This window comes from Hyperoodon ampullatus, assembly GCF_949752795.1.
Source record: "Hyperoodon ampullatus genome assembly, chromosome: X".
Lineage (NCBI taxonomy): Eukaryota > Metazoa > Chordata > Mammalia > Artiodactyla > Ziphiidae > Hyperoodon > Hyperoodon ampullatus.
The window spans coordinates 147,484,338-147,628,516 of NC_136913.1; positions in this window are offsets into that span (position 1 = coordinate 147,484,338).

Here is a 144,179-nt window from a genome sequence, read left to right on the forward strand (position 1 = left end):
GACAGTGGTCATGGAACATTGTGATGACAGGGGTGAGCGTGTATTGTGATCACTAGTGATGGAACATTGTGATATATGTGGTGTGAGATCATTTTGATGAGAAGTGCATGGAGCAATTTGATGACAATTTTTTTGGAGCACAGCGATGAGAAGGATGTGGAGCCTTCTGATGAAAAGAGCATGGCACATTGTGATGACATGTGTCATGGAGAATTGTGCTGACAAGCGCATGGAGCATTGTGATGACAAGGGTCATGGAGCATTGTGCTGACAACGGCATGGAGCTTTGTGATGACAAGGGTCACAGAGCATTGTGATAAAAATTTCATGGAGCATTGTGGTGACAAGAGTCACAGAGCCTTGTGTGATGAGGGCATGGACCATAGTGAGGACAAAGGTCATGAAGCATTGTGATGACTGGAGTCACGGAGCATTGTGATGACAGGGGTCATGGGGCATTGTGATGACAATGGCATGGAACATTTTTATGACAGGGGCATGGAACATTGGTCTGACATATTTCATGGATTATTGTGATGAGAGTGGGCATGGGGCATTGTGATGACAAGGTCATGGAGTATTGTGAAGACAGGTGTCAGGGAGCATTGTGCTGTCATATGTCATTGTCCATTGTGATGACTATGGCATGGAGCATTGTGATACCAAGTGTCATGGAGGATTGTGATGACAAAGTAATGGAGCATTTTGATGACAAGTGCTTGGAATATTGCGATGACAATTGTCATGGAGCATTGTGATGACAAGGGCATGGAGCTTTCTAATGAAAAGTTGCATGGAACATTGAGATTACGGGGGTTTTGAAGCAATGTGATTACAAGGGCATGGAGCATTGTGATGAGAAGGCAATGGAGCATTCGGATGACATGCGTCATGGAGCTTTGTGATGACAAGGACATGGAGCATTGTGATTACTGGGGACTTGGAGCATTGTGATGAAAAGGGAATGGATCATTGTGTGAAAAATGCATGGAGCCTTGTCATGACAGGGTTCAAGGAGCATACTGATGACAACTATCAGGGAGCATTGTGATGATAAGTGTATTGAGCATTGTGATGACAAAGATCATGAAGCATTGTGATGAGAAGACCATGGATAATTGTGATGACCAGCGTCATGGGGCATTGTGATGACAAGTGTTATGGAACATTGTGATCAGAATTGTTTGGTGCATTGTGATGACTGAGGTCATTGAGAATTTTGATTTCATTGTGATGACAATAGCATGAAATATTATGGTGATGGGCACGGTGCATTGTGATGACAGGGTTCATGGAGCATTGAGATGAAAAGGGGCATGGAGCATTGTGATTACAGGGGTGTTGGAGCATTGTGATGACAAGGGCATGGAGCATTGTGATGAGAAATCCATGGAGCATTCTGATGACATGCGTCATGGAGATTCATGTTGAAAAGGGCATGGAGAATTGTGATTACAGGTGTCATGGAATATTGTGATGACAGGGGTGATGGAGTATTGTGATGACTAGTGATGGAACATTGTGATATCAGTGGTGAGAAGGCATTTTGAGGAGAAGTGCATGGAGCATTGTGATGACAAGGTTTTTGGAGCATTTTGATGACAAGGATGTGGAGCATTGTGATGACAAGTGCATGGTTCATTGTGATGACATGGGTTATGGAGCATTGTGCTGACACGCGCAATGAGCATTGTGATGACAAGGGTCATGGAGCATTGTGCTGACAAAGGCATGGAGCTTTCTGATGACAAGTATCACAGAGCATTGTGATGACAGGGTCATGGAGCATTGTGATGAAAAGGGAATGGAGCTTTGTGATGACAAGGGTTACAGAACATTGTGATAAATATTTCATGGAGCATTGTGGTGACAAAGGTCACAGAGCTTTGTGTGATGACGTCATGGACCATTGTGATGACAAATGTCATGAAGCACTGTGATGACTGGAGTCACGGAGCATTGTGATAACAGGTGTGTTGGAGCATTGTGATGAAAAGGGAATGGATCATTGTGATGAAAAAGGCATGGAGCCTTGCCATGACAGTGTTCAAGGAGCATACTGATGACAAGTGTCAGCGAGCATTGTGATGCCAAGTGCATTGAGCATTGTGGTGACAAAGGTCATGGAGCATTGTGATGAGAAGTCTTGGCATAATGGTGATGATCAGCGTCATGGGACATGTGATGACAAGTGTTATGGAACATAGTGATCAGAAGGGTTTGGAGCATTGTGATGACAGAGGACATGGAGCTTTATGATTTCATTGTGATGACAATAGCATGAATCATTATGATGATGGGCATGGTGCATTGTGATGACAGTGTTCATGGCTCATTGAGATGAAAAGTGTCATGGAGAATTGTGATTACAGAGGTCTTGGAGCATTGTGATGACAAGGGTCATGGAGCCTTGTGATGACAAGGGTCATGGAGACTTGTGATGACAAATGTCTTGGGGCATTTTGATGACAAGGGCGTCGTGCATTGTGATGAGAAGGGCATGGAGCATTGTGATGAGAGGGTCATGGAGCAATTTGTATAAAAGGGTAATGGAATATTTTGATGACAGGGGTTATGGAACATTGTGATGTCAGGGGTCATGAAGCATTGTGATGAAATGGGTCATGGAGCATTTTGTGACAGGGTTATGGAACATTGTGATGTCAGGGGTCATGGAGCATTGTGATGATAAGGGCAGTAGCACTGTGATGAAAGTGGTCTTGGAACCTTGTGATGACAGGGGTGAGCGAGTTTTGTGATGACAAGTGATGGAACATTGTGATATATGTAGTGAGAGAGCATTTTGATGAGAAGTGCATGGAGCATTGTGATGAAAATTTTATGGAGCATAGCGATGAAAAGGATGTGGAGCATTGTGATGAAAAGAGCATGGCACATTGTGATGACATGTGTCATGCAGCATTGTGCTGACAAGTGCATGGAGCATTTTGATGACAAGTGTCATGGAGCATTGTGCTGACAAAGGCATGGAGGATTGTGATGACAAGGGACACAGAGCATTGTGATGAAAATTTCATGGACCATTGTGAGGACAAAGGTCATGAATCATTGTGATGACTGGAGTCACGGAGCATTGTGATGACAGGGGTCATGGAGCATTGTGATGACAAGGGCAGGTAGCCATGTGATGACAAGGGCATGGAACATTGGTCTGACAATTTTCATGGAGTATTGTGTAGACAGTGGGCATGGAGCATTGAGATGACAAGGGCATGTAGCATTGTGCTGACAAGTTCACAGAGCCTTGTGTGACGAGGGCATGGACCATTGTGAGGACAAAGGTCATGAAGCATTGTGATGACTGGAGTCACGGAGCATTGCTATGACAGGGGTCATGAAGCATTGTGATGACAAGGGCAAGGCAGATTGTGATGACAGGGGCATGGAACACTGGTCTGACATGTTTCATGGGTTATTGTGATGACAGTGGGCATGGCACATTGTGATGACAAGGGCATGGAATATTGTGATGACAAGGTCATGCAGTATTGTGAAGACAGGTGTCAGGGAGCATTGTGATGACATATGTCATTGTCCATTTTGATGACAATGGCATGGAGCATTGTGATACCAAGTGTCATGGAGGATTGTGATAACAAAGGTAATGGAGCATTTTGATGACAAGGGCTTGGAATATTGCGATGACAAGGGTCATGGAGCATTGTGATGACAAGGCCATGGAGCATTCTGATGAAAAGGTGCATGGAGCTTTGAGATTACAGGGGTTTTGAAGCAATGTGATTACAAGGGCATGGAGCATTGTGATGAGAATGCAATGGAGCATTCTGATGACATGCGTCATGGAGCTTTGTGATGACAAGGACATGGATCATTGTGATTACAGGTGTCTTGGAGCATTGTGATGAAAACGGAATGGATCATTGTGATGAAAAATGCATGGAGCCTTGTCATGACAGTGTTCAAGGAGCATACTGATGACAACTGTCAGGGAGCATTGTGATGATAAGTGTATTGAGCATTGTGATGACAAAGATCATGGAGCATTGTGATGAGAAGACCATGGATAATTGTGATGACCAGCGTCATGGGGCATTGTGATGACAAGTGTCATGGAGAATTGTGATGACAATGGCAGGGAGCATTGTGATGTCAAGGGACATTAAGAATTTTTATAACAATGTCATGAAGCGTTGTGATGACAAGCATATGGAGCTTGCTATGACAGGGTTCAGGGAGCATTGCGATGTCAAGTGAACAGAGAATTGTGATGACAACAGCATGTAACATTGTGATGAGAAATGTCATGGAATATTGTGATGACAAAGAGGTGGAGAATTGTGATGACAAGGGACATGGAGCAATGTGAGGGCAAGACCGTGGAGCATTCTGATGAGAAGACCATCGATAATCATGGTGACAAGCATCATGGAGCATTATGATGACAAGAGCCATGGAGCATTCTGACATAAGATATCACTTATGAAGGAAATGTAAACATGGGTACACATGAACTGAATTAGTAAAGAGAACAGATTCTCACATATAGAAAACATACTTATGCCTGCTTACGGGGAAAGGAGAGTTGGGTTGATACATAAAAGCAGAGTTTGATATTAGCACAGGTACCATTCCATAATCCAAATACAGAATAGACAAGACCTACTCCTTCCTCAGTGGACGGGACTCAACACACTTATTCTCTGCAGAGGAATATATCTGACTAGTAAGAATCTTAAAACCTATGTATTGATATGTCTCCGTAAGGGAATCAAGTGTGTCTAGACTGGCATGAACATGGCAGTGACAATCAGCTGAAACCCACGATAAAAAGGAATTTAAAAACAAAACAAAAAACAGGGAAATTCTTTACAATTCCTTCAGGGGCTCTGATGAAACCTGGAATGACCCTGTCTACAACGACCGCTTGATGTGGCATAAGGCTGGACACTTGGGACTGAGAGGATTGGTCAGATTGGGTGAGCAAATGCAGACCCTTTGAAGCAATAATGCGTGGCACACATTCCTTGGGTCCCAACTCTCAAGATAGAAGGTAATATTACTACATCTATAACATGTATGGGAAACCTAGAGAATGGACACACTGTGAATACGAAAGGTTTCTAAAACTCAACTAATAGTCCCTCTCCTCGTGCTCCGGTTTCACTTTCCAACTGCTTTACTATCAATGTCCCAACTTGGAGAGACAGCCGCTTTAACCTCCTGGTTCGCACAGGTTGCCAAATTGGCAAAGGATGAAAGGGAAGAGGGAGTACCAATGTAGTAGCTGTTAGGCATTGGGACGGGCACATGTCACTCTAATTCCCCAGCACGAACAAGAATTAACCAAAGTCTCAGCCAACAGCCGGGAAACTTTATAGGACCTGAACCAACATTTGGGACTTGCGGTCAGCTCAAAAAAAACGAGTTGAAAAATGGAGCTCAGGGGCACAGCAATTCACAAACTGGCAGAGTAATAAAGGACAACAATCTTCCAAAAATCTGTTGAGGGAAGGCAACGAGGTGGACATGAAAGCGAGCCAGAATAGTAGGAAACAGAATTCAAGAGGTACATTGGAATCAGCTTTAAGCACAGGAAGAGGGGCACAATTTCGACAATGATGCACATGGCCAAAAAGGGTGTATGCATTTTCTCCTGAATACATTCAGGAGAAAATGCATACGCCCTTTTTTGCAAAGCAAGCAAGCGGGCAATGCAACTCTGCACTACAAAGAAGTATCACTTCCAACTGGTAAAATTAGATATCCGTAAAATGTGTAAAAACCAGAAAGGGAAGACAGGCCCTGGAGAACAGGGAGCCTACTTATGCTGATGGGCAGGATGTAAGTTGCCAACTGCCTCTCTGGAGGAGTGCATTGTGTTCCCTAAAACAAGTTAACAACAGAGCTACAGAACCAAGGGCTCTTCCAGTCTAGGGAATATACCTCGGGAAAATTGAAAATCAATAAGACAGAGCCACCCCAAAATTTAGAGCTGCACTGCTTACAAGAACCTCAACTTGGGTACATATTAAATATCCCAGGAAAGACAAAATAGGTTCAAGAAATTGTGTTACTTACGTACAATGGAATAACCCGCAGCCATGAAATCAATGCCATAAGGCCAGTAGCAGCAAAATGAGTGGATTCAGGTACGATGATTCTAAGTGAAATAAGTCACAGAGAAAAAGAAACTTATCATAAGATATCACTTATGAAAGTTCTGTAAACATGGCTATACAAGAACTTAGTTAGGAAAGAGAACAGAGTCTCACATTTAGAAAACACTCTTGTGCTGGCTTAAGGGGGAAGGTGAGGTGGGGTGATTCATAAAACCAGAGTTTGATATTAGTACAGGTACCGTTCCAAAGACCAACTACAGAATAGACAAGACCTACAACTTCCTCAGTGAATGGGATTCAAAACCCAATATTTCCTGCCGAGGAATATATCTGACTAGTAAGAATCTTAAAACCTATGTATTGATATGTCAGCATAAGGGAATCAAGTGTGTCTAGACTGGCATAAACATGGCAGTAAGAATCAGTTCAAACCAACTATAAAATAATTTCGAAAACAAAACAAAAAAACAGGGAAATTCTTTACAATTCCTTCAGGGGCTCTGATGAAACGTGGAATGACCCTATCTACAACGACAGCTGGATGTGGCATAAGGCTGGACACTTGGGACTGAGAGGATTAGAGAGATTCAGTGAGCAAATGCAAACCATTTAAAGCAATAATGCGAGGCACACATTCCAAGGTCCCAACTCTCCAGGGGAAGGGAATATTACTACAGCTATAACATGTATGGGAAAACTAGAGAATGCACACACTGTGAATATGAAAGGTTTCTAAAACTCAACTAATAGTCCCTCTCTTGGTGCTTCGGTTTGAATTTCCAACTGCTTTACTATCAATCTCCCAACTTGGAGAGACAGCCCCTTAACCACCTGGTTCTCACAGGTTGCAAATTAGGCAGAGGATGAAAGGAAAGATGGAGAACCAATGAGAGAGTAGCTGTTAGGCATTTGGATGGGCACATGTCACTCTAATTTCCCGGCAGAAAGAAGAATTAACCAAAGGCTCAGCCACCCGCCGGGAACCAGTATAGGTCCTGAACCAACGTTTGGGACTTGCGGTCAGCTCACAAAAAACGAGTTGAAAAATTCATCTCAGTTTGCATAGCAATTAAAAAACTGGAAGAGTAATAAAGGACAACTATCGTCCAAAAATCTGTTCAGGGAAGGCAACGAGGCGGAATTGAAAGCAAGCCAGAATAGCAGGAAACAGATTTCAAGAGGTACATAGGAATCCCATTTAAAGAACAGGAAGAGGGGCACAACTTCGACAATGATGCACTTGGCCAAAAAGGGCGTATGCATTTTCTCCTGAATATATTCAGGAGAAACCGCATACGTCCTTTGTGGCCAAGCAAGTAAGTGGGCAATGCAAATCTGCACTACAAAGAAGTATCAATTCCCACGGGTCAAAAGGAACATCCGCAAAATGTGGAAAAACCAGAAAGGCAAGAAAGGCCCTGAAGAACAGGGAGACTAGTTATGCTGATGGGCAGGATGCAAATTGCCAAATGCCTCTCTGGAGGAGTGCATTGTGTTCCCTAAAACAGGTAAACACCAGAGCTACAGATCCAAGGGCACTTCCAGTCTATGGAATATACCTTGGGAAAACTGAAAATCAATAAGACAGAGCCACCCCGCAATTTAGGGCTGTACTCCTTACAAGAACTTCAACTTGAGTACACCTTAAATATCTGAGGAAAGACAAAAATGGTTCAAGAAATTGTGGTACTTACGTATGATGGAATATCCCTCAGACATGAAATCAATGTCATAAGGCCAGTAGCATCAAAATGAGTGGATTCAGGAACGATGATTCTAAGTGAAATAAGTCACAGAGGAAAAGAAACTTATCATAAGATATCACTTATGAAGGTCCTGTAAACATGGCTACACATGAACTGAGTTACGAAAGAGAACAGAGACTCACATTGAGAAAACACACTTATGCCTGCTTAAGGGGGAAGGAGAGGTGGGGTGATTCATAAAACCAGAGTTTGATATTAGTACAGGTACCGTTCCAAAAACCAACTACGGAATAGACAAGACCTACACCTTCCTCAGTGAAAGGGACTCAAAACCCCGTATTTCCCGCAGAGGAATATATCTGACTAGTAAGAATCTTAAAACCTATGTATGCATAGGTCTCCGTAAGGGAATCAAGTGTGTCTAGACTGGCATAAACATGGCAGTGAGAATCAGCTCAAACCCACTATAAAAAGGAATTTCAAAAACAAAACAAAAAAACAGGGAAATTCTTTACAATTCCTTCAGGGGCTCTGATGAAACCTGGAATGACCCTATCTACGACACCTAGATATGGCATAAGGCCGGACACTTGGGACAGAGAGGATTGGTGAGATTCGGTGAGCAAATGCAGACCATTTAAAGCAATAATGCGTGGCACACATTCCAAGGGTCCCAACTCTCCAGGTTGAAGGGAATATTACTACAGCTGTAACATGTATGGGAAACCTAGAGAATGGACACACTGTGAATATGAAAGGTTTCTAAAACTCACCTAATAGTCTCTCTCCTGGTGCTCTGGTTTGACTTTCCAACTGCTTTACTATCAATGTCCCCACTTGGAGAGACAGCCCCTTTAACATCCTGGTTCGCACAGGTTGCCAATTTGGCAGAGGATGAAAGGGAAGAGGGAGAACCAATGAGAGAGTAGCTGTTAGGCATTTGGATGGGCACATATTACTCTAATTTCCCAGCAGGTAGAAGACTTAGCCAAAGTCTCAGCCACCCGCCGGGAACCAGTAGAGTTCCTGAACAAAAGATTTGGACCTGCCGTCAGCTCACAAAAAACGAGTTGAAAAATGGAGCTCAGGGGCACAGCAATTCACAAACTGGCAGAGTAATAAAGGACAACTATCGTCCAAAAATCTGTTGAGAGAAGGCAACGAGGCGGACTTGAACGCGAGCCAGAATAGCAGGAAACAGATTTCAAGAAGTACATTGGAGTCACCTTTAAAGCACAGGAAGAGGGGGACAACTTCGACAAAGATGCACTTGGCGAAAAAGGGCGTATGCATTTTCTCATGAGTATATTCAGTAGTAAACACATATGCTCATTTTGGCCAAGCAAGCAAGCGGGCAATGCAAATCTGCACTACAAAGAAGTATCACTTCCCACAGGTAAAAAGGGACATCCGCAAAATGTGTAAAAACCAGAATGGCAAGAAAGGCACTGGAGAACAGGGAGACTAGTTATGCTGATGGGCAGGATGTAAATTGCAAACTGCCTCTCTGGAGGAGTGCATTGTGTTCCCTAAAACAAGTAAACAACAGAGCTACAGAGCCAAGGGCACTTCCAGTCTAGGGAATATACCTTGGGAAAACTGAAAATCAATAAGACAGCGCCACACCAAAATTTAGGGCTGCACTGCTTACAAGAACGTCAACTTGGGTACACCTTAAATATCCCAGGAAAGACAAAAATGGTTCAAGAAATTGTGGTGCTTACATATGATGGAATATCCCTCAGCCATGAAATCAATGTCATAAGGCCAGTAGCATCAAAATGAGTGGATTCAGGTACGATGATTCTAAGTGAAATAAGTCACAGAGAAAAAGAAACTTATCATTAGATATCACTTATGAAGGTCCTGTAAACATGGCTACACATGAACTGAGTTACGAAAGAGAACAGAGTCTCACATTGAGAAAACACTCTTATGCCTGCTTAAGGGGGAAGGAGAGGTGGGGTGATGCATAAAACCAGAGTTTGATATTAGTACAGGTACCGTTCCAAAAACCAACTACGAATAGACAAGACCTACACCTTCCTCAGTGAAAGGGACTCAAAACCCCATATTTCCCACAGAGGAATATATCTGACTAGTAAGAATCTTAAAACCTATGTATTCATAGGTCTCCGTAAGGGAATCAAGTGTGTCTGCACTAGTATCAACATGGCAGTGAGAATCAGCTGAAATCCACTATAAAAAGGAATTTCAAAAACAAAAACAAAAAAACAGGGAAATTCTTTACAATTCCTTAAGGGGCTCTGATGAAACCTGGAATGACCATATCTACAAAGACAGCTGGATGTGGCATAAGGCTGGACACTTGGGACTGAGAGGATTGGTGAGATTCAGTGAGCAAATGCAGACCATTTAAAGCAATAATGCATGGCACACATTCCAAGGGTCCCAACTCTCTAGGTTGAAGGGAATATTACTACAGCTATAACATGTATGGGAAACCTAGAGAATGGACACACTGTGAATACGAAAGGTTTCTAAAACTCAACTAATAGTCCCTTTCCTGGTTCTCCGGTATGACTTTCCAACTGCTTTACTATCAATGTCCCAACTTGGAGAGACAACCCCTTTATCTTCCTGGTTCGCACAGTTTGCCAATTTGGCAGAGGATGAAAGGGAAGAGGGAGAACCAATGAGAGAATAGCTGTCAGACATTTGGAAGGGCTCATGTCTCTCTAATTTCCCGGCAGGTAGAAGAATTAGCCGAAGTCTCAGCCACACGCCGGGAACCAGTATAGTTCCTGAACCAAAGTTTTGGACCTGCCGTCAGCTCCCAAAAAACGAGTTGAAAAATGGAGCTCAGGGGCACAGCAATTCACAAACTGGCAGAGTAGTAAAGGACAACTATCGTCCAAAAATCTGTTGAGGGAAGGCAACCAGGCGGACTTGAAAGCGAGCCAGAATAGCAGGAAACAGATTTCAATAGGTACATTGGAATCCCCTTTAAAGTACAGGAAGAGGGGCACAACTTGGACAATGATGCACTTGGCCAAAAAGGGCGTATGCATTTTCTCCTGAATATATTCAGGAGAAACCGCATACGCCCTTTGTGGCCAAGCAAGCAAGAGGGCAATGCAAATCTGCACTACAAAGAAGTATCATTTCCAACCGGTCAAAAGGGACATCCGCAAAATGTGTAAAAACCAGAAAGGCAAGAATGGCCCTGAAGAACAGGGAGACTAGTTATGCTGATGGGCAGGATGTAAATTGCCAACTGCCTCTCTGGAGTAGTGCATTGTGTTCCCTAAATCAAGTAAACAACAGAGCTACAGATCCAAGTGCACTTCCTGTCTAGGGAATATACCTTGGGAAAATTGAAAATCAATAAGACAGAGCCACCCCAAAATTCAGGGCTGCACTACTTACAAGAACTTCAACTTGGGTACACCTTAAATATCGCAGGAAAGACAAAAATGTTTCAAGAAATTGTGTTACTTACGTATGATGGAATATCCCTCAGCCATGAAATCAATGTCATAAGGCCAGTAGCATCAAAATGAGTGGATTCAGGTACGATGATACTAAGTGAAATAAGTAACACAGAGAAAGAAATTTATCATAAGATATCACTGATGAAGCTCCTGTAAACATGGCTGGATACACATGAACTGAGTTAGGAAAGAGAACAGAGTCTCACATTTAGAAAACACTCTTATGCCTGCTTAAGGGGGAAGGAGAGGTGGGGTGATGCATAAAACCAGAGTTTGATATTAGTACAGGTTCCGTTCCAAAAACCAACTACAGAATACACAAGGCCTACACCTTCCTCAGTGAAAGGGACTCAAAAACCCATATTTCCCACAGAGGAATATATCTGACTAGGAAGAATCTTAAAACGAATGTACTGATAAGTCTCCGTAATGGAATCAATTGTGTCTAGACTCGCATAAACATGGCAGTGAGAATCAGCTCAAACCCACTATAAAAAGGAATTTCAATAACAAAACAAAAAAACAGGGAAATTCTTTACAATTCCTTCAGGGGCTCTGATGAAACATGGAATGACCGTATCTACAATGAGAGCTGGATGTGGCATATGGCTGGACACTTGGGACTGAGAGTATTGGTGAGATTTGGTGAGCAAATGTAGACCATTTAAAGCAATAATTCATGGCACACATTCCAAGGTTACCAACTCTCCAGGTTGAAGGGAATATTACTACAGCTATAACATGTATGTGAAACCTAGAGAATGGACACATTGTGAATACGAAAGGTTTCTAAAACTCAACTAATATTCCCTCTCCTGGTGCTCTGGTTTGACTTTCCAACTGCTTTACTATCAATGTCCCAACTTGGAGAGACAGCCCCTTTAACATCCTGGTTCCCACACGTTGCCAAATTGGCAGAGGATGAAAGGGAAGAGGGAGAACCAATGAGACAGTAGCTGTTAGGCATTTGGACGGGAACATGTCTCTCTAATTTCCCAGCAGGTAGAAGACTTAGCCAAAGTCTCAGCCACCCGCCGGGAACCAGTATAGTTCCTGAACCAAAGTTTTGGACCTGCCGTCAGCTCACAAAAAACGAGTTGATAAATGGAGTTCAGGGGCACAGCAATTCACAAACTGGCAGAGTAAAAAAGGACAGCTATCGTCCAAAAATCTGTTGAGGGAAGGCAACGAGGCGGACTTGAAAGCGAGCCAGAATAGCAGGAAACAGATTTCAAGAGGTACATTGGAATCACCTTTACAGCACAGGAAGAGGGGCACAATTCCGACAATGCTGCACTTGGCCAAAAAGGGCGTATGCATTTTCTCCTGAATATATTCAGGAGAAACCGCATACGTCCTTTGTTGCCAAGCAAGCAAGTGGGCAATGCAAATCTGCACTACAAAGAAGTATCACTTCCCAACGGTTAAAAGGAACATCCGCAAAATGGGTAAAAAACAGAAAGGCAAGAAAGGCCCTGAAGAACAGGGAGACTAGTTATGCTGATGGGCAGGATGCAAATTGCCAACTGCCTGTCTGGAGGAGTGCATTGTGTTCCCTAAAACAGGTAAACAACAGAGCTACAGATCCAAGGGCACTTCCAGTCCAGGTAATATACCTTGGTAAAACTGAAAATCAATAAGGCAGAGCCACCCCACAATTTAGGGCTGTACTCCTTACAAGAACTTCAACTTGGGTACACCTTAAATATCTGAGGAAAGACAAAAATGGTTCAAGAAATTGTGCTACTTACGGATGATGGAATATCCCTCAGCCATGAAATCAATGTCATAAGGCCAGTAGCATCAAAATGAGTGGATTCCGGAACTATGATTCTAAGTGAAATAAGTCACAGAGAAAAAGAAACTTATCATAAGATATCACTTATGAAGGTCCTGTAAACATGGCTACACATGAACTGAGTTACAAAAGAGAACAGAGTCTCACATTGATAAAACACTCTTATGCCTGCTTAAGGGGGAAGGAGAGGTGGGGTGATGCAGAAAACCAGAGTTTGATATTAGTACAGGTACCGTTCCAAAAACCAACTACGGAATAGACAAGACCTACACCTTCCTCAGTGAAAGGGACTCAAAACCCCATATTTCCCGCAGAGGAATATATCTGACTAGTAGGAATCTTAAAACCTATGTATTCATATGTGTCCATAAGGGAATCAAGTGTGTCTACACTAGTATCAACATGGCAGTGAAAATCAGCTGAAATCCACTATAAAAAGGAATTTCAAAAACAAAAACAAAAAAAACAGGGAAATTCTTTACAATTCCTTAAGGGGCTCTGATGAAACCTGGAATGACCATATCTACAAAGACAGCTGGATGTGGCATAAGGCCGGACACTTGGGACTGAGAGGATTGGTGAGATTCGGTGAGCAAATGCAGACCATTTCAAGCAATCATGCGTGCCACACATTCCAATGGTCCCAACTCTCCAGGTTGAAGGGAATATTACTACAGCTATAACATGTATGGGAAACCTAGAGAATGGACACACTGTGAATACGAAAGGTTTCTAAAACTCAACTAATAGTCCCTCTCCTGGTGCTCCGGTTTGACTTTCCAACTGCTTTACTATCAATGTCCCAACTTGGAGAGACAGCCCCTTTAACTTCCTGGTTCGCACAAGTTGCCAATTTGACAGAGGATGTAAGGGAAGAGGGAGAACCATTGAGAGAGTAGCTGTTATGCATTTGGATGGGTACATATCACTGTAATTTCCAGTCAGGGAGAAGAATTAAACAAACTCTCAGCCAATCGCTGGGAAACAGTATAGTTACTGAACCAAAATTTTAGACTTGCGTTCAGCTCACAAAAAACGAGTTGAAAACTGGAGCTCAGGGGCAGAGCAATTCAGAAAATGGCCGAGTAATAAAGGAAAACTATCATCCAGAAATCTGTTTAGGGAAGGCAACGAGGCGGACTTGAAAGCGAGCCAGAAGAGCAGGAAACAGATTTCAAGAGGTACATTGGAATCACCTTTAAAGCACAGGAAGAGGGACACAACTTCGACAATGATGCACTTGGCCAAAAAGGGCGTATGCACTTTCTCCTGAATATATTCAGGAGAAAACGCATACGCCCTTTTTGGCCAAGCGAGCAAGCGGGCAATGTAAATCTGCACTACAAAGAATTATCAATTCCCACCTTTCAAAAGGGACATCCGCAAAATGTGTAAAAACTAGAAACACAAGACAGGCCCTGGAGAACAAGGAGCCTAGTTATGCTGATGGGCAGGATGTAAATTGCCAACTGCCTCTCTGGAGGAGTGAATTGTGTTCCCTAAAACAAGTAAACAACAGAGGTACAGATCCAAGGGCACTTCCAGTCTAGGGAGTATACCTTGGGAAAACTGAAAATCAATAAGACATAGCCACCCAAAAATATAGGGCTGCACTGATTACAATAACCTCAACTTGGTTACATATTGATGACAAGCGCATGGCGCATTGTGATAACATGGGTCATGGAGCAATGTGCTGACAAGCACATGGAGCACTCTTATGACAAGGGTCAGGGAGCATTGTGCTGAGGAAGGCATAGAATATGGTGATGACCAGTGTCAGAGAGCATTGTGATGAAAAGTTCATGGAGCATTGTGGTGACATAGTCACAGAGACTTCTGATGACGAGGGTATGGACCATTGTATGACAAACCTCATGAATCATTGTTATGACGAGTCACGGAGCATTGTGATGACAGGGTCATGGAGCATTGTGATGACAAGGGCATGGAGCATTGTGATGACAGGGGTCATAGAGCATTTCTCTGACAAGATTTATGGACTATTGTGATGAGAGTGGGCATGGCGCATTGTGATGACAAGGGCATGGAGCATTGTGATGACAAGGTCATAGTGTATTGTGAAGAGAGGTGTCAGGGAGCATTGTGATGACATATGTCATGGCCCATTGTGATGACAATGGCATGGGGCGCTGTGATGCCAGGTGTCATGGAGTATTGTGATTACAACGGTAATGGAGCATTGTGTTGACAACGGCTTGGAGCACTGTGATAACAAGGGTCATGGAGCATTGTGATGACAAGGGCATGGAGCATTGTGATGACAACGGATATTGAGAATTTTGATGACAATATCGTGAAGAATTTTGATGACAAATGCATGGAGCTTGCTATGACAGGGGTCATATGGCATTGAGATGAAAATTTCATGGAAAATTTTGTTGACAAGTGCATGTATCATTGTGATGAGAATTGTCATGGAACATTGTGATGACAAGGACGTGGAGAATTCTGATGACAAGGGACATGGAGCATTGTTATTACCAGGGAATGGAGCATTGTGATAGCAAGACCGTGGAGCACTGTGATGAGAAGGCCATGAATAACTGTGATGACGAGCCTCATGGAGCACTGTAATGAGAAGGGGCATGGAGCATTCTGATGACAGCTGTCATGGAGCATTGTGATGACAGGGGTCATGGAATATTGTGATGACAAGGGTCACGGAGCATTCTGATGATAAGCTTGTGGAGTATAGTGATGACAATGGCATGGAGCATTGTAATGAAAAGGGCATGGATCATTGTGATGAAAAAGGCATGGAGCGTTGTCATGAGAGGGTTCAAGGAGCATACTGATGACAAGTGTCAGGGAGCATTGTGATGACCAGTGTATTGAGCATTGTGATGACAAAGGTCATGGAGCATTGTGATGAGAAGACCATGGAAAATTTTGTGAAGAGAGTCATGGACCTTTGTGATGACAAAGGTCATGGAGCATTTTGATGACAATGGCGTTGTGCATTGTGATGAGATGGGCAGGGAACATTGTGATGACAGGGTCATGGAACAATTTGATGAAAAGGGTCATGGATCATTTTGATGACAGGGGATATGGAACATTGTGATGTCAGGGGTCATAGAGCTTTGTGATGAATAGGGTCATGGAGTATTTTGATGCCAGGGGTTATGGAACATTGTGATATCAGGCGTCATGGAGCATTGTGATGACAAGGGCATGGAGCATTGGTCTGAAAATTTCATAGATTATTGTGATGAGAGTGGGCATGGGACATTGTGATGACAAGGGCACGGAACACTGTGATACATGGGTCATGGAGGATTGTAATGACAAGGGAATGGAGCATTATGATGAGAAGGGCATCGAGCATTGTGATGACAAACGTCATGGAGCTTTGTGATGACAAGGGTATGGAACAATGTGATCAGAGGGTTCATGGAGCATCGTGATGACAATGGCATGGAGCATTGTGATGCCAAGGGTCATGGAGATATGTGACGACAAATGTCATGGAGCATTTTGATGACAAGGGCGTGGTGCATTGTGTTTTGAAGGGAAGGGAGCACTGTGATGAAGGAGTCGAGCAGCAATTTGATGAAAAGGGTCATGGAAGATTTTGATGATATGGGTAATGGAACACTGTGATGTCAGTGGTCATGGAACATTTTGATGACATGGGTTATGGAACAGAGTGATGTCAGGGGTCATGGAACATTGTGATGACAAGGGTTTATGGAGCATTGTGATGACAAGGTTGTGGAGCTTTGTGATGACCAGCGCATGGCACATTGTGATAACATGGGTCATGGAGCAATGTGCTGACAAGCACATGGAGCATTGTGATGAAAAGGGGGATGGAGTACTGTGCTGAGAAAGGCATAGAGCATTTTGATGACAAGGGTCAGAGAGCATTGTTATGAAAAGTTCATGGAGCATTGTGGTGACAAAGTCACAGAGACTTGTGATGATGAAAGCATGGATCATTGTGATGACAAAGTTCATAAAGCACTGTGATGACTGGAGTCACAGAGCATTGTGATGACACGGGAATGGAGCATTGTGATAACATGGGCATAGAGCATTGCTCTGACAAGTTTTATGGATTATTGTGATGACAGTGGGCATGGCACATTGTGATTACAACGGCATGGAGCATTGTGATGACAAGGTCATACAGTATTGTGAAGACGGGTGTCAGGGAGTATTGGGATGACATATGTCATGGTCCATTGTGATGAGAATGGCATGGGGCATTGGAATGCCAAGTGTCATGGAGGATTGTGATGACAAAGGTAATGGAGCATTGTGATGACAAGGGCTTGGAGCTTCGTGATGACAAGGTCATGAAGCATTGTGATGACAACATCTTGGAGCATTGTGATGACAAGGGCCTTTGAGAATTTTGATGACAAGGTTGTGAAGCATTGTGATGACAAGCGCATGGAGCTTTCTATGACAGGGGTCATGGAGCATTGCGATGAAAAGTGCATGGAGAATTGTATTGACAACAGCATGTAACATTTTGATGAGAAGTGTCATGGAGCATTGTGATGAAAAGGACATGTAGAATTGTGATTACCAGGGCATGGAGCATTGGGATGACAAGACCGTGGAGCATTGTCATGAGAAGACCACGGATAATTGTGATGAGGATCGTCATGGAGCACTGTAATGACAAGGGGCATGGAGCTTTGTGATGACAGGTGTCATGGACTATTCTGATGACAATCTTGTGGAGTAATGTGATGACAATGGCTTGGAGCATTTTGATGAAAAGGGCATGGAGCATTGTGATGACAAGCGTCATGGAGCATTGTGATTACAGGGGTCATGGAGCATTGGGATGGCAAAGGCATGGATCATTGTGATGACAAGGGTCATGGAGCATTTCGATGACAAGATTCCTAGATCATTGTGATGTCTGGTGCCATGCAGCGTTGTGATGTCAGTGGTCATGGAGCATTGTGATGACAGGGGTCATGGACCATTGTGATCAGAATTTCATGGAGCACTGAGCTGACAATATTCCTTGAGTATTGTGATGGCAGGGCTCATGGAGCATTGTGATGACAAGGGAATGGAGCATTCGGATGACAATGTCCTGGAGCATTGTGATGAGAAGACCATGGAGCATTGTGATGACAAATCTCATGGAGCATTCTGATGAAAAGGGGCATGGAGCATTGTGATTACATGGGTCTTGGAGCATTGTGATGAATAGGGCATGGATGATTGTCATGAAAAAGCATGGAGCCTTGTCATGAAAGGGTTCAAGGAGCATACTGACGACAAGTGTCAGGGAGCATTGTGATGACAAGTGTATTGAGCATTGTGATGAGAAAGGTCATGGAGCATTGTGATGAGAAGACCATGGATAATTGTGAAGACGAGCGTCATGGGGAGTTGTGATGACAAGTGTTATGGAACATTGTGAACACAAGTGTTTGGAGCAATGTGATGACAGTGTTTATGGAGCATTTTGATTTCATTGTTATGACAATAGCATGAAGCATTATGATGATGGGCAAGGTTCATTGTGATGACAGAGTTCATGGAGCATTGAGATGAAAAGGGGCATGGAACATTGTGATTACAGGTGTCTTGGAGCATTGTGATTACAGGTGTCTTGGAGCATTGTGATGAAAAGGGCATGGAGCATTGTGATGCTAAGGCCATGGAGCTGTCTGATGACAAGCGTCATGGAGCTATGTGATGACAAGAGCATGCAGCATTGTGATTACAGGGGTCTTGGATCATTGTGATGACAAGGGTCATGGAGCTTGTGATGACAAGGACGTGGAACATTGTCATGACAGGCGTGAAGGAGTATTGTAATGACTAGTGATGGAACATTTTGATATCTGCGGTGAAAGAGCATTTTGATGTGAAGTGAATGGAGTTTTGTGATGACAAGGATTTTTTTTTTTATTTTTTATTAGTTTCTGCTTTATAACAAAGAGAATCAGTCATACATATATATCTGTTCCCATATCCCTTCCCTCATGCATCTCCCTCCCTCCCACCCTCCCCATCCCACCCCTCCAGGCGGTCACAAAGCACCGAGCTGATCTCCCTGTGTTCTGCAGCTGCTTCCCACTATCTATCTACCTTACGTTTCCTAGTGTATATATGTCCATGCCTCTCTTTCGCTTTGTCATAGCTTACCCTTCCCCCTCCCCATATCCTCTAGTCCATTCTCAAGTAGGTCTGTGTCCTTATTCCCGTTTTACCCCTAGGTTCTTCATGACATTTTTTTTTTAAATTCCATATATATGTGTTAGCATACGGTATTTGTCTTTCTCTTTCTGACTTACTTCACTCTGTATGACAGACTCTAGGTCTATCCACCTCATTACAAATAGCTCAATTTCGTTTCTTTTTATGGCTGAGTAATATTCCATTGTATATATGTGCCACATCTTCTTTATCCATTCATCCGATGATGGACACTTAGGTTGTTTCCAGCTCCGGGCTATTGTGAATAGAGCTGCAATGAACATTTTGGTACATGTCTCTTTTTGAATTATGGTTTTCTCAGGGTATATGCCTAGTAGTGGGATTGCTGGGTCATATGGTAGTTCTATTTTTAGTTTTTTAAGGAACCTCCATACTGTTCTCCATAGTGGCTGTACCAATTCACATTCCCACCAGCAGTGCAAGAGTGTTCCCTTTTCTCCACACCCTCTCCAGCATTTATTGTTTCTAGATTTCTTGATGATGGCCATTCTGACTGGTGTGAGATGATATCTCATTGTAGTTTTGATTTGCATTTCTCTAATGATTAATGATGTTGAGCATTCTTTCATGTGTTTGTTGGCAGTCTGTATATCTTCTTTGGAGAAATGCCTATTTAAGTCTTCTGCCCATTTTTGGATTGGGTTGTTTGATTTTTTGCTATTGAGCTGCATGAGCTGTTTATAAATTTTGGAGATTAATCCTTTGTCAGTTGCTTCATTTGCAAATATTTTCTCCCATTCTGATGGTTGTCTTTTGGTCTTGTTTATGGTTTCCTTTGCTGTGCAAAAGCTTTGAAGTTTCATTAGGTCCCATTTGTTTATCTTTGTTTTTAGTTCCATTTCTCTAGGAGGTGGGTCCAAAAGGATCTTGCTGTGATTTATGTCATAGAGTGTTCTACCTATGTTTTCCTCTAAGAGTTTGATAGTGTCTGGCCTTACATTTAGGTCTTTAATCCATTTTGAGCTTATTTTTGTGTATGGTGTTAGTGAATGATCTAGTCTCAAACTTTTACATGTCCCTGTCCAGTTTTCCCAGCACCACTTATTGAAGAGGCTATCCTTTCTCCACTGTACATTCCTGCCTCCTTTATCAAAGATAAGTTGGCCATATGTGCGTGGGTTTATCTCTGGGCTTTCTATCCTGATCCACTGATCTATCTTTCTGTTTTTATGCCAGTACCATACTGTCTTAATTACTGTAGCTTTGTAGTATAGTCTGAAGTCAGGGAGCCTGATTCCTCCAGGTCCGTTTTTCGTTCTCAAGATTGCTTTGGCTATTCGGGGTCTTTTGTTTTTCAAAACAAATTTTGAAATTTTTTGTTCTAGTTCTGTGAAAAATGCCAGTGGTAGTTTGATAGGGATTGCATTGAATCTGTAGATTGCTTTGGGTAGTAGAATCATTTTTACTATATTGATTCTTCCAATCCAGGAGCATGGTATATCTCTCCATCTATTTGTATCATCTTTAATTTCTTTTATCAGTGTCTTATAATTTTCTGCATACAGGTCTTTTGTCTCCTTAGGTAGGTTTATTCCTAAATATTTTATTCTTTTTGTTGCAATGGTAAATGGGAGTGTTTTCTTTATTTCATTTTCAGATTTTTCATCATTAGTGTACAGGAATGCCAGAGATTTCTGTACGTTAATTTTGTATCCTGCTACTTTACCAAATTCATTGATTAGCTCTAGTAGTTTTTCGGTAGCATCTTTAGGATTCTCTATGTATAGTATCATGTCATCTGCAAACAATGACAGCTTTACTTCTTCTTTTCCAATTTGGATTCCTTTTATTTCCTTTTCTTCTCTGATTGCTGTGGCTAAAACATCCAAAACTATGTTGAATAAGAGTGGTGACAGTGGGCAGCCTTGTCTTGTTCCTGATCTTAGTGGAAATGGTTTCAGTTTTTCACCATTGAGGACAATGTTGGCTGTGGGTTTGTCATATATGGCCTTTATTATGTTGAGGAAAGTTCCCTCTATGCCTACTTTCTGCAGAGTTTTTATCATAAATGGGTGTTGAATTTTGTCGAAAGCTTTCTCTGCATCTATTGAGATGATCATATGGTTTTTCTCCTTCAACTTGTTAATATGGTGTATCACATTGATTGATTTGCGTATATTGAAGAATCCTTGCATTCCTGGAATCAACCCCACTTGATCATAATGTATGATCCTTTTAATGTGCTGTTGGATTCTGTTTGCTAGTATTTTGTTGAGGATTTTTGCATCTATGTTCATCAGTGATATTGGCCTGTAGTTTTCTTTCTTTGTGACATCCTTGCCTGGTTTTGGTATCAAGATGATGGTGGCCTCGTAGAATGAGTTTGGGAGTGTTCCTTCCTCTGATATTGTTTGGAAGAGTTTGAGAAGGATGGGTGTTAGCTCTTCTCTAAATGTTTGATAGAATTCGCCTGTGAAGCCATCTGGTCCTGGGCTTTTGTTTGTTGGAAGATTTTTAATCACAGTTTCAATTTCAGTGCTTGTGATTGGTCTATTCATATTTTCTATTTCTTCCTGATTCAGTCTTGGTAGGTTGTGCATTTCTAAGAATTTGTCCATTTCTTCCAGGTTGTCCATTTTATTGGCATAGAGTTGCTTATAGTAATCTCTCATGATCTTTTGTATTTCTGCAGTGTCAGTTGTTACTTCTCCTTTTTCATTTCTAATTCTATTGATTTGAGTCTTCTCCCTTCTTTTCTTGATGAGTCTGGCTAATGGTTTGTCAATTTTGTTTATCTTCTCAAAGAACCAGCTTTTAGTTTGGTTGATCTTTGCTATCGTTTCCTTCATTTCTTTTTCATTTATTTCTGATCTGATCTTTATGATTTCTTTCCTTCTGCTAACTTTGGGGGTTTTTTGTTCTTCTTTCTCTAATTGCTTTAGGTGCAGGGTCAGGTTGTTTACTCGAGATGTTTCCTGTTTCTTAAGGTGGGATTGTATTGCTATAAACTTCCCCCTTAGAACTGCTTTTGCTGTGTCCCATAGGTTTTGGGTCGTCGTGTCTCCATTGTCATTTGTTTCTAGGTATTTTTAAATTTCCTCTTTGATTTCTTCAGTGATCACTTCGTTATTGAGTAGTGTATTATTCAGCCTCCATGTGTTTGTATTTTTTACAGATCTTTTCCTGTAATTGATGTCTAGTCTCATAGCATTGTGGTCGGAAAAGATACTTGATACAATTTCAATTTTCTTAAATTTACCAAGGCTTGATTTTTGACCCAAGATATGATCTATCCTGGAGAATGTTCCATGAGCACTTGAGAAAAATGTGTATTCTGTTGTTTTTGGATGGAATGTCCTATAAATATCAATTAAGTCCATCTTGTTTAATGTATCATTTAAAGCTTGTGTTTCCTTATTTATTTTCATTTTGGATGATCTGTCCATTGGTGAAAGTGGGGTGTTAAAGTCACCTACTATGATTGTGTTACTGTCGATTTCCCATTTTATGGCTGTTAGTATTTGCCTTATGTATTGAGGTGCTCCTATGTTGGGTGCATAAATATTTACAATTATTATATCTTCTTCTTGGATCGATCCCTTTATCGTTATGTAGTGTCCTTCTTTGTCTCTTCTAATAGTCTTTATTTTAAAGTCTATTTTGTCTGATATAAAAATTGCTACTCCAGCTTTCTTTTGATTTCCATTTGCATGGAATATCTTTTTCCATCCCCTTACTTTCAATCTGTATGTGTCTCTAGGTCTGAAGTGGGTCTCTTGTAGACAGCATATATATGGGTCTTGTTTTTGTATCCATTCAGCCAATCTGTGTCTTTTGGTGGGAGCATTTAGTCCATTTACATTTAAGGTAATTATTGATATGTATGTTCCTATTCCCATTTCCTTAATTGCTTTGGGTTTGTTATTGTAGGTATATTCCTTCTGTTGTGTTTCTTGCCTAGAGAAGTTCCTTTAGCATTTGTTGTAAAGCTGGTTTGGTGGTGCTGAACTCTCTCAGCTTTTGCTTGTCTGTAAACGTTCTAATTTCTCCATCAAATCTGAATGAGATCCTTGCTGGGTAGAGTAATCTTGGTTGCAGGTTTCTCTCCTTCATCACTTTCATTATGTCCTGCCACTCCCTTCTGGCTTGTAGCGTTTCTGCTGAGAGATCAGCTGTTAACCTGATGGGGATTCCCTTGTGTGTTATTTGTTGTTTTTCCCTTGCTGCTTTTAATATGATTTCTTTGTGTTTAATTTTTGACAGTTTGATTAATATGTGTCTTGGTGTATTTTTCCTTGGATTTATTCTGTATGGGACTCTCTCTGCCTCCTGGACTTGATTAACTATTTCCTTTCCCATATTAGGGAAGTTTTCAACTATAATCTCTTCAAATATTTTCTCAGTCCCTTTCTTTTTCTCTTCTTCTTCTGGAACCCCTATAATTCGAATGTTGGTGCGTTTAATGTTGTCCCAGAGGTCTCTGAGACTGTCCTCTGTTCTTTTCATTCTTTTTTCTTTATTTTGCTCTGCATTAGTTATTTCCACTATTTTATCTTCCACCTCACTTATTCGTTCTTCTGCCTCAGTTATTCTGCTATTGATCCCATCTAGAGTATTTTTCATTTCATTTATTGTGTTTTTAATCGATGCTTGATTCATCTTTAATTCTTCTAGGTCCTTGTTAACTGTTTCTTGCATATTGTCTATTCTATTTCCAAGATTTTGGATCTTGGAAATAGAATCTTGGATCAGCTTTACTATCATTATTCTGAATTCTTTTTCAGGCATACTGCCTATTACCTCTTCATTTGTTAGGTCTGGTAGGGTTTTATCTTGCTCCTTCACCTACTGTGTGTTTTTCTGCTTTCTCATCTTGCTTATGTTACTGTGTTTGGGGTCTCCTTTTTGCAGGCTGCAGATTCGTAGTTCCCGTTGTTTTTGGTGTCTGTCCCCCGTGGCTAAGGTTGTTTCAGTAGGTTGTGTAGGCTTCCTGGTGGGGGGGACTAATGCCTGTGTTCTGGTGGCCGAGGCTCGATCTTGCCTTTCTGGTGGACAGGTCCATGTCCGGTGGTGTGTTTTGGGGTGCCTGTGGCCTTTTTATGTTTTTAGGTAGCCTCTCTGCTAATGGGGGGGGTTGTGTTTCTGCCTTGCTAGTTGCTTGGCATAGGGTGACCAGCACTGTAGCTTGCTGGTCGTTGACTGAAGCTGGGTGCTGGTGTTGAGATGGAGATCCCTGGGAGATTTTCGCTGCTTGATATTATGTGGAGCTGGGAGGTCTCTTGTGGACCCGTGTCCTGAAGTTGGCTCTCCCACTTCAGAGGCACAGCACTGACTCCTGGCTGCAGCACCAAGAGCCTTTCATCCACCCAGCTCAGAATAACAGTGAGAAAAAGTAGAAAGAAAGAATTAGTAGAAGAAAGAAATAGAGGGGGGAAGAAAGGAAGAAGGGAAGGAAGGAAGGAAGAAAGAAAGAAAGAAAGGAGGGAGGGAGGGAGGAAGGATGGAAAGAAAGAAGGAAAGAAAGAAGGAAAGAAAGGAGGGAGGGAGGGAAGAATGAAAGCAAAAGGAAGAGTGAATGGAAGAAGGGAAGGAGGGAGGGAGGAAGGAAAGAAAGAAAGAAAGACAGGAGGGAGGGAGGGAGGAAGGAAAGAAAAATAAAGTGGAAAGAAGAAGAGTGGGATGGAGGGAGGGAGGAAAGAAAAAGAAAGAAGGAAAGGAGGAGCGGAGGGAGGGAGGGAGGAAGGAAAGAAAAAGAAAGTGGAAAGAGGAAGGGTGGGAGGGAGGGAGGGAGGAAAGAAAAAGAAAGAAGGAAAGGAGGAGCGGAGGGAGGGAGGGAGGAAGGAAAGAAAAAGAAAGTGGAAAGAGGAAGGGTGGGAGGGAGGGAGGGAGGAAAGAAAAAGAAAGAAGGAAAGGAGGTGCGGAGGGAGGGAGGGAGGAAGGGAAGGGAGGAAAAAAAGAAAGAGCAGGTAAAGTAAAATAGAATAAAGTATGAAATATAGTAGCGTTATTAAAATTAAAAAGTAATTATTGAAAAAAAACACGGACCAATAGAACCCAGGGACATATTGTGGAAGCAAAGCTATACAGAGAGAATCTTACACAGAAGATTACACATACACATTCACAAAAAGAGAGCAGGGGGAAAAATCAAAAATCTTGCTCTCCAAGTCCACCTCCTCAATTTGGGATAATTCGTTGTAAAAAGAGGAAAAGGGCGAGAAGTCTGAAATCTTGCTAAGTCCACCTCCTTAATCTGGGATAATTCGTTGTAAAAAGAGGAAAAGGGGGGAAAGTCTTAAATCTTGTCCTCAAAGTCCACTTCCTCAATTTGGGATGATTCGCTGTCTATTTATGCACTCCACAGACGCAGGGCACATCAAATGGACCGTGGAGCTTTAATCCGCTGCCTCCGAGGCTGCACAGAGAGATTTCCCTGTCTCTGCTCTCACAACTCCCGGGTCTCAGCCTTGTACCTGGCCCCGCCTCTGCGCGTAGGTCGCCGGAGGGCGTCCGTTCTTCGCTCAGACAGGACGGGTTTAAAGGAGCCGCTGATTCGGGGGCTCTGGCTCACTCAGGCAGAGGGGAGGGAGGGGCGCGCAGTGTGGGGCGGGCCTGCGGCGGCAGAGGCCGGCGTGACGTTGCAACAGCCCGTGGCGCTCGGTGCGCCCTGCCGGGAAAGCCGTCCCCGGGTCCCAGGACCCCGGCAGTGGCGGGGTGCACAGGCCCCCCGGAAGGCGGGGCGGACAGTGACCCGCGCTCGCACACAGGCCCCGTGGCGGCGGCGGCGGCGGGCGGCGGCGGCGGGCGGCGGCGGCGGCGGCGGCGGCGGCGGCGGCAGCAGCAGCAGCAGCCACCCCAGCGTCCCACGCCCGTCTCCGAGGTCCGCGCCTTACCCGCGGCTCGCACCTATCTCCAGCGCCTCCCCAAGCAGCCCTCTTAATGCCCTCTCCTCGCGCACCAGGCAACAAAAGGGAAAAAAAGTCTCTTGCCTCTCCGGTATCTCCAGACCCTTTCCTCGGACTCCCTCTGGGCTAGCCGTGGTGCACTAACTCCTTCAGGCTCTCTTCCTGCCGCGAGCCCCAGTCCTCTCCCTGCGCTCCGACAGAAAGCCGATACCCGATCCTCAGCTCCCAGCCCCGCCCGCCCAGGCGACCAAGCAGACAAGCCTCTCGGGCTGGTGTGTGCCTGAGGGCACCGATCCTCTGTGCCAGAATCTCTCCGCTTTGCCCTCCACACCCCTGTTGCTTTGCTCTCCTCCACTACTCCGAAGCTTTCCCCCTCCGCCACCTGCAGTCTCCGCCCGCGAAGGGGCTTGTAGTGTGTAGAAACCTTCCCTCCTTCACGGCTCCCTCCCACTGGTGCAGGTCCCGTCCATATCCTATTGTCTCTGTTTATTCTTTTTTTTCTTTTGACCTACCCAGGTATGTGGGGAGTTTCTTGCCTTTTGGGGGGTCTGAGGTCTTCTGACAGCGTTCAGTAGGTGTTCTGTTGGAGTTGTTTCACGTGTAGATGAATTTCTGATGTATCTGTGGGGAGGAAGGTGATCTCCGCGTCTTACTCTTCCGCCAACTTCCCTTTGTCTCGATGACAAGGTTTATAGAGTATTGTGATGACAAAGTTGTGGAACATTGTGATGACAAGTGCATGGCATATTGTGATGACATGGGTCACGGAGCATTGTTCTGACAAGCCAATGGAGCATTGTGATGACAAGGGTCATGGAGCACTCTGCTGACAAAGGCATGGAGCATTGTGATGACAAGGGTCACAGAGCATTGTGATGAAAAGTTCATGGAGCATTATGGTGACAAATTTCACAGAGCCCTGTGATGACGAGGTTATGGACCACTGTGAGGACAAAGGTCATGTAGCATTGTGATGACTGGAGTCACGGACCATTGTAATGACAAGGGCATGGAGCATTGTGATGACAGGAGCATGGAGCATTGGTCTGACAACTTTCATTGATTATTGTGATGATAGTGGGCATGGCGCACTGTGATGAGAGCGACATGGAGCATTAATATGACCAGTTCATGGAATATGGTGAAGAAAGGTGTCAGGGAGTATTGTGATGACATATGTCATGATGCATTGTGATGACAATGGCATGGAGCATTGTGAAGCCAAGTGTCATGGAGGATTGAGATGACAAATGTAATGGAGCATTCTGATGACAAAGGCTTGGAGAATTGTGAGAGAAGACCATGGATAATTGTGATGACCAGCGTCATGGGGCATTGTGATGACAAGTGTTATGGAGCATTGTGATCACAAGGATTTGGTGCAAGGTAATGACAGACGACATTGAGCATTTTGATTTCATTGTGATGACAAAAGCATGAAATATTATGGTGATGGGCACGGTGCATTTTGATGACAGGGTTGATGGAGCATTGAGATGAAAAGGGGCATGGAGCATTGTGATTCCAGGGGTGTTGGAGCATTGTGATGACAAGGGCATGGAGCACTGTGAGGAGAAGGCCATGGAGCATACTGATGACATGAGTCATGGAGCTTTGTGATTACAAGGGCATAGAGATTTGTGACTACAGGGGTCTTGGAGCATTGTGATGACAAGGGTCATGGAGCCTTGTGATGACAAGGCCGTGGAACATTGTGATGGCAGGGGTCATGGAGCATTTTTATGACAGGTGTAATGGAGCATTGTGATGACAAGGGCATGGAGCAATGTGATTAGAGATTTAATTGAGCATTGTGATGACAATGGCATGGAGCATTGTGATGCCAAGGGTCATGGAGCTTTGTGATGACAAATGTCATGGGGCATTTTGATGACAAGGGCGTGGTGCATTGTGATGAGAAGGGCAGGGAGCATTGTGATGACAGGGTCATGGAGCAATTTGATGAAAAGTGTCATGGAATATTTTGATGACAGGGATTATGGAACATTGTGATGTCAGGGGTCATGAAGCATTGTGATGAAATGGGTCATGGAGCATTTTGTGACAGGGGTTATGGAACATTGTGATGTCAGGAGTCATGCAGCTTTGTGATGATAAGGGCATGGAGCAATGTGATGACAGGGACATGGAACATTGGTCTGACATGTTTCATGGATTATTGTGATGACAGTGGGCATGGAGCATTGAGATGACAAGGGCATGGAGCATTGTAGTTACAAAGGTCACAGAGACTTGTGTGACGAGTGCATGGACCATTGTGAGGACAAAGGTCATGAAGCTTTGTGATGACTGGAGTCACGGAGCATTGTGATGAGAGTCGTCATGGAGCAATGTGATCACAAGGGCATGGAACATTGTGATGACAAGGTCATGGAGTATTGTGAAGACAGGTGTCAGGGAGCATTGTGATGACATATGTCATTGTCCATTGTGATGACAATGGCATGGAGCATTGTGATACCAAGTGTCATGGAGGATTGTGATGACAAAGGTAATGGAGCATTTTGATGACAAGGGCTTGGAACATTGCGATGACAAGGGTCATGGAGCATTGTGATGACAAGGGCATGGAGCATTCTGATGAAAAGGTGCATGGAGCATTGAGATTACAGGGGTTTTGGAGCAATGTGATGAAAAGGGCATGGAGCATTCTGATGAAAAGGTGCATGGAGCATTGAGATTACAGGGGTTTTGGAGCAATGTGATGACAAGGGCATGGAGCATTGTGATAAGAATGCAATGGAGCATTCTGATGACATGCGTCATGGAGCTTTGTGATGACAAGGACATAGAGCATTGTGATTACAGGGGTCTTGGAGCATTGTGATGAAAAGGGAATGGATCATTGTGATGAAAAAGGCATGGAGCCTTGTCATGACAGTGTTCAAGGAGCATACTGATGACAAGTGTCAGCGAGCATTGTGATGCCAAGTGTATTGAGCATTGCGGTGACAAAGGTCATGGAGCATTGTGATGAGAATACCTTGCATCATTGTGACGACGAGCGTCATGGGGCATGTGATGACAAGTGTTATGGAACATTGTGATCAGAAGGGTTTGGAGCATTGTGATGACAGAGGAAATGGAGCATTTTGATTTCATTGTGATGACAATAGCATGAATCATTATGATGATGGGCATGGTGCATTGTGATGACAGTGTTCATGGAGCATTGAGATGAAAAGTGGTAGGGAGAATTGTGATTACAGATGTCTTGGAGCATTGTGATGACAAGGGTCATGGAGCCTTGTGATGACAAGGCCGTGGAACTTTGTGATGGCAGGGGTCATGGAGCATTTTTATGACAGGTGTAATGGAGCATTGTGATGACAAGGGCATGGAGCAATGTATTAGAGATTTAATTGAGCATTGTGATGACAATGGCATGGAGCATTGTGATGCCAAGGGTCATGGAGCTTTGTGATGACAAATGTCATGGGGCATTTTGATGACAAGTGCGTGGTGCATTGTGATGAGAAGGGCAGGGAGCATTGTGATGACAGGGTCATGGAGCAATTTGATGAAAAGCGTCATGGAATATTTTGATGACAGGGGTTATGGAACATTGTGATGTCAGGGGTCATGAAGCATTGTGATGAAATGGGTCATGGAGCATTTTGTGACAGGGGTTATGGAACATTGTGATGTCAGGAGTCATGCAGCATTGTGATGATAAGGGCATGGAGCAATGTGATGACTGGGGCATGGAACATTGGTCTGACAAGTTTCATGGATTATTGTGATGACAGTGGGCATGGAGCATTGTGATGACAAAGGACACAGAGCCTTGTGTGAAGAGTGCATGTACCACTGTGTTGACAAATGTCATGAAGCACTGTGATGACTGGAGTCACGGAGCATTGTGATGGCAGGGGTCACGGAGCATTGTGCTGAGAAGCGCATGGAGCATTTTGATGACAAGTGTCATGGAGCATTGTGCTGACAAAGGCATGGAACATGGTGATGACAAGGGACACAGAGCATTGTGATGAAATATTCATGGAGCATTGTGGTGACAAAGATCACAGAGCCTTGTGTGACGGGGGCATGGACAATTGGTCTGACAAGTTTCATGGATTATTGTGATCACAGTGGGCATGGAGCATTGTGATGACAAAAGTCATGAAGCACTGTGATGACTGGAGGCAAGGAGCATTTTAATGACATGGGTAATGGAGCAATGTGAAGACATGGGCATGGAACATTGTGATGACAGTGGCATGGAACATTTGTCTGACAAGTTTCATGGATTATTCTGATGACAGTGGGCATGGCACATTGTGATGACAAGGGCAAGGAACATTGTGGTGACAAGGTCATGGAGTATTGTGAAGACAGGTGTCAGGGAGCATTGTGATGACATATGTCATTGTCCATTGTGATGACAATGGCATGGAGCATTGTGATACCAAGTGTCATGGAAGATTGTGATGACAAAGGTAATGGAGCATTTTGATGACAAGGGCTTGGAACATTATGATTACAAGGGTCATGGAACATTGTGATGAGAGGGGTCATGGATCATTGTGATGACAAGAGTGATGGAGCATTGTGATGAGGAGGTCATGGAGCATTGGGCTGAAAATATTCATGGAGTATAGTGATGACAGGGGTCAAGGAGCATTGTGATGACAAGTGTATTGAGCATTGTGATGACAAAGTTCATGGAGCTTTGTGATGAGAAAACCATGGATAATTGTGATGACGAGCGTCAAGGGGCGTTGTGATGACAAGTGTTATGGAACCTTGTGATCACCAGGGTTTGGAGCATATTGATGACAGAGGTCATGGAACATTTTGATTTCATTGTGGTGACAATAGCATGAAGCATTATGATAATGGGCATGGTGCATTGTGATGACAGTGTTCATGGGGAATTGAGATGAAAAGTGGCAAGGAGCATTGTGATTAAAGTGGTCTTGGAGCATTATGATGACAAAGGCATGGAGCATTGTGATGAGAAGGCAATGGAGCATTCTGATGACATGCGTCATGTAGTTTTGTGATGACAAGGGCATGGAGCATTGTGAAGACAGTGGCATGGAAAATTGGTGTAACAAGTTTTATGGATTATTGTGATGACAGTGGGCATGGCGAATTGTGATGACAAGGGCATGGAGCATTGTGACGCCAAGTGTCATGGAGGATTGTGATGACAAATGTAATGGAGCACTGTGATGACAAGGGCTTGGAGCATTCTGATAACAAGGGTCATGGAGCATTGTGATGAAAACGGGCATTGAGAATTTTGATGACAAGTTATGAAGCATTTTGATGACAAAGCCATGGATCTTGCTATGACAGGTGTCATGGGACATTTCGATGACAGGTGCATGGAGAATTGTGATGACAAGAGCATGTAAAATTGTGATGAGAATTGTCATGGAGCATTGTGATGACAAGAACGTGGAGAATTGTGATGACAAGGGACATGGAGCATTGTTATGACCAAGGAATGGAGCATTGTGATCGAAAGACCATGGAGCACTGTGATGAGAAGAAAAATGGATAACTGTGATGACGAGCATCATGGAGCACTGTAATGACAAGGGGCATGGAGCATTCTGATGACATGCGTCCTGGAGCATTGTGATGACAGAGGTCATGGAACATTGTGATAAGAGTGGTCATGGAGCATTCTGATGATAAGCTTGTGGAGTATTGTGATGACAATGGCATGGAGCATTGTGATGAAAAGGGCATGGATCATTGTGATGAAAAATGCATGGAGCCTTTTCATGACAGATTTAAAGGAGCATTCTGACAACAAGTGTCAGGGAGCATTGTGATGACAAGTGTGTTGAGCATTGTGATGAAAATGGTCATGGAACATTGTGATGAAAAGGGCATGTAGTATTGTGATGACAGGCATCATGGAGCATTGTGATGTCAAGTGTTATGGAACATTGTGATCACAAGGGTTTGGAGCATTGTGATGACAGGTCAAGGAACACTGTGATACATGGGTCATGAAGGATTGTAATGACAAGGGCATGGAGCATTGTGATGAGAAGTGCATCAAGCATTTTGATGACAAGCGTCTTGGAGCTTTGTGATGACCAGGACATGGAACAATGTGATGAGAGGCTTCATGAAGCATTGTGATGACAATGGCATGGAACATTGTGATGCAAAGGGTCATGGAGCTTTGTGATGACAAAGGTCATGGAGCACTTTGATGACAAGTGCGTCGTGCATTGTGATTAGAAGGGCAGCAAGCATTGTGATGACAGGGTCATGGAGCAATTTGATGAAAAGTGTCATCGAACATTTTGATGACAGGGGTTATGGAACATTGTGATGTCAGGGTTCATGGAGCATTTTGATGAAATGGGTCATGGAGAATTTTGATGACAGGTGTTAAGGAACATTGTGATGTCAGGGGTCATTGAACATTGTGATGATAAGGGCATGTACCATTGTGATGACAGGGGTCATGGAACATTGTGATGACAGGGGTGAGGGACTATTGTGATGACTAGTGATGGAACATTGTGATATCAGTGGTGAGAGAGCATTTTGATGAGAAGTGTATGGAGCATTGTGATGACAATATTTATAGAGAGTTGTGATGACAAGGTTGTGGAGCATTGTGATGACAAGTGCATGACACATTGTTATGACATGTGTTATGGATCATTGTGCTGATTAGCACACGGAGCATTGTGATGACAATGGTCATGGAACATTGTGCTGAGGAAGGCATGGAGCATTGTGATGACAAGGGTCACGGAGCATTGTGATCAAAAGTTCATGGAGCATTGTGGTGACAAAGGTCACAGGGACTTGTAATGAAGAGGGCATGGATCATTGTGATGACAAAGGTCATGAATCATTGTTATGACTGGAGTCAAGGAGGACTGTGATGACAGGGGTCATGGAGCATTGTGATGAAAAGGGCATGGAGCATTGTGATGACAGGGCCATAGAGCATAGCTCTGACAAGTTTTATGGATTATTGTGATGACAGTGCGCATGGCCCTTTGTGATGACAAGGGCATGGAGTATTGTGATAACAAGGTGATACAGTATTGTGAAGACAGGTGTCAGGGAGCACTGTGATGACATATGCGGTGGTCCATTGTGATGACAATGGCATGGAGCATTGTGATGCCAAGTGTCATGGAGGATTGAGATGACAAGGGCTTGGAGCATTGTGATGAAAAGGGTCATGGAGCATTATGATGAAAAGGGCATGGAGCATTGTGATTACAGGGGTCTTGGAGCATTGTGATGAAAAGGGCATGGATCATTGTGATGGAAAAGGCATGGAGCCTTGTTATGACAGGGTTCAAGGAGCATACTGACGACAAGTGTCAGGGAGCATTGTGATGACAAGTAAATTGAGCATTGTGATGACAAAGGTCATGGAGCATTGTGATGAGAAAACCATGGATAACTGTGATGACGAGCATCAAGGGGCATTGTGATGACAAGTGTTATGGAACATTGTGATCATAAGGGTTTGGAGCATTGTGATGACAGAGTTTATGGAGCATTTTGATTTCATTATGTTGACCATAGCATGAAGCATTATGATGATGAGCATGGTGCATTGTGATTACAGGGTTCACGGAGCATTGAGATGAAAAGGGGCATGGAGAATTGTGATTAAATTGGTCTTGAAGCATTGTGATGACAAGGGCATGGAGCATTGTGATGAGAAGGCAATGTAGCATTCTGATGACATGCGTAATGGAGCTTTGTGATGACAAGGGCATGGAGCATTGTGATGAAAAATGCATGGAGCCTTTTCATGACAGGTTTCAAGGAGCATTCTGACAACAAGTGTCAGTGAGCATTGTGATGACAAGTGTATTGAGCATTGTGATGACGATGGTCATGGAGCATTGTGATGACAATGGCATGGAGTATTGTGATGACAGGCATCATGGATCATTGTGATTTCAAGGGTTATGGAACATTGTGATCAAAAGGTTTTGGAGCATTGTGATGACAGGTCATGGATCATTTTGATTTCAAGGAGCATGGAGCATTGTGATGACAAGGGCATGAAGCAATGTGATCCAAAATTTCATGGAGGATTTTGATGACAAGCGCATGGGGCATTGTGATGACAATGTCATGTAGCATTTTGCTGACAAAGGCATGGAGCATCGTGATGACAAGTTTCATGGAGCACTGTGAAGACAAGCATCACGGAGCATTGTGATTACAGCGGTCATGGAGAATTAAGATGGCAAGGGCACGGATCATTGTGATGACAAGGGTCAGGGAGCATTTTGATGATAAAAGTCCAGGATTATTGTGTTGTAAGGGGTCATGGAGCATTGTGATGCAAGTGGTCATGGAGCATTGTGATGACAGGGGTCATGGAGCACTGTGATGAGAAGTTCATGGAGCATTGGGCTGAAAATATTCATGGAGTACTGTGATAACAGGGGTCATTGTGCATAGTGATGACAAGGGAATGGAGCATCGTGATGACAAGATCCTAGAGCATTGTGATGAGAAGACTATGGAGCTTTGTGATGACAAGTCTCATGGAGCATTCTGATGAAATGGGGCATGGAGCATTGTGATTAAATGAGCCTTGGAGCTTTGTGATGACAAGGGCATGGATCATTGTGATGAGAAGGCCATGGAGCATTCTGATGACATGCGTCATGAAGCACTGTGATGACCAGGGCATGGACCATTGTGATTACAGGGCTCTTGGAGCATTGTGATGAAAACGGCATGGATCATTGTGATGAAAAAGGCAGGTAGCCTTGTCATGACAGGTTTCAAGGAGTATACTGATGACAAGTGTCAGGGAGCATTGTGATGACCAGTGTATTGAGCATTGTGATGACAAAGGTCATGGAGCACTGTGATGAGAAGACCGTGGATAATTGTGATGACGAGAGTCATGCGGCGATGTGAAGACAAGTGTTATGAACATTGTGATCACAACGGTTTGGAGCATTGTGATGACAGATGTCATGGAGCATTTTGATTTCATTGTGATGACAATAGCATGAAGCATTAAGATGATGGACATGGTGCATTGTGATGACAGGGTTCATGGAGAATTGAGATGAAAAGGGGCATGGAGAACTGTGATTACAGGTGTCTTGGAGCATTGTGATGACAAGGGCATGGATCATTGTGATGAGAAGGCCATGGAGCATTCTGATGACATGCATCATGGAGTTTTGTGAAGACAAGGGCATGGAGCATTGCGAATACCGTGATCTTGGAGCATTGTGATGAAAAGGGCATGGATCATTGTGATGAAAAAGGCATGGAGTCTTGTCATGACAGGGTTCAAGGAGCATACTGACGACAAGTGTCAGGGACCATTATGATGACATGAGTATTGAGCATTGTGATGACAAATGTCATGGAGCATTGTGATGAGAAGACCATGGATAATTGTGATGACGAGCTTCATGGGGCGTTGTGATGACCAGTGTTATGGAATATCGTGATCACAAGTGTTTGGAGCATTGTGATGACACAGGTCATGGAGCATTTTGATTTCATTGTGTTGACAATAGCATGAAGCATTATGATGATGGGCGTGGTGCATTGTGATGACAAGGGTCATGGATCCTTGTGATGACAAGGCCGTGGAACATCGTGATGACAGTGGTCATGGAGCATTGTTATGACTGGGGTAATGGAGTATTGTGATGGCAAGGGTATGGAGCATTGTGATGAGAAAGCCATGGAGCATTCTGAAGACTTGTGTCATGGAGCTTTGTGATGACAAAGGCATGGAGCATTGTGATTACAGGGGTCTTGGATCATTGTGATGACAAGGGTTATGCAACCTTGTGATGACAAGGCCTTGGATCATTTTGATGGCAGGGATAATGGAGCATTGTCATAACAGGGGTAATGGAGCATTGTGATTACAATTGTATGGAGCATTGGTCTGAAAAGTTTCATTGAGTATTGTGATGAGAGTGCGCATGACGCATTGTGATGACAAGGTCACACAACACTGTGTTACATGGGTCATGGAGGATTGTAATGACAAGGGCATGGAGCATTGTGATGACAAAGTCCTGGGGCATTGTGATGAGAAGACCATGGATCATTGTGATGACAAGTCTCATGGAACATTCTAATGAAAAAGGGCATAGAGCATTGTGATTACAGGCGTCTTGGAGCATTGGGATGACAAGGGCATGGAGCATGGTGATGACAATGCCAGGAGCATTCTGATGACATGCGTCATGGATATTTCTGATGACAAGGGCATGGAGCAATGTGATTACAGGGGTTTTGGAGCATTGTGATGAAAAGTCCATGGATCATTGTGAGGAAAAGGCATGGAGCCTTGTCATGACAGGGTTCAAGGAGCATACTTATGACAAGTGTCAGGGAGCATTGTGATGACAAAGGTCATGGAGAATTGTGATGAGAAGACCATGGATAATTGTGATGAGGAGTGTCATGAAGCATTGTGATGACAAGTGTTATGGAACATTGTGATCACAAGGGTTTAGAGCATTGTGATGACAGAGGTCATGGAGCATTTTGATTTCATTGTGATGACAATAGCATGAAGCTTTATGATGATGGGCATGTTGCATTTTGATGACAGTGTTCATGGAGAATTGAAATGAAAAGGGGCATGGAGCCTTGTAATTACAGGGGTCTTTGATCATTGTTATGACAAGGGTCATGGAGCCTTGTCATGACAACGCCTTGGAACACTGTGATGGCAGGGGTCATGGAGCATTGTTATGACAGGTGTAATGGAGCATTGTGATGACAAGGGCATGGAGCATTGGTTTGAAAAGTTTCATGGATTATTGTGACGAGAGTGGTCATGGAGCATTGTGATGACAAGGGCACAGAACACGGTGATACATGGGTTATGGAGGATTTTAATGACAAGGGCATGGATCATTGTGATGAGAAAGGCATCGAGCATTGTGATGACAAGCGTCATGGAGCTTTGTGATGACAAGGGCAAGGAGCAATGTGATGATAGGGTTCATGGAACATTGTGATGACAATGGCATGGAGCATTGTGATGCCAAGGGTAATGGAGATTTGTGAGGACAATTGTCAATGAGCATTTTGATGACAAGAGCATTGTGCATTGTGATGAGAAGGGCAGGGAGCATTGTGATGACAGGATCATGGAGCAATTTGATGAAAAGTGTCAGGAAACATTTTGATGACAGGGGTTATGGAACAGTGTGACGTCAGTGGTCATGGAGCATTGTGATGATAAGGGCATGTAGCATTTTGATGACAGGGATCATGGAACATTGTGATGAAAGGCGTGAGGAAGTATTGTGATGACTAGTGATGGAACATTGTGATATCAGTGGTGAGAGAGCATTTAGATGACAAGTTCATGGAGCATTGTGATGACAAGGTTTATGGAGCAATGTAATGACAAGGTTGTGGAGCATTGTGAAGACAAGTGGATGGCATATTTTGATGACCTGTGTCTTGGAGCATTGTGCTGACAAGCGCATGGAGCATTGTGATGACAAGGGTCATGGAGCATTGTGCTTACACGTGTTACAGAGCATTGTGATGACGAGGGAATGGACCATTTTCTTGAAAAAGGTCATAAAGCATTGTGATGACTGGATTCACGGAGCATTATGATGTGAGGGGTCATGGAGCATTGTGATTACAAGGGCATGGTGCATTGTGATGTAAACGGCATGGAGCATTGTTATGACAAGGTCATATAGTATTGTGAAGACAGGTGTCAGGGAGCATTGTGATGACATATGTCGTGGTGCATTGTGATGACAACGGAATGGAGCATTGTGATGCCAATTATCATGGAGGATTGTGATGACAAAGGTAATGGAGCATTGTGATGAGGAGACCATAGAGCCTTGTGATAACAAGTCTCATGGAGCATTCTGATGAAAAGGGGCATGGAGCATTGTGATTACAGGAGCCTTGGAGCATTGTGATGACAAGGGCATGGAGCATTGTGATGAGAAAGCCATGGAGCATTCTCATGACATGCGTCATGAAGCTTTGTGATTACAACGGAATGGATAATTGTTATTACAGGTGTCTTGGAGCATTGTGATGAAAAGTCCATGGATCATTTTGATGAAAATGGCATGGAGCCTTGTCATGACAGCGTTCAAGGAGCATACTGATGACAAGTGTCAAGGAGCACTGTGATCACAAAGGTCATGGAGCCTTGTGATGTGAAGACCATGGATAATTGTGATGAGGAGCGTCATGGGGCAATGTGATGACAAGTGTTAAGGAACATTGTGATCACAAGGGTTTGGAGCATTGTGATGACAGAGGTCATGGAGCATTTTGATTTCATTGTGATGACAATAGCATGAAGCTTTATGATGATAGGAATGGTGCATTGTAATGACAGTGTTCATGGAGAATTGAGATGAAAAGGGGCATGGAGCCTTGTGATTACAGGGGTCATGGAGCATTGTTATGACAAAGGTCATGGAGCATTGTGATGAGAAGACCATGGAGCATTCTGATGACATGCGTCATAGAGCTTTGTGATGACAAGGGCATGGGCATTTGTCTGAAAATTTTCATGGATTATTGTGATGAGAGTGGGCATGGAGCATTGTGATGACAAGGACACGGAACACTGTGATACATGGGTCATGGAGGATTGTAATGACAAGGTCATGGAGCATTGTGATGAGAAGTGCATCGAGCATTGTGATGACAAGCGTCATGGAGCTTTGTGATGACAAGGGTATGGAGCATTGTGATGAGAAGGCAATGGAACATTCTGATGACATGCATCATGGAGCTTTGTGATGACAAGGGCATGGAGCATTGTGATTACAGGGGTCATGGAACATTGTGATGACAGGGGTGAGGGCGTATTGTGATGACTAGTGATGGAACATTGTATCAGTGGTGAGAGAGCATTTGGATGAGAAGTGCATGGTGCATTGTGATAACAAGGTTTATGGAGCATTGTGATGACAAGGTTGTGGAGCACTGTGATGAGAAGAGCTTGGCACATTGTGAAGTCATGGGTCATGGAGCATTGTGCTGAGAAGCGCATGGAGCATTGTGATGACAAGGGACATGGAGCATTGTGATGTCCAGGTCATGGAGCATTGTGATGGCAAGACCATGGAGCATTTTGATGACGAGTGTCATCGAGAACTGTATTGAGACGGGGCATGGAAAATTGTGATGACATTTGTCATGGATCATTGTGATGACAAGGGTCAAGGAGCATTCTGATGACAAGCTTGTGGAGTATTGTGATGACAATGGCATGGAGCATTGTGATGAAAAAGGCATGGAGCATTGTGATGAAAAATGCATGGAACCTTTTCATGACAGGGATCAAGGAGCATTCTGACGTCAAGTGTCAGGGAGCATTGTGATGACAAGTGTATTGAGCATTGTGATGACAAAGTTCATGGAGCATTGTGCTGAGAGGACCATGGATAACTGTGCTGAGGAGCGTCATGGGGCATTGTGATGACAAGTGTTATGGAACATTGTGATCACAAGTGTTTGGAGCATTGTGATGACAGAGGTCATGGAGCATTTTGATTTCATTGTGATGACAATAGCATGAAGCATTATGATGATGGGCATGGTTCGTTGTGATGACAGGGTTCATGGAGCATTGAGATGAAAAGGGGTATGGAGCACTGTGATTACTCGGGTCATGGAGCCTTGTGATGACAAAGCCCTGGAACATTGTGATGACAGGGGTGAGGGAGTATTGTGATGACTAGTGATGGAAAATTGTGATATCAGTGGTGAGAGAGCATTTTGATGCGAAATGCATGGAGCTTTGTGATGACAATGTTTATGGAGCATTGAGATGACAAGTTTGGGGAGCACTGTGATGACACGGGCATGGAGCATTGTGAATGAGAAGGCCATGGAGCATTCTGATGACATGCGTCATAGAGCTTTGTGATGACAAGGGCATGGATCATTTGTCTGAAAATTTTCATGGATTACTGTGATGAGAGTGGGCATGGAGCATTGTGATGACAAGGACACGGAACACTGTGATACATGGGTCATGGAGGATTGTAATGACAAGGTCATGGAGCATTGTGATGAGAAGTGCATCGAGCATTGTGATGACAAGCGTCATGGAGCTTTGTGATGACAAGGGCATGGAGCAATGTGATGAGAGGCTTCATGAAGCATTGTGATGACAATGGCATGGAGCATTGTGATGCCAAGGGTCACAGAGCATTGTGATGAAAAGTTCATGGAGCATTGTGGTGACAAAGGTCACAGAGATTTGTGATGATGAGGGCACGGACCATTGTGATGACAGATTCTTGAAGCATTGTGATGACTGGAGTCATGGAGCATTGTGATGACAGTTGTCATGGAGCATTGTGATGACAAGTGCATGGAGCATTGTGATGACAGGGGCATGGAGCATCGGTCTGAAAAATTTCTTGGATTATTGTGATGACAGTGGGCATTGCGTATTGTGAAGACAAGGGCATGGAGCACTGTGAAGAAAAGGTCATGGAGTATTGTGAAGTCAGGTGTCAAGGAGAATTGTGATGACCTATGTCATGGTGCATTGTAATGACAATGGCATGGAGCATTGTGATGACAAGTGTCATGGAGGATTGTGATGACAAAGGTAATGGAGCATTGTGATGACAAGGGCTTTTGAGAATTTTGATGACAAGTTCGTGAAGCACTCTGATGAAAAGCACATGGAGCTTGCTATGACAGGTGTCATGGAGCATTGCGATGACAAGTGCATGGAGAAAGTGATTACAAGAGCATGTAACATTGTGATTTGAAGTGTCATGGAGCATTGTGATGGCAAGACGGTGGAGCATTGTGATGAGAAGACCACGGATAATTGTGATGACGTGGGTCATAGAGAACTGTAATGACAAGGGGTAAGGAGCATTGTGATGACAGGTGTCATGGAGCATTGTGATGACAGGGGTCATCGAGCATTGTGATGACAAGGGTCATGGAGCATTCTGATGACAAGCTTGTGGAGTATTGTGATGACAATGGCATGGAGCATTGTGATGAATAGGGCATGGAGCATTGTGATGAAAAAGGCATAGAGCCTTTTCATGACAAGGTTCGAGAAGCATTCTGACGACAAGTGTCAGGGAGCATTGTGATGACAAGTGTATTGAGCATTGTGATGACAAAGGTCATGGAGCATTGTGATGACAAGGGCATGGAGTATTGTGATGACAGGCATCATGGAGCGTTGTGATGACAAGTGTGAGGGAGTATTGTGATGACTAATGATGGAACATTGTCATATCAGTGGTGAGAGATCATTTTCATGAGAAGTGAATGGAGCATTGTGCTGACCAGATAATGGAGCATTGTGATGACAAGGGTCATGGAGCATTGTGCTGACAAAGTCATGGAGCATTGTGATGCCAAGGGTCACAGAGCATAGTGATGAAAAGTTCATGGACCATTGTGATGACAAAGGTCATGAAGCATTGTGATGACTGGAGTCACGGAGCATTGTGATGACAGGGGTCATGGAGCATTGTGATGACAAGGGCATGGAGCATTGTGATGACAGGTTCATGGAGCATTGGTGTGACAAGTTTCATGGAGTATTGTGATGACATTGGGCTTTGCGCCTTGTGATGAAAAGGGAATGGAGCTTTGTGATGACAAGGTCATGGATTATTGTGAAGACAGGTGTCAGGGAGCATTGTGATGACATGTATCATGGTGCTTTGTGATGACAATGGCTTGCAGCATTGTGATGACAAGTGTCATGGAGGAATGTGATGACAAAGGTAATGGAGCATTGTGAAGACAAGGGCTTGGAACATCGTGATGACAACGGTCATGGAGCATTGTGATGACAAGGGCATGGAACATTGTGATGACAATGGCACGGAGCATTGTGATGACAACGGCCATTGAGAATTTTGATTACAACGTCATGAAGCATTGTGATGACAAGCACATGGAGCTTGCTATGACAGGGGTCATGGACCATTGCGATGACAAGTGCATGGATAATTGTGATGACAAGAGCATGTAACATTGTGATGAGAAGTATCATGGAGTATTGTGATCACAAGGACGAGGAGAATTGTGATGACAAGGGACCTGGAGCATTGTGATGACCAGGGCATTGAGCATTGTGATGGCAAGACGGTGGAGCATTGTGATGAGAAGATCACGGATAATTGTGATGACGAGTGTCATGGAGAACTGTAATGACAAGGGGCCTGGAGCATTGTGATGACACGTGTCATGGAGCTTTGTGATGAGAAGATCATGGAGCATTGAGCTGAAAATGTTCATGGAGTATTCTGATGAAAGGGGTCATAGAGCATTGTGATGACAAGGGCATTGAGCACTCTGATGAGAAGACCATGGAGCCTTGTGATGAGAAGTCTCATGGAGCATTCTGATGAAAACGGGCATGGAGCATTGTGATTACACGGGTCTTGGAGCATTGTGATGAAAAGGGCATGGATCATTGTCATGAAAAAGGCATGGAGCCTTGTCATGACAGGGTTCAAGGAGCATACTGACGACAAGTGTCAGGTAGCATTGTGATGACAAGTGTATTGAGCATTGTGATGACAAAGGTCATGGAACATTGTGATGAGAAGTGCATGTATAATTGTGATGACGATCCTCATTGGGCGTTGTGATGACAAGTGTTATGGAGCATTGTGATCACAAGGGTTGGGAGCATTGTGATGACAGAGGTCATGGAGCATTTTGATTTCATTGTGATGACAATAGCATGAAGCATTATGATGATGGGCATGGTTCGTTGTGATGACAGTGTTCATGGAGCATTGAGATGAAAAGGGGTATGGAGCATTGTGATTACTCGTGTCATGAAGCCTTGTGATGACAAGGCCGTGTAATATTGTGATGACAGGGGTGAGGGTGTATTGTGATGACTAGTGATGGAAAATTGAGATATCAGTGGTGAGAGAGCATTTTGATTCGAAGTGCATGGAGCTTTGTGATGACAATGTTTATGGAGCATTGTGATGACAAGTTTGGGGAGCATTGTGATGACAAGTGCATGGCACACTGTGATGACATGGGTATGGGGCATTGTTCTGACAAGCGCATGGACCATTGTAATAACAAGGGTCATGGAGCATTGTGCTGACAAAGGCATGGAGCGTTGTTATGACAAGGCTCACAGAGCAATGGGATGAAAAGATCATGGAGAATTGTGGTGACAAACTTCACAGAGCCTTGTGATGACGAGGGCATGGATCATTGTGATGAAAAATGTCATGAAGTATTGTGATGACTGGAGTCACAGAGCATTGTGATGACAAGGGAATGGAGCATTGTGATGACAGCAGCATGGAACATTGGTCTGGCAAGTTTCATGGATTATTGTGATGACAGTCGGCATGGCGCATTGTGATGACAAGGGCATGGAGCATAGTGATGACAAGGTCATGGAGTATTGTGAAGACAGGTGTCAGGGTTCATTGTGATGGCATATGTCATGTTCCATTGTGATGACAATGGCATGGAGAATTGTGATGCCAATTGCAGGGAGGATTGTGACGACAAAGGTAATGGAGCATTGTGATGACAAGGGCTTTTGAGAATTTTGATGACAATTTCGTGAAGCACTGTGATGAAAAGCACATGAGGCTTGCTATGACAGGGGTCATGGAGCATTGCGATGACAAGTGCATGGAGAATGTGATTACAAGAGCATGTAACATTGTGATTTCAAAGGTCATGGAGCATTGTGATTGAAAGACGGTGGAACATTGTGATTAGAAGACCATGGATAATTGTGATGACGAGCGTCATGGAGAACTGTAATGACAAGGGGCATGGAGAATAGTGATGACAGGTGTCATGGAGTTTTGTGATGACAGGGGTCATGGAGCATTGTGACGACAAGGGTCATGGAGCATTCTGATGACAAGCTTGTGGAGTATTGTGATGAAAATGGCATGGAGCATTGTGATGAAAAGGGCATGGAGCATTGTGATGAAAAAGGCATAGAGCCTTTCCATGACAGGTTTCGAGAAGCATTCTGACGACAAGTGTCAGGGAGCATTGTGATGACAAGTGTATTGAGCATTGTGATGACAAAGGTCATGGAGCATTGTGATGACAAGGGCATGGAGTATTGTGATGACAGGCATCATGGAGCATTGTGATGACAAGTGTTATGGAAAAATGTGATCACAAGGGTTTGGTGCACTGTGATGACAGTAGTCATGGATCATTTTGATATCAAGAGGCATGGAGCATTGTGATGACAGGGGTCATGGAGCATTGTAATGAGAAGATCATGGAGCATTGAGCTGAAAATATTCATGGAGTATTCTGATGAAATGGGTCATGAAGCATTGTGAAGACAAGGTCCTGGAGCACTCTGATGAGAAGACCATGGAGCCTTTTGATGAGAAGTCTCATGGAGCATTCTGATGAAAAGGGGCATGGAGCATTGTGATTACAGGGGTCTTGGAGCATTGTGATTACAAGGGCATGGAGCATTGTGAGAGATGTCCAAGGAGTATTCTGATGACATATGTCATGGAGCTTTGTGATGACCAGAGAAAGGAGCATTGTGATTACAGGGGTCTTGGAGCATTGTGATGAAAAAGGCATGGATCATTGTAATGAAAAAGGCATGGAGCCTTGTCATGACAGTGCTCAAGGAGCATACTGATGGAAAGAGTCAGGGAGCATTGTGATGACAAGTGTATTGAGCATTGTGATGACAAAGGACATGGAACATTGTGATGAGAAGACGATGGATAATTGTGAAGACGAGCGTCATGGGGCGTTGTGATGACAAGTGTTATGGAACATTGTGATCACAAGGGTTTGGAGCATTGTGATGACAGAGGTCATGGAGCATTTTGATTTCATTGTGATGACAATAGCATGAAGCATTATGATGATGGGCATGGTGCAGTGTGATGACAGGGTTCATGGATCATTGAGATGAAAAGGGACTTGGAGCATTGTGATTACAGGTGTCATGGAGCATTGTGATGGCAAGGGCATGGAGCATTGTGAATGAGAAGGCCATGGAGCATTCTGATGACATGCGTCATGGAGCTTTGTGATGACAAGGGCATGGAGCATTTGTCTGAAAATTTTCATGGATTATTGTGATGAGACTGGGCATGGAGCATTGTGATGAAAAGGACACGGAACACTGTGATACATGGGTCATGGAGGATTGTAATGACAAGGTCATGGAGCATTGTGATGAGAAGGGCATCGAGCATTGTGATGACAAGCGTCATGGAGCTTTGCGATGACAAGGGCATGGAGCAATGTGATGAGAGGCTTCATGAAGCATTGTGATGACAATGGCATGGAGCATTGTGATGCCAAGGGTCATGGAGCTTTGTGATGACAAAGGTCATGGCGCATTTTGATGACAAGGGAGTGGTGCATTGTGATGATAACGGCATGTAGCATTGTGATGATAGGGGTCATGGAACATTGTGATGACAGGGGTGAAGGAGTATGGTGATGACTAGTGATGGAACATTGTGATATCAGTGGTGAGAGAGTATTTTCATGAGAAGTGCATGGAGCATTGTGATGCCAAGGGTCACAGAGCATTGTGATGAAATGTTCATGGAGTATTGTGGTGACAAAGGTCACAGAGACTTGTGATGATGAGGGCATGGACCATTCTGATGACAAAGTCTTGAAGCATTGTGATGACTGGAGACACGGAGCATTGTGATGAAAGGTGTCATGGAGCATTGTGATGACAAGTGCATGGATCATTGTGATGACAGGGGCATGGAGCATCGGTCTGAAAAATTTCATGGATTATTGTGATGACAGTGGGCATTGCACATTGTGATGACAAGGGCATGGATTACTGTCAAGAAAAGGTTATGGAGTATTGTGAATTCAGGTGTCAGGGAGCATTGTGATGACCTATGTCATGGTGCATTGTGATGACAACGGCATTGAGCATTGTGATGACAAGTGTCATGGATGATTGTGATCACAAATGTAATGGAGCATTTTGATGACAATGGTCATGGATCATTGTGATGAAAAGGGCATGGAGCATTGTGATGACAAGGGCTTTTGAGAATTTTGATGACAAGTTCGTGAAGCACTGTGATGAAAAGCACATGGAGCTTGCTATGACAGGGGTCATGGCGCATTGCGATGACAAGTTCATGGAGAATGTGATTACAAGAGCATGTAACATTGTGATTTGAAGTGTCATTGAGCATTGTGATGGCAAGACCGTGGAATATTGTGATGAGAAGATCACGGATAATTTTGATGACGAGCGTCATGGAGCACTGTAATGACAAGGGGCATGGAGCATTGTGATTACAGGGGTCTTGGAGCATTGTGATGACAAGGGAATGGAGCATTCTGATGAAAAAGTGCATGGAGCATTGAGATTACAGGGGTTTTGAAGCAATGTGATGACAAGGGCATGGAGCATTGTGATGAGAAAGCAATGGAGCATTCTGATGACATGCGTCATGGAGCTTTGTGATGACAAGGACATGGAACATTGTGATTACAGGGGTCTTGGAGCATTGTTATGAAAATGGAATGGATCATTATGATAAAAATGCATGGAGCCTTGTCATGACACTGTTCAAGGAGCATACTGATGATAAGTGTCCGGGAGCATTGTGATGATAATTGTATTGAGCATTGAGATGACAAATGTCATGGAGCATTGTGATGAGAAGACCATTGATAATTGTGATGACCAGCGTCATGGGGCATTGTGATCAGAAGGGTTTGGTGCATTGTGATGACAGAGGTCATTGAGCAGTTTGATTTCATTGTGATGACAATAGCATGAAATATTATGGTGATGTGCACGGTGCATTGTGATGACAGGATTCATGGAGCATTGTGATTACAGTGGTGTTGGGGCACTGTGACGACAATGGCATGGAACACTGTGATGAGAAGGCCATGGAGCATTCTGATGACATGCGTCATGGAGCTTTGTGATGACAAATGCATAGAGCATTGTGATTACAGGGGATTGCAGCATTGTGTTGACAAGGGTCATGGAGCATTGTGCTGACAAAGGCATGGAGCATCGTGATGACAAGGAACAAAGAGCATTGTGATGAAAAGTTCATGGAGCATTGTGGTGACATAGATCACAGATCCTTGTGTGAAGAGGTCATGGATCATTGGTCTGACAATGTTCATGGATTATTGTGATGACAGTGGGCATGGAGCATTGTGATGACAAGGGCATGGTGCATTGTGGTGACAAAGGTCACAGAGCCTTGTGTGACGAGGGCATGGACCATTGTGAGGACAAAGGTCATGAAGCATTGTGATGTCTGGAGTCACGGAGCATTGTGATGACAGGGATCATGGAGCATTGTGATGACAAGGGCATGGATCATTGTGATGACAGGGGCATGGAACATTGGTCTGACTAGTTTCATGGATTATTGTGGTGACAGTGGGCATGGCACATTGTGAAGACAAGGGCATGGAACATTGTGATTACAAGGTCATGGAGTACTGTGAAGACAGGTGTAAGGGAGCATTGTGATGACATACGTCATTGTCCATTGTGATGACAATGGCATGGAGCATTGTGATACCAAGTGTCATGGAGGATTGTGATGACAAAGGTAATGGAGCATTTTGATGACAAGGCCTTGGGACATTGTGATGACAAGGGTCATGGAGCATTGTGATGACAAGGGCCATTGAGAATTTTGATGACAACGTCGTGAAGCATTTTGATGACAAGCGCATGGAGCCTGCTATTACAGGGTTCATAGAGCATTGCGATGACAAGTGCATGGAGAATTGTGATGAAAATATCATGTAACATTGTGAAAAGAAGTGTCATGGAGCACTGTGATGACAAGGACGTGGAGAATTGTGATGACATGGGACATGGAGCATTGTGATGACCAGGGCATGGAGCATTGTGATGGCAATACCGTGGAGCATTGTGATGAGAAGATCACGGATAATTGTGATGACGAGCGTCATGGAGCACTGTAATGACAAGGGGCATGGAGCATTGTGATTACAGGGGTCTTGGAGCATTGTGATGACAAGGGCATGGAGCTGTGTGATGAGAAGGCAATGCAATATTCTGATAACATGCGTCATGAATCTTTTTGATGACAAGGGCATGAACAATTGTGATTACAGGGGTCTTGGAACACTGTGATGACAAGGGTCATGGAGCCTTGGATGCCAAGGCGGTGGAGCATTGTGATGGCAGGGGTCATGGAGCATTGTTATGACAGGGGTAATGGAGCATTGTGATGACAAGGGCATGGAACATTAGTCTGAAAATTTCATGGATTATTGTGATGAGATTCGGCATGGAGCATTGTGATGACTAGGGCATGGAACACTGTGATACATGTGTCATGGAGGTTTGTAATGACAAGGGCATGGAGCGTTGTGATGAGAAGAGTATCGAGCATTGTGATGACAAGCGTCATTGATGATTGTGCTGACAAGGGCATGAAGCAATGGGATGAGAGGTTTCATGTAGCATTGTGATGAAATGGCATGGAGCACTGTGATGCCAAGGGCCATGGAGCTTTGTGATGACAAAGGTCATGGAGCATTTTGATGACAATGTCGTGGTGCTTGTGATGAGAAGTGCACGGAGCATTGTGATGACAGGGTCATGGAGCAAATTGATGAAAAGTGTCATGGAACATTTTGATGACAGGGGTTATGGAACATTGTGATGTCAGGGGTCATGGAGCATTTTGATGAAATGGGTCATGAAGCATTCTGATGAAAAGGTGCATGGAGCATTGTAATTACAGGGGTTTTGAAGCATTATGATGACAAGGGCAAGGAGCACTGTGATGAGAAGGCAATGGAGCATTCTGATGACATGCGTCATGGAGCTTTGTGATGACATGTGCATGGAGCATTGTGGTGACAAAGGTCACAGAGCCATGTGTGACGAAGGCATGGATCATTCTGATGACAAAGGTCATGAAGCATTGTGATGACTGAAGTCAGGGTGCATTGTGATGACAGGGGTCATGGAGCATTGTGATGACAAGGGCATGGAGCATTGTGATGACAGGGGCATGGAACATTGGTCTGACAAGTTTCATGGATTATTGTGATGACAATTGGCATGGCGCATTGTGATGACAAGGGCATTGAGCATTGTGATGACAAGGTCATGGAGTATTGTGAAGACAGGTTTCAGGGAGCACTGTGATGACATATGTCATTGTCCATTGTGATGACAATGGAATGGAGCATTGTGAAACCAAGTGTCATGGAGGATTGAGATGACAAAGGTAATGGAGCATATTGATCACAAGGGCTTCGGACATTGTGATGACAATGGTCATGGTGCATTGTGATGACAAGGGCATGGAGCATTGTGATGACAAGGGCCATTGAGAATTTTGATGACAACGTCGTGAAGCATTGTGATTACAAACGCATAGAGCTTGCTATAAGAGGGATCATAGAGCATTTCAATGATAATTGCATGGAGAATTGTGATGACAAGATCATGTAACATTGTGATAAGAAGTGTCATGATGCATCGTGATGACAATGACATGGAGAATTTTGATGAAATGGGACATGGAGCATTCTGATGAGAGGGGTCATGGAGCAATGTGCTGACAAGGGTCATGGAGCATTGTGATTGGAAGGTCATGGAGCATTGGGCTGAAAATTTTCTTGGAGTATTGTGATGACAGGTGTCAAGGAGCATTGTGATGACAAGGGAATGGAGCATTGCGATGACAAGTTCCTGGAGCAGAGTGATGAGAAAACCATGGAGTCTTGTGATGACAAGTCTCATCGAGCATTCTGATGAATAGGGGCATGGAGCATTGTGGTTACAGCGGTCTTGAGGCATTGTGATTACAATGGCATGGAGCATTGTGATGAGAAGTCCATGGAGCATTCTGATGACATGTGTCATGGAGCATTGTGATGACAAGGGCATGGAGCCTTGTGATTACAGAGGTCTTGGAGCATTGTGATGACAAGGGCCATGGAGCCTTGAATGACATGGCCGTGGAACATTGTGTAGGCAGGGGTCATGGAGCATTGTTATGACAGGGGTAATGGAGCATTGTGATGACAAGGGCATGGAACATTGGTCTGAAAATTTCATGGATTATTGTGATGAGGTTCCGCATGGAGCACTGTAATGACTAGGGAACGGAACACTGTGATACATGTGTCATGGAGGATTGTAATGACAAGGGCATGGAGCATTGTGATGAGAAGAGTATCGAGCATTGTGATGACAAATGTCATGGAGCATTGTGCTGACAAGGGTATGGAGCAATGTGATGAGAGGTTACATGTAGCATTGTGATGAAATGGCATGGAGCATTGTGATGCCAAGGGTCATGGAGCTTTGTGATGACAAAGGTCATGGAGCATTTTGATGACAAGGATGTGGTGCACTGTGATGAGAAAGGCAGGGAGCATTGTGATGACAGGATCATGGAGCAAATTGATGAAAAGCGTCATGGAACATTGTGATGACAGGGGTTATGAAACATTTTGATGTCAGGGGTCATGGAGCATTTTGAGGAAAAGGGTCATGAAGCATTCTGATGAAAAGGTGCATGGAGCATTGTGATTACAGGGGGTTTGAAGCATTGTGATGACAAGGGCATGGAGCATTGTGATGAGAAGGCAATGGAGCATACTGATGACATGCGTCATGGAGCTTTGTGATGACAAGGACATGGAGCATTGTGATTACAGGGGTCTTGGAGCATTGTGATGAAAAGGGCATGGATCATTGTGATGAACAGCGTCATGGGACATTGTGATGACAAGTGTTATGGAACATTTTGCTCAGAAGTGTTTGGTGCATTGTGATGACTGAGGTCATTGAGCATTTTGATTTCATTGTGATGACAATAGCATGAAATATTATGGTGATTGGCACGGTGCAATGTGATGACAGGGTTCATGAAGCATTGAGATGAAAAGGGGCATGGAGCATTGTGATTACAGGGGCATGGAGCATTGTGATGAGAAGGCCATGGAGCATTCTGATGACAGGCGTCATGGAGCTTTGTGATGACAAGGGCATGGAGCATTGTGATTTCAGGGGTCTTGGAGCATTTTGATGACAAGGGTCAACGAGGCTAGTGATGACAAGGCCGTGGAACCTTGTGATGGAAAGGGTCATGAAGCATTGTTATGAGAGGGGTAAAGGAGCTTTGTGATGACAAGGGCATGATGCATTGGTCTGAAAATTTTCATGGATTATTGTGATGAGAGTGGGCATGGAGAATTGTGATGACAAGGGCACGGAACACTGTGATACATAGATCATGCAGGATTGTAATGACAAGTGCATGGAGCAATGTGATGAGAGGGTTCATGGAGCATTGTGAAGACAATGGAATGGAGCATTGTGATGCCAAGGGTCATGGACCTTTGTGATGACAAAGGTCATGGAGCATTTTGATGACAAGGGCGTGGTGCATTGTGATGAGAAGGGCAGGGAGCATTGTGATGACAGGGTCATGGAGCAATTTGATGAAAAGTGTCATGGAATATTTTGATGACAGGGGTTTGAGAACATTGTGATGTCAGTGGTCATGGAGCTTTGTGATGAAAAGGGTCATGGAGCTTTTTGATTACAGGGGTTATGTAACATTGTGATGTCAAGTGTCATGGAGCTTTGTGATGAAAAGGGTCATGGAGCTTTTTGATTACAGGGGTTATGTAACATTGTGATGTCAGGTGTCATGGAGCATTGTGATGATAAGGGCATGTAGCATTGTCATGACAGTGGTCATGAAACATTGTAATGACAGGGGTGAGGGAGTATTGTGATGACTAGTGATGGAACATTGTGATATCAGTGGTGAGAGAGCATTTTGAGGAGAAGTGCATGGAGCATTGTGATGACAAGGTTTATGGAGCATTTTGATGACAAGTATGTGGAGCATTGTGATGACAAGTGCATGGCGCATTGTGATGACAAGTGTCACGGAGCATTGTGCTGACAAAGGCATGGAGCTTTGTGATGACAAGGATCAGAGAGCATTGTGATTAAAATTTCATGGAGCATTGTGGTGACAAAGGTCACAGAGCTTTGTGTGACGAGGTCATGTACCATTGTGATGACAAATGTCATGAAGGATTGTGATGACTGAAGTCACAGAGCATTGTGATAACAGGGGTCGTGGAGCATTGTGAAGAAAAGGCAATGGATCATTGTGATGAAATAGGAATGGAGCCTTGTCATGACAGGGTTCAAGAAGCATACTGATGACAACAGTCAGGGAGCATTGTGATGATAAGTGTATTGAACATTGTGATGACAAAGATCATGGAGCATTGTGATGAGAAGACCATGGATAATTGTGATGACCAGCGTCATGGGGCATTGTGATGACAAGTGTTATGGAACATTGTGATCAGAAGGGTTTGGTGCATTGTGATGACAGAGGTCATTGAGCATTTTGATTTCATTGTGATGACAATAGCCTGAATTATTATGGTGATGGGCACGGTGCATTGTGATGACAGGGTTCATGGAGCATTGAGATGAAAATGGGAATGGAGCATTGTGATTACAGGGGTGTTGGAGCATTGTGATGACAAGGGCATGGAGCATGGGATGAGAGGCCATGGAGCATTCTGATGACATGTGTCATGGAGCTTTGCGATGACAAGGGCATGGAGAATTGTGATTACAGGGGTCATGGAATATTGTGATGACAGGGGTGAGGGAGTATTGTGATGACTAGTGATGGAACATTGTGATATCAGTGGTGAGAAGGCATTTTGAAGAGAAGTGCATGGAGCATTGTGATGACAATGTTTATGGAGCATTTTGATGACAAGTATGTGGAGCATTGTGATGACAAGTGCATGGTGCATTGTGATGACATGGGTTATGGAGCATTGTGCTGACACGCGCATCGAGCATTGTGATGATAAGGGTCATGGAGCATTGTGCTGACAAAGGCATGGAGTTTTGTGATGACAAGGGTCAGAGAGCATTGTGATAAAAATTTCATAGAGCATTGTGGTGACAAAAGTCACAGCTTTGTGTGATGAGGTCATGGACCATTGTGATGACAAATGTCATGAAGCATCGTGATGACTGGAGTCACAGAGCATTGTGACAACAGGGGTCTTGGAGCATTGTGATGAAAAGGGAATGGATCATTGTGATGAAAAAGGCATGGAGCCTTGTCATGACAGTGTTCAAGGAGCATACTAATGACCAGTGTCAGGGAGCATTGTGATGACAAGTGTATTGAGCATTGTAGTGACAAAGGTCATGGAGCATTGTGATGAGACGACCTTGCATAATTGTGATGACTAGTGTCATGGGGTATTGTGATGACAAGTGTTATGGAACATTGTGATCAGAAGGGTTTGGAGCATTGTGATGACAGAGGTCATGGAGCATTTTAATTTCATTTTGATGACAATAGCATGAATCATTATGATAATGGGCAAGGTGCATTGTGATGACAGGGTTCATGGAGCATTGAGATGAAATGTGGCATGGAAAATTGTGATTACAGAGGTCTTGGAGCATTGTGATGACAAGGGTCATGGAGCCTTGTGATGACAAGGCCGTGGAACATTGTGATGGCAGAGGTCATGGATCATTGTTATGATAGGTGTAATGGAGCTTTGTGATGACAAGGGCATGGAGCAATGTGATGAGATATTTCATTGAGCATTGTGATGACAATGGCATGGAGCTTTGTGATGACAAAGGTCATGGGGCATTTTGACGACAAGTGCATGGTGCATTGAGATGAGAAGGACAGGGAGCATTGTGATGACAGGGTCATGGATCAAGTTGATGAAAAGGGTCATGCAATATGTTGATGACAGGGGTTATGGAACATTGTGATGTCAAGGTTCATGAAGCATTGTGATGAAATGGGTCATGGAGCATTTTGTGACAGGGGTTATGGAACATTGTGATGTCATGGGTCATGGAGCATTGTGATGATAAGGGCATGTAGCACTGTGATGACAGTGGTCATGGAACACTGTGATGACAGGGGTGAGGGAGTATTGTGATGACTAGTGCTGTAACATTGTGATATATGTGGTGAGAGAGCATTTTGATGAGAAGTGAATGGAGCATTGTGGTGACAAGTGTTATGCAGGATAGCAATGATAAGGATGTGGAGTATTGTGATGACAAGCGCATGGCGCCTTGTGTTTACATGGGTCACGGAGCATTGTGCTGACAAGTGCATGGAGCATTTTGATGACAAGTGTCATGGAGCATTGTGCTGACAAAGGCATGGAGCATTTTGATGACAAGTGACACAGAGGATTGTGATGAAATATTCATGGAGCATTGTGGTGAAAAAGATCACAGAGCCTTGTGTGACGAAGGCATGGACCACAGTGATGAGATAAGTCATGAAGCATTGTGATGACTGGAGTCACGGAGCATTGTGATGAAAGGGGTCATGGAGCATTGTGATGACAAGGGCATGGAGCAATGTGATGACAGGGGCATGGAACATTGGTCTGACAAGTTTCATGGATTATTGTGATGACAGTTGGCATGGAGCATTGTGATGACAAGGGCATGGAGCATTGTGGTGACAAAGGTCACAGAGCCTTGTGTGAAGATGGCATGGAGAACTGTGATGACAAATGTCATGGAGCATTGTGATGACTGCAGTCACGGAGCACTGTGATGACAGGGGTCATGGAGCACTGTGCTGAAAAGCGCTTGGAGCATTTTGATGACAAGTTTCATGGAGCATTGTGCTGACAAAGGCATGGAGTATTGTGATGACAAGGGACACAGAGCATTGTGGTGAAAATTTAATGGAGCAATGTTGTGACAAAGATCACAGAGCCTTGTGTGACGAGGGCGTGGACCATTGGTCTGACAAGTTTCATGGATTATTGTGATGACAGTGGGCATGGAGCATTGTGATGACAAGGGCATGGAGCATTGTGGTGACAAAGGTCACAGAGACTTGTGTGACGAGGGCATGGACAATTGTGATGACAAAGGATATGAAGCATTGTGATGACTGGAGTCACAGAGCATTGTGATGACAGGGGTCATGGAGCATTGTGATAACAAGGGCAAGGAGCATTTTGCTGACAGGGGCATGGAACTTTGGTCTGACAAGTTTCCTGGATTATTGTGATGACAGTAGGCATGGCACATTGTGATGACAAGGGCATGGAGCATTGTGATGACAAGGTCATGGAATATTGTGAAGACAGGTGTCAGGGAGCATTGTGATGACATATGTCATTGTCCATTGTGTTGACAATGACATGGAGCATTGTGAAACCAAGTGTCATGGAGGATTGTGATGACAAAGGAAATGGAGCATTGTGATGACAGGTGTCATGGAGCATTGTGCTGAGAGGGGTCATGGAGCAATGTGATGACAAGGGTCATGGAGCATTGTGATGAGAAGGTCATGGAGCATTGGGCTGAAAATTTTCATGGAGTATTGTGATGACAGGGGTAAAGGAGAATTGTGATGACAAGGGAAAGGAGCATTGTGATGACAAGGTCCTGGAGCAGTGTGATGATAAAACCATGGAGTCTTTTGATGACAACTCTCATGGAGCATTCTGATGAATAGGGGCATGGAGCATTGTGATTACAAGGGCATGGAGCATTGTGATGAGAAGTCCATGGAGCATTCCGATGACATGGGTCATGGATCTTTGTGACGACAAGTGCATGGAGCATTGTGATTACAGGGGTCTTGGAGCACCGTGATGACAAGGGTCATGGAGACTTGGATAACAAGGCTGTGGAACATTGTGATGGCAGGGGTCATGGAGCATTTTGATGAAAAGGGTCATGGAGCATTCTGCTGAAAAGTTGCATGGAGCATTGTGATTACAGGGGTTTTGAAGCATTGCGATGATAAGGGCAAGGAGCATTGTGATGAGAAGACAATGGAGCATTCTGATGACATGTGTCATGGAGATTTGTAATGATAAGGACATGGAGCATTGTCATTACAGGGGTCTTGGATCATTGTTATGAAATGGGCATGGATCATTGTGATGATCAGCGTCATGGGGCATTGTGAAGATAAGTGTTATGGAACAATGTGATCAGAAGGGTTTGGTGCATTGTGATGACAGAGGTCATTGAGCATTTTGATTTCATTGTGATGACAATAGCATGAAATATTATGGTGATGGGCACGGTGCATTGTGATGACAGGGTTCATGGAGCATTGAGATGAAAAGGGGCATGGAGCATTGTGTTTACAGGGGTGTTGGAGCATTGTGATGACAAGGGCATGGAGCATTGTGATGAGATGGCCATGGAACATTTTGATGACATGCGTCATGGAGTTTTGTGATGACAAGGGCATGGAGCATTGTGATTACAGGTGTCTTGGAGCATTTTGATGACAAGGGTCATCGAGGCTTGTGATGACAAGGCCGTGGAACCTTGTGATGGTAGGGGTCATGGAGCATTGTTATGACAGGGGTAATGGAGCATTGTGATGACAAGGGCCTGGGGCATCTGTCTGAAAATTTTAATGGATTATTGTGATGAGAGTGGCCATGGAGCACTGTGTTGACAAGGGCACGGAACACTGTGATAAATAGATCATGCAGGATTGTAATGACAATGGCATGGAGCATTGTGATGAGAAGGGCATCGAGCATTGTGATGACAAGTGTCATGGAGCATTGTGGTGACAAGGTCATGGAGCATTATGATGCCAAGTGTCATGGAGATTTGTGATGACAAAGGTCATGGGTCATTTTGACGACAAGGGCATGGTGCATTGATATGAGAAGGACAGGGAGCATTGTGATGACAGGCTCATGGAGCAATTTGATGAAAATGGTCATGGAATATTTTGTGACAGGTGTTATGGAACTTTGTGATGTCAGTGGTCATGGAGCATTGTGATGATAAGGGCATGTAGCACTGTGATGACAGGGGTCATGGAACACTGTGATGACAGGGGTGAGGGAGTATTGTGATGACAAGTGATGTAACATTGTGATATATGTGGTCAGAGAGCATTTTGAGGAGAAGTGCATGGAGCATTGTGATGACAAGTGTTATGGAGCATAGCAATGATAAGGATGTGGAGTATTGTGATGACAAGTGCATGGTGCATTGTGATGACATGGGTCATGGAGCATTGTGCTGACAAAGGCATGGAGCTTTTTGATGACAAGTGTCACAGAGCATTGTGATAAAAATTTCATGGAGCATTGTTGTGACAAAGGTCACAGAGCTTTGTGTGACGAGGTCATGGACCACTGTGATGACAAATGTCATGAAGCATTGTGACGAATGGAGTCACGGAGCATTGTGATAACAGGGGTCTTGGAGCATTGTGATGAAAAGGGAATGGATCATTGTGATGAAAAAGGCATGGAGACTTGTCGTGACAGTGTTCAAGGAGAATACTTATGAGAAATGTAAGCGAGCATTGTGATGCCAAGTGTATTGAGCATTGTGGTGACAAAGGTAATGGAGCATTGTGATGAGAAGACCTTGCATCATTGTGATTACGAGCGTCATGGGGCATGTGATGACAAGTGTTATGGAACATTGTGATCAGAAGGGTTTGGAGCATTGTGATGACAGAGGACTTGGAGCATTTTTATTTCATTGTGATGACAATAGCATGAATCACTATGATGAAGGGCATGGTTCATTGTGATGACAGTGTTCATGGAGCATTGAGATGATAAGTGGCATGGAGAATTGTGATTACAGAGGTCTTGGAGCATTGTGATGACAAGGGTCATGGAGCCTTGTGATGACAAGGCCGTGGAACATTGTGATGGCAGGGGTCATGGAGCATTGTAATGACAGGTGTAATGGAGCATTGTGATGACAAGGGCATGGAGCAATGTGATGAGAGATTTCACTGAGCATTGTGATGACCATGGCATGGAGCATTGTGAGGCCAAGGGTCATGGAGCTTTGTGATGACAAATGTCATGGGGCATTTTGATGGCAAAGGTGTGGTGCATTGTGATGAGAAGGGCAGGGAGCATTGTGATGACAGGGTAATGGAGCAATTTGAATAAAAGTGCCATGGAATATTTTGATGAGAGGTGTTATGGAACACTGTGATGTCAGGGGTCATGAAGCATTGTGATGAAATGGGTCATGGAGTATTTTGTGACAGGGGTTATGGAACATTGTGATGTCAGGGGTCATGGAGCATTTTGATGATAAAGGCATGTAGCACTGTGATGACAGTGGTCATGGAACATTGTGATGACAGTGGTGAGCAAGTATTGTGATAACTAGTGATGGAACATTGTGATATATGTGGTGAGAGAGCATTTTGATGAGAAGTGCATGGAGCATTGTGATGACAAGTTTTATGGAGCATAGCGATGAAAAGGATGTGGAGCATTGTGATGAAAAGAGCAAGGCATATTTTGATGACATGTGTCAGGGAGCATTGTGCTGACAAGCGCATGGAGCATTTTGATGACAAGTGTCATGGAGCATTGTGCTGACAAAGGCATGGAGAATTGTGATGACAAGGGACACAGAGCAGTGCGATGAAAATTTCATGGAGCATTGTGGTGACAAAGATCACAGAGCCTTGTGTGACGATGACATGGACCATTGTGAGGACAAAGGTCATGAATCATTGTGGTGACTGGAGTCACGGAGCATTGTGATGACAGGGGTCATGGAGCACTGTGATGACAAGGGCATGGAGCTATGTGATGACAGGTGCATGGAATATTGGTCTGACAAGTTTCATGGATTATTGTGATGACTGTGGTCATGGAGCATTGAGATGACAAGGGCAGGGAGCATTGTGATGACAGGGGCATGGAACATTGTTCTGACATGTTTCATGGAATATTGTGATGACAGTGGGCATGGCGCATTTTGATGACAAGGGCATGGAAAATTGTGATGACAAGGTCATGGAATATTGAGAAGAAAGGTGTCAGGGAGCATTGTGATGACATATGTCATTGTCAATTGTGATGACATTGGCATGGAGCATTGTGATGCCAAGTGTCATTGAGGATTGTGATGACAAATGTAATGGAGCATTTTGATGACAAGGGCTTGAAACATTGCGATGACAAGGGTCATGGATCTTTGTGATGACAAGGGCATGGAGCATTGTTATGACAAGGCCGTGTAACATTGTGATGACAGGGGTGAGGGAGTATTGTGATGACTAGTGATGGAACATTGTGATATATGTGGTGAGAGAGCATTTAGATGAGAAGTGCATGGAGCATTTTGATGACACGATTTATGGAGCATTGTGATGACAATGTTGTGGAGCATTGTGATGAGAAATGCGTGGCATATTGTGATGACATGTGTCTTGGAGCGTTGTGCTGACAAGCGCATGGAGCATTGTGATGACAAGGTCATGGAGCACTGTGCTGACAAAGGCATGGAGCATTGAGATGACAAGTGTTACAGAGCATTGTCATGACGAGGGAATGGACCATTGTGATGACAAAGGTCATAAAGCATTGTTATGACTGGATTCACGGAGCATTATGATGTGAGGTTTCATGGAGCATTGTGATTACAAGGGCATGGAGCATTGTGATGACAGGGGAATGGAGAATTGGTCTGAAAAGTTTCATGGATTATTGCTATGAGGGTGGGCATGGCACATTGTGATAACAAAGGAATGGAACATTGTTATGACAAGATCATGTAGTATTGTGAAGACAGGTGTCAGGGAGCATTGTGATGACATATGTCATGGTGCATTGTGATGACAATGGCTTGAAGAATTATGATGATGGGCATGATGCATTGTGATGACAGGGTTCATGGAGCATTGTTATTACAGGGGTCTTGGAGCATTGTGATGAAAAGGACATGGAGCAATGCGATGAGAAGGCCATGGAGCATTCTGATGACATGTGTCATTGAGCTTTGTGATGACAAGGGCATGGAGCATTGTGACTACAGGGTCTTGGACCATTGTGATGACAAGTGTCATGGAGTATTTTGATGACACGGCTGTAGAACATTGTGATGGCAGGGGTCATGGAGCATTGCTATGACAGGTGTAATGGAGCTTTGTGATGAGAAGGGTAGTGAGCATTGGTCTGAAAAGTTTCACGGATTATTGTGATGAGAGTGGGCATGGATAATTGTGATAACAAGGTCACGGAACACTGTGATACATTGGTCATGGAGGATTGTAATGAAAAGGGCTTGGAGCATTGTGATGAGAAAGGCATCGAGCATTGTGAAGACAAGCGTCATGGAGCTTTGTGATGACAAGGGCATGGATCAATGTGATGAGAGATTTTATTGAGCATTGTGATGACAATGGCATGGAGCATTGTGATGACAAGGGTCATGGAGCTTTGAGATGACAAATGTCATGGGGCATTTTGATGACAAGGGCGTGGTGCATTGTGATGAGAAGGGCAGGGAGCATTGTGATGACAGTGTCATTGAGCAATTTGAATAAAATGGTCATGGAATATTTTGATTACAGTGGTTATGGAACATTGTGATGTAGGGGTCATGAAGCATTGTGATGAAATGGGTCATGGAGCATTTTGTGACAGGGGTTATGGAAAATGGTGATGTCAGGGTTCATGGAGCATTGTGATGATAAGGGCATGTAGCACTGTGATGACAGTGGTCATGGAACATTGTGATGACAGGTGTGAGCGAGTATTGTGATGACTAGTGATGGAACATTGTGATATATGCGGTGAGAGAACATTTTGATGAGAAGTGCATGGAGCATTGTGATGACAAGTTTTATGGAGCATAGCGATGAAAAGGATGTGGAGCATTGTGATGAAAAGAGCATGGCACATTGTCATGACATGTGTCATGGAGCATTGTGCTGAAAAGAGCATGGAGCATTTTGATGACAAGTGTCATGGAGCATTGTGCTGACAAAGGCATGGAGCATTGTGATGAATACGGACACAGAGCATTGTGATGAAAATTTCATGGAGCATTGTGATGACAAGGGCATGGAGCAATATGATGACAGGGGCATGGAACTTTGGTCTGACAAGTTTCATGGATTACTGTGATGACAGTGGGCCTTGAGCATTGAGATGATAAGGGCATGGAGCATTGTGGTGAAAAAGGTCACAGAGCCTTGTGTGACGAGGGCATGGACCATTGTGAGGACAAAGGTCATGAAGCATTGAGATGACTGGAGTCACTGAGCATTGTGATTACAGGGGTCATGGAGCATTGTGATGACAAGGGCATGGACCACTGTGATGACAGGGGCATGGAACATTGGTCTGACATGTTTCATGGATTATTGTGATGACAGTGGGCATGGCGCATTGTGATGACAAGGGCATGGAACATTGTGATGACAAGGTCATGGAATATTGTGAAGACAGGTTTCAGGGAGCATTGTGATGACATATGTCATTGTCCATTTTGATGACAATGGCATGGAGCTTTGTGATACCAAGTGTCATGGAGGATTGTGATGACAAAGGTAATGGAGCATTTTGATCACAAGGCCTTGGAACATTGCAATGACAAGGGTCATGGAGCATTGTGATGACAAGGGCATGGAGCATTCTGATGAAAAGGTGCATGGAGCATTGAGATTACAGGGGTTTTGAAGCAATGTGATTACAAGGGCATGGAGCATTGTGATGAGAAGGCAATGGAGCATTCTGATGTCATGTGCCATGGAGCTTTGTGATGACAAGGACATGGAGCATTGTGATTACAGGGGTCTTGGAGCATTGTGATGAAAAGGGAATGGATCATTGTGATGAAAAATGCATGGAGCCTGGTTATGACAGGTTTCAAGGAGCATACTGATGAAAACTGTCAGGGAGCATTGTGATGATAAGTGTATTGAGCATTGTGATGACAAAGATCGTGGAGCATTGTGATGAGAAGACCATGGATAATTGTGATGACCAGCGTCATGGGGCATTGTGATGACAAGTGTTATGGAACATTGTGATAAGAAGGGTTTGGAGCATTGTGATGACAGAGGACATGGAGCATTTTGATTTCATTGTGATGACAGTAGCATGAATCATTATGATGAAAGGCATGGTGCATTGTGATGACAGTGTTCATGGAGCATTGAGATGAATATTGGCATGGAGAATTTTGATTACAGAGGTCTTGGAGCATTGTGATGACAAGAGCATGGAGCATTTTGATGACAAGTGTCATGGAGCATTGTGCTGACAAAGGAATGGAGCATTGTGATGAATACGGACACAGAGCATTGTGATGAAAATTTCTTGGAGCATTGTGATGACAAGGGCATGGAGCAATATGATGACAGGGTCATGGAACTTTGGTCTGACATGTTTCATGGATTACTGTGATGACAGTGGGCATGGAGCATTGAGATGATAAGGGCATGGAGAATTGTGGTGAAAAAGGTCACAGAGCCTTGTGTGACGAGGGCATGGACCATTGTGAGGACAAAGGTCATGAAGCATTGAGATGACTGGAGTCACTGAGCATTGTGATTACAGGGGTCATGGAGCATTGTGATGACAAGGGCATGGACCACTGTGATGACAGGGGCATGGAACATTGGTCTGACATGTTTCATGGATTATTGTGATGACAGTGGGCATGGCGCATTGTGATGATAAGGGCATGGAACATTGTGATGACAAGGTCATGGAATATTGTGAAGACAGGTTTCAGGGAGCATTGTGATGACATATGTCATTGTCCATTTTGATGACAATGGCATGGAGCTTTGTGATACCAAGTGTCATGGAGGATTGTGATGACAAAGGTAATGGAGCATTTTGATCACAAGGCCTTGGAACATTGCAATGACAAGGGTCATGGAGCATTGTGATGACAAGGGCATGGAGCATTCTGATGAAAAGGTGCATGGAGCATTGAGATTACAGGGGTTTTGAAGCAATGTGATTACAAGGGCATGGAGCATTGTGATGAGAAGGCAATGGAGCATTCTGATGTCATGCGCCATGGAGCTTTGTGATGACAAGGACATGGAGCATTGTGATTACAGGGGTCTTGGAGCATTGTGATGAAAAGGGAATGGATCATTGTGATGAAAAATGCATGGAGCCTGGTTATGACAGGTTTCAAGGAGCATACTGATGAAAACTGTCAGGGAGCATTGTGATGATAAGTGTATTGAGCATTGTGATGACAAAGATCGTGGAGCATTGTGATGAGAAGACCATGGATAATTGTGATGACCAGCGTCATGGGGCATTGTGATGACAAGTGTTATGGAACATTGTGATAAGAAGGGTTTGGAGCATTGTGATGACAGAGGACATGGAGCATTTTGATTTCATTGTGATGACAGTAGCATGAATCATTATGATGAAAGGCATGGTGCATTGTGATGACAGTGTTCATGGAGCATTGAGATGAATATTGGCATGGAGAATTTTGATTACAGAGGTCTTGGAGCATTGTGATGACAAGAGCATGGAGGATTTTGATGACAAGTGTCATGGAGCATTGTGCTGACAAAGGAATGGAGCATTGTGATGAATACGGACACAGAGCATTGTGATGAAAATTTCTTGGAGCATTGTGATGACAAGGGCATGGAGCAATATGATGACAGGGTCATGGAACTTTGGTCTGACATGTTTCATGGATTACTGTGATGACAGTGGGCATGGAGCATTGAGATGATAAGGGCATGGAGAATTGTGGTGAAAAAGGTCACAGAGCCTTGTGTGACGAGGGCATGGACCATTGTGAGGACAAAGGTCATGAAGCATTGAGATGACTGGAGTCACTGAGCATTGTGATTACAGGGGTCATGGAGCATTGTGATGACAAGGGCATGGACCACTGTGATGACAGGGGCATGGAACATTGGTCTGACATGTTTCATGGATTATTGTGATGACAGTGGGCATGGCGCATTGTGATGATAAGGGCATGGAACATTGTGATGACAAGGTCATGGAATATTGTGAAGACAGGTTTCAGGGAGCATTGTGATGACATATGTCATTGTCCATTTTGATGACAATGGCATGGAGCTTTGTGATACCAAGTGTCATGGAGGATTGTGATGACAAAGGTAATGGAGCATTTTGATCACAAGGCCTTGGAACATTGCAATGACAAGGGTCATGGAGCATTGTGATGACAAGGGCATGGAGCATTCTGATGAAAAGGTGCATGGAGCATTGAGATTACAGGGGTTTTGAAGCAATGTGATTACAAGGGCATGGAGCATTGTGATGAGAAGGCAATGGAGCATTCTGATGTCATGCGCCATGGAGCTTTGTGATGACAAGGACATGGAGCATTGTGATTACAGGGGTCTTGGAGCATTGTGATGAAAAGGGAATGGATCATTGTGATGAAAAATGCATGGAGCCTGGTTATGACAGGTTTCAAGGAGCATACTGATGAAAACTGTCAGGGAGCATTGTGATGATAAGTGTATTGAGCATTGTGATGACAAAGATCGTGGAGCATTGTGATGAGAAGACCATGGATAATTGTGATGACCAGCGTCATGGGGCATTGTGATGACAAGTGTTATGGAACATTGTGATAAGAAGGGTTTGGAGCATTGTGATGACAGAGGACATGGAGCATTTTGATTTCATTGTGATGACAGTAGCATGAATCATTATGATGAAAGGCATGGTGCATTGTGATGACAGTGTTCATGGAGCATTGAGATGAATATTGGCATGGAGAATTTTGATTACAGAGGTCTTGGAGCATTGTGATGACAAGAGCATGGAGCATTTTGATGACAAGTGTCATGGAGCATTGTGCTGACAAAGGAATGGAGCATTGTGATGAATACGGACACAGAGCATTGTGATGAAAATTTCTTGGAGCATTGTGATGACAAGGGCATGGAGCAATATGATGACAGGGTCATGGAACTTTGGTCTGACATGTTTCATGGATTACTGTGATGACAGTGGGCATGGAGCATTGAGATGATAAGGGCATGGAGAATTGTGGTGAAAAAGGTCACAGAGCCTTGTGTGACGAGGGCATGGACCATTGTGAGGACAAAGGTCATGAAGCATTGAGATGACTGGAGTCACTGAGCATTGTGATTACAGGGGTCATGGAGCATTGTGATGACAAGGGCATGGACCACTGTGATGACAGGGGCATGGAACATTGGTCTGACATGTTTCATGGATTATTGTGATGACAGTGGGCATGGCGCATTGTGATGATAAGGGCATGGAACATTGTGATGACAAGGTCATGGAATATTGTGAAGACAGGTTTCAGGGAGCATTGTGATGACATATGTCATTGTCCATTTTGATGACAATGGCATGGAGCTTTGTGATACCAAGTGTCATGGAGGATTGTGATGACAAAGGTAATGGAGCATTTTGATCACAAGGCCTTGGAACATTGCAATGACAAGGGTCATGGAGCATTGTGATGACAAGGGCATGGAGCATTCTGATGAAAAGGTGCATGGAGCATTGAGATTACAGGGGTTTTGAAGCAATGTGATTACAAGGGCATGGAGCATTGTGATGAGAAGGCAATGGAGCATTCTGATGTCATGCGCCATGGAGCTTTGTGATGACAAGGACATGGAGCATTGTGATTACAGGGGTCTTGGAGCATTGTGATAAAAAGGGAATGGATCATTGTGATGAAAAATGCATGGAGCCTGGTTATGACAGGTTTCAAGGAGCATACTGATGAAAACTGTCAGGGAGCATTGTGATGATAAGTGTATTGAGCATTGTGATGACAAAGATCGTGGAGCATTGTGATGAGAAGACCATGGATAATTGTGATGACCAGCGTCATGGGGCATTGTGATGACAAGTGTTATGGAACATTGTGATAAGAAGGGTTTGGAGCATTGTGATGACAGAGGACATGGAGCATTTTGATTTCATTGTGATGACAGTAGCATGAATCATTATGATGAAAGGCATGGTGCATTGTGATGACAGTGTTCATGGAGCATTGAGATGAATATTGGCATGGAGAATTTTGATTACAGAGGTCTTGGAGCATTGTGATGACAAGAGCATGGAGCATTTTGATGACAAGTGTCATGGAGCATTGTGCTGACAAAGGAATGGAGCATTGTGATGAATACGGACACAGAGCATTGTGATGAAAATTTCTTGGAGCATTGTGATGACAAGGGCATGGAGCAATATGATGACAGGGTCATGGAACTTTGGTCTGACATGTTTCATGGATTACTGTGATGACAGTGGGCATGGAGCATTGAGATGATAAGGGCATGGAGAATTGTGGTGAAAAAGGTCACAGAGCCTTGTGTGACGAGGGCATGGACCATTGTGAGGACAAAGGTCATGAAGCATTGAGATGACTGGAGTCACTGAGCATTGTGATTACAGGGGTCATGGAGCATTGTGATGACAAGGGCATGGACCACTGTGATGACAGGGGCATGGAACATTGGTCTGACATGTTTCATGGATTATTGTGATGACAGTGGGCATGGCGCATTGTGATGATAAGGGCATGGAACATTGTGATGACAAGGTCATGGAATATTGTGAAGACAGGTTTCAGGGAGCATTGTGATGACATATGTCATTGTCCATTTTGATGACAATGGCATGGAGCTTTGTGATACCAAGTGTCATGGAGGATTGTGATGACAAAGGTAATGGAGCATTTTGATCACAAGGCCTTGGAACATTGCAATGACAAGGGTCATGGAGCATTGTGATGACAAGGGCATGGAGCATTCTGATGAAAAGGTGCATGGAGCATTGAGATTACAGGGGTTTTGAAGCAATGTGATTACAAGGGCATGGAGCATTGTGATGAGAAGGCAATGGAGCATTCTGATGTCATGCGCCATGGAGCTTTGTGATGACAAGGACATGGAGCATTGTGATTACAGGGGTCTTGGAGCATTGTGATGAAAAGGGAATGGATCATTGTGATGAAAAATGCATGGAGCCTGGTTATGACAGGTTTCAAGGAGCATACTGATGAAAACTGTCAGGGAGCATTGTGATGATAAGTGTATTGAGCATTGTGATGACAAAGATCGTGGAGCATTGTGATGAGAAGACCATGGATAATTGTGATGACCAGCGTCATGGGGCATTGTGATGACAAGTGTTATGGAACATTGTGATAAGAAGGGTTTGGAGCATTGTGATGACAGAGGACATGGAGCATTTTGATTTCATTGTGATGACAGTAGCATGAATCATTATGATGAAAGGCATGGTGCATTGTGATGACAGTGTTCATGGAGCATTGAGATGAATATTGGCATGGAGAATTTTGATTACAGAGGTCTTGGAGCATTGTGATGACAAGAGCATGGAGCATTTTGATGACAAGTGTCATGGAGCATTGTGCTGACAAAGGAATGGAGCATTGTGATGAATACGGACACAGAGCATTGTGATGAAAATTTCTTGGAGCATTGTGATGACAAGGGCATGGAGCAATATGATGACAGGGTCATGGAACTTTGGTCTGACATGTTTCATGGATTACTGTGATGACAGTGGGCATGGAGCATTGAGATGATAAGGGCATGGAGAATTGTGGTGAAAAAGGTCACAGAGCCTTGTGTGACGAGGGCATGGACCATTGTGAGGACAAAGGTCATGAAGCATTGAGATGACTGGAGTCACTGAGCATTGTGATTACAGGGGTCATGGAGCATTGTGATGACAAGGGCATGGACCACTGTGATGACAGGGGCATGGAACATTGGTCTGACATGTTTCATGGATTATTGTGATGACAGTGGGCATGGCGCATTGTGATGATAAGGGCATGGAACATTGTGATGACAAGGTCATGGAATATTGTGAAGACAGGTTTCAGGGAGCATTGTGATGACATATGTCATTGTCCATTTTGATGACAATGGCATGGAGCTTTGTGATACCAAGTGTCATGGAGGATTGTGATGACAAAGGTAATGGAGCATTTTGATCACAAGGCCTTGGAACATTGCAATGACAAGGGTCATGGAGCATTGTGATGACAAGGGCATGGAGCATTCTGATGAAAAGGTGCATGGAGCATTGAGATTACAGGGGTTTTGAAGCAATGTGATTACAAGGGCATGGAGCATTGTGATGAGAAGGCAATGGAGCATTCTGATGTCATGCGCCATGGAGCTTTGTGATGACAAGGACATGGAGCATTGTGATTACAGGGGTCTTGGAGCATTGTGATGAAAAGGGAATGGATCATTGTGATGAAAAATGCATGGAGCCTGGTTATGACAGGTTTCAAGGAGCATACTGATGAAAACTGTCAGGGAGCATTGTGATGATAAGTGTATTGAGCATTGTGATGACAAAGATCGTGGAGCATTGTGATGAGAAGACCATGGATAATTGTGATGACCAGCGTCATGGGGCATTGTGATGACAAGTGTTATGGAACATTGTGATAAGAAGGGTTTGGAGCATTGTGATGACAGAGGACATGGAGCATTTTGATTTCATTGTGATGACAGTAGCATGAATCATTATGATGAAAGGCATGGTGCATTGTGATGACAGTGTTCATGGAGCATTGAGATGAATATTGGCATGGAGAATTTTGATTACAGAGGTCTTGGAGCATTGTGATGACAAGAGCATGGAGCATTTTGATGACAAGTGTCATGGAGCATTGTGCTGACAAAGGAATGGAGCATTGTGATGAATACGGACACAGAGCATTGTGATGAAAATTTCTTGGAGCATTGTGATGACAAGGGCATGGAGCAATATGATGACAGGGTCATGGAACTTTGGTCTGACATGTTTCATGGATTACTGTGATGACAGTGGGCATGGAGCATTGAGATGATAAGGGCATGGAGAATTGTGGTGAAAAAGGTCACAGAGCCTTGTGTGACGAGGGCATGGACCATTGTGAGGACAAAGGTCATGAAGCATTGAGATGACTGGAGTCACTGAGCATTGTGATTACAGGGGTCATGGAGCATTGTGATGACAAGGGCATGGACCACTGTGATGACAGGGGCATGGAACATTGGTCTGACATGTTTCATGGATTATTGTGATGACAGTGGGCATGGCGCATTGTGATGATAAGGGCATGGAACATTGTGATGACAAGGTCATGGAATATTGTGAAGACAGGTTTCAGGGAGCATTGTGATGACATATGTCATTGTCCATTTTGATGACAATGGCATGGAGCTTTGTGATACCAAGTGTCATGGAGGATTGTGATGACAAAGGTAATGGAGCATTTTGATCACAAGGCCTTGGAACATTGCAATGACAAGGGTCATGGAGCATTGTGATGACAAGGGCATGGAGCATTCTGATGAAAAGGTGCATGGAGCATTGAGATTACAGGGGTTTTGAAGCAATGTGATTACAAGGGCATGGAGCATTGTGATGAGAAGGCAATGGAGCATTCTGATGTCATGCGCCATGGAGCTTTGTGATGACAAGGACATGGAGCATTGTGATTACAGGGGTCTTGGAGCATTGTGATGAAAAGGGAATGGATCATTGTGATGAAAAATGCATGGAGCCTGGTTATGACAGGTTTCAAGGAGCATACTGATGAAAACTGTCAGGGAGCATTGTGATGATAAGTGTATTGAGCATTGTGATGACAAAGATCGTGGAGCATTGTGATGAGAAGACCATGGATAATTGTGATGACCAGCGTCATGGGGCATTGTGATGACAAGTGTTATGGAACATTGTGATAAGAAGGGTTTGGAGCATTGTGATGACAGAGGACATGGAGCATTTTGATTTCATTGTGATGACAGTAGCATGAATCATTATGATGAAAGGCATGGTGCATTGTGATGACAGTGTTCATGGAGCATTGAGATGAATATTGGCATGGAGAATTTTGATTACAGAGGTCTTGGAGCATTGTGATGACAAGAGCATGGAGCATTTTGATGACAAGTGTCATGGAGCATTGTGCTGACAAAGGAATGGAGCATTGTGATGAATACGGACACAGAGCATTGTGATGAAAATTTCTTGGAGCATTGTGATGACAAGGGCATGGAGCAATATGATGACAGGGTCATGGAACTTTGGTCTGACATGTTTCATGGATTACTGTGATGACAGTGGGCATGGAGCATTGAGATGATAAGGGCATGGAGAATTGTGGTGAAAAAGGTCACAGAGCCTTGTGTGACGAGGGCATGGACCATTGTGAGGACAAAGGTCATGAAGCATTGAGATGACTGGAGTCACTGAGCATTGTGATTACAGGGGTCATGGAGCATTGTGATGACAAGGGCATGGACCACTGTGATGACAGGGGCATGGAACATTGGTCTGACATGTTTCATGGATTATTGTGATGACAGTGGGCATGGCGCATTGTGATGATAAGGGCATGGAACATTGTGATGACAAGGTCATGGAATATTGTGAAGACAGGTTTCAGGGAGCATTGTGATGACATATGTCATTGTCCATTTTGATGACAATGGCATGGAGCTTTGTGATACCAAGTGTCATGGAGGATTGTGATGACAAAGGTAATGGAGCATTTTGATCACAAGGCCTTGGAACATTGTGATGACAAGGGTCATGGAGCATTGTGATGACAAGGGCATGGAGCATTCTGATGAAAAGGTGCATGGAGCATTGAGATTACAGGGGTTTTGAAGCAATGTGATTACAAGGGCATGGAGCATTGTGATGAGAAGGCAATGGAGCATTCTGATGTCATGCACCATGGAGCTTTGTGATGACAAGGACATGGAGCATTGCGATTACAGGGGTCTTGGAGCATTGTGATGAGAAGGGAATGGATCATTGTGATGAAAAATGCATGGAGCCTTGTCATGACAGGTTTCAAGGAGCATACTGATGAAAACTGTCAGGGAGCATTGTGATGATAAGTGTATTGAGCATTGTGATGACAAAGATAATGGAGCATTGTGATGAGAAGACCATGGATAATTGTGATGACAAGCGTCATGGGGCATTGTGATGACAAGTGTTATGGAACATTGTGATAAGAAGGGTTTGGTGCATTGTGATGACAGAGGTCATTGAGCATTTAGATTTTATTGTGATGACAATAGCATGAAATATTATGGTGATGGGCACGGTGCATTGTGATGACGGGTTCATGGAGCATTGAGATGAAAAGGGGCATGGAGCATTGTGATTACAGGGGTGTTGGAGCACTGTAATGACTAGGGCATGGAGCATTGTGATGAGAAGGCCATGGAGCATTCTGATGACATGCGTCATTGAGCTTTGTGATGACAAGGGCATGGAGAATTGTCATTACAGGGGTCAAGGAATATTGTAATGACAGGGGTGAGGGACTATTGTGATGACTAGTGATGGAACATTGTGATATCAGGGGTGAGAATGCCTTTTGAGGAAAAGTGCATGGATCATTGTGATGACATGGTTTATGGAGCATTGTGCTGACACGCGCATCGGGCATTGTGATGACAAGGGTCATGGAGCATTGTGCTGACAAAGGCATGGAGCTTTGTGATGACAAGAGTCACAGAGCATTATGATAAAAATTTCATGGGGCATTGTGGTGACAAAGGTCACAGAGCTTTGTGTGATGAGGTCATGGACCATTTTGATGACAAATGTCATGAAGCATTGTGATGACTGGAGTCACGGAGCATTGTGATAACAAGGGTCATGGAGCATTGTGATGAAAAGGGAATGGATCATTGTGATGAAAAAGGCATGGAGACTTGTCGTGACAGTGTTCAAGGAGAATACTTATGAGAAATGTAAGCGAGCATTGTGATGCCAAGTGTATTGAGCATTGTGGTGACAAAGGTAATGGAGCATTGTGATGAGAAGACCTTGCATCATTGTGATTACGAGCGTCATGGGGCATGTGATGACAAGTGTTATGGAACATTGTGATCAGAAGGGTTTGGAGCATTGTGATGACAGAGGACTTGGAGCATTTTTATTTCATTGTGATGACAATAGCATGAATCACTATGATGAAGGGCATGGTTCATTGTGATGACAGTGTTCATGGAGCATTGAGATGATAAGTGGCATGGAGAATTGTGATTACAGAGGTCTTGGAGCATTGTGATGACAAGGGTCATGGAGCCTTGTGATGACAAGGCCGTGGAACATTGTGATGGCAGGGGTCATGGAGCATTGTAATGACAGGTGTAATGGAGCATTGTGATGACAAGGGCATGGAGCAATGTGATGAGAGATTTCACTGAGCATTGTGATGACCATGGCATGGAGCATTGTGAGGCCAAGGGTCATGGAGCTTTGTGATGACAAATGTCATGGGGCATTTTGATGACAAAGGTGTGGTGCATTGTGATGAGAAGGGCAGGGAGCATTGTGATGACAGGGTAATGGAGCAATTTGAATAAAAGTGCCATGGAATATTTTGATGAGAGGTGTTATGGAACACTGTGATGTCAGGGGTCATGAAGCATTGTGATGAAATGGGTCATGGAGCATTTTGTGACAGGGGTTATGGAACATTGTGATGTCAGGGGTCATGGAGCATTGTGATGATAAGGGCATGTAGCACTCTGATGACAGTGGCCATGGAATATTGTGATGACAGGGGTGAGCGAGTATTGTGATGACTAGTGATGGAACATTGTGATATATGTGGTGAGAGAGCATTTTGATGAGAAGTGCATGGAGCATTGTGCTGACAAGTTTTATGGAGCATAGCAATGAAAAGGATGTGGAGAATTGTGATGAAAAGAGTTATGGAGCCTTGTGATGACAAGGCCATGGAACATTGAGATGGAATGGGTTATGGAGCATTGTTATGACAGGTGTAATGGAGCATTGTGATGACAAGGGAATGGAGCAATGTGATGAGAGATTTCACTGAGCATTGTGATGACCATGGCATGGAGCATTGTGAGGCCAAGGGTCATGGAGCTTTGTGATGACAAATGTCATGGGACATTTTGATGACAAGGGCAGGGAGCATTGTGATGACAGGGTCATTGAGCAATTTGAATAAAATGGTCATGGAATATTTTGATTACAGTGGTTATGGAACATTGTGATGTAGGGGTCATGAAGCATTGTGATGAAATGTGTCATGGAGCATTTTGTGACAGGGGTTATGGAACATGGTGATGTCAGGGTTCATGGAGCATTGTGATGATAAGGGCATGTAGCACTGTGATGACAGTGGTCATGGAACATTGTGATGACAGGGGTGAGCGAGCATTGGGATGACTAGTGATGGAACATTGTGATATATGTGGTGAGAGAACATTTTGATGAGAAGTGCATGGAGCATTGTGATGACAAGTTTTATGGAGCATAGCGATGAAAAGGATGTGGAGCATTGTGATGAAAAGAGAATGGCACATTGTGATGACATGTGTCATGGAGCATTGTGCTGACAAGAGCATGGAGCATTTTGATGACAAGTGTCATGGAGCATTGTGCTGACAAAGGCATGGAGCATTGTGATGAATACGGACACAGAGCATTGTGATGAAAATTTCATGGAGCATTGTGATGACAAGGGCATGGAGCAATATGATGACAGGGGCATGTATCTATGGTCTGACAAGTTTCATGGATTACTGTGATGACAGTGGGCATGGAGCTTTGAGATGACAAGGGCATGGAGCATTGTGATGCCAAGGGTCATGGAGCTTTGTGATGAGAATTGTCATGGGGCATTTTGAGGACAAGGGCGTGGTGCATTGTGATGAGAAGGGCAGGGAGCATTGTGATGACAGGGTCATGGAGCAATTTGAATAAAATGGTCATGGAATATTTTGATGACATGGATTATGGAACATTGTGATGTCAGGGGTCATGAAGCATTGTGATGAAATGGGTCATGGAGCATTTTGTGACAGGGGTTATGGAACATTTTGATGTCAGGGGTCATGGAGCATTGTGATGATAAGGGCATGTAGCACTGTGATGACAGTGGTCATGGAACATTGTGATGACAGGGGTGAGCGAGTATTGTGATGACTAGTGATGGAATATTGTGATATATGTGGTGAGAGAGCATTTTGATGAGAAGTGCAAGGAGCATTGTGATGACAAGTTTTATGGAGCATAGCGATGAAAAGGATGTGGAGCATTGTGATGAAAAGAGCCTGGCACATTGTGATGACAAGTGTCATGGAGCATTGTGCTGACAAGCGCATGGAGCATTTTGATGACAAGTGTCATGGAGCATTGTGCTGACAAAGGCATGGAGCATTGTGATGACAAGGGACACAGAGCATTGTGATGAAAATTTCATGGAGCATTGTGGTGACAAAGATCACAGAGACTTGTGTGACTAGGGCATGGACCATTGTGAGGACAAAAGTCATGAATCTTTGTGATGACTGGAGTCACGGTGCATTGTGATGACAGGGGTCATGGAGCATTGTGATGACAAGGGCATGGGGCCTTGTGATAACAAGGCCGTGTAACATTGTGATGGCAGGCGTCATGGAGCATTGTTATGACATGTGTATTGGAGCATTGTGATGACAAGGTCAGGGAGCAATGTGATTAGAGATTTCATTGAACATTGTGATGACAATGGCATGGAACAATGTGATTACAAGGTCATGGAGTATTGTGAAGACAGGTGTCAGGGAGCATTGTGATGACATATGTCATGTTCCATTTTGATGACAATGGCATGGAGCATTTTGATACCAAGTGTAATGGAGGATTGAGATGACAAATTTAATGGAGCATTTTGATGACAAGGGCTTGTTACACTGTGATGACAATGGTCATGGAGCATTGTGATGACAAGGGCATGGAGCATTGTGATTTCAAGGGCCATTGAGAATTTTGATGACAACGTCGAGAAGCATTGTGATGACAAGAGCATGGAGCTTGCTATGACAGTGGTCATAGAGCATTGTGATGACAAGGGCATAGAGCATTGTGATGACAGGGGCATGGAACATTGCTCTGACATGTTTCATGGATTATTGTGATGACAGTGGGCATGGCGCCTTGTGATGACAAAGGCATGGAACATTGTGATGACAAGGTCATGGAGTATTGTGAAGACAGGTGTCAGGGAGCATTGTGATGACATATGTCATTGTCCATTGTGATGACAATGGCATGGAGCATTGTGATAACAAGTGTCATGGAGGATTGTGATGACAAAGGTAATGGAGCATTTTGATGACAAGGGCTTGGAACATTGCGATGACAAGGGTCATGGAGCATTGTGATGACAAATGTCATGGGGCATTTTGATGACAAGGGCGTGGTGCATTGTGATGAGAAGGGCAAGTAGCATTGAGATGACAGGGTCATGGAGCAATTTGAATAAAAGGGTCATGGAATATTTTGATGACATGGGTTATGGAACATTGTGATGTCAGGGGTCATGAAGCATTGTGATGAAATGGGTCATGGAGCATTTTGTGACAGGGGTTATGGAACATTGTGATGTCAGGGGTCATGGAGCATTGTGATGATAACGGCATGTAGCACTGTGATGAGGGTGGTCATGGAACATTGTGATGACAGTGGTGAGCGATTATTGTGATGACTAGTGTTGGAACATTGTGATATATGTGGTGAGAGAGCATTTTGATGAGAAGTGCATGGAGCATTGTGATGACAAGTTTTATGGAGCATAGCGATGAAAAGGATGTGGAGCATTGTGACGAAAAGAGCATGGCACATTGTGATGACATGTGTCATGGAGCATTGTGCTGACAAGCGCATGGAGCATTTTGATGACAAGTGTCATGGAGCATTGTGCTGACAAAGGCATGGAGCATTGTGATGACAAGGGACACAGAGCATTGTGATGAAAATTTCATGGAGCATTGTGGTGACAATGGTCACAGAGCTTTGTATAACGAGGTCATGGACCACTGTGATGACAAATGTCATGAAGCATTGTGATGACTGGAGTCACGGAGCTTTGTGGTAACAGGGGTCTTGGACCATTGTGATGAAAAGGGAATGGATCATTGTGATGAAAAAGGCATGGAGCCTTGTCATGACAGTGTTCAAGGAGCATACTGATGACAAGTGTCAGCGAGCATGGTGATGCCAAGTGTATTGAGCATTGTGGTGACAAAGGTCATGGAGCATTGTGATGAGAAGACATTGCATAATTTTGATGACGAGCGTCATGGGGCATGTGATGACAAGTGTTATGGAACATTGTGATCAGAAGGGTTTGGAGCATTGTGATGACAGAGGACATGGAGCATTTTCATTTCATTGTGATGACAATAGCATGAAATATTATGGTGATGGGCACGAAAAATTGTGATGACAGGGTTCATGGAGCATTGAGATGAAAAAGGGCATGGAGCACTGTGATTACAGGGGTTTTGAAGCAATGTGATTACAAGGGCATGGAGCATTGTGATGAGAAGGCAATGGAGCATTCTGATGACATGCGTCATGGAGCTTTGTGATGACAAAGACATGGAGCATTGTGATTACAGAGGTCTTGGTGCATTGTGATGACAAGGGTCATGGAGCCTTGTGATGACAAGGCCGTGGAACATTGTGATGGCAGGGGTCATGGAGCATTGTAATGACAGGTGTAATGGAGCATTGTGATGAAATGGGTCATGGAGCATTTTGTGACAGGGGTTATGGAACATTGTGATGTCAGGGGGCATGGAGCATTGTGATGATAAGGGCATGTAGCACTGTGATGACAGTGGTCATGGAATATTGTGATGACAGTGGTGAGCGAGTATTGTGATGACTAGTGATGGAACATTGTGATATATGTGGTGAGAGAGCATTTTGATGAGAAGTGCATGGAGCATTGTGCTGACAAGTTTTATGGAGCATAGCAATGAAAACGATGTGGAGCATTGTGATGAAAACAGTCATGGAGCCTTGTGATGACAAGGCCGTGGAACATTGTGATGGAAGGGGTCATGGAGCATTGGTATGACAGGTGTAAAGGAGCACTGTGATGACAAGGGCATGGAGCAATGTGATGAGAGATTTCATTGAGCATTGTGATGACAATGGCATGGAGCATTGTGAGGCCAAGGGTCATGGAGCTTTGTGATGACAAATGTCATGGGGCATTTTGATGACAAGGGCGTGGTGCATTGTGAAGAGAAGGGCAGGGAGCATTGTGATGACAGGTTCATTGAGCAATTTGAATAAAATGGTCATGGAATATTTTGATTACAGTGGTTATGGAACATTGTGATGTAGGGGTCATGAAGCATTGTGATGAAATGGGTCATGGAGCATTTTGTGACAGGGGTTATGGAACATGGTGATGTCAGGGTTCATGGAGCATTGTGATGATAAGGGCATGTAGCACTGTGATGACAGTGGTCATGGAACATTGTGATGACAGGGGTGAGCGAGTATTGGGATGACTAATGATGGAACATTGTGATATATGTGGTGAGAGAACATTTTGATGAGAAGTGCATGGAGCATTGTGATGACAAGTTTTACGGAGCATAGCAATGAAAAGGATGTGGAGCATTGTGATGAAAAGAGAATGGCACATTGTGATGACATGTGTCATGGAGCATTGTGCTGACAAGAGCATGGAGCATTTTGATGACAAGTGTCATGGAGCATTGTGCTGACAAAGGCATGGAGCATTGTGATGAATACGGACACAGAGCATTGTGATGAAAATTTCATGGAGCATTGTGATTACAGGGGTTTTGTAGCATTGTTAAGACCAGGGCATGGAGCATTGTGATGAGAAGGCCATGGAGCATTCTGATGACATGCGTCATGGAGCTTTGTGATGACAGGGACATGGAGCATTGTGATTAGATGGGTCTTGGAGGATTGTGATGAAAAGGGAACGGATCATTGTGATGAAAAATGCATGGAGTCTTGTCATGACAGTGTTCAAGGAGCATACTTATGACAACTGTCAGGGAGCATTGTGATGATAAGTGTATTGAGCATTGTGATGACAAAGATCATGGAGCATTGGGATGAGAAGAACATGGATAATTGTGATGACCAGCGTCATGGGGCATTGTGATGACAAGGGTCATGGAGGCTTGTGATGACAAGGCCATGGAACCTTGTGATGGCAAGTGTCATGGAGCATTATTATGACAGGGGTAATAGAGCATTGTGATGACAAGGACATGGAGCACTGGTCTGAAATGTTTCATGGATTATTGTGATGAGAGTGGGCATGGAGCATTGTGATGACAAGGGCATGGAACACTATGATACATGGGTCATGGAGGATTTTAATGATAAGGGCATGGAGCATTGTGATGAGAAGGGCATCGAGCATTGTGATGACAAGCGTCATGGAGCTTTGTGATCACAAGGGCATGGAGCAATGTGATGAGAGGTTTCAAGAAGCATTTGATGATAATGGCATGGAGCTCTGTGATGCCAATGGTCATGGAGCTTTGTGATGAAAAATGTCATGGAGCATTTTGATGACAAGGCCGTGGTGCATTGTGATGAGAAGTACAGGGAGCATTGTGATGACAGGGTCATGGAGCAATTTGATGAAAAGTTTCATGGAACATTTTGATGAGAGGTGTTATGGAAAATTGTGATGTCAGGTATCATGGAGCATTGTGATGAAAAGGGTCATAGAGCATTTTGTGACAGGGATTATTGAACATTCTGATGTCAGGGGGCATGGAGCATTGTGATGAAACGGGTCATGGAGCATTTTGTGACAGGTATTATTGAACATTCTGATGTCAGGGGGCATGGAGCATTGTGATGAAACGGGTCATTGAGCATTTTGATGACAGGTGTCATGAAGCATTGTGATGATAAGGGCATATAGCATTGTGATGACAGGGTTCATGGAACATTGTGACGACAGGGGTGAGGGAGTATTGTGATGACTAGTGATGGAACACTGTGATATCATTGGTGAGAGAGCATTTTGATGAGAAGTGTATGGAGCATTGTGATGACAAGGTTTATGGAGCATTTTGATGACAAGGATGTGGAGCATTGTGATGACAAGCACATGTCATTTTGTGATGACATGGGTTATGAAGCATTGTGCTGACAAGCGCATGGAGCATTATGATGACAAGGGTAATTGAGCATTGTGCTGACAAACGCATGGAGCATTGTGATGACAAGGTTGACAGAGCTTTGTGATGCAAAGTCCATGGAGCATTGTGGTGACAAAGGTCACAGAGCCTTATGTGATGAGGTCATGGACCATTGTGATGACAAATGTCATGAAGCACTGCAATGACTGTAGTCACGGAGCATTGTGATTACAGGGTTCTTGGAGCATTGTGATGCCAAGGGCATTGATCATTGTGATGAGAAGGCCATGGATCATTCTGATGACATGTGTCATGGAGCTTTGTGATGCCAAGGGCAGGGAGCATTGTGATTACAGGGGACTTGGAGCATTGTGATGAAAAGGGAATGGATCATTGTGATAAAAAAAGCATGGAGCCTTTTCACGACAGTGTTTGTGAAGCATACTAATGACAAGTGTCAGGGAGCATTGTGATGATAAGTGTATTGAGGATTGTGGTGACAAAGGTCATGGAGCATTGTGATGAGAAAACCATTCATAATAGTGATGACGAGCATCATGGGGCATTTTGATGACAAGTGTTATGGAACACTGTGATCACAAGGATTTGGAGCATTGTGGTGACATATGTCATGGAGCATTTTGATTTCATTGTGAATACAATAGCATGAAGCATTATGATGATGGGCATGGTGCATTGTGATGACAAGGTTCATGGAGCACTGAGATGAAAAGGTGCATGGAGCATTGTGATTACAGGGGTCTTGGTGCATGGTGATGACAAGGGCATGGAGCATTGTGATGACAAGTGTCATGGAGCATTGTGATGACAAGGGCAGGGAGCATTGTGATGACAAGGGCCTGTAGCATTGTGATGACAAGTGTCATGGAGCATTGTGATGACATTGGCATGGAGCACTGTCATGACAAGGGACATTGAGAATTTTTATGACAATGTCATGAAGCATTGTGATGACAAGCATATGGAGCTTGCTATGACATGGGTCAGGGAGCATTGCGATGACAATTGCATGGAGAATTGTGATTACAAGAGCATGTAACTTTGTGATGAGAAGTGTCAAGGAGCATTGTGATGAAAAAGAGGTGGAGAATTGTGATCACAAGGGACATGGAGCATTGTGATGACCAGGACATGGAACAATGAGATGGCAAGACGGTGGAGCATTGTGATGAGAAGGCTATGGATAATTGTGATGACGAGCATCATGGAGCATTATGATGACAAGAGCCGTGGAGCATTCTGACATAAGATATCACTTATGAAGGAAATGTAAACATGGCTACACATGAACTGAATTAGGAAAGAGAACAGAGTCTCACATTTAGAAATCATACTTATGCCTGCTTAAGGGGAAAGGAGAGGTGGGGAGATCCACAAAACCAGAGTTTGATATTAGCACAGGTACCGTTGCATAATCCAAATACAGAATAGACAAGAGCTACTCCTTCCTCAGTGAACGGGACTCAACAGCCCTATTCCCGCAGAGGAATATATCTGACTAGTAAGAATCTTAATACCTATGTATTGATATGTATCCGTAAGGGAATCAAGTGTGTCTAGACAGGAATAAACACGTCAGTGAAAATCAGCTCAACCTCATTATATAAATGATTTTCAAAAACAAACCAAAAAAACAGTGAAATCCTAACACAATTCCCTCAGGTATTCTGATGAAACCTGGAATGACCCTATCTAAAACGACAGCTGGATGAGACATAAGGCTGGACACTTTTGACTGAGAGGATTGCTGAGATTGAACGAGAAAATTCAGACCGCTTAAAGCAATAATTCATGCCACCAATTACATGGGTCCCAACTCGCCAGGTAAAAGGGAATATCACTACAGTTATAACATGTATGGTAAACGTAGAGAATGCACACACTGTGAATATGAAAGGATTCTAAAACTCAACTAATAGTCCCTATCCTGGTGCTCCGGTTTGAGTTTCCAACTGCTTTACTATCAATCTCCCAACTTGGAGAGACAGCCCCTTTAAACTCCTGGTTCGCACAGGTTGCCAAATTGGCAGAGGATGAAAGTGAAGAGGGAGAACCAATGAGAGAGTAGCTGTTAGGCATTTGGACGGGCACATGTCACTCTAAGTTCCCGGCAGGAAGAAGAATTAACCAAAGTCTCAGCCACCCGCCGGGAACCAGTATAGGTCCTGAACCAAAATTTTGGACTTGACGTCAGCTCCCAAAAACGAGTTGAATAATGGAGCTCAGGGCACAGCAATTCACAAAATGGCAGAGTAATAAAGGACAACAACCGTCCAAAAATCTGTTGAGAGACGGCAAAGGGGCAGACTTGAAAGAGAGCCAGAATAGCAGGAATCAGATTTCAAGAGGTACACTGGAATTGCCTTTAAAGCACAGGAAGAGGGGCACAAATTCGACAATGATGCACTTGGCCAAAAAGGACGTATGTGTTTTCTCCTGAATATATTCAGGAGAAAACGCGTACGTCCTTTTTGGAAAAGCAAGGAAGCGGGCAATGCAAATCTGCACTACAGAGAAGTATCACTTCCCACCAGTCAAAAGGGGCATCCGCAAAATGTGTAAACACCAGAAAGGCAAGACAGGCACTGGAGAACTGGGATCCTAGTTATGCTGATGGGCAGGATGTAAATTGCCAACTGCCTCTCTGGAGGAGTGCATTGTGTTCCCTACAACAAGTAAACAACAGAGCAACAGAGCCAAGGGCAATTCCAGTCTAAGGAATATACCTTGGAAAACTGAAAATCAATAACACAGAGCTACCCCAACATTTAGAGCTGCACTGCTTACAAGAACCTTAACTTGGGTACACCTGAAATATCCCAGGAAAGACAAAAATGGTTCAAGAAATTGTGGTATTTACGTATGATGGCATATCCCTCAGCCATGAAATCAATATCATAAGGCCAGTAGCAGCAAAATGAATGGATTCAGATACGATGAGTCTTAGTGAAATAAGTGACAGAGAAAAAGAAACGTATCGTAAGTTATCACTTATGAAGGTCCTGTAAACATGGCTACACATGAACTGAGTTAGGAAAGACAACAGACTCTCACATTGAGAAAACACTCTTATGCCTGCTTAACGGGGAAGGGGAGGTGGGGTGATGCATAAAACCAGAGTTTGATATTAGTACATGTACCGTTCCAAAAACCAACTACGGAAGAGTCAATCCCTACACCTTCCTCAGTGAAAAGGATGCAAAACCCCATATTTCCCGCAGAGGAATATATTTGACTAGTAAGAATCTTAAAACCTATGTATTGATATGTCTCCATCAGGGAATCAAGTGTGTCTAGACTGGCAGACACATGGCAGTGAGAATCAGCTCACACCCACTATAAAAAGGAATTTCAAAAACAAAACAAAAAAACAGGGAAATTCTTTACAATTCCTTCAGGGGCTCTGATGGAATCTATAATGACCGTATCTAAAATGACAGCTGGATGTGGCATAACTCTGGACACATGGGACTGAGAGGATTGGTGAGATTCGGTGAGCAAATGCAGACCCTTTAATGCAATAATATGTGGCACACATTCCAATGGTCCCAACTCCCCAGGTTGAAGGGAATACTACTACAGCTATAACATGTACGGGAAACCTAGAGAATGGACACACTGTGAATACGAAAGGTTTTTAAATTCAACTAATTGTCCCTATCCAGGTGCTCCGGTTTGATTTTCCAACTGCTTTACTATCAATCTCTCAACTTGGAGAGACAGCCCCTTTAATCTCCTGGTTCTCACATGTTGCCAATTGGCAGAGGATGAAAGGTAAGATGGAGAACCAATGAGAGATTAGCTGTTAGGCATTTGGACGGGCACATGTCACTCTAATTTCCCAGCAGGAAGAAGAATTAATCAAAGTCTCAGACACCCGCCGGGAACCAGTATAGGTCCTGAACCAAAATTTTCGACTTGCGGTCAGCTCACAAAAAACGAATTTATAAATGGAGCTCAGGAGCACAGCAATTCACAAACGGGCAGAGTAATAAAGGACAACTATCGTCCAAAAATTTCTTGAGGGAATGAAACGAGGCGGACTTGAAAGCGAGCCAGAATAGCAGGAAACAGATTTCAAGAGGTACATTGGAATCGCCTTTAAAGCAGTGGAAGAGGGGCACAATTTCGACAGTGATGCACGTGGCCAAAAACTGCGTTTGTGGTTTCTCCTGAATATATTCAGGAGAAAACGCATATGCCCTTTTTGGCCAATCAAGCAAGCGGGCAATGCAATTCTGCACTACAAAGAAGTATCTCTTCCCACCGGTCAAAAGGGACTTCTGCAAAATATGTAAAAACCAGAAAGGCAAGACAGGCCATGGAGAACAGGGAACCTAGTTATGCTGATGGGCGGGATGTAAATTGCCAACCTCCTCTCTGGAGGAGTGCATTGTGTTCCCTAAAACAAGTAAGCAACAGAGCTACAGAGCCAAGAGCACTTTCCAGTCTAGGGAATATACCTTGGCAAAACTGAAAATCAATAAGACAGAGCCACCCCAAAATTTAGGGCTGCACTGCTTACAAGAACCTCAACTAGGGTACACCTGAAATATCCCTAGAAAGACAAAAATGGTTCAAGAAATTGTGGTATTTACTTACGATGTAATATCCTTCAGCAATGAAATCAATGTCATAAGGCCAGTAGCAGCAAAATGAGTGGATTCAGGTACGATGATTCTAAGTGAAATAAGACTCAGAGAAAAAGAGACTTTTCATAAGATATCACTTATGAAGGTCCTGTAAACATGGCTACACATGAACTGAGTTAGGAAAGAGAACAGAGTCTCACATTTAGAAAACACTCTTATGCCTGCTTAAGGGGGAAGGAGAGGTGGGTTGATGCATAAATCCACAGTCCTAAATTAGCACAGATACCGTTCCATAAACCAAGTATGTAATAGACAGCACCTACTCACGGCACAATGAACTGGACTCAACAACCCCTATTCATTGCAGAAGAATATATCTGACTTGTAATAATTCTAAAACATATGTATTCTCATGTCTCCATAAAGGAATCATGCGTGTGTATAACGGAATGCACAGCACTGAAATTCAGCTAAACACCCTTATAAAAATAAATTTCAAAAGCAAAATGCAAAAACAGCAAAACAGAGAGAAAGTCTTAAAAATTACTTTCAGGGCCTGTGATGCAACGTGGATTGACCACCTTTACACCCACAGCTGGAGGAGACATAAGACTGGACACTTGGGGCTGACAAGATTGCTGAGGTTGTGTGAGCAAAAGAACACCACTTAGAGCAATACTGTGTGCTACCCATTCTAGTGGCCCCAACTCTCCAGGTTTAAGGGAATCTTCCTACAGTTAAAACATGCATGGGAAACCCGTTGGATGGTACACTGTGTAATCGGGAAAGTTTTCTAAAATGTACCGCATTTTTCCTTTCTTCGTGTTCGGCTTAGCCATTCCATCTGCAATACTGAAAATCCCCCACTTGGAGTTTCAGCACCTTTAACCTCCTGTTATGCACAGTTTGCAAATTGTGCAGAGGATGATCAGGAAGAAGGGAAACAAATGAGAGATTAGCTGTAGGTGTTTGGTTGGGCACATGTCACTCTAGTTTCCCATCAGGAAGAAGAATTAAACAAAGGCTCAGCCTGCAACCCCGGAAACAGAATAGGGCCTAAAGCCATCCTGCGGTATTGCAGCCAACTCACAAATAAGTGAGTTGAAAAATGGAAATCAGGGGCAGAGAAATTCACAAACTTCCAGAGTTATAAAGGACAACTATCATCCAGAAATATATTGAGGTAAGGCAGTGAAGAGGATTTGAAAGCAAGGCAGAATTGAAGGAAACAGATTTCAAGAGGTAGATTGGAGTCGTCTTTAAAGCACATGAAAAGCGACAGAATTTCGACAATGTTGCCCTTGGCCGAAAAGGGAGTATGTGTATTTTCTTGAATATATTCGGGAAAAAAATGCATACGCCCTTTTTGTCCAAGCAAGCCATCAGGCATTGCAAATCCACACTACATAGAAGTGTCACTTACCACCGGTCAAAAGGGCCATCTGCAAATACTGTAAAAACCACAAATGCAGGACAGGCCATGGAGAAAAAGGAGCCTGGTTATGCCGATGGACAGGATGTAAATTGCCAACAGCCTCTCTGGAGAACTGTATGTTGTTTTCTAAAACAGATGTACAGAGCATAGCACACTTCCACTCAGGGGCGTGTATTTTGGGAAAACTAAAAATCCACAACACACAGCCACCCCAAAATTTAGGGCTGCTCTGTTTACAAGAACCTCGACTTCGGTACACTTTAAATATCCCAGGAAAGGAAAAAAAATTGGATAAAGATGTTGTGGTACTTGTATACAATGGAATGTCACTCAGACATAAAATCAATGTCATAAGGCCAATAGCAGCATAATGAGTGGCTTTAGGTACGATGATGCTAAGTGAAATGAGCCACAAAGAAAAAGAAACTTACTGTAATATATCACTTATAGAGGGAATGTAAACATGGCTACACATGAACTGAATTTCAAAAGAGAACAGAGTTACACATTTAGAAAACACACTTATGCCTCCTTAAGGGGAAAGTTGACGTGGGGTGATGTGTAAAAGCAGAGTTTGAAATTAGCACAGATACCATAACATATACCAAATATGTAATAGACAAGACCTACTCCTTTCTCACTGAACTGGACACAAAACACCCTATTCACTGAAGAAGAATATATCTGACTGGTAATAATTTGAAACCTATGTATTTATATGTCTCCATAATGGAATCAAGTTTATGTAGAATGGCATAAACACAGATCAATGGAACAGGACAGAAAGCCCAGAGATAAACCTGCATACCTATGGCTATCTCATCTATGACAAAGGAGCTAAGGATATACAATGGAGAAAAGACAGACTCTTCAGTAATTGGTGCTGGGAAAACTGGACCCCTACACATAAAAGAATGAAATTAGGACACTCCATAACACCATACACAAAAATAAACTCTAAATTGATTACAGATCTAAATATAAGACCAGACACTATAAAACACTTAGAGCAAACCATAGGCAGAACACTCTATGACATAAATCACAGCAAGATCCTTTTTGACCCACCTCCTAGAGAAATGGAAATAAAAACAGAAATCAACAAATGGGACCTAATGAAACTTAAAAGCTTTTACACAGTACAGGAAAACATAAACAAGATGCAAAAACAACCCTCAGAATGGGAGAAAATATTTTCAAATGAAGCAATTGACAAAGGATTAATCTCCAAACTTTACAAGCATCTCATGTAGCTCAATATCACAAAAACAAACAACCCAATCCAAAAACGGGCAGAAGACCTAAATAGACATTTCTCCAAAGAAGATATACAAATTGCCAAGAAACACATGAAAGGATGCTGAACATCACTAATCATTAGAGAAATGCAAATCAAAACTACTCTGAGGTATCACCTCACAGCAGTCAGAGTGGCAATCATCAAAAAATTCTACAAAACAATAAATGCTGGAGAGGCCTTTATTGGAGAAAACGGAACGCACTTGCACTGTGGGTGGGAATGTCAATTGATATGGCCACTAGGGAGAACAGTAAGGAGGTTCCTTTAAATAACTAACAATAGAAGTACCATACGACACAACAATCCAACTACTGGGCATTTGCCTTGTGAAAACCATAATTCAAAAAGAGTTATGTACAAAAATGTTCATTGCAACTCTATTTACAATAGCCAGGACATGGAAGCAACCTAAGTGTCCATCGACAGATGAATGGATAAAGAAGATCTGGCATATATATACAATGGAATATTACTCAGTCATAAAAAGAAGCAAAACTGAGTTATTTGTAACGAGGTGGATGGACTTAGAATCTGTCCTACACAGTGAAGTAAGTCAGAAAGGGAAAAACAAATACTGTATGTTAACAGAGATATATTTAATCTAACGAAGAAAAAAAGTTTTGAAGTACCTAGTGGCAGGACAGGATTAAGGACACAGACATAGAGAAAGGATTTGAGGACAACAGAAGGGGGTTGGGTAAGATGGGAAGAAGTGAGAGAGTGGCATGGACATAAATACATTACCAAATGTAATACCGATAGCTACTAGGAAGCAGCCACATAGAACAGGGAGATGAGCTCGGTGCTTTGTGACCACCTAAAGGGGTGGGATATGGAGTGTGAGAGGGAGATGCAAGAGGGATTGGATCTGGTGATACCTCTATATGTATAGCTGATTCACTTTGTTAGACAGCAGAAACTAACACTCCATTGTAAAGCAATTATACTCCAATAAACGTGTAAAAGGAAAAAAAAAAAAAAAAAAGAAAGCCCAGGGATAAACCTACACACCTATGGTCAACTAATCTATGACAAAGGAGGCAAGACTTTACAATGGAGAAATGAGAGTCTCTTAAATCAGTGTTGCTGGGAAATATGGACAACTACATGTAAAAGAATGAAATTAGAACACTCCCCAACACCATACATAAAAATATATTCAAAATGGATTAGAGACCTTAATGTAAGACTGGACAGTATAGAACTCTGAGAGGAAAACTTACGAAGAATACTCTGACGTAAATCACAGCAAGATCTTTTTTGATCCACCTCCTATAGTAATGAAATAAAAAAAAAGAAACGAAACAGATGGGAGCTAGTGAAACGTAAAAGCTTTTGCAAAGCAAAGGAAACTACAAACAAGACGTAAAGACGACCCTCAGAATGGCAGAAAATATTTGCAAACAAATCAATGGACAAGTGCTTAATCTCCAATATATATAAACAGCTCATGCAGCTCAATATTAATAAAACAAACAACCCAATACAAAAATGGAAGAAGATCTAAATAGACATTTCTTCCAAGAAGACATAGAGATGGCCAAGACGCACATGAAAATCTGCTCAACATCACTAATTATTAGAGAAATGGAAATCGAAACTACAATGAGGTATCACGTCACACCTGTTAGAATGGGCATCATCAGAAAATCTACAAACAACAAATGCTGGAGAGGGTGTGGAGAAAAGGAACCTTCTTCCACTATTGTTGGGAATGTATATCGATACAGTCTCTATGGAGAACAGTATGGAGGTTCCTTAAAAAACTAAAAATAGAATTACCATATAATCCAGCAATCCCACTACTGGACATATACCGAGAGAAAACCATAAGTCAAAAAGACACATTCACCATAATATTCCTTGCAGCACTATTTACAATAGCCAGGTAATGAAAGCAACCTAAGTGCCCACAGACAGACGAATGGATAAAGATGTGGTACATACATACAATGGAATATTACTCAGCCATACATAGGAATGATATTAGGTCATTTGTAGAGACCTTGATGGATCTAGAGACTGTCATACAGAGTGAAGTAATTCAGAAAGAGAAAAACAAATATTGTATATTAATGCATATATGTGAAACCTAGAAAAATGGTACAGATGAGCCAGTTTGCAGGGCAGAGATAGAGACACAGATGTAGAGAACAAACATATGGACACCAAGAGAGGAACGTCATGTGAGGGTGGTGGTGGGATGAATTAGGAGACTGGGATTCACATGTGCACACTTATATGTATAAAGTAGATATCCAATAAGAACCTGCCGTATAAAAGAAATAAATAAATTTAAAAAAAATAAAATAAATAAATAACATTTAATAAAATAAAACAGAAAAAAAGTTTTTCCCTTCATATAGACGTCTTTATATTAATGCATTATTTCTATGTTTATATCTCTAAATTAAAAAAGAGGAATAAATAAAATCTACCTTGAACAAAAAAGAAAAAAGGAAGAAAAAAAAACAGAAACCACTAGTTATACAGAGGAAAATCGTATAAGGGCACTTGCTCCAGTGATAAAAAATTCTTAAGTTGGTCAGAGGTGGGAAATAATCTCCCATGGAGTCAGCAGCGATCCCCCCCACAAGTAGCATCCTCATAACAACACTGGGGGACTGTGTCGAGGCGTCTGTAAGTAAATGTGAGCTTAGCCCCAGTCCTGCTGCAGCTGAACTCTTCCCACCCATTCCAGGTAAAACACCTGAATATGTACAAGAACTTGCAAGCCTAGAGGAAGGGCTGTGGAGCCACACCAGCGACTGCACGCAGGACGACTTGGTGCCTGTAGGCCAGCCAGGATGGTCCTGGTCCCAGATGCTCTTCTGGAAGCTTTCCATGTCCCTGCCTGAGATACCCCTCCTGCCACGGCCCCCACTGCTTTTTTACTTCCTCACCTCTGCCTGGGGAGAAATTCCAGCGGCAGGTATGGGTGACACATCCTCTTCTTTAGCAGGTGGCAGCCTGGCAACTCCAGCAGAAAGTCCAGCAGAGCCCAACTCACACTGGGCCACCCACAAAGCCACGGCCCCTCACTCCCTCCCACCACCCCAGCCCCGACACAGATGATGGGGCAGAGAATACGGCGTCAGGCTCAGCTACAGGAACTCCTGCTGACTGGAGAGGTCTTTATATTGACCTCAACCCAGGCACACCTGGGGAGGGCTGGCAGGCAGTGTCAGGCTGCCCAAATCAGCCAATCCTCACCCCTCAGGGGCTCACAGTTGCAGAAAATGAACCTGGCTAAACGGGCCTGGCCCAAGGAACAGGTGTGGGCTCTTGAGAGTCAGGATAGACAAGGAGCTGCAGCTGCGGCTTGTTTTCTTATCATTTTATCTGGTCCATGAGTGGAAAACAACTTCAAGAAGACCCTATCCTAATGAGAGGAACCCAGGAGTCAGGGAGAGGAGTGATGGTGGGTGGAGACAGAGGCCTGGTGCCCTGGCTGCAGTGGAAGTGTCTGGAAGAGCAGGCAGATAGAGGCCACACAGAGTGATACCCAGGGACACAGAACTGTCAGAGCTGTTGTTTGTTAGTTCAAGTCCTGCTCTGAGGTGTTCTTTGTCAGCTGTGAGCAACAGGTGAGCTGGGGGTTCTCTGCAAGGTGGGCTATGTGCACGGTTCCTGTGTGTCCAGCCCTGCTGGGGTACCTGCCCAGGGGAACTCCGTATCCTGGTAAAGGCCTGACTATGAGAGCCCCATGGGCTGTTGTGTAGCTGCACAGATGAGCTCCATACTCTGGGAGAGAGTTGACCACAAGAGCCCCGTGGGCTGTGGTGTGGGGGGTGCAGACCAGTTGAGCTCCATATCCTGGGATTGGCCTGACCACGAGAGCCCCATGGGCTGCTGGAGACCTGATAAAGGATATCAGGAAAGTCAGTGAAGCCACCGAGGATATACATCCAGTAGCTCCTATTTCCTACACCCTGCTGGTCATTCTACCATCCACCAGGCCATGGCATTCTGTATTAGACTTCAGTGATGCCTTTTTCTGTATTCCAATCATCTCAGAGTCACAAGAATTTTTGGCTTGTGTGTGGCAGGAGACAACATGCAACAAAAGCAATAATGCTGGGCCATCCTGCACCAATGGTTCAAAAATCCCCACACCATCATTGGGGAAATGTCCTCTAAAGACCTAAAAGATCTACCTCTGTAAAAGGGAACCCTCCTTCAATATGCAGATGACATTCTGATTGTCAGGTCTACTAAAGACGCCTCTGAACTACCTAGCCAAGAAAGTATAGAAGGTGTCCAAGAAAAAGGCTCAAATATCCCAGTCTAAGGTGACATGCCTGGGCTTCATTCTCACAGATATTAGGAGAAACGCATCCCAGGATAGGGAAGAAGCCATTTGCAGCCTTACCTCTTCTAAAACTAGAAGACAGCTTAGGGGTTCCTGGGGAGGCCAAGGTTTTCTGCATCTGGATCCCTAACTACAGTCTAATAGCTGGGCCTCTACATGAAACACTGACATAAAAAGATGATGATCCTTTAGGATAGAATCCAGAAACAGCCTTTCAAGCATGGAAAGAGCAGTCAATTCAGGCCCTTGCCCATCAACTCCCTAATTTAGCTAAACCCTTTGACCTTTACATACCCGGTCAAAGGTTAATCACCCTTGGAGCCTTAGTGCAAAAACTGGGACCACTTGAAATGGAGCAACACAAGAATGAACTTCAGGTATGACAAACTATGGTCACCAAGGGCTTTGCTCACCGCCCCATCTGGCCAGGATACTGGGGTATCTAAAAAGCTGGAAATCAGCAGCCCGCAAGGCCAGCTCCCTCCTAAGGGAAAAGGACCCCACGTGGTGATCCTAACCACCCATCATGCACTGAAGTTGCAGTGGTCGCTCTGTGGACACACTGACCTCCAGTGAGGAGGCCCTCCAACTCCAACCTCCAGAGAGACAAACGGGGGCAATGGGCCCCCAAGAAGACACGTGTGACCATCACTTGACCTGGAGTTTCTCTCAGAAAACAAGTCTGTACCCCGAAAGAGCAGACTACTGCTTGCAGGAATTACTGCACCCAAAAGGGAGCTAAAAAGCTTGGCGGGGGAATCGTTTATTCACGATTTCACCATAGAAAACCCTACAGACACCGCGGAGATGGTGGCCAATATGACTGGCTGGAATGCTGGCTACTTCAAAAGGCCGTTGACTCAGTGGACGTCATGGTCCTGGATCACCACCGACCCTGGACTGTCTGGGAGTTGAGCGGGCAAGGCTCTGACACATGGTGCTGTTTGTACATTAATCAGGGACCTAATTAAAGAAAGCACAGACTACTGGTCAGAGCATCTAGGCTGGCAAAAACCGTCAGCCTAAGGTCGCCGAACAAATGTGGGGTGGGGTGAAACCTGCCACCGCAGCATCTCTGAGCATCTCTTTCCTGGACCCTTAAAGGTCAATCGAATCTATAACACTTCCAATGCTGGTGCTCAGGTGGACCAGCAGTGATGCAGGAGGCCTTGGGACCATCAACCTCACCTGGAGGCTGCTGGGGAGAAGTTTTGCCCCTCCCCCGTGTATGAGGGCTCCCACCTCAGCATGAGGCAGTTACAAAAGAGGTGTCTGCACCTCAGCACCCCAAGAATGAGGAACGGGACAAAAAGCAGAGGAGGTGTTCATCTCCGGCAACGTTCATTAAAAGATCCTGGGAGATAAAAAGAGAATCTGGGCAATAAAATAAAGTCTAACCTGTTTTTCCTTTGTGCTCTGTCTAATTTCACGTGCTCCTAGGGTTCCACATGCAGAGGTCCCACACCCGGCACTTCAGACCCGATTTCCTAGTGCAGAATGGCTGGGTCGACACCTCAGCTAGCGGGGTCACATGCAGACTCCACAACATAGAGCCTGAGCTGCAGCCAACCCAGCCCTCGAGAGCTCCATCCCCTCCCTCCTGCTGACGCTGCCGGGACCCCTACACAGCAGCCCAGCCCACAGCCCGCGGGGTAGTGCACGCTCTCACCTCTCCATTCTGTTTTCAAAATATAAAGTTTCCTTTGCTTCTGAACCAAACTCAGTCTTGATCTGTTGGCTCCAATGACACTGGGCACGGGGACTCCTGTTGGGGTCCACTCTGGAGTATCAGTAACAGAAATTCAGAACATTGCAACTTCAATGAACAGATGTGTGAGCCAAACTGTAGTTAACATAGAGCAGTGTATAAGGCTCGGGTAAAATAAGATGTTTCTAAGACTTACATTTGATATTTCCATCACTTTATTATAAGCAAGTTCAGTGAAGATGTCTGTCTTATTTGTCAGGTCAACATTAAAGAAATGAAGTGATTTATTCCCAAGGATGTACATCGAATACTCTTGGCTGAAGCTTCAATCTTGTTTTGAATATTTTTCCATTGAAAATGATACCTCTCTTTCAGCTTCCCCATTTCTGAGAAGTATAAAATCTTACAATTTATTTTTACCAAAGGGGAATGGTAGGAGAAGGGATAAATTAACAGTTTGGGATTAACACATACACACTGCTATGTATAAAACAGATCATCAACAAGGAACTACTGTATAGCACAGGGAACTACACTGAATATTTTGCAGTAACCTATAAGGGGAAATAATCTGAAAAAGAATAGATATTTTTATTGACATCATCTATCAATGACAGATAAAATGTAACCTAAGGAAGGCCGATGGTGAGCACTTCTGATCCCGAAGATTTCAATCATCTAATGTTTGGACTCTGCCTATTTTCCAAGGCCCTTAATGGACATATGTGTAGCCGTAGCTTAAACATTCCCCAGTTTGGGGTTCGGTGAGGCACTAATTTGGAAAAAAAACCCTGGTGCTCCCCTTATATGCACGGGACCCTTCCTACGGCTAAAACATGCCTGTCACACCTAGAGGATGGTACACCGTTTGAACGGAAGGAGTTTGGAAAAGGCACCTCATCTCCTCATCGCCTGGTGCTCGGGTTCACCCCTCCAGCATCTTTCCTAACAATCTCCTCACTTGGAGATATCAGCAACGTCAACATCCTGTTGCACACAGTTTGGAATTTGTCCAGAGGATGAAGCGGAAGGATGAGAAAAATTTAGAGACAAGTCTTAGATGTTCAGACAGGCACATGCCACTGTAATTTCCAATCCGGAAGGCAAATTCATCAAAGGCTAGAATTGCCCACGGAAACAGAATAGGGCTAGAGGAAATCCCGCTGTTTTGTGTCCAGTTTCCAAAAACACAAGTTGAAAAGTGGAACTCAGGAGCACTAAAATTCATGAAACTGCAGAGTTGAAAATATCTATCGTCAAAAAATGTCTTGAGGTAAGTCACAGAAAAGGACTTGTAAGCAAGGGAGAGTGGCAGGAAACAGATTTGAAGAGGTAGAAAGGACTCCCCATTAAAGCACAAGAAAAGGGGCTGAAGATCGCCAATGATGCAGTTGGACAAAAAGGGCGTATGCATTTTTTCTAAATATATTCAAGTAAAGTCCATACACACTTTTTATCCAACCAAACAGGTGGGCACTGGAAATCAATCCTACAAAATGTATCACTTCACATCAGTCAGAAGGGCCATCCACATAAAGTGTAAACACCAGAAATGCAGGACAGGGTGAGGAGAAAAGGGAGCCCTGTGAGGCTGATAGTGGAAATGTAATTTGCCAACGGCCACTCTGGAGAAGTGTATTGTGTTTGCTAAAACATCGAAAAAATGAGCTACAGTGCATAGGGCACTTGCACTCATGGGCGTATACCTTGGGAAAAACAAAAATCGACAGAAAACAGGCACCCCAACGTTTACCACCTCTCTGTTAAAAAGGGCCTCAACTTGGATATAAAATAAATGTTCCTGGAAGGATAAAATGGATAAAAGAGATGGGGTACTTATGTAGAGTGGAATATTACTCATCCAGAAATCAATGAAATAAGGCCAGTTGTAACAACTCTGGAGGAGTTACATATGATCATTCTAAGTGACGTATGTCAGAAAGAAAAAGACACATATCATAAGATGTCACTTAAAGGTGGAATCAAAAATGGCTACACATGAAATAAATTACAAAACATAAACATATTCAAATATGTAGAAAATAGACATAATGCTGCTAAATGGGAAAGGTGGGGAAGGGTGAGGTATTATCCAGGAGTTTGAAATTAGCAAATATACCATTCCAAGTACCAAACTGAATAACTGACAAGGCCTACACGGTACCTCAAAGAACTGCACTCAGCCCACTCAAGTCACTGGAAAATAATACATATGACTGGTAAGCATCTGAAAAAGAATTTATTGTTGTCTCACAGTACATGAATCAAGTGGATGCACAGCAGCAAAAAACAGAGCTTTGAAAATCAGCTGTAACCAATATAAAAATAAATTTAAAAATATGTATAAAAACAGTGAGACAGACAAAATTTCTTACAACTTTTGTTGAAGGGCTACGATGTAACATGGATTGAACACATGTAGACCCACAGAAGGATGATATATAAGGCTGGAAGCTATGCACGCTAAGAGATGTTAGAGAGGCTGGGTGAGGAAATGCAGACCTTTTAAAGTAATACTGCCTGGTACCCATTCCATGGGTCCCAAATCTGCAGGTTCAAGGGAATCTTCTGATAGCGAAAACATGCCTGGGAAACCAAGACGAATGTACACCATGTGATCAGGAAAGGTGTCTAAAATGCACCTCATTTTTGGTCTCCTGGTGCTGGGGTTCACCATTCCAGCCAAATTACTAACAATCTCCCCACTTGAAGAATCAGCACCTTTAACGTCCTGTTTCACATAGTTTGCAATTTGTGCAGAGGATAAACGGGAAGAGAGGGAACCAATGCGAGACAAGCTGTAGGAGTTTTGACAGGCACATGTCACTCTAATTTACCATTAAGAAGAAGAATTAACCAAAGGCTCAGCCTGCCTCCCCAGAACCAGAATAGGGCCGGAAGCAATACAATGGTTTGGCGGCCAGCTCACAAAAAATGCGAGTTGTAAAATGGAGCTCAGGAGCAGATAATTCAAAGACCTGCAAAGATAAAAATGATAACCAACGTCCGAAAATATATTCAGGTACGGCAACGAAGAGGATCTGAATGAGAGGTAGAATTGCAGGAAACAGATTTCAAAAGGTAGATTGGACTCACATTTAAAGCATATGAAAAGCAGGAGAATTTCTAAAATGATGCAGTTGGGCAAAACGGTGTATGCGTTTTTTCGTGAATATCTTCAGGAAAAAAACACATACAGAGTTTTTGGCCAAGCAATCAAGCAGGAAATGCAAATCCGCACAACAAAGAAGTCTCAATTTCCACTGCTCAGAACGGCCATCCAAAAAATGTGTACAAACCAGAAATGTAGGAGAGGCCATGGAGAACAAGGAGCTACTCACGCTGATGGGTGGGTTATAAATATCCAAGAGCCACTCTGAAGAAGTGTATGCTGTTTCCTAAAACATTTAAATACAAAGCTACCGAGCATAGGGCACTTCCACTCATGGGCCTATAACTTGGGAAGACTAAATATCAACAAGACACAGGCACCCCAAAGTTTAAGGCTGCTCTGCAAACAAGAACCTCAACTTCAGTACACCTTAAATATTCCAGGAAAGAGAAAATTGCGTAAAGAACTTGTGGTAATTTTGTTCAAAAGAATATCACTCAGACATAAAATCAATGTCATAAGGCAAGTAGCAGCATAATGAGTGGATTAAGGTACGATGATTCTAAGTGAAATAAGTCACAAAGAAAAAGAAACTTATCATAAGATATCACTTAGGAAGGTCCTGTAAACATGGCTACACATGAACTGAGTTAGGAAAGAGAACAGTGTCTCACATTGAGAAAACACTCTTATGCCTGCTTAAGCGGGAAGGAGAGGTGGGCTGATGCATAAAGCCACAGTTTGATATTAGCACAGGTACCATTCCGTAAACCAAATACAGAATAGACAAAACCTACACCTTCCTCAGTGAACGGGACTGAATACAACTATTCCCCGCAGAGGAATATATCTGACTAGTAAGAATCTTAAAACCTATATATTGATATGTCTCCATAAGGGAATCAAGTGTGTCTACACAGGCATAAACACGTCAGTGAAAATCAGTTCAAACCCATTATAAAGATGAATTTCAAAAACAAAACAAAACAAACAGAAAACAGTGAAATTCTTACACAATGCATTCAGGGGTTCTGATGAAACCTGGAATGACCCTATCTGCAAAGACAGCTGGATGAGACATAAGGCTGGACACTTGGGAATGAGAGGACTAGTGAGATTGGGTGAGAAAATGCAGACCCTTGAAAGGAGTATTGCATGCCACCCATTCCATGGGTCCCAACTCTCCAGGTAGAAGGGAATATAACTACAGTTATAACATGTATGGGAAACCTAGAGAATGGACACCCTGTGACGGCGTAAGATTTGTAAAAGGCTCCTAATTTTTCCTCTCCTTGTGCTCCAGTTTGGCAATCCAACTGCTTTACTATCAATCTCCCACCTTGGAGAGTCAGCCCCTATAGCCTCCTGCTTTGCACAGTTTGCAAATTGTGCAGAGGATGAAAGGGAAGAGGGAGAACCAATCAGAGAGTAGCTGGAGGCATTTGGACGGACATATGTCAGTATAATTTCCCGTCTGGAAGAAGAATTAACCAAAGCGTCAGCCTGCACCCCCGGAACCAGTATATGTCCTGAAGCAAAATTGTGGATTTGCGGTCAGCTCACAAAAACGCGAGTTGAAAATTGGAGTTCGGGGCAGATCAATTCACAAACCTGCAGAGTTATAAATGACAACTCACTTCCAAAAATCAGTGGAGGGAAGGCAACGAAGTGGACTTGAAAATGAGGCAGAACTGCACAAAACATATTGCACGAGGTAAATTGGAATCGCCTTAGAAGCACAGGAAAAGCGTAACAACTTCGACAATGATGCACTTGGCCAAAAAGAGTGTATGCATTTTCTGCTGAATATATTCAGGAGAAAACACATACGCTCTTTTTGCCCAATCAAGTAAGTGCACAATGCAAATCCGCACTACAAAGAATTGTCAATTCCCACCGGTCAAAAGGGACTTCCGAAAATCTGTAAAAACCAGAAAAGAAAGACAGAGATGAAAAGGGCATGAGGCAATGTGATTCCAAGGGTCATGCAGGATTGTGATGACAAGGTCATGTAGCATTTTGCTGAAAAATGCATGGAACATTGTGATGACAAGGGTCATGGAGCACTATGATGACAAGTGTCACGGAGCATTGTGATTACAGTGGTCATGGAGCATTGGGATGACAAGGGCATGGATCATTGTGATGACAAGATTATGTAGAATTTTAATGACAAGAGTCCTGGATCATTGTGTTGTCAGGGGTCATGGAGCGTTGTGATGACAGTGGTCATGGAGCATTGTGATGACAAGGGTTCTGGAGAATTGAGATGAGAAATTCATGGAGCTTTGGGCTGAAAATGTTCATGGATTATTGTGATGACAGGGGTCATGGAGCATTGTGATGACATGGGCATGGAGCATTCTGCTGAGAAAAACATGGAGCGTTCTGATGACATGCATCATGGAGCTTTGTGATGACAAGGGCATGGGGCATTGTGATTACAGGGGTCTAGGAGCACTGTGAAGAAAAGGGCATGGATCATTGTGATGAAAAAGGCATGGAGCATTGTAATGACAGGGTTCAAGAAGCATACTGACGACAAGTGTCAGGGAGCAGAGTGATGACAAGGGTATTGAGCATTGTGATGACAAAGTTCATGGAGCATTTTGATGAGAAGAAAATGGATAATTGTGAAGACGAGCGTCATGGGGAGTTGTGATGACAAGTGTTATGGAACATTGTGATCACAAGGTTTTGCAGCATTGTGATGACAGAGAACATGGAGCATTATGATTTCATTGTGATGTCAATAGCATGAAGCATTATGAAGATGGGCAGGGTGCATTGTGATGACCGTGTTCATGGAGCATTGAGATGAAAAGGGCATGGAGCCTTGTGATTACAGGTGTCTTGGAGCATTGTGATGACAAGGGCATGCAGCATTGTGATGAGAAGGCCATGGAGCATTCTGATGACATGCGTCATGGAGCTTTGTGATGACAAGAGCATGCAGCATTGTGATTTCAAGGGTCTTGGAGCATGGTGATGAAAAGGGCATGGATCATTGTGACGGAAAATGTATGGAGCCTTGTCATGACAGTGTTCAAGAAGCATATTGACGACAAGTGTCAGGGAGCATTGAGATGACAAGTGTATTGAGCATTGTGATGACAAAGTTCATGGAGCATCGTGAAGAGAAAACCATGGATAATTGTGATGACGAGCGTCATGGGGCGTTGTGATGACAAGTGTTATGGAACATTGTGATCACACGGGTTTGGAGCATTGTGATGACAGGGTTCATGGAGCATTGAGATGAAAAGGGGCATGGAGCATTGTGATTAAAGTGCTCTAGGAGCATTGTGATTACAAGGGCATGGACCATTGTGATGAGAATGCAATGGAGCATTCTAATGACATGCGTCATGCAGCTTTGTGATGACAAGGGCATATAGCATTGTGATGACAGTGGCATGGAACATTGGACTGACATGTTTCATGGATTATTGTGATGACAGTGGGCATGGTGCATTGTGATGACAAGGGCATGGAGCACTGTGATGACAAGGTCATGGAATACTGTGAAGACAGGTGACAGGGAGCATTGTGATGACATATGTCATGGTCCATTGAGATGACAATGGCATGGATAATTGTGATGACATGTGTAATGGAGGATTGTGATGACAAAGGTAATGGAGGATTGTGATGACAATGGCTTGGAGCATTGTGATGACAAGGGCCATTGAGAATTTTGATGACAAGGTCGTGAAGCATTGTGATGACAAGCGCATGGAGCTTGCTATGACAGGGGTCATGGACCATTGCGATGACAAGTGCATGGATAATTGTGATGAAAAGTGCACGTAACATTGTGATGAGATGTGTCATGGAGCATTGTGATGACAAGTCTCATGGAGCAATCTGATGAAAAGGGGCATGGAGCATTGTGATTACAGGTTTCTTGGAGCACTGTGATGACAAGGGCATGGAGCATGGTGATGACAATGTCATGTAGCATTTTGCTGGCAATGCCTTGGAGCATTCTGATGACATGCGTCATGGAGCTTTGTGATGACAAGCGCATGGAGCATTGTGATCAGAGGGCCTTGGAGCATTGTAATGAAAAGTGCATGGATCATTGTGAGGAAAAGGCATGCAACCATGTCATGACAGGTTTCAAGGAGCATACTGAAGACCAGTGTCAGGGAGCATTGTGATGACAAGTGTATTGAACATTGTGTTGACAAAGGTCATGGAACATTGTGATGAGAAGACAATGGATAATTGTGATGAGGAGCGTCATGGGGCATTGTGATGACAAGTGTTATGGAACACTGTGATCAGAAGGGTTTGGATCATTGTGATGACAAAGGTCATGGAACATTTTGATTTCATTGTGATGACAATAGCATGAAGCATTATGATGATGGGCATGCTGCATTGTGATGACAGTGTTCATGGAGAATTGAGATGAAAAGGGGCATGGAGCATTGTGATTACAGGGGTCTTGGAGCATTGTGATGACAAGGTACATGGAGCCTTGTGATGACAATGCTGTGGAATATTGTGATGGCAGGGGCCATGGAGCATTGTTATGACAGGGCTAATGGAGCATTGTGATGACAAGGGCATGGAGCATTGGTTTGAAATGTTTCATGGATTATTGTGATGACAGTGGGCATGGAGCATTGTGATGACAAGGGCAGGGAACACGGTGATACATGGGTCATTGAGGATTGTAATGACAAGGCATGGAGCATTATGATGAGAAAGGCATCGAGCATTGTGATGACAAGTGTCATGGAGCTTTGTGATGGCAAGGGCATGGAGCAATGTGATGAGAGGGTTCATGGAGCATTGTGATGCCAAGGGTCATGGAGCACTGGGATGACATGCGTCACGTAGCACTCGGATTACAGGTGTCATGGAGCATTGGGATGACAAGCGCATGGATCATTGTGATGACAAGTGTCTTGGAGCATTTTGATGACAAGAGTCCCAGATCATTGTGTTGTCTGGGGTCAGGGAGCGCTGTGATGACAGTGGTCATGGAGCATTGTGATGACAGGTGTAATGAGGCATTGTGATGTCAAGGGCATGGAGCATTGTGATGAGAAGTCCATGGAGTATTTTGATGACATGCATCATGGAGCTTTGTGATGACAAGGGCATGGAGCATTGTGATTACAGTGGTCATGGAACATTGTGATGACAGGGGTGAGGGAGTATTGTGATGACTAGTGATGGAACATTGTGATATCAGTGGTGAGAGAACATTTTGATGAGAAGTGCATGGAGTATTCTGATGACAAGTTTTATGGAGCATAGCGATGAAAAGGATGTAGAGCATTGTGATGAAATTTCATGGTGCATTGTGATGTCATGGGTCATGGATCATTGTGCTGAGAAGAGCATGGAGCATTGTGATGACAAGGTACATGGAGCATTGTCATGTCCAGGTCATGGAGAATTGTGATGGCAAGGGACATGGAGCATTGTGATGTCCAGGTCATGGAGCATTGTGATGGCAAGACCATGGAGCATTGTAATCGCAAGACCATGAAGCATATTGATGACGATTGTCATCGAGCACTGTAATGACACGGGGCATGGAGAATTGTGATAACAAGGGTCATGGAACATTCTGAAGACAAGCTTGTGGAGTATTGTGATGACAATGACATGGAGCATTGTGATGAAAAAGGCATAGACCCTTTTCATGACAGGGTTCGAGAAGCATTCTGATGACAAGTATCAGGGAGCATTGTGATGACAAGTGTATTGAGCATTGTGTTGACCAAGGTCATGGAGCATTGTGATGACAAGGGCATGGAGTATTGTTATTACAGGCATCATGGAGTGATGTGATGACAAGTGTTATGGAACAATGTGATCACAAGGGTTTGGAGCACTCTGATGACAGAGGTCATGTATCATTTTGAAATCAAGGAGCATGGAGCATTGTGATGACAGGGGTCATGGAGCATTGTGATGAGAAGATCATGGAGCATTGAGCTGAAAATGTTCATGGAGTATTCTGATGAAAGGGGTCTTCGGGCGTTGTGATGACAAGTGTTATGGAACATTGTGATCACAAGGGTTTGGAGCATTGTGATGACAGAGGTCATGGAGCATTTTGATTTCATTGTGATGACAATAGCATGAAGCATTATGATGATGGGCCTGGTGCATTGTGATGACAGGGTTCAAGAAGCATTGAGATGAAAAGGGACATGGAGCATTGTGATTACAGGTGCCTTGGAGCATTGTGATGACAAGGGCATGGAGCATTGTGAATGAGAAGGCCATGGAGCATTCTGATGACATGCGTCATGGAGCTTTGTGATGACAAGGGCATGGAGCATTTTTCTGAAAATTTTCATGGATTATCGTGATGAGAGTGGACATGGAGCATTGTGATTACAAGGACATGGAACAATGTGATACATGGGTCATGGAGGATTGTAATGACAAGGTCATGGAGCATTGTGATAAGAAGGGCATCGAGCATTGTGATGACAAGCGTCATGCAGCTTTGTGATGACAAGGGCATGGAGCAATGTGATGAGAGGCTTCATGAAGCATTTTGATGACAATGGCATGGAGCATTGTGATACCAAGGGTCATGGAGCTTTGTGATGACAAAGGTCATGGAGCATTTTGATGACAAGGGAGTGGTGCATTGTGATGATAACGGCATGTAGCATTGTGATGATAGGGGTCATGGAACATTGTGATGACAGGGGTGAGGGAGTATTGTCATGACTAGTGATGGAACATTGTGATATCAGTGGTGAGAGAGCATTTTCATGAGAAGTGCATGGAGCATTGTGATGACAAGGTTTATGGAGCATTGTGATGACAAGGATGAGGAGCTTTGTGATGACAACCGCATGGCGCATTGTGATCACATCGGTCATGGAGCATTGTGCTGACAAGCTCATGGAGCATTGTGATGAGAAGTGTCATGGAACATTGTGCTGACAAAGGCATGGAACATTGTGATGCCAAGGGTCACAGAGCATTGTGATGAAAAGTTCATGGAGCATTTTGGTGACAAATGTCACAGAGACTTGTCATGATGAGGGCATGGACCACAGTTATGACAAAGTCTTGAGGCGTTGTGATGACTGGAGTCAAGGAGCATTGTGATGACAGGTGTCATGGAGCATTGTGATGACAAGTGCATGGAGCATTGTGATGACAGGGGCATGGAGCCTCGGTCTGAAAAATTTCATGGATTATTGTGATGACAGTGGACATTGCACATTGTGATGACAAGGACATGGAGCACGATGAAGAAAAGGTCATGGAGTATTGTGAATTCAGGAGTCAGGGAGCATTGTGATGACCTATGTCACGGTGCATTTTGATGACAATGGCATCAGCATTGTGATGACAAGTGTCCTGGAGGATTGTGATGACAAAGGTAATGGAGCATTGTGATGACAATGGTCATGGAGCATTGTGATGAAAAGGGCATGGAGCATTGTGATGACAAGAGATTTTAACAATTTTGATGACAAGGTCGTGAAGCACTGTGATGAAAAGCACATGGAGCTTGCTATGACAGGAGTCATGGAGCATTGCGATGACAAGTGCATGGAGAATGTGATTACAAGAGCATGTAACATTGTGATTTGAAGTGTCATGGAGAATTTTGATGGCAAGACGGTGGAGCATTGTGATGAGAAGTCCATGGATAATTGTGATGACGAGCGTCATGGAGAACTGTAATGACAAGGGTCATGGAGAATTGTGATGACAAGGGCTTGGAGCATTGTGATGACAAGTGTCATGGAGCATTGTGATGACAATGGCATGGAGCATTGTGATGACAACTTCATGGATTATTGTTAAGATAGGTGTCAGGGAGCATTGTGATGACATATGTCATGTTCCATTGTGATGCCAATGACATGGAGCATTTTGATGCCAAGTGTCATGGAGGATTGTGATGACAAAGGTAAAGGAGCTTTGTGATGACAAGGGCATGGATCATTGTGATGACAAGGGCCATTGAGAATTTTAATGACCAGGTCTTGAAACATTGTGATGACACGCGCATGGAGCTTGCTATGACAGGGGTCCTGGAGCATTGTGATGACAAGTGCATGCAGAATTGTGATGACAAGAGCATATCACATTGTGAGGAGAAGTGTCAAGGAACATTGTGATGATAAGGACGTTCAGAATTGTGAAGACAAGGGACATGGAGCATTGAGATGACCAGGGCATGGAGCATTGTCATGGTAAAACCCTGAAGCATTGTGATGAGAAGACCTTGGGTAATTGTGATGACGAGTATCATGGAGCACTGTACTGACAAGGGGCATGGAGCATTGTGATGACAGGTGTCAGGGAACATTGTGATGACAGAGGTCATGGAGCATTGTGATGACAAGGGAATGGAGTATTGTGATGACAAGGGCTTGGAGCATTGTGATGACAAGTGTCATGGAGCATTGTGATGACATTGGCATGCAGCATTGTGATGACAAGTGACATTGAGAATTTTTATAACAATGTCATGAAGCATTGTGATGACAATCATATGGAGCATGCTATGACATGGGTCAGGGAGCATTGCGATGACAATTGCATGGAGAATTGTGATGACAAAAGCATTTAACATTGTGGTGAGAAATGTCATCGAGCACTGTGATGACAAAGAGGTGGAGAATTGTGATGACAAGTGACATGGAGCAGTGTGATGACCAGGGCATGGAGCAAAGTGATGGCAAGATGTTGGAGCATTGTGATGAGAAGGCCATGGATAATTGTGATGATGAGCATCATGGAGCATTATGATGACAAGAGCCGTGGAGCATTCTGACATAAGATATCACTTATAAAGGAAATGTAAACATGGCTACACGTGAACTGAATTAGGAAAGAGAACAGAGTCTCACATTTAGAAAACTTACTTATGCCTGCTTAAGTGGAAAGGAGAGATGGGGAGATGAACAAAAACAGAGTTTGATATTAGGACAGGTACCGTTGCATAATCCAAATACAGAAGAGACAAGACCTACTCCTTCCTCAGTGAACGGGACTCAACAGCCCTATTCCCGCAGAAGAATATATCTGACTAGTAAGAATCTTAACACCTACGTATTGATATGTCTCCATAAGGGAATCAAGTGTGTCTAGACCGGCATAAACACGTCAGTGAAAATCAGCTCAACCTCATTATATAAATGAATTTCAAAAACAAAATAAAAACAGCGAAATTCTAACACAATTCCTTCAGGTGTTCTGATGAAACCTGGAATGACCATATCTAAAATGACAGCTGGATGAGACATAAGGCTGGACACTTGGGACTGAGAGGATTGGTGAGATTGGATGAGAAAATGCAAACCGTTTAAAGCAATAATGCATGCCACCAATTCCATGGGTCCCAAATCGACAGGTAAAAGGGAATATCACTACAGTTATTACATGTATGGGAAACATAGAGAATGGACACACTGTGAATATGAAAGGCCTCTAAAACTCAACTAATAGTCCCTATCCTGGTGCTCCAGTTTGAGTTTCCAACTGCTTTACTATCAATCTCCCAACTTGGAGAGACAGACCCTTTAACCTCCTGGTTCGCACAAGTTGCCAATTTGGCAGAGGATGAAAGGGAAGAGGGAGAACGAATGAGAGAGTAGCTGTTAGTCATTTGGACGGGCACATGTCACTCTAATTTCTCGTCAGGAAGAAATATTAAACAAAGTCTCAGCCACCCGCCAGGAACCAGTACAGGTCCTCAACCAAAATTGTGGATTTCCTGTCAGCTTACAAAAAACGAGTTGAAAAATGGAGCTCTTGGGCACAGCAATTAAAAAACTGGCAGCGTAATGAGCAACAACTATCGTCCAAAAATCTTTTGAGGGATGGCAATGAGGCGGACTTGAAAACGAGGCACAATAGCATGAAACAAATTTCAAGAGGTACTTTGGAATCGCCTTTTAAGCACAGCAAGAGGGGCTCATTGTCGACAATGATGCACTTGGCCAAAAAGTGCATATGAGTTTTCTCCAGAATATATTCAGGAGAAAATGCATATGCCCTTTTTGGCCAAGCAAGCAAGCGGGCAATGCAAATCTGCACTACAAAGAAGTCTCACTTCCCACCGTTCAGAAGGGACAGCCACAAAATGTGTAAAAACCAGAAAGGCAAGACAGGCCCTGGAGAACAGGGAACCTAGTTATGCTGATGGGCAGAATGTAAATTGCCAACTGCCTGACTGGAGGTGTGCATTGTGTTCCCTAAACAAGAAAACAACAGAGCTACAGAGCCAAGGGCACTTCCAGTCTAGGGAATATACTTTGGGAAACGTGAAAATCAATAAGACAGAGCCACCCGCAAATTTAGGGCTGCACTGCTTTCAAGAACATCAACTTTTATACACGTTAAATATCCTAGGAAAGACAATTATGGTTCAAGAAATTGTCATAACTACGTACGATGGAATATCCCTCAGCCATGAAATCAATGTCATAAGGCCAGTAGCAGCAAAATGAGTGGATTCAGGAACGATGATTCTACGTGAAGTAAGTCATAGAGAAAAAGTAACTTATCATAAGATATCACTTATGAAGGTCCTGTAAACATGGCTACACATGAACTGAGTTAGGAAAGAGAACAGTCACACATTTAGAAAACACTATTAAGCCTGCTAAGTGTAAAGGAGAGGTTTGGTGATGCATAAAACCAGAGTTTGATATTAGTACAGGTACCGATCCAAAAACCCAATACGGAATATACAAGACCTTCCCTTTCCTCAGTGAAAGGGACTCAAAACCCCATATTCCCACAGAGAAATATATCTGACTAGTAAGAATGTTAAAACCTATGTATTGATATGTCTCTGTAAGGGAATCAAGTATGTCTTGACTGGCAGAAACATGGCAGTGAGAATCAGCTCAAACCCTCTATAAAAAGGAATTTCAAAAACAAAACAAAAAACAGGGAAATTCTTCACAATTCCTTCAGGGGCTCTGATGAAACGTGGAATGACCCTATCTACAATGACAGCTGCATGTGGCATAAGGCTGGACACGTGGGTCTGAGAGGATTGGTGAGATTCGGTGAGCAAATGCAGACCATTTAAAGCAATAATGCGTGACACACATTCCAAGTTTCCCAACTCTCAAGGTTGAAGGGAATACTACTACAGCTATAACATGTACGGGAAACCTAGAGAATGGACACACTGTGAATATGAAAGGTTTCTAAAACTCAACTAATAGTCCCTCTCCTGTTGCTCCGGTTTTACTTTCCAACTGCTTTACTATCAATCTCCCAACTTGGAGAGACAGCCCCTTTAACCTCCTAGTTCGCACAGGTTGCCAATTTGGCAGAGGATGAAAGGGAAGAGGGAGAACCAATGAGAGAGTAGCTGTGAGGCATTTGGACGGGCACATGTCACTCTAATTTCCTTGCAGGAAGAAGAATTAACCAAAGTCTCAGCCACCCCCCAGGAACCAGTATAGGTCCTGAACCAAAATTTTGGAATTGCGATCAGCTCACAAAAACGAGTTGAAATATGGAGCTCAGGGGCACAGCAATTCACAAACTGGCAGAGTAATAAAGGAAAACTATCGTCCAAAAATTTATTGAGGGAAAGCAACGAGGCGGACTTTAAAGTGAGCCAGAATATCAGAAAACAGATTTCAAGAGGTACATGGGAATCGCCTTTAAAGCACAGGGAGAGTGGCACAACTTCGACAATGATGCACTGGGCCAAAAAGGGCGTATGTGTTTTCTCCTGAATATATACAGGAGAAAACGCATAGGAATTTTTGGCCAAGCAAGCAAGTGGGCAATGCAAATCTTCACTACAAAGAAGTATCACTTCCCACTGGTCAAAAGGGACATCCGGAAAATGTGTAAAAACCAGAAATGCAAGACAGGCCCTGGAGAACAGGGAGCCTAGTTATGCTGATGGGCAGGATGTAAATTGCCAACTGACTCTCTGGAGGAGTGCATTGTGTTCCCTAAAAGAAGTAAACAACAGAGCTACATAGCCAAGTGTACTTCCAGTCTAGGGAATATACCTTGGGAATACTGAAAATCAATAAGACAGAGCCACCCCAAAATTTAGGGCTGCACTGCTTACATAACGTCAACTAGGGTACACCTTAAATATCCCAGCAAAGACAAAAATGTCTCAAGAAATTGTGGTACTTACGTACGATGGAATATCCCTCAGCCATGAAATCAATGTCATAAGGCCAGAAGCAGCAAAATGAGTGGTTTCAGGTACGATGATTCTAGGTGAAATAAGTCACAGAGAAAAAGAAACTTATCGTAAAATATCACTTATGCTTCCCACTATCTATCTACCTTACGTTGGGTAGTGTATATATGTCCATATGTCCATGGGAAGCAGCCGCAGAGCACAGGGAGATCAGCTGGGTGCTTTGTGACTGCCTGGAGGGGTGGGATGGGGAGGGTGGGAGGGAGGGAGATGCATGAGAGAAGGGATATGGGAACAGATGTATATGTATGACTGATTCACTTTGTTATAAAGCAGAAACTAATAAAAAATATCACTTATGAAGGTCCTGTTAACATGGTTACACATGAAATGATTTAGGAAAGAGAACAGAGTCTCACATTTAGAAAACACATTTATGCCGGCTTAAGGGGGAAGGAGAGGTGGGGTGATGCATAAAACGAGAGTTTGATATTAGTACATGTACCGTTCCAAAAACCAACTACGGAAGAGACAAGCCCTACACCTTCCTCAGTGAAGGGGACTCAAAACCCCATATTTCACAAAGAGGAATATATCTGATTAGTAAAAATCTAAAAACCTATGTATTGATATGTCTCCATTAGGGAATAAAGTGTGTCTAGAGCGGCATAAACATGGCAGTGAGAATCAGCTCAAACCCACTATAAAAAGGAACTTCAAAAACAAACCAAAAAACAGGGAAATGCTTTACAACTCCTTCAGGGTCTCTGATGAAACCTTGAATGACCCTATCTACAACGACAGCTGTATGTGGCATAAGGCTGGACACTTGGGACTGAGATGATTGGTGAGTTTCGGTGAGCAAATGCAGACCATTTAAATCAATAATGTGTGGCACACATTGCAATGGTCCCAACTGTCTAGGTTGAAGGGCATATTACTACAGCTATAACATGTACAGGAAACCTAGAAAATGGATACACTGTGAATACGAAAGGCTTCTGAAACTCAACAATAGTCCCTCTCCTGGTGCTCCGGTTTGAATTTCCAACTGCTTTACTATCAATCTCCCAACTTAGAGAGACAGACCCTTTAACATGCTTGTTAGCACAGGTTGCCAATTTCGCAGAGGATGAAAGGGAAGAGGGAGAACCAATGAGAGATTAACTGTTAGGCATTTGGACGGGCACATGTCAATCTACTTTCCCGGCAGGAAGAAGAATTAAACAAAGTCTCAGCCACACGCCGGGAAACAGTATAGGTCCTGAAGCACAATTTTGTACTTGCGGTCAGCTCACTAAAAACGAGTTGAAAAATGGAGCTCAGGGGCACAGCAATTCACTAACTGGCAGAGTAGTAAAGGACAACTATCGTCCAAAAATCTGTTGATGGAAGGCAACGGGGCGGACTTGAAAGCGATCCAGAAATGCAGGAAACAGATTTAAAGATGTACATTGGAATCACCTTTAAATCACAGGAAGAGGGGCACAACTTCGACAATGATGTACTTGGCCAAAAAGGGCTTATACGTTTTCTTCTGAATATATTCAGGAGAAAAAGCATACGCCCTTCTAGGCCAAGCAAGCAAGCGGGCAATTCAAATCTGCACTACAAAGAAGTATCATTTCCCACCGGTCAAAAGCGACATCCGCAAAATGTGTAAAACCAGAAAGGCAAGACAGGCCCTGGAGAACAGGGAGCCTAGTTATGCTGATGGAAAGGATGTAAATTACCAACTGCCTCTCTGGAGGAGTGCATTCTGTTCCCTAAAACAATTAAACAACAGAGCTACAGAGCCAAGGGCACTTCCAGTCCAGGGAATATACATTGGCAAAACTGAAAATCAATAAGACAGATCCACCCCAATATTTAGGGTTGCACTGCTTACAAGAACCTCAACCTGGGTACACGTGAAATATCCCAGGAAAGACAAAAATGGTTCAAGAAATTGTGGTACTTACGTACGATGGAATATCCCTCAGCCATGAAATCAATGTCATAAGGCCAGTAGCAGCAAAATGAGTGGATTTAGGTACGATGATTCTAAGAGAAATAAGTCACAGAGAAAAAGAAACTTATCATAAGATATCACTTATGAAGTTCCTGTAAACATGGCTACACATGAACAGATTTAGGAAGGAGAACAGAGTCTCCCATTTAGAAAACAATCTTATGCCTGCTTAAGGGGGAAGGAGAGGTGGGGTGATGCATAAAACCAGAACTTGATAGTAGTACAGGTACCGTTCCAAAAACAAAATGAGGAATAGTCAAGACCTACACTTTCCTTAGTGAAAGGGATTCAAACCCCATATTTCCCGCAGAGGAATATATCTGATTAGTAACAATCTTAAAACCTATGTATTCATATGTCTCCATTAGGGAATAAAGTGTGTCTAGACCGGCATAAACATGGCAGTTAGAATCAGCTCAAACCCACTATAAAAAAGGAACTTCAAAAACAAACCAAAAAACAGGGAAATGCTTTACAATTCCTTCAGGGTCTCTGATGAAACCTGGAATGACGCTATCTACAACGACAGCTGTATGTGGCATAAGGCTGGACACTTGGGACTGAGAGGATTGGTGAGTTTCGGTGAGCAAATGCAGACCATTTAAATCAATAATGCATGGCACACATTGCAATGGTCCCAACTGTCTAGCTTGAAGGGAATATTACTACAGCTATAACATGTACAGGAAACCTAGAGAATGGACACACTGTGAATAGGAAAGGTTTCTGAAACTCAACAATAGTCCCTCTCCTGGTGCTCCGGTTTGAATTTCCAACTGCTTTACTATCAATCTCCCAAATTAGAGAGACAGACCCTTTAACTTGCTTGTTAGCACAGGTTGCCAATTTGGCAGAGGATGAAAGGGAAGAGGGAGAACCAATGAGAGAGTAGCTGTTAGGCATTTGGACGGGCACATGACACTCAAATTTCCCGGCAGGAAAAAGAATTAACCAAAGTTTCAGCCACCCTCCGGGAACCAGTATGGGTCCTGAACCAAAATTTTGGACTTGTGGTCAGCTCACAAAAAACGAGTTGAAAAATGGAACTCAGGGGCCCTGCAATTCACAAACTGGCAGAGTAATAAAGGACAACTATCATCCAAAAATCTGTTGAGGGAAGGCAACGAGGTGGACTTGAAAGCGAAGCAGAATAGCAGGAAACAGATTTCAAGAGGTACATTGGAATCGCCTTTAAAGCACAGGAAGAGGGGCACAACTTCGACAATGATGCATTTGGCCGAACAGGGCGTATGCGTTTTCTCCTGAATATATTCAGGGGAAAACGCATATGCCCCTTATAGCCAAGCAAGCAAGCGGGCAATGCAAATCTGCACTACAAAGAAGTATCACTACCAACCAGTCAAAACGGACATCGCAATATGTGTAAAAACCAGAAAGGCAATACATGCCCTGGAGAACAGCTTGCCTAGTTATGCTGATGGGCAGGATGTAAATTGCCAACTGCCTCTCTGGAGGAGTGCATTGTGTTCGATAAAACAAGTAAAAAACAGAGCTACAGAGCCAAGGGCACTTCCAGTCTATGGAATATATCTTGGGAAAAATGAAAATCAATAAGACACAGCCACCCCAAAATTTAGGGCTGCTCTGCTTACAAGAACCTCAACTTGGATACACCATAAATGTCCCAGGAAAGACAAAAATGGTTCAAGAAATTGTGGTACTTACGTACGATGGAATATCCCTCAGACATGAAATCAATGTCATAAGGCGAGTAGCAGCAAAATGAGTGGATTCAGGTGCGAAGATTCAAAGTGAAATAAGTCACAGAGAAATAGAAACTTATCATAAGATATCACTTATGAAGGACCTATAAACATGGCTACACATAAAACGAGTTAGGAAAGAGAACAGAGTCTCACATGTAGAAAACACCCTTATGCCTGCTTAAGGGGGAAGGAGAAGTGGGGTGATGCATAGAACCAGAGTTTGATATTAGTACAGGTACCGTTCCAAAAACCAACTACGGAATAGACAAGACCTACACCTTCCTCAGTGAAAGGGACTCAAAACCCCATATTTCCCACAGAGGAGTATATCTGACTAGTAAGAATCTTAAAACCTAGGTATTGATATGTCTCCATAAGGGAATCAAGTGTGTCTAGAGTGGCATAAACATGGCAGTGAGAATCGGCTCAAACTCAGTACAAAAAGGAATTTCAAAAACAAAACAAAAAAACAGGGAAATGCTTTACAATTCCTTCAGGGGCTCTGATGAAACCAGGAATGACCCTAACTACAACAGCTGGATGTGGCATAAGGTTGGACCCTTGGGACTGAGAGGATTGGTAAGATTCGGTGAGCAAATGCAGACCATTTAAAGCAATAATGCGGGGCACACATTCCTAGGGACCCAAATATCCATGTTGAAGGGAATATTACTACAGCTATAACATGTATGGGAAACCTAGAGAATGGACAGACTGTGAATACGAAAGGTTTCTAAAACTCAACTAATTGTCCCTCATCTGGTGCTCCGGTTTGACTTTCCAACTGCTTTACTGTAAATCACCCAACTTGGAGAGACAGCCCCTTGAACATCCTGTTTCGCACAGGTTGCCAATTTGGCAGAGAATGAAAGGGAATAGGGAGAACCAATGAGAGAGTAGCTGTTAGGCATTTGGACGGGCGCATGTCACTGTAATTTGCCAGCAGTAATAAGAATTAACCAAAGTCTCAGCCACCCGCTGGGAACCAGTATTGGTCCTGAAGCACCATTTTGGACTTGTGGTCAGCTCACAAAAAACGAGTTGAAAAATGGAACTCAGGGCACAGCAATTCAGAAACTGGCAGAGTAATAAAGGAAAACAATCGTCCAAAAATCTGTTGAGGGAAGGCAACGAGGCAGACTTGAAATCGAGCCAGAAATGCAGGAAACAGATTTAATGAGGTACATTGGAATCGCCTTTAAATCACAGGAAGAGGGGCACAACTTCGACAATGATGCACTTGGCCAAAAAGGGCGTATGCGTTTTCCTCTGAATATATTCAGGAGAAAAAGCATACGCCCTTTTTGGCTAAGCAAGCAAGCAGGCAATGCAAATCCGCACTACAAAGATGTATCACTTCCCACCAGTCAAAAGGGACATCTGCAAAATGTGTAAAAAACAGAAAGGCAAGACAGGCCCTGGAGAACAGGGAGCCTAGTTATGCTGATGGGCCGGATGTAAATTGCCAGCTGCCTCTCTGGAGGAGTGCATTGTGTTCCCTAAAACAAGTAAACAACAGAGCTACAGAGCCAAGGGCACTTCCAGTCTAGGGAATATACCTTGGGAAAACTGAAAATCAATAAGACAGAGCCACCCCAAAATTTAGGGCTGCACTGCTTCCAAGAACCTCAACATGGGTACAGCTTAAATATCCCAGGAAAGACAAAAATGGTTCTAGAAATTGTGTTACTTACGTAAGATGGAATATCCCTCAGCTAAGAAATCAATGTCATAAGGCCAGTAGCAACAAAATGAGTGGCTTCAGGTACAATGATTCTAAGTGAAATAAGTCACAGAGAAAAAGAAACTTATCATAAGATATCACTTATGATGGTCCTGTAAACATGGCTACACATGAACTGAGTTAGGAAAGAGAACAGAGCCTCACATTTAGAAAAAAGTCTTATGCCTGCTTAAGGGGGAAGAAGAGGTGGGGTGATGCATAAAACCAGAGTTTGATATTAGTACAGGTCCCGTTCCAAAAACCAAATACGGAATAGACAAGACCTACACTTTCCACAGTGAAAGGAACTCAAACCCCATAATTCCTGAAGAGGAATATGTCTGATTAGTAACAATCTTAAAACCTGTGTATTGATATGTCTCCATTAGGGAATAAAGTGTGTCTAGACTGGCATAAACATGGCAGTGAGAATCAGCTCAAACCCAGTATAAAAAGGAGTTTCAAAAACAAAACAAAAAAACAGGGAAATGCTTTACAATTCCTTCAGGGTCTCTGATGAAACCTGGAATGACCCTATCTACAACGAAAGCTGTATGTGGCATAAGGCTGGTCACTTGGGACTGAGAGAATTGTTGAGTTTCGGTGAGCAAATGCAGACCATTTAAATCAATAATGCGTGGCACACATTGCAATTGTCCCAACTGTATAGGTTGAAGGGAATATTACTACAGCTATAACATGTACAGGAAACCTAGAGAATGGACACACTGTGAATAGGAAAGGTTTCTGAAACTCAACAATAGTCCCTATCCTGGTACTCCGGTTTGAATTTCCAACTGCTTTACTATCAATCTCCCAACTTGGAGAGACAGACCCTTTAACCTGCTTGTTAGCACAGGTTGCCAATTTGGCAGAGGATGAAAGGGAAGAGGGAGAACCAATGAGAGAGTAGCTGTTAGGCATGTGGACGGGCACATGACACTCAAATTTCCCGGCAGGAAGATGCATTAACCAAAGTCTCAGCCACCCACCGGGAACCAGTATATGTCCTGAACCAAAATTTTGGACTTGCGGTCAGCTCACAAAAAACGAGTTGAAAAATGGAACTCAGGCCACTGCAATTCACAAACTGTCAGAGTAATAAAGGACAACTATCTTCCAAAAATCTGTTGAGGGAAGGCAACGAGGTGGACTTGAAAGCGAACCAGAATAGCAGGAAATAGATTTCAAGAGGTACGCTGGAATCGCCTTTAAAGCACAGGAAGAGGGGCACAACTTCGACAATGATGCACTTGGCCAAACAGGGCATATGCGTTTTCTCCTGAATATATCCAGGAGAAAATGCATACGCCCTATATGGCCAAGCAAACATGCGGGCAATGCAAATCTGCACTACAAAGAAGTATCAGTACCCCCAGTCAAAATGGACATCGCAAAATGTGTAAAAACCAAAAAGGCAAGACATGGCCTGGAGAACAGGGAGCCTAGGTATGCGGATGGGCTGGATGTAAATTGCCAACTGCCTCTCTGGAGGAGTGCATTGTGTTCGCTAAAACAAGTAAAAAGCAGAGCTACAGAGCCGAGGGCACTTCCAGTCTTTGGATTATACCTTGGGAGAACTGAAAATCAATAAGACAGAGCCACCCCAAAATTTAGGGCTGCTCTGCTTACAAGAACCTAAACTTGGGTACACCTTAAATATCTCAGGAAAGACAAAAATGGTTCAAGAAATTGTGGTACTTATGTACGATGGAATATCCATCAGCCATGAAATCCATGTCATAAGGCGAGTAGCAGCAAAATGAGTGGATTCAGGTACGTTGATTCTAAGTGAAATAAGTCACAGAGAAAAAGAAACTTATCAGAAGATATCACTTATGAAGGTCCTGTAAACATGGCTACACATGAACTGAGTTAGGAAAGAGTACAGAGTAACGAATCATATCATAAGATATGACTCATAGCGGGAATGTACACATGGCTACACATGAACTGAATTACAAACACAACAGAGTCACACATTTAGAAAAGAAACTTCTGCCTGATTAAGGGGAAAGGCGAGGTGGGGTGATACATAAATCTACCGTCCAAAATTAGCACAGATACCGTTCCATAAATCAAGTATGTAATAGACAGCACCTACTCCCGGCACAATGAACTGGACTCAACAACCCCTATTCATTGCAGAGGAATATATCTGACTAGTAACAATTTTAAAACATATGTATTCTCATGTCTCCATAAAGGAATCATGTGTGTGTATAATGGCATGAACACAGCACTGAAATTCAGCTAAACCCCCTTATAAAAATAAATTTCAAAATCAAAATGCAAAAACAGCAAAACAGAGAGAATGTCTTAAAAATGACGTTCAGGGCCTGTGATGCAACCTGGATTGACCACCTTTACACCCACAGCTGGATGAGATATAAGACTGGACACTTGTGTCTGACAAGATTGCTGAGGTTGTTTGAGCAAAAGAACACCACTTAGAGCAATACTGTGTGCTACCCATTCTAGTGGCCCCAACTCTCCAGGTTTAAGGGAATCTTCCTACAGTTAAAACATGCATGGGAAACCCAGTGGATGGTACACTGTGTAATCGGGAAAGTTTTCTAAAAGGTACCTCATTTTTCCTTTCCTCATGCTCGGCTTCGTGACTCCATCTACATTACAGAAAATCTCCCCACTTGGAGTGTCACTGCCTTTACCCTCCTGTTGTGCACAGTTTGCAAATTGTGAAGAGGATGAACAGGAAGAGGGGAAACAAATGAGACAATAGCTGTATTTGTTTGGATGGGCACATATCTCTCTAGTTTCCCATCAGGAAAAAGAATTAAAAACAGGTGCAGCCTGCATCCGCCGAACCAGACTAGGGCCTAAAGCCATCCTGCGGTATTGCAGCCAGCTCACAAATAAGCGAGTTGAAAAATGGAAATCAGGGGCACAGCAATTCACAAACTTGCAGAGTTATAAAGGACAACTATCATCCAGAAATATATTGAGGTAAGGCAGTGAAGAGGATTTGAAAGCAAGGCAGAATTGAAGGAAACAGATTTCAAGAGGTAGATTGGAGTCGTCTTTAAAGCACATGAAAAGAGACAGATCTTCGACAATGTTGCCCTTGGCTGAAAAGGGAGTATGTGTATTTTATTGAATATATTCGGGAAAAAATGCATACGCCCTTTTTGGCAAAGCAAGCCATCAGGCATTGCAAATCCACACTACATAGAAGTGTCACTTACATCCGGTCAAAAGGGCAATCCGCAAATTGTGTAAAAACAACAAATACAGGACAGGCCATGGAGAAAAGGGAGCCTGGTTATGCCGATGGACAGGATGTAAATTGCCAACAGCCTCTCTGGAGAACTGTATGTTGTTTTCTAAAACAAATGTACAGAGCATAGCACACTTCCACTCATGGGCGTGTATTTTGGGAAAACTAAAAATCCACAACACACAGTCAGCCCAAAATTTAGGGCTTCTCTGTTTACAAGAACCTCGACTTCGGTACACTTTAAATATCCCAGGAAAGGGGAAAAAAATGGATAAATATATTGTGGTAATTATATAAAATGGAATGTCAATCTGACATAAAATCAATGTCATAAGGCTAATAGCAGCATAATGAGTGGCTTTAGGTACGATGATGCTAATTGAAGTGAGCCACAAAGAAAAAGAAACTTATTGTAATATATCACTTATAGAGGGAATATAAACATGGCTACACATGAACTGAATTTCAAAAGAGAACAGAGTTACACATTTAGAAAACACACTTATGCCTCCTTAAGGGGAGAGGTGATGTGGGGTGATGTGTAAAAGAAGAGTCTGAAATTAGCACAGATACCATTCCATATACCAAATATGTAATAGACAAGACCTACTCCTTTCTCAATGAACTGGACACAAAACACCCTATTCACTGAAGAGGAATATATCTGACTGGTAATAATCTTGAAACCTATGTATTTATATGTCTCCATAATGGAATCAAGTGTATGCAGATTGGCATAAATACAGATCAATGGAACAGGACAGAAAGCCCAGAGATAAACCTACATACCTATGCCTATCTCATCTATGACAATGGAGCTAAGGATATACAATGGACAAAAGACAGTCTCTTCAGTAACTGGTGCTGGGAAAACTGGACCCCTACACATAAAAGAATGAAATAAGAACACTCCATAACACCATACACAAAAATAAACTCTAAATTTATCAGAGATCTAAATATAAGACCAGACACTATAAAACACTTAGAGGAAACCATAGGCAGAACACTCTATGACATAAATCACAGCAAGATCCTTTTTGACCCACCTCCTAGAGAAATGGAAATAAAAACAGAAATCAACAAATGGGACCTAATGAAACTTAAAAGCTTTTACACAGTACAGGGAAACATAAACAAGATGCAAAAACAACCCTCAGAATGGGAGAAAATATTTTCAAATGAAGCAATTGATAAACGATTAATCTCCAAACTTTACAAGCACCTCATGTAGCTCAATATCACAAAAACAAACAACCCAATCCAAAAACGGGCAGAAGACCTAAATAGACATTTCTCCAAAGAAGATATACAGATTACCAAGAAAGACATGAAAGGATGCTGAACATCACTAATCATTAGAGAAATGCAAATCAAAACTACCGTGAGGTATCACCTCACAGCAGTCAGAGTGGCAATCATCAAAAAAATCTACAAAACAATAAACGCTGGAGAGGCCTTTATTGGAGAAAAGGGAACACACTTGCACTGTGGGTAGGAATGTAAATTGATATGGGCACTAGGGAGAACAGTACGGAGGTTCCTTTAAATAACTAACAATAGAAGTACCATACGACACAACAATCCAACTACTGGGCATTTGCCTTGTGAAAACCATAATTCAAAAAGAGTTATGTACAAAAATGTTCATTGCAACTCTATTTACAATAGCCAGGACATGGAAGCAACCTAAGTGTCCATCGACAGATGAATGGATAAAGAAGATATGGCACATATATACAATGGAATATCACTCAGCCATAAAAGAAGCAAAACTGAGTTATTTGCACTGAGGTGGATGGACTTAGAATCTCTCCTGCACAGTGAAGTAATTCAGAAAGGGAAAAACAAATACTGTATGTTAACAGAGATATACGGAATCTAATGAGGGAAAAAAAAAAGATTTTGAAGACCCTAGTGGCAGGACAGGATTAAGGACACATACATAGGGAAAGGACTTGAGGACACTGGAAGGGGATGGGTAAGATGGGACGAAGTGAGAGAGTGGCATGGATATAAATACATTACCACATGTAATACTGATAGCTACTGGGAAGCAGCCACATAGAACAGGGAGATCAGCTCGGTGCTTTGTGACCACCTAAAGGGGTGGGATATGGAGTGTGGGAAGGAGATGCAAGAGGGAGGGGATCTGGTGATATTTGTATATGTATAGCTGATTCACTTTGTGATACAGCAGAAACTAACACTCCATTGTAAAGCAATTATACTCCAATAAAGGTGGAAAAGGAAAAAAAAAAAAGCCCAGTGATAAACCTACACACCTATGCTCAACTAATCTATGACAAAGGAGGCAAGACTTTACAATGGAGAAAAGAGAGTTTCTTCAGTCAGTGGTGCTGGGAATTATGGACAGCTATATGTAAAATAATGAAATTAGAACACTCCCCAACACCATACATAAAAATATATACAAAATCGATTAGAGACCTTTATGTAAGACCGGACAGTATAAAACTCTGAGAGGAAAACTTACGAAGAATACTCTGACGTAAATCACAGCAAGATCTTTTTTTGATCCATCTCCTATAGTAATGAAATAAAAAAAGAACCTAAACAGATGGGACCTAATGAAACGTAAAAGCTTTTGCAAAGCAAAGGAAACTACAAACAAGACGAAAAGACAACCCTCAGAATCGCAGAATATATTTGCAAACGAATCAATGGACAAATGATTAATCTCCAATATATATAAACAGCTCATGCAGGTCAACATTAATAAGACAAAAAACCCAATACAAAAATGGAAGCAGATCTAAATAGACATTTCTTCCAAGAAGACATAGAGATGGCCAAGACGCACATGAAAATCTGCTCAACATCACTAATTATTAGAGAAATGGAAATCGAAACTACAATGAGGTATCACGTCACACCTGTTAGAATGGGCATCATCAGAAAATCTACAAACAACAAATGCTGGAGAGGGTGTGGAGAAAAGGAACCTTCTTCCAGTATTGTTGGGAATGTAAATCGATACAGTCTCTATGGAGAACAGAATGGAGGTTCCTTAAAAAACTAAAAATAGAATTACCATATAATCCAGCAATCCCACTACTGGGCATATACCGAGAGAAAACCATAAATCAAAAAGACACATTCACCACAATGTTCATTGCAGCACTATTTACAATAGCCAGGTAATGAAAGCAACCTAATTGCCCACAGACAGACGAATGGATAAAGATGTGGTACATATATACAATGGAATATTACTCAGCCATACATAGGAATGAAATTGGGTCATTTGTAGAGACCTTGATGGATCTAGAGACTGTCATACAGAGTGAAGTAAGTCAGAAAGAGAAAAACAAATATTGTATATTAATGCATATATGTGGAACCTAGACAATTGGTACAGATGAACCGGTTTGCAGGGCAGAGATAGAGACACAGATGTAGAGAACAAACATATGGACACCAAGGGGGGAACACCATGGGAGGGTGGTGGTGGGATGAATTGGGAGACTGGGATTCACATGTGCACACTTATATGTATAACATAGATATCAAATAAGAACCTCCTGTATAAAAGAAATAAATAAATTTTAAAAAATTAAAAATAAATGAATAACATTTAATAAAATAAAACAGAAAAAAAGTTTTTCCCTTCATATAGACGTCTTTATATAAATTCATTATTTCCATGTTTATATCTCTAAATTAAAAAAAAGGAGGAATAAATAAAACCTACCTTGAACCAAAAAGAAAAAAGGAAGAAAAAAAAAAAACAGAACCCACCAGTTATACAGAGGAAAATCGTATCAGGGCACTTGTTCCAGTGGTAAAAAATTGTTAAGTTGGTCAGAAGTGGGAAATCATCTCCCATGCAGTCAGCAGCGCTCCCCCCCCACAAGGAGCATCCTCATTGCAAAGCTGGGGGACTATGTCGAGGCCTCTGTGAGTAATTGTGAGCTGTACCCCAGTTCTGCTGCAGCTGAAATCTTCCCACCCTTTCCAGGTAAAACACCTGAATATGTACAAGAACTTGCAAGCCTAGAGGAAGGACTGTGGAGCCACACCAGCGACAGCATGCAGGCCGACTTGGTGCCAGCAGGCCAGCCAGGATGGTCCTGGCCCCAGATGCTCTTCTGGAAGCTTTCCATTTCCCTGCCTGAGATACCCCTCCTGCCACGGCACCCACTGCTTTTTTACTTCCTCACCTCTGCCTGGGGAGAAATTCCAGCAGCAGGTATGGATGACACATCCTCTTCTTTAGCAGGTGGCAACCTGGCAACTCCTGCAGAAAGTCCAGCAGAGCCCCACTCACACTGGGCCATCCACAGAGCCACGGCCCCTCACTCCCTCCCACCACCCCAGCCCCGACACTTCTGACGGGGCAGCGAATATGGCATCAGGCACAGCTACAGGAGCTCTTGCTGACTGGAGGGGTGCTTATATTGATCTCAACACAGGCACACCTGGGGAGGGCTGGCAGGCAGTGTCAGGCTGCCCAAATCAGCCAATCCTCACCCCTCAGGGTCTCAAAGTTGCAGAAAATGAACTTTGCTAAACGGACCAGGCCCAAGGAACAGGTGTGGGCTCTTGAGAGTCAGGATAGACAAGGGGCTGCAGCTGCGGCTTGTTTTCTTATCATTTTATCTGGTCCATGAGTGGAAAACAACTTCAAGAAGACCCTATCCTAATGAGAGGAACCCAGGAGTCAGGGATAGGAGTGATGGTGGGTGGAGATAGCGGCCTGGTGACCTGGCTGCAGTGGTAGTGTCTGGAAGACCAGGCAGAGAGAGGCCGCACAGAGTGATACCTGGGGTCACAGACCTGTCAGAGCTGCTGTTTGTTAGTTCAAGTCCTGCTCTGAGGTGTTCTGTGTCAGCTGTGAGCGACAGGTGAGCTGGGGGTTCTCTGCAAGGTGGGCTATGTGTACGCTTCATGTGTGTCCAGCCCTTCTGGGGTACCTGCACAGGGGAGCTCCATATCCAGGGAAGGGCCTGACTATGAGAGCCCCATGGGCTGCTGGGTAGATGCACAGGTGAGCTCCATACCCTGGGAGGGACTTGACCAAGAGAGCCCCGTGGGCTGTGGGGTGGAGGTGCAGCCCAGGTGAGCTCCATATACTGGGATTGGCCTGACCACGAGAGCCCCATGGGCTGCTGGAGACCAGGTAAAATATATCAGGACAGTCAGTGAAGCCACCCAGGATATACATCAAGTAGCTCCTATTTCCTACACCCTGCTGGTCAGTCTACCATCCACCAGGCCATGGCATTCTGTATTAGACTTCAATGATGCCTTCTTCTGTATTCCACTCATCTCAGAGTCACAAGAATTTTTGGCTTGTGAGTGGCAGGACACAACATGCAACAAAAGCAATAATGCTGGGCCGTCCTGCCCCAATGGTTCAAAAATCCCCACACCATCATTGGGGAAATGTCCTCTAAAGACCTAAAAGTTCTACCTCTGTAAAAGGGAACCCTCCTTCAATATGCAGATGATATTCTGATCGCCAGGCCTACTAAAGATGCCTCTGAACTACCTAGCCAAGAAAGGATAGAAGGTGTCCAAGAAAAAGGCTCAAATATCCCAGGCTAAGGTAACATGCCTGGGCTTCATTCTCACAGATATTAGGAGAAATGCATCCCAGGATAGGGAAGAAGCCATGTGCAGCCTTACCTCTTCTAAAACTATAAGACAGCTTAGGGGTTCCTGGGGAGGCCAAGGTTTTCTGCATCTGGATCCCTAACTACAGTCTAATAGCTGGGCCTCTACATGAAACACTGACACGAAAAGATGATGATCCTTTTTAATAGAATCCAGAAGCAGCCTTTCAAGAATGGAAAGAGCAGTCAATTCAGGCCCTTGCCCAGGAACTCCCTAATTTAGCTAAACCCTTTGACCTTTACATACCCGGTCAAAGGTTAATCGCCCTTGGAGCCTTAGTGCAAAAACTGGGACCACTTGAAATGGAGCAACACAAGAATGCCCTTCAGGTATGATAAACTATGGTCACCAAGGGCTTTGCCCCCCGCCCCATCAGGCCAGGATACTGGGGTATCTAAAAAGGTGGAAATCAGCAGCCCGCTAGGCCAGCTCCCTCCTAAGGGAAAAGGACCCCACGTGGTGATCCTAACCACCCATCATGCCCTGAAGTTGCAGGGGTCTCTCTGTGGACACACTGACCTCGAGTGAGGTGGCCCTCCAACTCCAACCTCCAGAGAGACAAACGGGGGCAATGGGCCCCCAAGATGACTCGTGTGACCATCACTTGACCTGGAGTTTCTCTCAGAAAACAAGTCTGTGCCCCAGAAGAGCAGACTACTGCTTGCAGGGTTAACTGCACCCAGACGGGAGCTAATAAGCTTGGCGGGGGAAATGTATATCACGCTTTCACCATAGAATACCCTACAGAAACCACAGTGATGGTGGCCAATATGACCGGCTGGACTGCTGGCTACTTCAAAAGGCCGTTGACTCAGTGGACGTCATGGTCCTGGATCACCACTGACCCTGGACTGTCTGGGAGTTGAGCGGGCAGGGCTCTGACACATGGTGCTGTTTATGCATTAACTCAGTGACCTAATTAAAGAAAGCACAGACTACTGGTCAGAGCATCTAGGCTGGCAAAAATCGTCAGCCTAAGGTCGCTGAACAAATGTGGGGTGGGGTGAAATCTGCCACAGCAGCATTTCTGTGCATCTCTTTCCTGGACCCTTAAAGGTCATTAGAATCTATAACACTTCCAATGCTGGTGCTCAGGTGTACGAGCAGTGAGGCAGGAAGGCTTGGGACAATCAACCTCACCTGGAGGCTGCTGGTGAGATGTTTTGCCCCTCCCCCCGTGTATGAGGGCTCCCACCTCAGCATGAAGCAGTTACAAAAGAGGGGTCTGCACCCTCAGCACCCCAAGAATGAGGAACGGGACAAAAAGCAGAGGAGGTGTTCATCACTGGCAACGTTCATTAAAAATTCCTGGGAGATAAAAAGAGAATCTGGGCAATAAAATAAAGTCTAACCTGTTTTTCCTTTGTGCTTTGTCTAATTTCACGTGCTCCTAGGGTTCCACATGCAGAGGTCCCAAACCAGGCACTTCAGACCCGATTTCCTAGTGCAGAATGGCTCGGCTGACACCTCAGCTAGTGGGGTCCCATGCAGACTCCGCGACATAGAGCTTGAGCTGCAGCCAACCCAGGCCTCGAGAGCTCCATCCCCTCCCTCCTGCTGACGCTGCCAGGATCCCTACACAGCAGCCCAGCCCACAGCCCACGGGGTAGTGCACGCTCTCACCTCTCCATTCTGTTTTCAAAATATAAAGTTTCCTTTGCTTCTGAACCAAACTCACTCTTGATCTGTTGGCTCCAATGACACTGGGCACGGGGACTCCTGTTGGGGTCCACTCTGGAGGATCAGTAACAGAAATTGAGAACATTGTAACTTCAATGAACAGATGTGTGAGCCAAACTGTAGTTAACATAGAGCAGTGTATAAGGCTCGGGTAAAATAAGATGTTTCTAAGACTTACATCTGATATTTCCATCACTTTATTATAAGCAAGTTCAGTGAAGACGTCTGTCTTATTTGTCAGGTCAATATTAGAGAAATGAATTGATTTATTCCCAAGGATGTACATCGAATACTCTTGGCTGAAGCTTCAATCTTGTTTTGAATGCTTTTCCATTGAAAATGATACCTCTCTTTCAGCTTCCCCATTTCTGAGAAGTATAAAATCTTATAATTTATTATTACCAAAGGGGAAAGGTAGGAGAAGGGATAAATTAACAGTTTGGGATTAACACATACACACTGCTATGTATAAAACAGATCATCAACAATGAACTACTGTATAGCACAGAGAACTACACTGAATATTTTGCAGTAACCTATAAGGGGAAATAATCTGAAAAAGAATAGATATTTTTATTGACATCATCTATCAATGACAGATAAAATGTAACCTAAGCAAGGCCGATGGTGAGCACTTCTGATCCCGAAGCTTTCAATCATCTAAAGTTTGGACTCTGCCTATTTTCCAAGGCCCTTAATGGACATATGTGTAGCCGTAGCTTAAACATTCCCCAGTTTGGGGTTCGGGGAGGCACTGATTTGGAAAAATTACTGGTGTTCTCCGTACATGCACGGGACCATTTCTATGGCTAAAACATGCCTGTCACACCTAGAGGATGGTACACCGTTTGATCGGAAACAGTTTGGAAAAGGCACCTCATCTCCTCATCGCCTGGTGCTCGGGTTCACCCCTCCAGCATCTTTCCTAACAATATCCTCACTTGGTGATATCAGCACCGTCAACATCCTGTTGCACACAGTTTGGAATTTGTCCGGAGGATGAAGCAGAAAGATGAGAAAAAATTAGAGACAAGTCCTAGGTGTTCGGACAGGCACATGCCACTCTAATTTCCAATCCGGAAGACAAATTCATCAAAGGCTAGAATTGCCCACGGAAACAGAATAGGGCTAGAGGAAATCCCGCTGTTTTGTGTCCAGTTTCCAAAAACACAAGTTGAAAAATGGAACTCAGGGGCACTAAAATTCATGAAACTGCAGAGTTGAAAATATCTATCATCAAAAAATGTCTTGAGGTAAGTCACAGAAAGGACTTGTAAGCAAGGGAGAGTGGCAGGAAACAGATTTCAGGAGGTAGAAAGGACTCCCCATTAAAGCACAAGAAAAGGGGCTGAACATTGCCAATGATGCAGTTGGCCAAAAAGGGCGTATGCATTTTTTCTGAATATATTCAAGTAAAGGCCATACACACATTTTATCCAACCAAACAGGTGGGCACTGGAAATCTATACTACAAAATGTATCACTTCACATCGGTCAGAAGGGCCATCCACATAATGTGTAAACACCAGAAATGTAGGACAGGGTGAGGAGAAAAGGGAGCACTGTGAGGCTGATAGTGCAAATGTAATTTGCCAACGGCCACTCTGGAGAAGTGTATTGTGTTTGCTAAAACATCTAAAAAATGAGCTACAGAGCATAGGGCACTTGCACTCATGGGCGTATACCTTGGGAAAAACAAAAATCGACAGAAAACAGGCACCCCAACGTTTACCACCTCTCTGTTAAAAAGGGCCTCAACTTGGATATAACCTAAATGTCCCTGGAAGGATAAAATGGATAAAAGAGTTGGGGTACTTATGTAGAGTGGAATATTACTCATCCAGAAATCAATGAAATAAGGCCAGTTGTAACAACTCTTGAGGAGTTACATACGATCATTCTAGGTGACATATGACAGAAAGAAAAAGACACATATCAAAAGATGTCACTTAAAGGTGGAATCAAAAATGGCTACACATGAAATAAATTACAAAATAGAAACATAGTCAAATATGTAGAAAATAGACATAAGGCTACTAAATGGAAAAGGTGGGGAAGGGTGAGGTATTATCCAGGAGGTTGAAATTATCAAAGACACCATTCCAAATACCAAATTGAATAACTGAAAAGGCATACATGGTACCTCAAAGAACTGCACTCAGCGCACGCAAGTCACTGGAAAATAATATATATGAGTGGTAAGCATCTGAAAAAGAATTTATTGTTGTCTCACAGTACATGAATCAAGTGGATGTACAGCAGCAAAAAACAGAGCTTTGAAAATCAGCTGTAACCAATATAAAAATAAATTTAAAAATATTTATAAAAACAGTGAGACAGACAAAACTTCTTACAACTTTTGTTGAAGGGCTACGATGTAACATGGATTGAACACATGTAGACCCACAGCAGGATGATATATAAGGCAGGAAGCTGTGCATGCTAAGAGATGTTAGAGAGGCTGGGTGAGTAAAGGCAGACCTTTTAAAGTAATACTGCCTGATTCCCATTCCTTGGGTCCCAAATCTGCAGGTTCAAGGGAATCTTCCAACAGAGAAAACATGCCTGGAATACTGAGATGAATGTACACCGTGTGACCAGGAAAGGTGTCTAAAATACACCTCATTTTTGATCTCCTGGTGCTGGGGTTCGCCATTCCAGCCAAATTACTAACAATCTCCCCACTTGGAGAATCAGCACCTTTAACCTCCTGTTTCACACAGTTTGCAATTTGTGCAGAGGATAAACGGGAAGAGGGGGAACCAATGAGAGACTAGCTGTAGGAATTTTGACAGGCCCATGTCACTCTGATTTCCCATTAGGAAGAAGAATTAACCAAAGGCTCAGCCTGCCTCCCCAGAACAAGAATAGGGCCGGTAGCAATACAATGGTTTGGCGGCCACCTCACAAAAAATGCGAGTTGCAAAATGGGGCTCAGGAGCAAACAATTCAAAGACCTGCAAAGATAAAAATGATAACCAACGTCCAAAAATATATTCAGGTAAGGCAACGAAGAGGATCTGATTGAGAGGCAGAATTGCAGGAAACAGATTTCAAACGGTGGATTTGACTCACATTTAAAGCATATGAAAAGAAGCAGAATTTCTAAAATGATGCAGTTGGGCAAAAGGGTGTATGCGTTTTCTTCGTGAATATCTTCAGGAAAAAAACACATACAGAGTTTTTGGCCAACCAAGCAAGCGGGAAATGCAAATCTGCACAACAAAGAAGTCTCAATTTCCACTGCTCAGAAAGGCCATCCAAAAAATGTGTACAAACCAGAAATGCAGGAGAGGCCATGGAGAACAGGGAGCTAGTCACGCTGATGGGTGGGGTATAAATATCCAAGACCCACTCTGAAGAAGTGTATGCTGTTTCCTAAAACATCTAAAATACAAAGCTACCGAGCATAGGGCACTTCCACTCATGGGCATATAACTTGGGAAGACTAAATATCAACAAGAAACAGGCACGCCAAAATTTAAGCCTGCTCTGCATACAAGAACCTCAACTTCAGTACAACTTAAGTATTCCAGGAAAGAGAAAATAGCGTACAGAACTTGTGGTAATTTTGTACAACGAAATATCACTCAGACATGAAATCAATGTCATAAGGCCAGTAGCAGCATAATGAGTAGTTTTAGGTACGATGATTCTAAGTGAAATATGTCACAGAGAAAAAGAAACTTATCATAAGATATCACTTATGAAGGTCCTGTAAACATGGCTACACATGAACTGAGTTAGGAAAGAGAACAGGGTCTCACATTGAGAAAACACTCTTACGCCTGCTTAAGGGGAAAGGAGAGGTTGGGTGATGCATAAAACTAGACTTTGATATTAGCACTGGTACCATTCCATGAAGCAAATACAGAATAGACAAATCCTACACCTTCCTCTGTGAACGGGACTCAACACCCCGATTCCACACAGAGGAATATATCTGACTAGTAAGAATCTTAAAACCTATATATTGGTATGTCTCCATAAGGGAATCAAGTGTGTCTAGACAGGCATAAACACGTCGGTGAAAATCAGCTCAACCCCATTATAAAAATGAATTTCAAAAACAAACAAAAAAAAACAGCGAAATTCTTACAAAATTCCTTCAGGGGTTCTGATGAAACCTGGAACGACCCTATCTGCAAAGACAGCTAGATGAGACATAAGGCTGGACACTTGGGGCTGAGAGGACTTGTGAGATTGGGTGAGAAAATGCAGATCCTTTAAAGCAGTAATGCATGCCACCCATTCCATGGGTCCCAACTCTCCAGGTAGAAGGGAATATCAATACAGTTATAACATGTATGGGAAACCTAGAGAATGGAAACCCTGTGATGGCAAAAGATTTCTAAAGGCTCCTAATTTTTCCTCTCCTTGTGCTCCAGTTTGGCATTCCAACTGCTTTACTATCAATCTCTCAACTTGGAGAGTCAGCCCCTATAAGCTACTGGTTCGCACAGTTTGCAAATTGTGCAGTGGATGAAAGGAAAGAGGGAGAACAAATCAGAGAGTAGCTGTAGGCATTTGGATGGACACATGTCAGTCTAATTTGCCGTCCGGAAGGAAGAATTAACCAAAGCGTCAGCCTGCACCCCCGGAACCAGTGTAGGTCCTGTAGCAAAATTGTAGATTTGTGGTCAGCTCACAAAAACACGAGTTGAAAATTGGAGCTCAGGGGCACAGCAATTCACAAACCTGCAGAGTTATAAAGGACAACTCTCTTCCAAAAATCTGTTGAGGGAAGGCAACGAAGCAGACTTGAAAATGAGGCCGAATTGCAGAAAACATATTTCACGAGTTAAACTGGAATCGCCTTTAAAGCACAGGAAAAGCGTAACAACCTCGACAATGATGCACTTGCCGAAAAAGGGCGTATGCATTTTCTGCTGAATATATTCAGGAGAAAAGGCATACGCCCTTTCTGGCTAATCAAGCAACGCCGCAATAGAAATCCACACACCAAAGAATTGTCACTTCCCACCGGTCAAAAGGGACATCCGAAAATCTGTAAAAACCAGAAAATAAAGACAGAGATGACAAGAGCATGTTGCAATGTGATCCCAGGGGTCATGGAGGATTGTGATGACAAGGACATGTAGCATTGTGCTGACAAAGGCATGGAGCATTGTGATGACAAGGGTCACGGAGCACTGTGATGACAATCGTCACGGAGCATTGTGATTACATGGATCATGGAGCATTGGGATGAAAAGGGCATGGATCATTGTGATGACAAGGGTCTTGGAGCATTGGGATGACAAGGGCATGGAGCATAGTGATTACAGGGGTCTTGGAGCATTGTGATGAAAAGGGCATGAATCATTGTGATGGAAAAGGCATGGAGCTTTGTCATGACAGGGTTCAAGGAGCATACTGACGACAAGTGTCAGGGAGCATTGTGATGACAAGTGTATTGAGCATTGTGATGACAAAGGTCATGGAGCATTGTGATGAGAAACCCCTGTATAATTGTGATGACGAGCGTCATGGGGCATTGTGATGACAAGTGTTATGGAACATTGTGATAACAACGGTTTGGAGCATTGTGATGACAGAGGTCATGGAGCATTTTGATTTCATTGTGATGACAATAGCAAGAAGCATTATGACGATGGGCATGGTGCATTGTGATGACAGGGTTCATGGATCATTGAGATGAAAAGGGGCATGGAGCATTGTGATTAAAGTGGTCTTGGAGCATTTTGATGACAAGGGCATGGAGCATTGTGATGAGAAGTCAATGGAACATTATGATGACAGGCGTCATGGAGCTTTGTGATGACAAGGGCATGGAGCATTGTGATTACAAGGTCATGGATTATTGTGAAGAAAGGTGACAGGGAGCGTTGTGATGACATAGGTCACGGTCCAATGAGATGACAATGGCATGGAACATTGTGATGACAAGTGTCATGGAGGACTGTGATGACAAAGGTAATGGAGCATTGTGATGACAAGGGCTTGGAGCATTGTGATGAGAAGTGTCATGGAGCATTGTGATGACAAGGGCATTTAGCATTGTGATGACAACGGACATTGGGAATTTTGATGACAAGGTATGAAGCATTTTGATGACAAAGGCATGGAGCTTGCTATGACAGGTGTCATGGGGCATTGCGATGACAGATGTATGGAGAATTGTGATGACAAGAGCATGTAACATTTTGATGAGAAGTGTCATGGAGCATTGTGATGAGAGTGGGCCTGGAGCATTGTGATGACAAGGGCATGGAACACTGTGATACATGGGTCATTGAGGATTGTAATGACAAGGGCATGGAGCACTGTGATGAGAAGGGCATCGAGCATTGTAACAAGCGTCATGGACCTTTGTTATGACAAGGGCATGGAGCAATGTGATGAGAGGCTTCATGGAGCATTGTGATGAGAAGACCATGGAGCCTTGTGATGACAAGTCTCATGGAGCATTCTGATGAAAAGGGGCATGGAGCATTGTGATTACATGGGTCTTGGAGCATTGTGATTACAAGTGCATGGAGAATTGTGAGAGAAGGCCAAGGAGCATTCTGATGACATGAATCATTGAGCTTTGTGATGACCAGGGCAAAGAGCATTGTGATTACAGTGGTCTTGGATCATTATGATGAAAAGGCTCTGGATCATTGTGATGAAAAAGGCATGGAGCCTTGTCATGACAGGGTTCAAGGAGCATACTGATGGCAAGAGTCAGGGAGCATTGTGATGACAAGTGCATTGAGCATTGTGATGACAAAAGTTATGGAGCATTGTTATGGGAAGACCATGGATAATTGTGATGACCAGCGTTATGGTGCATTGTGATGACAAGTGTTATGGAACATTGTGATCACAAGGGTTTGGAGCACTGTGATGACAGAGGTCATGTAGCATTTTGATTTCATTGTGATGACAATAGCATGAAGCATTATGATGATGGGCATGGTGCATTGTGATGAGAGTGTGCAAGGAGCATTGAGATGAAAAGGGGAATGGAGCATTGTGATTACAGGGGTCTTGTAGCATTGGGATGGCAAGAGCATGGAGTATTGTGATGGCAATGGTCATGGAGCATTTTCATGACTAGAGTCCCGAATCATTGTGTTGTCAAGGGTCATGGAGCATTGTGATGACAGGGGCATGGAGCATTGGTCTGACAAATTTCATGGATTATTGTGATGACAGTGGGCATGGCGCCTTTTGATGACAAGGGAATGGAGCATTGTGATGATAAGGTCATGGATTATTGTGAAGACAGGTGTCAGGGAGCATTGTGATGACATATGTCAAGGTGCATTGTGATGACAATGGCATGGAGCATTGTGATGCCAAGTGTCATGGAGGATTGTGATGACAAATGTAATGGAGCATTGTGATGACAAGGGCTTTGAGCATTGTGATGAGAAGTGTCATGGAGCATTGTGATGACAAGGTCATTTAGCATTGTGATGACAAGGGTCACAGAGCACTGTGATGAAAAGTTCATGGAGCATTGTGGTGACAAAGGTCACAGAGCCTTGTGTGATAGGGGCATGGACCATTGTGATGAGAAAGCTCATGAATCATTTTGATGCCTGGAGTCACAGAGCATTGTGATGACAGGGGTTATGGAGCATTGAGAGGAAAAGGGGCATGGAGCATTGTGATTACAGGGGTCTTGGACCACTGTGATGACAAGGGCATGGAGCATTGTGATGAGAAGGCCATGGAGTATTCTGATGACATGCGTCATGGATTATTGTGATGACAAAGGCATGGAACATTGTGATTATAGGGGTCTTGGAGCATTGTGATGACAAGGGGCATGGAGCCTTGGATGAAAAGGCCGGGGAACTTTGTGATGGCAGGGGTCATGGAGCATTGTTATGACAAGCGCCATGGAGCATGGCGATGACAAGTGCATGGAGAATTGTATTGACAATTGCATGTAACATTTTGATGAGAAGTGTCATGGAGCACTGTGATGACAAGGACATGTAGAATTGTGATGACCAGGGCATGGAGCCTTGTGATGGCAAGACAGTGGAGCATTGTGATGAGAAGACCATGGATAATTGTGATGATGAGCGTCATGGAGCACTGTAATGACAAGGGGCATGGAGCACTGTGATGACAGGTGTCATGGATCATTGTGATGACAAGGGTCATGGATCATTCTGATGACAAGCTTGTGGAGTAATGTGATGACAATGGCATGGAGCATTGTGATGAAAAAGGCATGGAGCCTTTTCATGACAGTGTTCAAGGATCATTCTGACGACATGTGTCAGGGAGCATTGTGATGACAAGTGTATTGAGCATTGTGATGACAATGGTAATGGAGCATTGTGATGAGAAGGGCATCGAGCATTGTGATGACAAGTGTTATGGAGCTTTGTGATGACAAGGGAATGGAGAAATGTGATGATAGGTTTCATGGAGCATTGTGATGACAATGGCATGGAGCATTGTGATGCCAAGGGTCATGGAGCACTGAGATGACAAGCGTCACGGAGCATTCTGATTACAGGGGTCATGGAGCATTGGGATGATAAGCGCATGGATCACTGTGATTTCAAGTGTCATGGAGCATTTTGATGACAAGAGTCCCGGATCATTGTGTTGTCAGGGGTCATGGAGTGCTGTGACGTCAGTGGTCATGGAGCATTGTGATGACAGGTGTAATGGAGCATTGTAATGGCAAGGTCATGGAGAATTGTGATGAGAAGGCCATGGAGCATTCTGATGACATGCATCATGGAGCTTTGTGATGACAAGGACATGGAGCATTGTGATTACTGGGGTCATGGAACATTGTGATGACAGTGGTGATGGAGTATTGTGATGACTAGTGATGGAACATTGTGATATTAGTGGTGAGAGAGCATTTTGATGAGAAGTGCATGGAGCATAGTGATGACAAGCTTTATGGAGCATTGTGATGACAATGTTGTGGAGCATTGTGATGACAAGCGCATGGCACATTATGATGACATGTGTCATGGAGCATTGTGATGAGAAGCGCATGGAGCATTGTGATGACAAGGGTCACGGAGCATTGTGATGAAAAGTTCATGGAGCATTGTGGTGACAAAGATCACAGAGACCTGTGATGACGAGGGCATGGACCGTTGTGATGACAAAGGTCATGAAGCATTGTGATGACTGGAGTCACGGAGCATCGTGATGACAGGGTTCAAGGAGCATTGTGACGATAACGGCATGGAGCATTGTGATGACAAGGGCATGGAGCATTGTTATGACATGTTCATGGCTTATTGTGAAGACAGGTGTCAGGGAGCATTGTGATGGCATGTGTCATGGTCCATTGTGATGACAATGGCATGGAGCATTGTGATGCCAAGTGTCATGGAGGATTGTGATGACAAGGGTCATGGAGCATTGGGATATCAAGGGCATGGAGCATTGTGATGACAGGGGCATGGAGCATTGGTCTGACAAGTTTCATGGATTATTGTGATGACAGTGGGCATGGTGCATTGTGATGACAAGAGCATGGAACATTGTGATGACAACATCATGGATTATAGTGAAGACAGGTGTCAGGGAACATTTTGATGATATATGTCTTGGTCCATTGTGATGCCAATGACATGGAGCATTGTGATGACACATGTCATGGACGATTGTGATGACAAATGTAAAGGAGCATTGTGATGATCAGGGCATGGAGCAATGTGATGGCAAGACTGTGGAGCATTGTGATGAGAAGACCATGTATAATTGTGATGAGGAGAATCATAGAGCATTATGATGAAAAGAGCTATGGAGCATTCTGACATAAGATATCACTTATGAAGGAAATGTAAACATGGCTACATATGAACTGAATTAGGAAAGAGAACAGTGTCTCACATTTAGAAAACACTCTTATGCCTGCTTAAGGGGAAAGAGAGTTGGGGAGATGTACAAAACCAGAGTTTGATATTAGCACAGGTACCATTCCATAATCCAAATACAGAATAGACAAGACCTACTCCTTCCTCAGTGAACGGGACTGAACACCCATAGTCCCCGCAGAGGAAAATATCAGAGTAGTAAGAATCTTAAAACCTATGTATTGATATGTCTCTATAAGGGAATGAAGTGTGTCTTGACTGTCATAAACATGGCAGTGAGAATCAGCTCAAACCCACTATAAAAAGGAATTTCAAATACAAAACAAAAATCTGGGAAAATCTTGACAATTCCTTCAGGGGCTCTGATGAAACCTGGAATGACCCTCTCTACAATAACAGCTGGATGTGGCATAAGGCTGGACACTTGGGACTGAGAGGATTGGTGAGATTAGGTGAGCAGATGCAGACCATTTAAAGCAATAATGCGTGGCACACATTCCAAGGGTCCCAAATCTCCAGGTTGAAGGGAATATTACTACAGCTATAACATGTATGGGAACCCTAGAGAATGGACACACTGTGAATATGAAAGGTTTCTAAAACTCAACTAATAGTCCCTCTCCTGTTGCTCCGGTTTGACTTTCCAACTGCTTTACTATCAATCTCCCAACTTGGAAAGACAGCCCTTTTAACCTCCTGGTTCGCACAGGTTGCCAATTTGGTAGAGGATGAAAGGGAAGAGGGAGAACCAATGAGAGAGTAGCTGTTAGGCATTTGGACTGGCACATGTCACTCTAATTTCCCGGAAGGAAGAAGAATTAACCAAAGTCTCAGCCACGCGCCAGGAACCAGTATAGGTCCTGAACCAAAATTTTGGAATTGCGGTCAGCTCACAAAAAACGAGTTGAAAAAAGGATCTTAGGGGCACAACAATGCACAAACTGTCAGAGAAATAAAGGACAACAATCGTCCAAAAATCTTTTGAGGGAAGGCAACGAGGCGGACTTGAAATCGAACCAGAATAGCAAGAAACAGCTTTCAAGAGGTACATTGGAATCACCTTTAAAGCACAGGAAGAGGGGCACAACTTCAACAATGATGCACTTGGCCAGAAAGGGCGTATGTGTTTTCTCCTGAATATATTAAGGAGAAAACGCATAAGTCCTTTTAGGCCAAGCAAGCAAGCGGGCAACGCAAATCTGACCTACAATGAAGTAACACATACCACCGGTCAAAAGGGACATACGCAAAATGTGTAAAAACCAGAAAGGCAAGGCAGGCCCTGGAGAACATGGAGCCTAGTTATGCTGATGGGCAGGATGTAAATTGCCAACTGCCTCTCTGGAGGAGTGCATTGTGTTCCCTAAAACAAGTAAACAACAGAGCTACACAGCCAAGGGCACTTCCAGTCTAGGGAATATAACTTGGGAAAAATGAAAATCAATAAGACATAGCCACCTCAAAATTTAGGGCTGCACTGCTTACAAGAACCTCAACTTGGGTACACCTTAAATATCCCAGGAAAGACAAAAATGGTTCAAAAAATTGTGGTATTTACATACGATGGAATATCCCTCAGCCATGAAATCAATGTCATAAGGCCAGTAGCATCAAAATGAGTGGATTCAGGTACGATGATTCTAAGTGAAATAAGTCACAGAGAAAAAGAAACTTATCATAAGATATCACTTATGAAGGTCCTGTAAACATGGCTACACATGAACTGAGTTAGGAAAGAGAACAAAGTCTCACATTTAGCAAAAACTCTTATGCCTGCTTAAGGGGGAAGGAGAGGTGGGGTGATGCATAAAACCAGAGTTTAATATTAGTACAGGTACCGTTCCAGAAACCATCAACGGAATAGACAAGACCTACACTTTCCTCTGTGAAAGGGACTCAAAACCCCATATTTCCTGCAGAGGTATATATCTGACTAGTAAGAAACTTAAAACCTATGTATTGATAAGTCTCCATAAGGGAATCAAGTGTGTCTAGACTGGCATAAACATGGCAGTTAGAATCAGCTCAAACCCACTATAAAAAGGAATTCCAAAAACAAAACAGTAAAATAGGGAAATTCTTGACAATTTCTTCAGGGGCTCTGATGAAAGCTGGAATGACACTGTATACAATGACAGCTGGATGTGGCATTAGGCTGTACACTTGGGACTGAGAGGATTTTTGAGATTTGGTGAGCAAATGCAGACCACTTAATGCAATAATGCGTGGCACACATTCCAAGTGTCCCCACTTTCCAGGTTGTAGGAAATATTACTACAGTTATAACATGTACGGGAAACCTAGTGAATGGACACAGTGTGAAAACAAAAGGTTTCTAAAACTCAACTAATAGTCCCTCTCCTGGTGCTCCGGTTTGAATTTCCAACTGCTTTACTATCAATCTCCCAACTTGGAGAGACAGCCCTTTTAACATTCTCTATCGCAGAAGTTGCCAATTTGGCAGACGATGAAAGGGAAGAGGGAGAAACAATGAGAAAGTAGCTCTTAGGCATTTGGACGGGCACATGACACTCTAATTTCCCGGCAGGAAGAAGAATTAACCAAAGTCTCAGACACCAACCGGGAACCAGTATAGGTCCTGAACCAAAATTTTGGACTTACGGTCAGCTCACAGAAAACGAGTTGAAAAATGGAGCTCAGGGGCACAGCAATTCACAAACTGGCAGAGTAGTAAAGGACAACAATCGTGCAAATATCTGTTGAGGTAAGGCAACGAGGCGGACTTGAAAGCGAGCCAGAATAGCAGGAAATGGATTTCAAGAGGTACATTGGAATCGCCTTTAAAGCACAGGAAGACGGGCACAACTTCGACAATGATGCACTTGGCCAAAAAGGGCGTATGCATTTTCTCCTGAATATATTCAGGAGAAAACGCATATGCCCTTTTTGGCTAAGCAAGCAAGCGGGCAAAGGAAATCTGCACTACAAAGGAGTATCATTTCCCAGTGGTCAAAAAGTACATCCGCAAAATGTGTAAAAACCTGAAAGGCAAGACAGGCAATGGAGAACAGGGAGCCTAGTTAGGCTGATGGGCAGGATATAAATTGCCAACTGCCTCTCTGGGGAGTGCATTGTGTTCCCTAAAAGAAGTAAACAACAGAGCTACAGAGCTAAGGGCACTTCCAGTCTAGGGAATATAACTTGGGAAAAATGAAAATCAATAAGACATGGCCACCTCAAAATTTAGGGCTGCACTGCTTACAAGAACCTCAACTTGGGTACACCTTAAATATCCCAGGAAAGACAAAAATGGTTCAAAAAATTGTGGTATTTACATACGATGGAATATCCCTCAGCCATGAAATCAATGTTATAAGGCCAGTAGCAGCAAAATGAGTGGATTCAGGTACGATGATTCTAAGTGAAATAAGTCACAGAGAAAAATAAATTTATCATAAGATATCACTTATGATGGTCCTCTAAACATGGCTACACATGAACTGAGTTAGGAAAGAGAACAGATCCTCACCTTTAGAAAAAACTCTTGTGCCTGCTTAAGGGGGAAGGATAGGTGGGGTGATGCATAAAACCAGAGTTTGATATTAGTACAGGTACCGTTCCAAAAACCAAATACGGAATAGAAAAGACCTACACTTTCCTCAGTGAAAGGGACTCAAAACGCCATATTTCCTGCACAGGAATATATCTGACTGGTAAGAATCTTAAAATCTATGTATTGATATGTCTCTGTAAGGGAATCAAGTGTGTCTAGACTGGCATAAACATGGCAGTGAGTATCTGTTCAAACCCACTATAAAAAGGAATTTCAAAAACAAAACAAAAAAACAGGGAAATTCTTTACAATTCCTTCAGGGGCTCTGATGAATCCTGGAATGACCCTATCTACACCGACAGCTGGATGTGGCATAAGGCTGCACACTTGGGACTGAGAGGATTGGTGAGATTCTGTGAGCAAATGCAGACCCTTTAAAGCAATAACGCGAGGCCCACATTCCAAGGGTCCCTATTCTCCTGGTTGAAGGGAATATTACTACAGCTGTAACATGTACGGGAACCCTAGAGAATGGACACAGTGTGAATATGAAAGATTTCTAAAACTCAACTAATAATCCCTCTACTGGTGCCCCGGTTTGACTTTCCAACAGATTTACTACCAATCTCCCTACTTGGAAAGACAGCCTCTTTAACCTCCTGTTTCGCACAGATTACCAATTTGGCAGAGGATGAAAGGGAAGAGGGAGAACCAATGAGAGAGTAGCTGTTAGGCATTTGGGCGGGCACATGTCACTCTAATTTCCCGGAAGGAAGAAGAATTAACCAAATATTCAGCCACCTGCCGGGAACCAGTATAGGTCTTGAACCAAAATTTGGACTTGTGGTCAGTTCACAAAAAACGAGTAGAAAAATGGAGCTTAGGGGCACAGCATTGCACAAACTGACAGAGTAATAAAGGACAACAATCGTCTGAAAATCTGATGAGGGAAGGCAACGAGGCGGACTTGAAAGCGAGCCAGAATAGCAGGAAAAAGATTTTAAGAGGTACATTGGAATCGCCATTAAAGCACAGGAATAGGGGCACAACTTCGACAATGCTGCACTTGGCCAAAAAGGGCGTATGAGTTTTCTCCTGAATATATTCAGGAGAAAATGCATACGCCCTTTTTGGCCAAGCAAGAAAGCGGGCAATACATATCCGCACTACAATGAAGTGTCACATCCCACCGCTCAAAAGGGACATCCGCAAAATGTGTAAAATCCAGAAAGGCAAGATAGGCCCTGGAGAACAGAGAGCCTAGTTATGCTCACGGAAAGGATGTAAATTGCCAACTGCCTCTCTGGAGGAGTGCATTGTGTTCCCTAAAACAAGGAAACAACAGAGCTACAGAGTCAAGGGCCATTACAGTCTAGGGAATATACCTAGGGATAACTGAAAATAAATATGACAGAGCTACCCCAAAATTTAGGGCTGCACTGCTTACAAGAACCTCAATTGGGTACACCTTAAATATCCCAGGAAAGACAAAAATGACTCAAGAAATTGTGTTACTTACGTATGATGGAATATCAGTCAGCCATGAAATCAATGTCATAAGGCCAGTAGCTTCAAAATGAGTGGATTCAGGTACGATGATTCTAAGTGAAATAAGTCACAGAGAAAAAGAAACTTATCATAAGATATCACTTATGAAGGTCCTGTAAACATGGCTACACCTGAACTGAGTTAGTAAAGTGAACAGAGTCTCACTTTTAGAAAACACTCTTATGCCTGCTTAAGGGGGAAGGAGAGGTAGGGTGATTTATAAAACCAGAGTTTAATATTAGTACAGGTACCGTTCCAAAAAACCAATTACGGAATAGAAAAGACCTACAGTTTCCTCAGTGAAAGGGACTCAAAACGCCGTATTTCCCGCAGAGGAATATATTTGACTGGTAAGAATCTTAAAACGTATATATTGATATGTCTCCGTAAGGGAATCAAGTTTGTCTAGACTGGCATAAACATGGCAGTGAGAATCAGTTCAAACCCACTATAAAAAGGAATTTCAAAAACAAAACAAAAAACAGGGAAATTCTTGACAATTTCTTCAGGGGCTCTGATGAAACCTGGAATGACCCTATCTACAACCACAGCTGGATGTGGCATAAGGCTGGACAGTTGGGACTGAGAGGATTGGTGAGATTCGGTGAGCAAATTCAGACACTTTAAAGCAATAACGAGTGGCCCACATTCCAAGGGTACCAATTCTCTAGGTTGAAGGGAATATTACTACAGCAATAACATGTACGGGAACGCTAGAGAATGGACACACTGTGAATATGAAAGATTTCTAAAACTCAACTAATAATCCCTCTACTGGTGCCCCGGTTTCACTTTCCAACAGATTTACTACCAATCTCCCAACTTGGAAAGACAGCCCCTTTAACCTCCTGGTTCGCACAGGTTGCCAATTTGGCAGAGGATGAAAGGGAAGAGGGAGAACCAATGAGAGAGTAGCTGTTAGGCATTTGGACGGGCACATGTCACTCTAATTTCCCGGAAGGAAGAAGAATTAACCAAAGTCTCAGCCACCCGCCGGGAACCAGTATAGGTCTTGAACCAAAATTTGGAGTTGCGGTCAGCTCACAAAAAACGAGTTGAAAAATGGAGCTTAGGGGCAGAGCAATGCACAAACTGTCAGAGAAGTAAAGGACAACAATCGTCTAAAAATCTGTTGATGGAAGGCAACTAGGTGGACTTGAAAGTGAGCCAGAATAGAAGGAAACAGATTTCAAGAGGTACATTGGAATCGCCTTTAAAGCACAGGAAGACGGGCACAACTTCGACAATGATGCACTTGGCAAGAAAGGGCGTATGTGTTTTCTCCTGAATATATTAAGGAGAAAACGCATATGTCCTTTTTGGCCAAGCAAGCAAGCGGGCAACGCAAATCTGAACTACAATGTAGTATCACTTCCCACCGGTCAAAAGGGACATCTGCAAAATATGTAAAAACCAGAAAGGCAAGACAGGCGCTGGAGAACAGGGAGCCTAGTTATGCTGATGGGCAGGATGTAAATTGCCAACTGCTTCTCTGGAGGAGTGCATTGTGTTCCCTAAAACAAGGAAACAACAGAGCAACAGAGCCAAGGGCACTTCCAGTCTATGGAATAAACCTTGGGAATATTGAAAATCAATAAGACGCAGCCAACGCAAAATTTAGTGCTGCACTGCTTACAAGAACCTCAACTTGGGTACACATTAAATATCCGAGGAAAGACAAAAATGGTTCAAGAAATTGTGTTATTTACGAACGATGGAATATCCCTCGGCCATGAAATCAATGTTATAAGGCCTGTAGCAACAAAATGAGTGGACTCAGGTACGATGATTCTAAGTGAAATAAGTCACAGAGAAAAAGAAACTTATCATAAGATATCACTTATGAAGGTCCTGTAAATATGGCTACACATTTACTGAGTTAGGAAAGAGAACAGAGTCTCACATTTAGAAAACACTCTTGTGCCTGCTTACGGTGGAAGGAGAGGTTGGGTGATGCATAAAACCAGAGTTTGATATTAGTACAGATACTGTTCCAAAAACCAAATACGGAAGAGACAAGACCTACATTTTCCTCAGTGAAATGGACTCAAAACCCCATATTTCTCGCAGAGGAATATATCTGACTAGTAAGAATCTTAAAACCTACGTATTTATAAGTCTCCATAAGGGAATCAAGTTTGTCTAGACTGGCATAAACATGGCAGTTAGAATCAGCTCCAACCCACTATAAAAAGGAATTTCAAAAACAAAACAAAAAAACAGGGATATTCTTTACAATTCCTTCAGGGGCTCTGATGAAACCTGGAATGACACTATCTCCAATGACAGCTGGATGTGGCATAAGGCTGGACAATTGGGACTGAGAGGATTGGTGAGATTTGGTGAGCAAATGCAGACCATTTAAAGCAGTAATGCATGGCACACATTCCAAGGGTCCCAATTCTCCAGGTTGTAGGGAATATTACTACAGTTATAACATGTACGGGAAACCTAGAGAATGGACACACTGTGAATACAAAAGGTTTCTAAGACTCAACTAATAGTCCCTCTCCTGGTGCTCTGGTTTGAATTTCCAACTGCTTTACTATCAATCTCCCAACTTGGAGAGACAGCCCCTTTAACTTCCTGGTTCGCACAGGTTGCCAATTTGGCAGAGGATGAAAGGGAAGAGGGAGAAACAATGAGAGAGTAGCTGTTAACCATTTGGACGGGCACATGTCACTCTAATTTCCCGGCAGGAAGAAGAATTAACCAAAGTCTCAGACACCCGCCGGGAACCAGTATAGGTCCTGAACGAAAATTTAGGACTTGCGGTCAGATCACAAAAAACGAGTTGAAAAATGGAGCTCAGAGCCACAGCAATTCACAAACTCGCAAAGTAATAAAGGACAACAATCATCCAAATATCTGTTGAGGGAAGGCAACGAGGCGGACTTGAAAGCGAGCCAGAATAGCAGGAAAGAGATTTCAAGAGCTACATTGGAATCACCTTTAAAGCACAGGAATTGGAGCACAACTTCAACTATGATGCACTAGGCCAAAAAGGGTGTATGTGTTTTCTAGTGAATATATTCAGGAGAAAATGCATACATGCTTTTTGGCCAAGCAAGCAAGTGGGCAATGCAAATCTGCACTACAAAGAAGTATCATTTCCCCCGGTCCAAAGGGACATCTGCAAAATGTGTAAAATCCAGAAAGGCAAGAGAGGCAATGGAGAACAGGGAGCCTAGTTATGCTGATGGGCAGGATGTAAATTGCCAACTGCCTCTCTGGAGGAGTGCATTATGTTCCCTAAAACAAGGAAACAACAGAGCTACAGAGCCAAGGGCACATCCACGCTAGGGAATATACATTGGGAAAACTGAAAATCAATAAGATAGAGACACCCCAAAATTTAGGGCTGCACTGCTTACAAGAACCTCAACTTGGGTACAACTTAAATATCCCAGGAAAGACAAAAATGGTTCAAGAAATTGTGTTACTTACATACGATGGAATATCAGGCAGCCATGAAATCAATGTCATAAGGCCAGTAGCAGCAAAATGAGTGGATTCAGGTACGATGATTCTAAGGGAAATAAGTCACAGAGAAAAAGAAACTTATCATAAGATATCACTTATGAAGGTCCTCTAAACATGGCTACACATGAACTGAGTTAGGAAAGAGAACAGAGCCTCACCTTTAGAAAACACTCTTGTGCCTGTTAAGGGGGAAGGAGAGGTGGGGTGATGCATAAAACCAGAGTTTGATATTAGTACAGGTACCGTTCCAAAAACCAAATACGGAATAGAAAAGACCTACACTTTCCTCAGTGAAAGGGACTCAAAACGCCATATTTCCTGCAGAGGAATATATCTGACTGGTAAGAATCTTAAAATCTATGTATTGATATGTCTCTGTAAGGGAATCAAGTGTGTCTAGACTGGCATAAACATGGCAGTGAGTATCAGTTCAAACCCACTATAAAAAGGAATTTCAAAAACAAAACAAAAAAACAGGGACATTCTTTACAATTCCTTCAGGGGCTCTGATGAAACCTGGAATGACCCTATCTACACCGACAGCTGGATGTGGCATAAGGCTGGACACTTGGGACTGAGAGGATTGGTGAGATTCGGTGAGCAAATGCAGACCCTTTAAAGCAATAACGTGGGGCCCACATTCCAAGGGTCCCTATTCTCCTGGTTGAAGGGAATATTACTACAGCTGTAACATGTACGGGAACCCTAGAGAATGGACACACTGTGAATATGAAAGATTTCTAAAACTCAACTAATAATCCCTCTCCTGGTGCTCCGGTTTGACTTTCCAACAGATTTACTACCAATCTCCCAACTTGGAAAGACAGCCCCTTTAACCTCCTGGTTCGCACAGGTTGCCAATTTGCCAGAAGAAGAAAGGGAAGAGGGAGAACCAATGAGAGAGTAGCTGTTAGGCATTTGGACGGGCACATGTCACTCTAATTTCCCGGAAGGAAGAAGAATTAACCAAAGTCTCAGCCACCCGCCGGGAACCAGTATAGGTCTTGAACCAAAATTTGGAGTTGCGGTCAGCTCACAAAAAACGAGTTGAAAAATGGAGCTTAGGGGCAGAGCAATGCACAAACTGTCAGAGAAGTAAAGGACAACAATCGTCTAAAAATCTGTTGATGGAAGGCAACTAGGTGGAATTGAAAGTGAGCCAGAATAGAAGGAAACAGATTTCAAGAGGTACATTGGAATTGCCTTTAAAGCACAGGAAGACGGGCACAACTTCGACAATGATGCACTTGGCAAGAAAGGGCGTATGTGTTTTCTCCTGAATATATTAAGGAGAAAACGCATATGTCCTTTTTGGCCAAGCAAGCAAGCGGGCAACGCAAATCTGAACTACAATGTAGTATCACTTCCCACCGGTCAAAAGGGACATCCGCAAAATATGTAAAAACCAGAAAGGCAAGACAGGCGCTGGAGAACAGGGAGCCTAGTTATGCTGATGGGCAGGATGTAAATTGCCAACTGCTTCTCTGGAGGAGTGCATTGTGTTCCCTAAAACAAGGAAACAACAGAGCAACAGAGCCAAGGGCACTTCCAGTCTATGGAATAAACCTTGGGAATATTGAAAATCAATAAGACGCAGCCAACGCAAAATTTAGTGCTGCACTGCTTACAAGAACCTCAACTTGGGTACACATTAAATATCCGAGGAAAGACAAAAATGGTTCAAGAAATTGTGTTATTTACGAATGATGGAATATCCCTCGGCCATGAAATCAATGTTATAAGGCCTGTAGCAACAAAATGAGTGGACTCAGGTACGATGATTCTAAGTGAAATAAGTCACAGAGAAAAAGAAACTTATCATAAGATATCACTTATGAAGGTCCTGTAAATATGGCTACACATTTACTGAGTTAGGAAAGAGAACAGAGTCTCACATTTAGAAAACACTCTTGTGCCTGCTTACGGTGGAAGGAGAGGTTGGGTGATGCATAAAACCAGAGTTTGATATTAGTACAGATACTGTTCCAAAAACCAAATACGGAAGAGACAAGACCTACATTTTCCTCAGTGAAATGGACTCAAAACCCCATATTTCTCGCAGAGGAATATATCTGACTAGTAAGAATCTTAAAACCTACGTATTTATAAGTCTCCATAAGGGAATCAAGTTTGTCTAGACTGGCATAAACATGGCAGTTAGAATCAGCTCCAACCCACTATAAAAAGGAATTTCAAAAACAAAACAAAAAAACAGGGATATTCTTTACAATTCCTTCAGGGGCTCTGATGAAACCTGG